The sequence below is a fragment of the Drosophila nasuta genome, chromosome 3, assembly GCF_023558535.2.
Source record: "Drosophila nasuta strain 15112-1781.00 chromosome 3, ASM2355853v1, whole genome shotgun sequence".
NCBI classification, from domain to species: domain Eukaryota; kingdom Metazoa; phylum Arthropoda; class Insecta; order Diptera; family Drosophilidae; genus Drosophila; species Drosophila nasuta.
The window spans coordinates 12,797,841-12,936,705 of NC_083457.1; the positions used below are offsets into that span (position 1 = coordinate 12,797,841).

Sequence of the window (138,865 nt, forward strand, 5' to 3'; positions counted from 1 at the left end):
TTACGACCATAAACGCTGAGCTTTTCTTAGACGCGTCAACGACGCGCAAAAGTATGCTATGCAAAGCTTATATTGCGCTGTGTGTGTGGGGCTCAAAAGAAGGAACACGTTCTGACGGTTATATTTCTATGTACACTCTATAGTATAGCGTCTATACCTTGTGTGGATGAGACTGTTGGGTTGTATTGAAGTGAAGCTGAGAAGAAATATCCATAAGTTCATTATTCATATATTAAGTTCATACAGATATACATATAATTTAATAATTTGTTTAACCTATCATATTTTGAAAATTAAATAAATATACTATATATGAAATAATATATTATATATTGGATACAACAAAAATAAATTCAACTATAAGTTAAATAAATACATTTTAAAAACATATACATATTTTGTTGGTATGCTTTATATACAGTGAACTGCTGTGAACTTTGAAATAGCAGTGCTTACGACTTACGCGTTTAAAATTGCAAAATACTATTATATACGCAACTTCGAAACAAAATTTTATTGAATGTATTACTTTTTAAATTATTCAACAATTTTCCTATTTCCATGTTCCATTTCACAATAATAATGTGATCAACTTGCAAATCGAAATATGCGACAAATCCAGTTACACCAAAGTTTACAACTCTACAATAAATAAATAAAATCTTTATAAATAGTAAATGAAATAAAAAATTATAAATAGTTTAAAAATAACTTTCATTTATTTACAAAATTGATATAGTTCATAGCAAAAAATGATTAAAAGCGATGCTAAAATATTGACTTAGGTGTGAATCTCATTCTTTTTAAATACAGGGTAACTTGTAAGTCTTTTTCGCAGTTGAACAACATTTTCATTTACAGCTCGGCAGACGTATAAATGTTGTCTGATTAGCGTGTGTCAGCAATTGATTTTGCACATTTGATTGAGTGTCTTAAGCTGCGCCTGATGCCACGCACACAGACAGCGAAAGGCAGACAGAGAGATAAACAGAGAGACAGAGCAATGAAGACAGGTGTGCCTGACGTGTGTGCGTGTATGAGTGTGTGCGTATGTGTGTGTGTGCTTGTGGCATTACATAGCCGGCTTATCGACTGCTAGCTTAGCTTTGCTTGCAACTCATCAAATTACCAAAGCCAAGGCAAGTGAAGTCAAATCAGTCGTCAGTCAGTCAGCCTTTGGTCTTTGATGTGCTTGAGCTTTGGCGTTATTATTTACCATAAATTGTTTGGGCTTTTGACAATGAAATTACCTTAAAGCTGTTCAATCAATGGCATTTATTGTGCTGACTTGATTACACCTGTGCTTCTGCCTCGTGTCTACCACAAATGCGATCGAGTATTGTACACTGTGCTGTGTTTACTTTAGAGTGAAGCATTTGTGCGTCTGTTTTGTGCCATGCAACGAGGCATATGACATTAGGACTAATCACAGTCGGAGGCAGAAGCAATGCTCTGGCTCAATATTTAATTTAACCAACCGGGAAGGGAATTTGTGCATGTGTATGTGTGTGCTAGTTGTGTATTTGCAAATGCAGATTTTGGCTGCTCGTATTTGACACTGCTGCAGCAGCTGCCGGCAAAGCTTGCTTTGCTTTGCTTTACAAACGGAGCAATCGTAGCAATTGGAACCCAAGCGCTAAAGACGTTGTCCCTGCCACCAAAATACGAATGTGTGTGTGTGTGTGTTTTGCTTGCAGCATTTGCGCACAATCAAATTTAATCTCGCTTTCAAATGTCAAATCACAAACTGCTTGATTACACATTGAAAGGACCCGAGTCCTGAGTCCTTGTTTGCATGCATGCATGCAAGGAAAAGCCAAAATCCAAAGCTAAACAAGAAGCTGATTTTATTTATTTAATGGCTTGCCTGATGCTCACCTTTGGCTTGGACAAATCTGGCTTACAAATTCATTTGCTACATTGATTAATTAATGCTAATTTACGAAAATTCCATTTGGCCATTAGCCGCAGCCAAACACAACAACAACAGCAACAACAACACAAAGGACGAGCCTCGTTCCGTCTGCATCTGTTTTCTGTTTCTGGTTTTAGTGTGTGCTTAATTTAGTGCTTTAGTCACACCACAGACACACATATGTCCTCAGATGCTTAGTCGTCGTCGTCTGTATTTGCAATTTACTATTCCACAAATTTATGGCAAATTCCCACTTGTCCTTTGTCCTATACAACTTCATTTGCCAGCCAATGACCGCTAAACTAATCAAGATTATGCTCGTGAGTGCGAAACAAAAGATTTAAATTACAATATTCCTTGCCAAGAAAAACAATTTTCATGACAGCTTCTCCTTGATGCTTTATGGAGCTTATCAAGCTGAATGAAATGTAGGAAATTGAATGATCACTGGGCAAGAAAGAGCTAAGAATACTCTGTAAGAAACTATTTATTATTATCTTAATATTTATTATTACTTATTTCTTTATTACATAAGAAAATGTGCTAGGAATATCACTGATGCTGAAAAGCTTTCTAATGACAGTAAAGACTTATGTTATAAGAGTTTTAAGCATAAATCTGTATTTTAAAAGATACTTGCTTAGCTACTTAGTAGTCAGAATTAGGATTCTTCTTTGCGACTTACTTAAAATACTTTGTGATAAAGAAATGTTTAATTGCAATATATATTATATGTAATAACCTGTTTTCTTTCTCGCATTTAAAATGCAGTTTGCATTTTACTTTTACCTGGTTGACTATCATTTTTGTATTTCTATTTTACTAAGCTATTTACTTCAAATAATTTTATAATTGAAAAAAAAAAGAATATTGAACAAAAAGATTTTGTAATATACGTGTGCTACTCTTAATTACTAAATACTTTATACTTTATTTATATTGTCTCTTTTAAATCCAAGTAATTTTTGTTCATTTGTCTTTTTATTTAGTTTTAAATTCTACATTGCTGAGCAATTTATTAAAAAGTTGTTTATAGTATGTAGTATAGAAATTGACCAGAGGTACGATTTAATTCAAAATTATACTTTTTTAATATTTTTATTTTGATAAATATTTTTTTATATTTTTGACTATTGTTGTTTTGTGTGAATTTTGGCATTAACAAAATGTTGAATTATATTCAATTTTGTATTATTTTTAATTGAACATCATTCATTTTTGAAGTCATCGCAATTTAATGTAATCCTGAGAGGGTTAAAAAACGTTTTATGTTTAATATCTTTTTCCTCTTACTCGTATTTAAAATGCACATGACTTTTGCTCAAATTTATTACACATATTTTTTATTTAAGGGGTATTTTTATAAGCGTGCTTATTTTGCCTTGCGAATTATTCAAGCGTCAACTGTCTTGCTTGTGAAACATTTCTGTCAAGTTTAATTTAAGCTGTTTTATGTAGCTTTTTTCTTAATATTGTTGTGCATTCTAGTTAATAACAATGCTAAGATGTCGTTTGAAGAAGAGACTGACATTTAATAACGTTTATATAGATACTCCTTTGGGAGCTTTATGCGATTTAAGGTTTTATTGGCCATTTGGTTGTGCATAAGAACATTGATGGCTGCAAATATGAGGGGCAAATTAAAAAATAAACAGACACACACCGAGAGTTTCTTGCAATTGGCTAAAATGGTAACGGCAATTGGCTGAAGGCGCATAAACGTTTGCTCCCCGGGCCAAGCTAAGACACGGGTTGGACTTGGACTTGGAGTTGGACTTGCCTGAGAAAGAGAGAAATGTACGGATTTTATTGCTTATTTGTTAAATGACTTGAAAAAGTTAATCAAGCGTGATTTTGATACGCCCCAGAGATAACGAATTATAGCCATGAGTGTGAGTGTGTGAATACGTGTATGAATACGAGAGTGAATGCTTAGTGAATATGCTTGCTTTTGTTTCTGTTTAACTTTGGCCACTTTTGTTTACGCTGTATTTCAATCTTTACGCCGCTTATTCAACAAGCTGTTGTTGTTGCATAAGAGTGTTGAACTCGGGCCACTCGGGGTCCCATAAAAGTAATAACAAAAGCAAAGCAAACATATAGCAAATCGTCGGCGACACCTGTCGACGCCGTTTTATGAATTAATAAAGACGCCAAAACTCAAAATCAGCTAGATGTATGTGTGGGGGAAAACGAGGAAAACCGAAGAAAATGTGTGGGTGAATTGCCAGCCAGGTGGTCCACGATGAGGATGAGGAAGAGGAAGAGAAGAGAGGACGCCATCTGATTGTGCGTTCAGCTTATTAAACGCATTTTTACAGCGCGCTTAACAAGAATTTTCACTTTATATGCAAACATGTGAAACACTATAAACAAAGGACGCCAATTTGCACGCACACACCCACCCACACACACACATACACACATCCTCAGAGGGGACACACACATACACATAAACTCATATGCGCCAGTTGTGCGAAAAATTTCCTTTCTATTAAATTTTACAGTAAACTGAATTTACACCCAAGCAAACAAGAACAAAAACAGCAGCAACAACAACAAGACCCAAAATAACAACAAAGAAGCAGAAAAGCAACAACAACAACAACTGCAAGAAGAAGAAGAGCGCGTTATTAAACAGCATGAAAATTGCCAGAGCATTGAAATTGAGGGGGTTGCTCTCAGCGGGTGAGAAAGGGAAGGCAAGAGCTGAGCTGCCTGCTTCTTTTTTTTCAGCTTTCGCTTTAGCGTCATCTTCGTCTCTTCTTCTTCGCATATTGCCAATGCGAGTGAGGCGAGCGTGTTATAAACAAAATGGCACAAAATGGCGACACCTGCTGTTGCAAATTAGAAAAATAAGATGTTTCATAAAAAATGAAATGTCAGAGGCAAATGCGGAAGGCGCACAAAATACAAACACACCCACACACGCACACTCACTGAGGGAACAACAGGTGAACCTGGCAGGGCAATGCTGTCAAAAAGCCAGCAGGGGACGTTCTGGCACATTAGCAAACAAATTCGAAGCCAAAATATACAATATATGAAAACAGGCTGGCGAAATGGAAATTGGAATGGATTTGGGCTTTAATGTGTGTTGGCTTACTCCTCCCCCCTCCCCTTCACACGCCACGCCACACCCAAACAAATGGTTAGTTCGCCCACAACTTGGCTACAACAACAGCCCCATTACTCAAAGGCCAAGCAGCAATTGAATAGCGTCTCAGCTGTGAAGGTAAAACGGCAATTACATGAGTTGAAAGTTGCACTTTTGGATTAAACAGAAAGAAGAATTTGCAAATAACCTTACTAATATTAATCTTAACATTACCAATAGTAAATTAGTACATTAAATATATAGTAAATACTAGAAGTAAATTGTAAACAAAATAAAATTAAGAACTAACACAATTTCAAAACAACTGTTTTAGAATTATAAATTTCATAATAAAGTGTTTTATTAAAATTAAATTACGATTTGAAAATGCATATTAGGCGAATAAAAATAAAAATCATGGATTATAAGAAATTCAAAAATGCAAAAGAAATATAAATTTAGTTGAATTAATATTATGATAATATAAAAAGGAAAATTTTAATGAATTCAATTTACTTAAATTAATGTAAATATGATTGAATGCGTTGATTTTTATTTTAGAATTGTATTTTTATCGTTAGTATACACACCTTAATTAAAAAAAAAGAAAACCGAAATTATGTATATAAAAGGAAATAATTAAGTTCAGTTGTAAATAAATAAAAGTATATCTAAACCTTGAACAATAGGAATTGGCATTTGACAAAATTTTCTTGAATTCACTTCTCTAAATCAAGAACTTAAACCATTTCGAATTTGAAAATAATTATTTTTTATGTAATGTTTACTTTGAGCTGTCTATTTAGAAAAAGTAATTCTTAAATTTAAATTAATATAAAAGTAGAAATTTGAAAAATTTTTAAAAATAAGATTATGAAATAAAAGACTCTAAACCATAAACGAAATTTAAAATTAAAAAGTAAATTCAATTTATTTATTATAATAATAAAAGATAGAAGAAATTTTTTACTAGGCATCAAATTTTTGTAATAAAATACTCAACCTGACTCTTCTAAAAAAATTCAATTCTTACAACAATTTGTTGCAGGAATTTCATTTCCATTATTTTACTTGCTCCTCTAATGTCATAGTTACAAATTTGTGGAATCAAAAGTGACCTTAACCAAATTGTATGCGAAACATTCAGCTGGTGTCATTGGCGACGACATTTGAGTACAAATTATGCTAAACGCAGTCAACAACTGCCACAATGCTTGACCCTTGAACCGTGAGTTAACCCACAAGAGGTGGGAGACGTAAGGAATACGGTGGCTGTTGCTGTTACCTTATCAGCCATTTGCTTACACCGATTGGGCACAAAAGTCATTTAAAGTTAGCTGCCAGTTAGTCAGGTTGGGTTTCTGTTACCATTTTCGCATTCCTCCACTGCAGCCGCAGACAGACGCAGTTCGAGTCTCGCAGTCAAAGTCGCAGTTTCATTCACTGTCTCGAGACTCAGGAGATGCAGCAGCAGCGACAGCAACAGTAGCTGAAACTGAAGTTGAAGCAGCAGCAGCAGCAAACAAACAGAGCAAAGGAAACAAATCTAATAAAATCAGCAGATGATGGTCATTAGACCGAAAAGTAATTTCATTTATTCGCAAACTCGATTTGTTGCTTTGTAGCCCGAAGAGCGCACGAGTGCGCCTTGCCGTGGTTCAAATACACTCACATTCACTCACACACACATTCACTTACACTCATACTTTCCCTCTCCCGCTCTTCTTTTGGCCACTGTCTCGTTCGCTGTCCAAGTAATCGGGAATTGGAAACAGGGGCCAGGGTCTGAAAGCCAAAGACACTGAGCAAAGGGCAAAGGGCAAGCACAAGGGTAGAAGAAGGAAGCGGGGGGTTGAAGAGGGCAAATCAAAGCAGCGAAGCGTTCAACCAACGGCCGCGCATAAAAACAAACAACGACTGCAACATAGGAAGAAACTCAAGTGAAGACCAGACAAAGTGAAAAATCGCAGGAGAAACAACAACACACAAACATACACACACACACACATTGAATGGGCTTTGCTTATAGATTCCTTAAGCAAATTCCAAAGACGCGTCGTTAAAATTTTCGGCACTAAAAACACAGACGGATTAGTGAGCAGAGCAGAAAGCGGATCAGGAGTTGCACACGCTACGTTCGGGTCATAAAAATCGTTGGCCAACACACACACACACCCTCGCATACACCTGAAATAATGGCAAAACAATAAAATGCCAAAGAGAGCGAGAGAGAGGGAGAAAAACTGTAGCTGCTGCTGATGTTGGCCAAAAAGTTGTTAGCTGGAAATTTCAATGGGCAACTGAAATGGACAAAATGTAAATGAAATGCTTTTAAAATGAAATTTACTGCTCAACTCAATACTCTGGCCAAACGACACCAACTGCTCCATTGTTGTGCCTTTTGGCCAAAGATGACCGGCCATTTGTAACGGCACTTAAACGGAAATGAAATTAAGCGCAAAATGTGCCAGTTGCCAGTTGCGAGTTGCTCGATGCCATTTGCTCTCTCTCTCTCTCTCGCATTCTCCCTTTGCACAGCTGCCGTGTAATTGAAATATGCGCTTGGCCGCTTCATCAAATGTAACCAGACTTATGCTATCTATATAGTACACACACGCACACTCCCACATACCCACACATGTGAATGCGGTTATTCATCAACTTTCACTTGACTCATTCAAAATGCAACATGCACTCAGCAAAAGTTGAGCAAGTTCGGATGTTGGTTTTTCATTTGCACAAAGTCAAGCACAACAAAATCACTCACAAAAATATGCCACAAGTAAGCACACATACACACACATGAATATATACGTGCGTGTGCGTGTGTGTGCGTATTATTTATGGTTGTTGCAAGTTAAGTGAATTTGTCAAATATGCTTGACTAACTCTTGAAAAAGTTTGCAGTTAAATGTAGTTGTCAGTTTCTTCTTTTACGAGCACTACCTGCAACTTGTGGCATTCACTTTTGATTTGATTAGCAAGTTCTTATTTGATTTACACGATTGTCCTAAGTGCACCATCTCTCTTGTTGCTGCTGCTTACAAATTGATGGGCATTTAAGACATCTTCGTCCATTTGGCTGCATCAATAAAAATGCATAAATAATTGTGCACAAGTTGGACCAAAGTAATTGCATTGCCCACACGAAAGGATATCATTAATGGCATTCCCCCTTCGCTTCCCTGCGCCCAGTTTCCACCATCTTTGCTGAACTCTCTAACACTCCTTGACACTCTCGCATCATCCTTATGAACAATTCACGCTTGGCAACTGGCACAAGAAAAGCGCAAAGCGCATTGGAAAAGTTTAGCGCCGGCAATGCAAAAAAAAAAATGTGAAGCACAGCACAAAGCTGAGCAAAAAACTAACAATATCTTTTCTTTGCTGCACAGTTGTGAGTGCAGTCTGCCTGTTCACATAGTTTTTTCTAGTCCATGGCAGCGCTTTATACCCTTTTCATAATTAATCAAGCGGTGTATGCGCTATATTACGTATACGTAAGATGGCATCAAAGACTGAATCTTTCTTGGTTAGCTAAAGCTGAGAAAGCTGCGTGATAAATTCTGTTTTAAATTTATTTCTGTTAATAACACATCATAATATATATAATAAATAATAATACAATTACATTAGAATCTAATTGTATTAATATAAAATTAACAAACAATATTTTTTTGTAAACAAGTAATATAAATTCATGATTAGTATGCGCAATATTACGTATACGCAACGTAGAATTAAATGTAGAATCATTCTTGGTCAAGTAAAGTTAAACGGCATGTACAATCTGCATGGAAAATATAATTTGAAGTTGATTTCCATTATAATTACAATAATAAATCATTCAATTGAAGTAATGTAATTGGATTAATAACTTCCTCTTAAACAAACTATTTATTTTGTAAATTTATTTTGTAACTATTATATAGTAATATTAACTGAAGAGTTGAAAGTTGTATTTCCGATACGTAAGATAGCATCAAATGCACAATATTTCTAGGTTAATAAAAACTAAATAGAATATGCAGTCTGCATAAAAATATAATCGTATATGTATTGCTTTTATTAACAATATAATAAGTACTAATAATAATTAATAATATATATATATAAGAATATAAATGATTTACTTTCATAAGTATAATGCTTTTCAATGAAAATGATTTCTATATATTCTAAATTCATATATGCCAAATATAATATTAATTCCATATATCTTATATCTTTTAATTTATGTGTATGTCTTCATTTGTAGCACTGTAAATTAGAGATTATAAATTAAAATGTCCATCACTGAATTTAATTCAATAATTCCCGAACATGAATATTCCAAATTAAGTATTTATTATTGTAACTACTTTATCTTTATTTCAACATCGTTGCATTTCTTGTATTTTTGTCTGCCTCACAGTCCGCTACTATAATTAATCACTACACAAAAAAGTGCTGTCAATTTTACAGGGTCTAACCACATCGACTAAACTTCTCCTCTCTTTAATAACTATGCTTGGTGCACTCGTTTTTTTGTGCGGTGTTCGCTATTCATTCTTGCTTTAGCTGTTGGTGTTGCTGTTGCTGTTGCTGTTTTGCTTGGCACTTGCCGTCCGCACTTCTATTGGCGCCATCGTTGCTGGTTTGCCTCCTTTTTGCGGCCGCTCATTCATTCATTCATTCGTTATGGCCGCGCGGGCGGCAACAAAGCGTGAATTACCGCCATTTTGTGCACTTTGAACGCCATGTTGCCAGTTTTTATCGTCCTCTTGTGCTGTAGCCGCTTGCAGGGCTTTTCAGCAAAGTAATTGCCCGGTGCCAAAGCAAGAGCAAGTTGCAGTTTTCCTTTTGCACTGCACACAGCGTCTTATTGAAACTGATAATTGATTTATGTACTTATTTATGCTCATTTTTAATTAATTAATACGCTTAGCGAGCGAACGTCGCATAATGCAATTTAACGCTGGCACTCACAAAATGCAAGCACCATAAATCAGAGTGTGCTCTTATTTGATTTGAATTTAAAGTGCAGTTGGCAATTCAGAAAAACGAGAAAAAAAATAACGAATATAAATAAAAACAGAAATGTGTTTATTGATAATTCGCATAGCCACAGCATGCAAATGCGATGACCACTCCAATATGCATGCATTTTAAATATTAACTAAATATGCGGTTGGCCAAACAGCAATAAAATGGACAATAACGGATCCAAGCGCCAAAGAACTAAAACAACACACAGCCAAAAACATCAAGAGCTGCAGCAAAAATGTACGAGTACTCATCAAATTTTCATTATTCATAATTAACAAACCGCAGTCGCAGTCACAATCGCAGTCGCAGCCAAAGAACCGACAAAACGAGGAAGAGAAAGAGAACGAGAACAGCAACGACAACGAGAACGTGAATGAAATAAAATCAAAAAACGAAAGGAGTAGCGAAAAGCTTAAAACAAAACCGCCGAAATCCAATTATAGCGATGCTCTGCGGATACGGATGTGATTAAAATGCCAGCCAGTGTGACCAAAGTTCAACAACAACCGCTTCGAATCATTTTAAACATATTTATTGACATTTACAATACGTATGTATATCGCAAATCAATTAAATGACAATCAATATACGTGCTTAATTTATGCTGATTGAAATTCGCAATATTGCGAAATGAATATATTAAAATGGTAGTTATAAAATTATCGTTTCAAATTTCGCTAATAGTGCTTGACTATCAAAATTTGGCGCAATTATATTCAAAATTTCATTATGAAAATAAATTCATTTCAGGAATCTTTCAATTACTCATTGCTAAATTTATGTGAAAATATTATCAGAATTCAAATAGTTGAGCATAAGCAGCCAAATTGGTTTTCAGTTTCTATTGTACTTATTTTTTTTTAATTTCTTGTTTTTTTTTAATATATTAACAGTGGTAACAGAAATGTCTGAAAGAGGCTTTAACATAATGAAAACAAATTGATTTCTAGAAGCTTTGGCGTTTTTGGTGTACCAATTTTGTGAATATATTTTATTATTAGAAAAAAGATAGATTTCTAATAATATATTTTATTATAAAATACTTGGTCATTAGCAAAAAAGATATATTTCTAAAATATTGCTTAATTTATGAGATAGCTTGGCTAGCTTGAAAGTTAGGAGTTAATGAAAATATTAATTTCTTATGTACTGTTATTTTACTATTTATGTTCCTTTTTTTAATGGTACTTCGGAAATGAAAAAATGTGAATAAAGAACCTAATCTAGAAGCTAATGTGCAATTGTTGATATAATTACAGTATTTGGATGCGATCAGATAAAAATTGTTTAAGTTATTTCAGAAATTCTTTTGTATGGCAAAAAACACTTATTTTGTACTCTATGAAACATTTTAAATGTAGCACTTCTTTACCAAATAGAGCCTTTAATTTGTTATATTTTAAGATAAATATCGCACTATACCGCATTTAATCGAAATTGGTAGCGGGTATCTCACAGTCGAGCTCACTCGACTGTAACTTTCTTACTTGTTAGTAATTTTTTTTAGTATTTTCGGTATATTTTGAAAATAATACCGTTATATTTTGCCTTTATTAAAAATGGAAAGCGGGTATCTCACAGTCGAGCACACTCGACTGTAACTTTCTTACATGTTTTGATGATGTTTAATGTTATCTTTAGCCTTTCCACTATTTATTTATTTTTTCCCACAAATTATTTTAGAATAATGACCTTTAAGTAACATTTTCTCATATAAATTTAATACCTTACCTAAATTAGCATTTGATATATTTTTTCTTCAATAAGAAATGTGACTTTGTATCGAAAATGCAGTCAATCGATAATGGCTTAGATTGACCGCAGTTTGTAGTCAATTCGCTGGCTTTTGTCTTTATCCGGTTGTTAATGCAGTTGAAACGCAAAAGGAACAATCAGTTGCAAATCGTAGATACGTTACAGCTTTTGCTGCAACATGCGGTCAGCTGGACCGGACACGAGGCAAGGACAGAAAACAGACGGACATATGGACAGAGAGAGAAACATATCAGAAGCCACAGTTATGGCCGTATTGTTCAATGCGGGCCAACAGGAGCTCATAAACTTCCATTACCGAGGCCCATACAGAAATCCATTTGTATGTTGCTACTTTCATATGTGCATGTGTGATGGTGTGTGTGTATGTGTGTGTTCTGTGCTGCGTGTGTGTGTGTGTGAAGTGTTGAGCATGTGGAGAACTGCGGCCATTGTCATAACGCAAAAGTTATGCTTGTTTTTGTTGCCGCTGTTGTTGTTTTTGCCATGGCATGTATATGAAAATTAAAATTGTTGACAATTGTCATTTTTGTTTTTTTCGTTTTTTGTTTGCTGCTGTTGCTGCTTTTGCCGTTGTTGTCATTGCGTTGTCAGTATTGTTACCGCGGTTGTTGCATGCAGCTGCGTTCAGCTGTTGTTGTTGTTGCTGTTGCTGTTGCTGTTGCTGTTGTTGTCGGCAATGCCACACGCAACTAACCGCATTTTGATTGCTATGCATTCGCCCGAATCGTGCTCCATGCCAAATTGAATGCATTTTCCGTGCGGTAGATTCGAAAAAAAAAAATGAATGTCGCCTGCATGGCGTGTGTGTTGTTGTTGTTGTTCTTGCTGTTGTTGTTGCTGTGGCTGCTGCTGTTTCTGTTGCTCATGCTGCTTATGTTGCTGTTGCCACAGTTGCGGGTGCGATTGCTGCTGCCACATGCATTCATTTCATGCTCAGGCTGCAATTCTGCCTTCAGCTTAAGCCTCTCTTGTTATGCACTTGCCTGTCTTTTCCTAGATTTGTTTGCCTCCCTCCCCCAACAGCATATTTCACTCTATCAAAAGATTAATTCTAGCTCCGTTCAACTCAAACTACTACCGGCGTCTCGCGTTCAACTGAACAATTCTGCAATCATCATTGGCATGTCAATTCAACGTGTATTCGCTTCAATTTGCAAATTATGTGAAATTAGCAAAGACGCCGCATGAAATTATCACAAAAACACGTGCAATTCAATAAAATTAATACGATTGATAAATATATTAAACACAAAAATACTGTGTACATGGCAAAATTTATATTTATTTAATAAACATCATCTAAAAATAAAATTTATAAAATATTTATGAATTTTTACTGAATAAAAAAAAAGCACATACATAAAGTATACAATTCAATAAAATTAATGTGGTTGGAATACATTTTATAATCACTCTGTACATTGGAATATCTACATATATTATTATATGAAAATTATTTACAACAAAAGTATTCAAATGCAATAAACTAAAAAATGTATTAAACATATTACATAATAAGGATTAAACTTTGAATAAAACATGGAAAAAAACTAAATCGACAACAATCAAAAATAAAATAGAGCATGAACTACAATAAATATAATGATTTGTTTACAGTGTATTTAAGGAATTAAAAAATGAATTATACCTTAAAGTATCACTTTTAATATTGTAAAAAAATAAAATGCTAAAAAAAAATTAATTTATATTTTAAACATGTATAATTTTATAGTAATCATTTTTTAATAATATAATAACTCTGAAAAGGTTTTTTTTTAACTTTGCTTTGACTACAAAATAAATATATTTGTAGTAAGTATCACTGAATGCAATAATTCTTTAACTAAATATTAAAAATATGAAAATTAAGAAAAAAATTGTATTTCTTTGTATTTCTATATATGTGTACAAGTATTTTTTACCATACACTCAATAAAAAAAGGTTTACAATAAATGACAATGAATATAATACGTTTAGTATTTATAATATGAAGATGGAAAAAAAAATATTATTCCAAAAGTTAGCAATTTCAATACCGAATGTAAAATAAACTAATAAAATGTAATTCATATTATACACAATTGTAATTCCTATACCAATAATAATTTGTAGCAGTCCCTAGGGCCATTTTTGTTATATACAGGGTATATTAAATAGCAACACTGTGGCTTTTATATATGTAAAAGCATGCATATGAATCATATGGGGCCCGTGTGAGTTCCTACGTGATTTATGTCGTCTGGTCAACAGCAGCAGCACCTTCCCTTCCCCCTCTCTCTTACTTCACACTCCACTACAGAGGAAGCTAGTAGAAACTCGTGCCCACTCATTATGCATTTTTAGGCATTGGCATTACCCAATGAATGTTGCATTTGCATTCTCGCCGAGTCCGCACACACACTGCCCAAATATTTTGATAACACAGGACGTGCTGCGGGGAAAGCGCTGCTCTCATTGCGGTTGGCAAATCAAAATATGTGCATTCATTTGGCTTTTGCGGTGTCACTTGTATTGGCCTCAAAAACATGAAATCATTTATGTAATGCCAGCAGAAAATTATTTAGTGGCAAACACAAAAACCAAAGACCAATCACCAGCCAATTTAATTGAGTACGTCTAGTATTTTATTGATGCGTTAAGAAAACTGAATCAAGCGTAATTACATTTTTAATTTGCCACTTCAAGCGTGCCAAATCATATAGATTTATTTATTTGTGGCACAACTCGTGCTTTGAATTTTAAGTCAAGACACAAGTGCCCCGGGTCGTTATCTGTTTTCTATATGCCGCAATTTGTTGCAGCCAAAAAACACAGCACGAAACTTACTCTGTTAAAGCCATAATGCCTTAATATTTCAATTAAATTTATAAAATCACACGAATAGTAAAACTAATTTACACACAACTATATAAAAAACGAGCAATTGAATTAATTTTGCAATGTGTGAGAAAAAAGTAGATGGATTTCATGCTGTCAATTCCCGCTGGGCAAGCGAAGCTGAAAGCTGACGGCTCCAAGGTTAGCAAGAGCAGCAAGCAACAACAACAACAAGCTGCCATGTCTAGGAGGCAACCAAAGAGCTCTCTTAAGTTCATTAAGCCACAGAATATAACATAATTATTCACTTACAATTTGTGCACAACGGCGCGACGCCTTGGCATCTCAGCTTGTTTATATGCGGCGTATACGTAATTTTGTTTAGATGGTGTCGAGCGTTACCTTTGAAAAGATTGACACGCAAAAAGGAGCATAGAGCATAGAGGTTAAATAGAATGTGCAGAGAGTGAAGACTTGGAGAGCAAAGAGAGCAAAGTGTGCATCATTTTGGCTTTAAGGGCGTCGCATTTGGCAAAGTCAATAACAGTTTCAACAAAGTCAACAGACAGGCTGCTAATGCCATTAGAGGACCTCAAGCAGTCCGGAAAAGGCGCACAGCATGAGCTGAGATAGCGATAGAAATGGAGATTCACAAAGCAATTGCAATAGCTAGCAAGAAAGAGAGAGACAGAGTGCAAGTGTGAGTGTGAGTGGTAAAAAACAAAGAGGAAAATGCGGAGACGTTGGGCTTGTTAAACCGCAGCTCATTGCTGTTGCAAAATAAAACCAACATTGGCTCAGGACCCGGCGCCAGGCCCATAAATTCCAACATTTGCCAATAAGTTGAAAGGCTAAAGTTTTACATTGGTAACCGAAAAATATGCAAAGCAGTCATAATTTTACTTTGCAACGAAATATTTTTGTATAAAATTGTTAGCAAACAAACTTTTTTATGCTTCAACTAATTTCAATCAGCTAACAAAAATGTGCTGCTGCGCCTCTATCCACAATCCCTGGCAATCCCGCAATCCTGCAATCTCCACCCAGAATCCCAAAAACACACGCAAAACTTTTGTCAATAATGCCGACGCCGTCACCGACGCCGTCGCCTTTGCCTTCGCCTTCGTCACCATCGCCTTAAACCCTAAAAACCTGAAACCCCCCCCCAAAACCTAAAACCCAACCGATTGCTTTCGCTGCCAGAGCACCGGTGTCAAGACAAAGGCACAAACACAAAGAGCACAAGCTAGAAATGATCCATGCACCTGCCGAAGCTGCTGCTTCGCCTTTGCCTTCGCTTTTACCTCCACTTCACTCCTTCCTGAGTTTCGGAGCGAGTTTATTAAGTTGGGTGTCACCTTTTTGTGTGTTGTCGTTGTCGGCGTTGTGAACTTCTCAGCACATTGCAGCCCCTGGCCATTTTTGAGTATGTTTGCAACTTTGTCTGCTTGTTTTTGTTGTCACTTCATCAGCACGTTGCCTGTGTGTCTCTGCCTCCGCTTTGGGGCACAAATATTCGCAGATATTTCGAGATAGATACAAGTAGCAAAAGTATTCTTAATTCCAGTTCCAAGTTTATATTTTTGTTGGCTGTCACCTTCCGTGTTTGCACATTACTCGCATTTTCATATTCCTCTGACCGTTTTGCATAATTGTCAATTGCCATCAATAAAATGTTTATTAAAAAGTTTTCAAGCTCATCCTCCATCCCTTGAATATTCTCAACTTCCTCAACTCTCGCGGCACTTGGAAATTATTTGCCCATCATGTGTGCTTTTTCACTTAAGTAATTTCATCCCTAAGATTGTATGTAAATGTGTGTGTGTGTAATTCCAAATCTTTGAAACTTCTGCGATGCTCTGCTAACTCATTAATTAACTTTGCCTGCCATTGTTTGCGAATGCTATTTATTCTTGGCTTATCACCGAGCCCAAAGTGCCCGTTGTGCACAACAATATTTGCCTGGCCCAGGCCCACAACCAAAAAGAAAACAATACACAGGAATGGCAAAAGACGCGGAGGGCAATGAGTCGAAATCGCAAAGTTTTAATGAGCTAACGCAGGTAAGTCCACCTTCTAATTAACATTTAACGAAAATTCATTTAACTTTGCACATGCTATATAACATTAAGAGATAGTACTTTCATTAGATCAAAGCTAATCTAGTGCTATAATCACATGCACTAACACCAAACGCACATTGATAAATCCCATAGATCAACCCATTACGTTTCTCCTCTGCTTCGTTTCTTTCATTAAGTTTGCAGCGCCATCTGTGTTCGGAGCATGGAAACTACTTGTTAAGCATAGTGAGCTTAAAGTTGTTACAAAAGTTCAACGGAAGCTTTCAGGCAAATGAATGATTTACCAAATAAGTACCGCATTATTAAAGCTTTTATGGAAATTCCCTTGAGGTTGTGAAATTGCGATGAAGTATATTAAAAGTTATATAATTTCATGCTTATGGAAACTTACTAATTCCCCCTATGAATTTGGGGGGCATTATTTTGTTAGGCCACCTCAAGGGAATTTAATCGAACAAATAAAGTTTGAACACGCACAAACATTGCGGTATTACCAAGTTTTCTCGATGAGAAAACTAATAAAAGTAAATAATTTAATATGCATGAAAAACTTGATTACCATTAAGTTATCGATTCTTGCATAAGCAGAACTACTTATTATAAAAGCACAAAAAAGCTCTCTCCAAACAGTGTGGCAACGCCCGCAACGCTTAAGCATGTGCTCTGCAAGGCTGCAAAGCTATCATGTGCATGCCCAAACATGTGTTTGTGCCTCTGCGCCTGTGTGTGCGTGTATACATATGTGTGGCCGCGCGGCTGTGTGGGTGAGAGATTGTATCCAAATTGCTCTCTTGGCACGCATTTGACTTCAGAACGAATTGAATTTCAGTGCGTTCGCGAACAGCCTTTCAAAACGTTGTGCGCCAGCGGCGGAAGCGGATGAACGATACAAAATCCACCAAGTGGATATGTGAAGTGAATGAAGCCAAAGAGAAAGAGAGCGAGCAAGGAGAACAGCAAAGGAAAACAGTGACAAAAAACCAACAAAAAAAATGTTAGCATACTTATTCGAGTTTGTGCTGGTGGTCAAACGTTAGTTAGTTTTTGTGTGTTTGCCTGCCTTTGGCAACGACATCGAAATTGCCATTTAATGAATTCACAATTGCAACAATAACATGCAAAAATGTGACCCAATTCCAAGTGCGATTGTTGGGCGGAAAGGAAAAATATAACAACAAAAACAACAACTCGATTAAGTCAAATTGTAAATGCATTTGCAATCTGAACCGAATTTGCTGTGACATGCGATACAAGCAATAAAATCGACGGGACAAAAAGTAGTTGCAATAATTATAAACAATTTGCATAACGCTGTGTGAAACGTGAAGCGTTTTGACTTGTGAATAGTGCGGCAATTAAATCGGAGCACATATACTATATAGAAATATATGTAACACTTCTGTTAAGCAGCAGCCCCAAAAAAAAAAAAAAAAAGTTTTCCTTTAACTGTGCTGCTCTTTTTGTGAGGCAGCAAACAGCACAGCTGATTGTCAACGACGACGCGACGCAACGCAACGAGGGAGAGAGCGCGAGCTCAGCTCATCGCTGCTCAGCTTTCAGCGAACATGTTGGCTTGTTTGGTTTGAGCCACAGCCACAGCCAGAGCCAGAGCCAGAGAGTCAGCAACTCCAGTACTCCGTATAGGAAAGCATAGCATACCATAACCACCCCCAATCCGTATTGCCTGCTGGCTAACGTAACGAGTTTCGAGACACGCACGCCAACAGCCAACAGCCAGAACAACTACAACAAGAAGAACAACGACAGAGTTCACGTCCACATCAACATCCACATCCACATCCACGTAATATAGCCATAATCAAAGGTAGCCGTAGCCGTAGCCGTAGCCCAGGTCAACAGCTCGGGGGTGCACGCACGTGTGTGTGTCTGTGGTAAGTGCATAAATTGTATCATCTCGATGGTACTTGCTGCTACTACGACTACTTGCTACATGCCACTTGCCACTTGCCAACTTTTACGGGCCAGCGAATGAGCGAATAATGAAATATTTATGCGTTTCGGGTTCGCCATTTCCTCCTCCTCCTCCTCCTCCGGCCCCGTTTCGTTCATCTGTTTTTCTATGCCCACGAAACGTGGGGACAGATCTGTCAAAACTCTTTCACATTTTGCACTTTGCAACATTAACTAAAACAACAGACGGGTTGGAGTATGTTTGTTTATCTTTGGGTTTAAGCCTCGGGTCGGGGTTGCCAAGGCATATCACATATCGATAGCAATTATGGCACTTTTGGTTTCCCGGATACGATTGTTATTATTATGGTTGAAAACTAAAGCGCAATATCATTTGGAATAACACCTGTTTTTCCCCAGAAATACTGCCTTCGCCGAGGCACTCAAACAAATTGAGGGGCTCTGCTTTCAATGCTCAATGCATTAGGGGTGGGGAGGGGAGGAGAGGAGAGATGGCAGTGAAAGTGCTGTGGCCATACGGCAGTCAGCAGTCAGACTCATCCCTACATCAACACCTCAGCCAAACATACATATAAGTACATATATGTATGTATTTATGTAAGTATGTCGGCACTTGTGTTGTTCTTGTATTATTCATTACTTCGCCAGCTGCAGCCACACTTCGAGCGAAAGAGCACTTCAAATGTGTTTTCAGTCATTTGTATTATAACATTTTCCGCTTGCATATTTATTTTCGTTTTAATTGAAAACATATGCACGTGTAGATGTGTGCTGTCTGTCGATATTATTCTAAATATAATTATAATACACATTTTCGATTAGACCATGTGGTCTAAGCAACAATAAAATCTATTTTAAGACATTTAAGTATGGCTTAAAATAGACAAATGTATATGCGCAACAATTATGAATATTTTGCATTCCATTAATAAGAATTGTAATGACCACGCGCTAATTCAATTTATTTATGCAAATAATTCACCAGCTGATAATTGCGTAAAACCATAAATAATCACAAGCCAATTAAAATGGAAATCAATGCAAAATCAACGCATTTGGTTTTGTGAAAAGGTCGATGTAGGTCGATGCGGTAACCGCAAATGCTTTAGTTGTCCTGGTCGTATTTCCTCAGTTGCCATGGCAATAATATTTGCCACATCCTTGCCACGAGCTCAAAACTTGCCCCCCACAAGGTAATAAGAAACAGCGCCAACTTTCAAGGTGGCACGCATTAAATTCCAGTCAATTAAATGATTTATTTATAATAGCATTATAATGCGGTATAGTTTACTCTATAAATAAACGTATTTCCTTTTGCACTAAACTCATTTGTGGGCTAATGACTTTATTGTTTAGTACATGCGCTTGCTAACTTAAGTACTCGCATGCTCGACCTTGCCAACAAAGAAAGAAAGAAAGAATGAAAGCAAGAAAGAAAACCTTCTGAACTCAAGAGCAACCCCGCTTAGTTTGTGTGTGCCAACGTCTGCTCAAATGATAGGCTTATCCAGAAAGAGGTTTACTCGCCCATTCCTCCCCCAGATTACTGCGAATTCAACTAGCCAAGTCGAGCATTGAGCGCAAATTAAGTATACGTCGCAAATGTAATTGTAGATTATAGCGAAAAAGGCTAACGAAACTTTTTGGATTGTGGTTTGGAGAGGAGTCTTTCTCAATTGCTCAGAATTGCTGATTATTGTGCTGTAATATCAAATTATACTTCAGTAGACTTTTCCCTAAACATTTTTGCAGAAAATATGAAGCTCTCAGACACCATGGCGACGCCGATTGAGGAAAAACTCGATCAAAACTTGAAGGTGAGCTGCAAGATTTGTAATTTTTTTGGGGGGTTGTCATTAATCAACATCTCTTTGAACATTCACGAATATTCCAATATGCAACAGGTGCGCTCTGGCATGGTACATGTTAGCGATGGCAAGAGCAGGCCAGAACCACTTAGACTTAACTTAACAATGGAATTGTTGACCTTGCAAAAGTTGGAAATTGTTACGCCAACAAGCTCACAGCACAATGGACCCCCGATGGAATCCAAGGTATGTTAATACACTTGTTGTTCTTCATTAAGTAGCTAAGAAAATCATGTTGAACAACTTTTGCTTGATGACAACAACAACAACAACAACACCAAACATCAGGAGCGTATGGTGCAAATAACGAGACAGAAGCAAGGCGGCCTTGGCCTCAGCATAAAAGGTGGCGCTGAACATAAATTGCCCATATTAATATCGCGTATCTACAAGGATCAGGCGGCGGACATCACCGGCCAACTGTTTGTGGGCGATGCCATCATCAAGGTGAACGGTGAATATATCACAGCCTGTCCACACGACGATGCGGTCAACATACTGCGCAATGCCGGCGACATTGTTGTCCTCACAGTGAAACATTACCGCGCCGCAACGCCCTTCCTGCAGAAGCAACGTAAGTTGAGCTCTGACTGACTGCATGTAACTTTAAACGAAACGAATTCAATTGAAATCAATCGTGTTTTGTGCAGTAACAAAAGACACGCCCGACTCGGACAACGATGTCACATGTGCCGAGCTGAAGGCCGACGAGGGATACAAGTCATCCGTAAATAGCGGCACCATAAGTCGCAGCTGCAGTCGGCCAATGTCAATTTGCTCGGAGCCCGAGAAACGTTGGACTGATGTGGTGGCTGGTAAGTACTCCTCGAGTAGTGCACAGCCCACTCGAAATTCTCTTTTTGCTAAGCTATTTTCACAACTCTGCAGTGCCGCTAATGATGGCCTATGTCACACGTTACATCTATGGCACGGACAAGCTGCGCCCGAATGCATTCGAGGTGCGTGGTCTGAATGGTGTCACCACCGGGGTCATACACTGTGATGAGCTGGCGATACTTAGCCAGTGGTTAAAACTAATTACCGACAATGTTGTGGGCCTTACACATCTGCAGGTGAGTTAAATATTGACAAAAGAAATTGTTTAAGAAGAGAATGTTATTCTATTCAAAATATGATTTCGTTTCCTTTGCCAGATGAAACTTTACAATCGCAATTTTGCCGTGGGCGAACGCATTGAGTACATGGGCTGGGTCAATGAGGGAGTTATCAACAACAATATATCATGGCAGAGCTATAAGCCTCGATTTCTGCTGCTCAAAGGCACCGAAGTGATGCTATTCGAAACGCCTCCGGTATGTTGTTATTTAAATATTCTACATACATACATACATACATATGTAATCAGGGTATAGTTATGGTTGTTGCTTCAATATTCAAAACTAATTAGGACAAGAGCTTAACAATATAATCTTTTATTCTCATTTATTTGGCACATTATTTATTTATTTATTTAAGCGAAAAGCCATCAATTTATTTGAGGTCATATTTAAGTTTAAACTTTTCATACCCGCTAGTCATAAGGTTGAAGGGTATTATGACTTTGTGCAGGCACCTTTGAATGTTCGTTGATCTGTCTGTCCGTCTGTCTGTTTTTCCATACGAAACACTGTATCTCACAGACTAAATTAGATACAAAAAAAGATAGCTATAACATTGCTTTGATTTACAAGCCGCACAATTTTGTACACTATAGTATATTTTGAATATAGTACCATATAGATATACCAATCATATATTTCGGTATATTTTAGTATCTTTTCAGTATATTAAGTTAGTTTATGCTAACAATAATGTGTAGTGTGTATCTCACAGTCAATCACCATTGACAGTAGCTTTTCTACTTGTTCTTTAACAGCACTTTTGTCAATATGCCATATATACATTTCAGTATATTCAGTATTATTTCGATATATTTTTTTAGTATATTTCAATCAGAATACTGCACTGTTTTGCTTTTATTGAGAAAGGGTATTGGGTCTCTCACAGTTGAGCACACTCAAACTCCGATTTCTTACTTTGTTATTCACATCTCTCGCAGTCGAGCACACTCAACCGTAGCTTTCTTACTTTGTTATTCCCATCGCTCATCATTTAACAAATTTAATACGCACTTAAAGCTACTTTTATTTGGATGCATATCTTTTTCTTCAATTGCCAACTTTATTATGCATCTAATTGGATATGGAAGCATTTTCAGTCAGCTTTGTCATGTTGCTCCCCCTTTGTGTGCATTTGCCTAAACTTGCTCAAAGCAAATGTCGCTCCATGCTGTGCTAATTTTATGTGTCAAGATACAACCCTTTTGGAGCACCCAACAACCACACACACACACATACATCCACACACACAGTCTCATAGAGAAACATGTGCACGAAAAATTGTACTTTTGCTCTAATGAGCAGCCTTTTGCACCGTGAACGGGTGGGGGGCGGTGGTGGGTGAATGCAACCTGCATGAAATGTTGGCCCACGGCTTACAGGATGATTCCACATAGTTGGGCTCCACTTGCCACTCACTCATCGCTGTCAGCAGTGGCGCAATTGCACACAGTTTGACAGACTGAGATGAGCACTTAGTGTATGCTTTAAAAATAATATTATCAGATTTAAGTAGAGTGTCAGAGTTGTCAGACTTCTCAATAAAGTATAATGTGCTTCTCTCTCTCTATCTCCTTCTTTCTGTTTTTATTTGCAGCTGAATGTGGCGGGTATTAGCAAGGCTTTGGTGGTGTATAAAGTTTATCAAACAATGTTTCGCATTGTGAAGGAGTCGGAGACCGTGGATAGCCGACAGCATTGTTTTTTTGTTGCAAAGTTCTGGACACGAGCCGCGTTATTTGAGCGTGGAAACCCGCCAAGAGTTGCTGCGCATCGAGAACAGTTGGAACGCCGCAATTGTGACCAGCGTAATCAAATTGGGCGTAAGTACAACAACAACAACAACAACAGCAACAACAAACATATACAACACGCTTTCACATGACCTTCATTAAGTACATGCATACGAGTACTTGCGGTGTATTGCCTGCAACTGAAACTGTTTATAATTTCGCATGTTTGTTTGTAATTAGCCAACCAGACAGTTGGTCGCTATGTAAACTCCGATAAACGTGAACGTGATTCCAATTACTCGTTAATTTTTAAAACGAAACACTGAAACTGCCTTGAACCAAAAGGTCATGGCTGCTGACCTCAACTTAAATCAATGGAGAATGTAGAATGTAGAAATTTAACAAGTTTCCAATTACCGAAATTATATATATATTAAACTACATATTTCGCAATTAGAAGAACGACAAGAATAGTCAAGTATTTATTTGTCAAACTCATTTCAGGTTTAAAGATACTTATAAACTTTTTATATCTACAACTCACAGGGTAGAAGGGTATTTATAACATTCTTTTTAATTTTTTATGATTCCTGAAAATTTAGTTGCTGTCGGAGAAAAATTGTTGCAGTTATTCAATAAATAAGAAATGGGTAAAAATAAATATTCTACGGGTCTTAGTTGCTTTGTCTGACAATCTGGTATGTTTTGCATTCTATGGTATATTTTGAATGCAATACTGTACCAATATACCAAATATAGTCTATTTGAAGTATTTTTCGGTATATAGTTTGCGTATTTTAAAAAGAATACCTCACCGTCTTGCTTTTATTCAAAATAGGTAGCTGGTGTCTCAAAGTCGAGCACACTTGACTGTAGCTTTGTGACTTGTTAACTACTGAGATTATAAATAAAATTGCGTTACACTACATATTTTGCTATTGGAAAATAAATATTTCTCACGCTTAAGTATTTATTGGCCAAAACCCATTTAAAGTTCAAAGACAAAGTTGCTGTTATAGCCAATGACGACGACACAAACGTTGCGGCAATTTATTTAATGTTGCAAGTGTTCCATCCACACATACTCACACACAAGCAGTTTTTCGTAGTTTTTGTAAGCTGCACAAAAAGAAGCAGAAGATGCCAGAGAGGCAAGCCAATGACCGACATAAACGACGCAACAGAATGAAAGCAATTTTGGCCAGGACAGAATCGATACGAATTTCGTGTGCAATTTCGAACACTTTGAGACAAGCAAAAGAGACTATTGAACCTTTTGTATTAGCTGTTATTTTTGGCCATTAGAGACAGAGCTACAAGTGCTACAAGTATTGATATGGAAAGCATTCGCTTTGTGCTGGTGCTCAGGGCGTATATGTAATATTTTAGAAGTGAGACTCAATCAACGAAGTGTGCACGCTATAAATAAATACAAACTTGCCCAATATCTACCATATACACATATATATTTACATATACGTATAACCTTAATTATATATCTACATATATCCAAATCTATATATATATAGCGCAAGACCTTTGCCGTTTCGCATCATGGCAAAAGCGGTGGCTTGACACTTGACTGGCAGGCGGGATTCTCACTGACTGAGGGGGGCCGACTCCGCTGTGGTCTGGCAGTATAAGTTCTCACAGCTGCGCGGCTCCAGTGACGATGGCAAATCGAAATTGAAGCTACATTTCCAGGACAACGAGACGCGGGCAATTGAGACAAAGGCAAGTGTCAAAAGTTGATAAATTTCTTAATTGCTTTTACTACCCGCCACCATTGAAAATACATTCTCGAAATCTACTAAATCGTATCCTTTTTGCCCCTCTCGTGTTTCATGTATAGGAATTAGAGTGCCAGGTTCTGCAGAGTTTGCTATTTTGTATGCACGCGTTTCTCACCGCCAAAGTTGCTTCAGTGGATCCCGCATTTTTGAGCTCGATACAGCAGACCTAAGCTATCGATAATTGTCATCATAGCGCTATCGATAATCTGAAAATCAAAAATTAAATATATAGTAAGCTTAAAGAAAACTAAACAATTTGTATTTCAAAAATACAATTGAGATCAATATGTTTAAGATACAAAAGTTTGCAAGTAAGCCAGTTATAGATACTAAGTAATTGCAGTAATAATTAGTTGAATTTGAGTTACATTTGATATATGAAATTATTACAAATATAAACAAGATGAATGAAAAAAAGAAAACGTAGAACGAATGATATACTTAAAGTGAAATCTCTTGGTGCAACACAGTAAATTTAAGCGTGCTCTAGGCTTCTTTCCTATATTCAAAAGTAAAAATTAGTTAAAAACGTTGTAATTGTAAACAATTGAGTACGAGTACTTAAATATATCTTATATACATACATATATATGACGAACAATTAACAATTAGCTATTAGCAATTATATTAGTAATATTTATACTTATTGTCAAACTTGGGCTTTACACAATTACTAAAAAACAAATAACGAAAGCTGCAAAACATCAACTGATTCAACTGATTAATCGAATTGAGTGAAAACTCTAGTTATTTTGGTCAACTAAAAACATTATAAATGGAAATGGAAACCATGTGCATTATAGTGAAAATTTAATTTTCAATTTTAATGAAAATGCAAATTCAAATGAAAATGCAAATGAAAATGAAAATGCTATTGTTATTATTGTATTATTACTAGATATTTATTCTACAAAACTTTGCGCTTTTTCAATTCAATTCAATTCAACCGAATTAAATCAATTATTTACTCATTTAGTTTTAAGCATTGTCATTCGAAGCGCATACAAAACAAAAACGAAAAAGTTCAAATTACATTAAACATTCTCTCATTAATTTAGACTAATCAAGTTACATTTTAAACGACAAATTTTATCATTGCACACACATTGAAACATTGAAAACAGCCACCGAAATTCGCATTCGCAATTTACATTCATATTTTATTAGATTTTACACCCACATTAAAAGTCAGCCGATAATTTAAGTGATTCTCCATTGTAAATAAACAAACCAACCAACAAAAAAGTAACCAAAACATGAACCTAAAAAAAAAACAGAAACAAAAACAAAAACAAAAACATGTCATGCGTCAATTCAAACGTGTCTTTCACACTCACACACTTAAACACACACACACACACACCCAGAACAATTTGTTGCTTGTATTCATAAGGCATTAGTCATTGGAATAAATGGTTGATTTATTGTACTCAACTTAACTCAGCACAAAATGTACTAAGACAGCCATTAATGCTTAAATATTGTTAGATGTAATCACACAGATTAGTACTAGTTATAGCCACTAGTACATAATCGTATATAATCGGACTTGTACTTGTAGTTGTAGTAATTACAGGTATTTCCTTGCCAGCAGCAACAGTCAACGCAACTCATCAACGCAATCATATCAATAATATCAATTATCAAGCCCACGTACTCACTTATAGATGTACATACATACTCATAGATACATGCATATATGTATATGTATTTGAATATGAACAAGGACAAAGCTAAATGTGACAGAAAATTAATGGATTAAATATATATGTAGTAGCTAATCGTATACACAACAACAAGATACACTAACTCGATTTACTTTGGCTTGCCAAAGATAAAATATCATTGCAATTAATACTAAACTATTAAAATATTAGATCAATAATAATCTAGCAATCCTTATAAGTTTACAACTTGTCCGTTAAATGAGCTTTATCAATCCTGCAATGATATTTTGAAAAAAAGACATGCATAAACACAAGCGAGATAGTTGCAGAAGTAAAAGTTCAAATTAAAATAATCATTAATAATTTAATTTCTTTTACCATCATTCGGGAACTTCTGTGACTACCCTCGCTTGCTTAATTTCAGACAAACATACATATACACATACAATATTGAATATTTATGTAGACTGCAAATTTACAAGAATACAAAAACCAGCGAATAAACCTTGCAAAAAAACAAAAACAGAACTCTAAAGAAGCACCACATAGCAACAATGTATAAATACGAAATAAATAAATATTACGAGTATAACAAAAGAATATAGAAAAAATACCAACTACATATTTACAGAATATACTACAGTATACCAACAGACAACAGACACAAAACAAACAAAGCTATATATATACTATATGATAAATATACATATATAATAATCCAATAGAGCTCATGAAACTATTTAAAGGATTTTACGATGTATTCAAGACTTAATTTTCATATACAGATCAGATACTGTATTAATAGATTTTGAAATACTTCAGAACGATTTAAAGTTTCGTATGCAAAAGTCACAGACTGCAGTTAAATTAAGAAGATCCATAAACGATCCTGTAGGCTTTTGTATTTAACCTCTCAATCAAGGCACCTTAACACAGACCAAAATACGTAAATGCACCACAAATATTACCAAATATAACCAAAGGCAGTAATAATAATGCAAAATACTATTTTTAAATAAACAATACAAAGTTAAGCCCCCTTGCAGATTATGTCCAAATAATTCTCCAATATTCACTATTCTATTCTCCAATTTTATTACAACATCTCTCTATATTCTTCTTCAATGATATCTGCAGGGGTTTGAAGCCCAAACCTTACACCAAATACCAAAGTTTAACTGTGCATACCATATAACTAAGTACATAGAATTTATTGTAATGTGTGTGTATATCATATAAGACAGAACAGCAAATCAAACATAATGCTGATCTATTCATTGCTTGTATACCACTTAAAATAACAAAAAGAAAGATCAAGCTATCTGCTTTATATCAATATCAAAGTATCTTTAGCTGCGCATTGTTAACGCAATTAATGTAACAATAAAACAAGGAATCAAACACATCAGATTCATGTGCATCTAACATACGATAAGCTTTAAGAATGTACACTCATATAGCATATACTTAATCCTATGTTACATAAATGTCACACCATCACTTTACCTAAGTTAATACTTACGATTCTTTTGCAGTTTTATAATTACCCGAAAATTATTATAATAATGAATGTATTCGTTTCGATAATTGCGAAAATCAATAACCAATATTATGAATAAAACAAATAATGCCCCAAAATATGCAACTTGAATTATTTTAGATATCAGTGGAACAGCTTGGAGAATATTTTAATACCTTCTATGCAATATTTTAAACTAACTATGAGATACCGGCTACCCATTTTCAATCAAAACATTCAGTATTATTCTCTGAATATACTAAATTTTTGTAACGAAAATAAACTGAAATATACCAAAGACAATATTTTGTATAATATATCAAAGGATATATTATTATATCTAACGCATAGAAGTAATAATATATACTTTGTTTTATTTTATAATTTTTATGCGCTATCTACTGTCTCAAAGCAATAATATTTAGATATACCAAATATGACCATTGGTATATTTTGGTATTTTTCGGTACATTGATGTACAACTTGTTTTGGGTAATAAAAATTAGAATTGAGACTTCTGTGGAATATTGAATTTAAGTTTAATATTTTCTATTGATACTAATTTTTGTTTCGAATAGCTTGAAATCCTATCCTCTGTTGAAATATTTTTGAATTTTCAATTCACACCTTTTCTTTCTAAAATTTCCCCTTCCCTGCTTCAATAAAATACACATGTGTTTAGTAATACCAACTAAAAATATTGAAGTGATTTATTTAAACATAAAAAACAGTTGAGTATAAATAATTTAAATATGATTATTTGTTCATCACATTGCATTTTCACATGGCTGCGTGAAAATGCATTGAAAATCACCTTTGTAAACAATATAATGATTGATAATAATTATGATTTAAATAACATTGCAGCAAAGTCGATGGCTGGCAACTTTGCTATGCTCACTTAACGATAACACCTATAACTTAATATACATTTTGTGAATGTGTTTTTGAAGCAACAATTGATTGATTAAATGAATCATGCGACTTGGCAAACTCTTTTTATGGCTGTGTAAAAAAGAATTTGCCAAAACTCGGTAACTACTTCTATGGCAGGGATAATGATAACATTAGCTCAATTTGTATTTGGGTTATTAGCCTTATATACATAACACATTTCTGGTTAAAGCTTCCGCTACGCTGACACTATATAATAAAGCTATGTACGTATGTATGTGTAGGTGTATGTACATATACAAACTCATGCAGACCTCGAAGCAAGGATCTCGAGAGTTACCTTAAATTCCATTTTGCATATGCTCAATGTTGGCTTCGTACCAATTACAAATTGTTGCTTAAATATTTCTGTATTATCTACACAGCGTTTTCAATAATTCTACATACTTCATCTTGTATGCAAACGTTAATAATATTTGTAATTATATTTTTTGGGGTATAAACTCGTATCGTATAGTTATAAGTTATGTATTTATGTATGTGTATTTTGGCATTATGAAACTACTGGCTAGTCTTAACTGTAAACTTATGGTTTTCAGCTACAACATTTGATTTATATTTTGGCATCGAAACCTAAGTGTAAGTACGTTGTATGCGAAATTTGCATTAGTTTAGCTAGATCCGAATGTGTCGTAAGTGCTAAGCTAAAACTGATAACTGATAACTCAATGTTAATGTTAAACCCTCACTCAAGTTGAAGTTGAAGTTGTTGGTAAATTTCCCACCACTCAAACCTATACGTAATAGATCTGAAAACGTGCGATCGGTCGAACTCAAACATCGGCCGCCTCATTCGCCTCAGCATCCGCCAGACGAACCAACGTCACCGTCACCTCGGTGGTCACGCCATTCACGGCCAGCTGCTGATCTCGCCACGGAGTTGTGAGCGTCCTTAAACGCTGCCTCAGGCTGCCGGGTGTCACAATCAGCTTATAAATGGCCACTGCGGGTATCATGATGACTGAGGAGCCAGCTATGCTCCAGCCCAAGGCATTCGCCCAGTCGGGATACACGTAATCCGCATACGTCAACGGCTCATAGCCGAGCAGCCCATAGACAGTGATGAAGAGCAGAAATATGGGCGCCACAAAGCGCCAGCAAACCTGCCAATATCTGCCCGGGGGAAAGCCAATCATATCGCGAATATCATCGCTGAAACGCTTCGTGCCATAGATCCAAGACACGGCAATGGCCTCGAAGAACACGGCGACCAATATAGAGTAGCCTGCGGCATAGCGATCCAGCAGATGGAAGAAGTAGAAGCCACCTTGAGTGCAGCTGGCGAGGCCAACCACAAAGTACAAGGAGAACAGCCCAGCGACAAAGAGTTCGCGGTTTTTGCGTATCTTGGGGAACTCATCACTCAGCGCTGTGATAATGGCCTCTGAGCCACCAAACTGGGAAGTAGAAAAAACGAATTATACGCATTCATTGACAATCGATTTCTATGCTTACCGAGCTGTCCAATCCCAGTGTAAGCAGCATCATAAAGAAGATCAGCGCCCAGAAGATGCTGCCTGGCATAGTGGCAATTGCAGCTGGATACACAACAAACACCAAGCCTGGTCCCTCAGTGGCCACATCCTCAATCCGCACCCCAGATGTGTGCGCCATGTAGCCCAGCACCGAGAATATCACAAAGCCAGCCACAAAACTCGTGGCCGAGTTGATGAAACTGGTGAGCAGCGCATCTCTGCAAAGCCAAGTCAATTAGCAAACTCTTCCGAAAAATATATAAAAAATCTTAAGTACTTATAGACATTGTTGTGATATTTATTATACGACGCGTAGGCCAGCAGCACACCAAAGCCTGGACCCAAGGAGAAGAACACCTGTGTGGCTGCATCGACCCACACTTCCGCCTTGTAGATGGCATCAAAATTGGGACTCAAATAATACTGTATGCCCATCGCCGAGCCGGGCAGTGTAATGCCGCGTATGAGTAATATCAGCAGCACGGCATATGGGAAGAGGGCGGTGAACCAAACCACTTTGCCCGAGGTGCTAATGCCCTTCCATAGCGAGAAGTAGCATATCAGATAGACCATGAGCAGGCACAACGCCATGTCCCAGCGTATGTGACCCAGATCGTGCAGTCCCTCGCTCTGATTCAGCTCAAGTATATAACGACTGTGAATGATAGATTCGAGTATGATTGAGTACATCCGTCGATATGTATGTGTGTCTCTCTGTCTGTTTGCCACTCACTTGAAGTATTCAGAGGCAGCCGATTGAAATCGCTCGACGGGCACAGCGGGCGCAATGCTGGCGAATGTTACATTCGCATACGTCTCGTTGGCCAGAAACAAACTCTGATTGCTGAACGCATAGAAATCACTCAGATTGCCAACCACTGGTCGCGTGTTTTGACCCTCAAACTAAGAACAAATCATTCACAATTTGTATATGGATAATAGTGTATTTGTATTTACCGGCTTGCAGTTGGGCGTATTCCAAGGATTGTTGCACGACGTCCACGGCAACACATTGGTGAAGGAGGCAAAGAAGAAACGCAGCGACCACGCAATGATCACATTGTAATAAAAGTCCACATAGAAGGCTATCAGCACTACAGCATAGCCAATGCCTGCAACAAAGAAAGAGACTCTGTTACAGTGAAAACTCGGGTAGCAAACATCTACATTAGCCGAAAGCTCCGTTTACTAGATTCTTCTTCTATAGCTCTTGTTACATTGGCTGACAATCTGATATACTTTGTACTCTATGTTATATTTAAAATAGAGTACTATATCAATATACCAAATACATCCTTCGGTATATTTCAGTATTTTTGTGGTATATTTAAGGTATATTTGTAGAGAGTTATTAAAAATGGGTAACGGGTATCTCACTCGACTGTAGCTTTCTTATTTGTTATTTATTTATTTCTTTGTTAAGCCATATTATTCGAAGTAGCAGATTACAGCTATTGCTGCTTGACTTACCCTTAAAGAGCGGCACTAAGCGACCCCAGCAGGTGATGGCTCCCTTACGATTGTGCTGACCCAGCGCCAGCTCCATATAGAATAGAGGTATGCCGCCCACCACCAACATAATGCAGTAGGGCACAAGAAAAGCGCCTGTAAAGTTGCCAAAAATAATGTAATATTAAAATAAAATTATTATTATTTCACACCTGTATCGAACTCTAATTTCTATGCTTTTTCGTATACTGCATTGCGACGAAACACCCAATAACCAATTTTTGATAATCGTACCTTCGATTTGAAATTGCCGCATTATAGGTTGAATTTCAAAAGAAAATGTGATGCACAGTGAGCACGTATATATCTTATAAGTTTGAATTCTCGAAAAATATTTAAATGAAAATTATGATTTTGAATCAGTTTAAAAGTAACAGAGTTAAACAATAATTGCAAGGTTAAATAGTGTTAATATAGCTAAATATTTTAATTGTGTGTCACATATAGATTACATTTTACTGACGATTTGGTTGAATTTCGTTTTAAATTGTTGTATTTAAAGATAAATTTTCTATATATCAAACATACCTATTCATTTTATTGTATTAATTCTTATTCTTTTATTTTTAAAAAGCTTCTTTAGAGTCGTAGAAATAAGCAAATATTAAAATAAAATTCGATTTTCTGGAACCTTTAAAATCTAATTATTGGAGATAGTCAAATTTTTCTATTATGACTTTAATTTGGAATAGTCTTATTATTGATCTCAATTAAAGGAAATATGCAGCAAATCGATTATATCTTATATTGAATTGTTATATTAACAAATCCTTTAAGAAAACTACAGATTTGAGATAGGGCACAAAAAAGTCGCCTCAGAGGTCGCAAAATTTAATAAAATATTTAACTGAAAATTGTATTTTTCTGAATATAACGCTGAAAAGTAATTCCGTGTACTCATTAGACTCTAAATGTTAGACACTCGGCTTATACTGAAGATGCTAACCTTTCATTTTCAATGGTTTTTTTTAATTTGTTCTGTATAATAAATATATTTGTCTTTCAATGATTTTTACACTAACTCATTCGTTTGAAATTCCACATTTTCACATGTTTGAGGTAATATAAATGGTTATCAGAGTCGCTATAGTTGCAAGGTTATCTAGAAACTGTTCTATCAATGTAGCTAACATTAATGTCGTTCAAAAATTGCAAGCAATTTGCTTGAATTAAGCTAACTTCCATTGGGCAGTTATGATTAAAGCGCAATCAACTTTTTCTAATACTTATTTTACGACACCCGATTATGAATAACAATATGCGACAGAGGTGTGTGTGAATGTGTGTGTGATTGACCCGTGTCAAGCTCTATGGTTGGCACCCACACACACACACTTCGACACACACACACAGAGATACACAAAATCAAATTGTTTCACAAGTGCCACTCTAAGGACATTTTAAAAACATTAACAGCATCCAGGCTGGGCTGGCATTGGGATATAGAAGAGAACAAGGCACGGTCCTCCTCGACTGTCTCGTGCAGTTGCCGTTGTCCCTTGGCGTGGTCGGTTAGCTTTTGCCACCCCGGCATACCCCTTCCCCCTCTCTCCCCTTGGTCTTCTCCCTTTTTTGCCTCAGCCCTGCCTGGTGAGCTCTGCCCTGGCAATTGCTAAAGTGCCATCGATACTTTGTTGAGTGACAGCGGGGCGTTTTATGATTTGATTATGTCTATTAGCAGGCAAAGTGGGCGACAAAGTCGTCGACGGCTACAACACAGAGACACAACCAGCCATTATACTCATATACACACTCCCTCACACACACACACACTCACTCACTAGTAAAAAAGGCGCTTGAACATAGCGCTGTCAATTATGTAGAAAACGTAAAACAAAACCTAAAATAAATACCATGCCCAGATAAGGATCTTAAAATCAAATGCAGCTCTGCTGTTGAAGCTGTAATTTCCGCTACTTTACATAGCATTTCCGGTATTCCATTTCCATTTTTTTTCTTTTTTTGGTGTGAAAGATTGAATATTGATAACATGATTGAATAGTCACTTTAAGCAACGAACTTCAGCACTTGACTTTATTTTTGAACTACTTCATTAAATAGATTCTGCATCTGATGAATACATTTAAGCTTCAAATTATAGATACATATATAGGTAATAAGATTATTTTCCACAAAAATATTATTATTGCTTATTTGTTCGCATTTGAGTTTGATTTTCATATACGACCAAAGTGTGAGTTAAAGTAAATAGAGAAGCAAATTAAATATTGTATCTTAGACCTGGGCTATAAATATGAGATGAATGCCAATAATAGGTTTCTTTTTTCAATTTGCATTAGCTTAAATACTTCATTGTAAACAAATGAAATAAAGAACCTTAGTAGATAACTTGTTGAAAGTTGAAACAACTTTACATTAAAAATCCTTCAAATTCGCATAAATAAAACTTTAAATATAATAACAAGATGCAACTTGAAATTGTAGAAATCAGGTGAAATATCTTCAGTTTATTTCTGAAATTTTATCAAATGTCATGAATATAAAATCTGAATCGTTAAAAGGTTGAGAATGTAGAACGTTTCATTATTTAAGCGGATAAAGATTAAAATTCAATTAAAAATGATTTAAAAAATTGTATTAAATTAATTAAATTAACATAAATATTGCCTTTAAACTCAATAATGAAATTGTTTTTCTTTATAAATATTGAGAATAATTAAATAGGGGATTCATTTTAGTGTTGTTTCTTAAATTATTGAGCTTCAAACAATATTAACAGTCCGACACAATAAATATTTAGTAAAAGAGACTGAAATCCTAAACATCAACAATTGTACTCATATAAGCCAAGTTGATCCGTAAGCTGCAATCTCTGCTGACTTGTCATTTCTTGAACTAGTTTTTTTAACCATTTAATAAGCTGCATTTATTTAAAGAACTGTGTCAAGGTGCTCACGAGTGAAATTGCTTGGGAAAGCAGCTAATGTTGAGGTATTTTACCAGTTGCTCCGCCAAGCAGGACGAGGGAAAAATTAAATGCCCACTAAGCTGATGGCATTAAAAGCTAATAATCGCAACCTGTAGGTAGCGCAACGTTGTGGCTCGGCTTAAGCCTGGCAACGTAAGCAAAAGAAGAGGGAGAGGCAGAAGGGGGGAGTGTGCAGAAAGATGAAAATAATATCATAAAATATAATAAAAATGAATACTAAGCTGTCACTGATTGAGTGCAATGGAGCGTATGAAATAACAATTTATTTTTTAAGAGCTGAGAGCGAGCAGCAACAATATATACTATATGAGTATGTAAGTATGAAATAGTCATAAAACTATAAAGGAAAAAGGCAACCAGCCAGCTGGCACACACACACACTGACACACACACACACATGAATGAAAACTCATTTCAACGCCTAAGTGCCGCCGTCAAAAACGTGTGCGGCACATGAATTTGCCACAATGCGTAGCATACGTTCTAAGAAGTGGAAATATGTCTTTATTTTGATGTGTAAGTATGTATGTGATATGTATGTATGTATGTACATACATCAAGCGAGTAACAATAAAAGCCTAGAAAAGCGTGTCCTGCACACACACACACACACACACCCTTCTGGCGATGCTTAGTCACTTCGCGCTGTCAGATTGTGGCAAGGAAATGGTGTGGCAAAAGGAGTAAGTGGGGGAGGCAAATGCGATTATGACTGCCAGATTTAGTTGTCATACAAAAGCACTTAACTTTGAAATTGTTTTGAATGATGGCGTTGCGAAACGAAGATCACAAGTCCTAAGCATATTCTCGCATGAACTTATTTCTTTCTTTGGAGTCGCACGTCTGGACTCTGGGTAATTTCGTATAGGAAGTACGCACTTACGTCCCCCCTTCCCCACTCTCCCCGTACTCATCCATTCACTGCCCAGTTAATGGCAGGCACTTCGCACGCATTTTCACATAGCACTTGTCAAAGTGTTAACAAGGCCAAGTCACTTGTTCTCGTCGTCGTCGTCGTCGTCGTTGCGGTGGTTGAGGAGTTCCTGGTGGCGCTCAATGATGTGTAAAGCCTTATAAATGATTTTTGTTCCATTGTTCATGCGACTGTGTCCCTAATTGGCCACCCAAGCCAAGCCAAGACTTAAGCATAAGCATACGAAATATGTATAGACACTTAAGATAAAGAGAGAGATTTTCTTTCGCAACTTACCACCGCCATTTTTGTAGCACAAATAGGGAAATCTCCAGACGTTTGCTAAATCGACGGCGAATCCAATAACCGATAATAAAAAATCCACCTTGCCGCTCCATGTTTCACGCTGATCGTTGATGCTTGTGTTATCGTTGTCGTGTGGCGTGGACGTCTTTGCTATTTGTCCGGTCGGTGACATCGCCGTTGCGACGATGTCCGTGTCCTTGGCCAAAACGTCGTCGTCGTCGTCGTTTTAGTTGCCAACTCCGTCCGTCGCACGCCAATCCACACACTACAAAATCACAAGAAACAGATACACGATTACATTAAAAATTTAATTGCAATTACTGCAACTCTCTCTCACACTCTGTGTCTCTCACTTTTGGGCTAACACTCATTTAATTCTGCATGTTTGTGGCAGACGACAATTTCGATATATGCTGCTGCTTCTGCTGCTTGAGTGTTTAAGCCGACACTTGATGCTCAATTGAGCCGTGTGGAGTGTGCGGGAGGAGTGTGTGTAGCAAGCAGGTGAGATTTTGTGTGAAAGTGAAATGTCCATACACACTTGAAATCTGTTTGGCCACGACATGTGCTCTCTAGCCCTTCGAGTGCTCGAGTGTTCGCATATTACGCATACGACGTGTGGCGGCCGCACACACAAACACTTCACAATTATAGCACACAAATGCCAAACCATACATATGTAAGTTAACTTTCCTTTCATTGTTCTCAATCGTGTACAACTCAACAAAATACATAACATGTATACATTTTTTTTTTCATTTTCATTTTTTCATTTTGTCACAAACGATTCGCATAATTAATTGTCCCACTTAAATGCGCGCATTGACTTAATTCAAGCTGAGAGCTCTACTCAATTAAACCCAATCCAGACTGAAGATTCAATTAAATAATTTAAAGAGCGCAAAGCTCAGTGTTTTACGGTGAAGATAGCGTTTTAGTTCATCTCACAGAAGACTAGATTATAAATAGATTCGCTTTTATTAATTTTTGCTGCATTATTAAAAAGCGTGATGGTAAGAGAAATTATTTTCTTAAGATTTATTCTTAACTAACGTAAGGATCAAAGGTGAAAATTCTTCTATGGTCCAATTTAAATTTAATATTCAGTTTCGAAATCATTTGGAGATTATTTTGCGAATACTAAGAAAAAAGTAAGTTTCTTTGGATTATAGTTTTAATAAATATTAATTATTATCATCAGAAGGAAAACTCGAAATGTTTTATATGCTTTAAACAATATATGAAACATGTATTCAGTGATTGAACAGCAGATACCTGATTTAATAGGCTTACCAATTAAATAGTTTATAATACATACTATGTAAGCTTTGTTAAAGTATTTGATTATATCTAGAAGCGATTTCTAATTACTTAAGATGAAGAAAAATATGTAATTTAAGATTTGTTATTAGGCAGTGCCACATCGTTATAAAATTTCGAGTATTTGACATATTTGGAAACGTTTTCGGTAAAAGATATAATATAATCGTAAATGAATTCTAAAGGTTTGGGAATAAAAAAAATAAACTAGCCTTTTCTCCACATATTTTTATAATTTTATTAATTGAAATTTTCAATTAACTACAGTATTGGTATCGAAACACTTAAAAAATAATAATGAAATTATATTCACAAAAAAAATAAGTCAGAAATTAAACTAAAACTTTGTGTAAAAAATTTTAAACTATATAAACTGACACTTTCATTATAATGGTATCTGTAGAAAAAGTATAGAAGCACATATAAATTAAACACAAAACAAATTAAAGGAAATGAAATCATTTTTTTATTTATATTATTTTGTATACCATATTAGATAAAAAAAAACAATATTGTGAAAACTAAGGTAAATTTAAGGCATTACTTAAAAATATATTTTATACAAACAAAAAAACAAATAAATCAGACATTAAATCAAAATGTTGTTTATAAATTTTGATAACTTTATTATTTTAAACTTTTGATATAATAACTATGGTAAAGATTTAAGAAAAATATCTGCCACTTGAAGCATACGTACCTGTTCTTCTCAAAGCTCAAATCAATCACTTTTCCCAATCCATTTTACAGATGTCTCAAATTCACAAAATAAATAATTGCAGAAAGAGTTAATTGCGAAATGTTTTAAAAACGACGGCAGGCCAGTTCTTATCACTTATCACTTGAATTGGCAGCTGCAAATACTAGAACACATACTCTCACTGACCGTGGCACATCGACTAGCTGGACAACAACTATAACTACTGAATATTGGGCAACACCAAAACAATTCAGTTGTTGCGCTAACGGTAACATTCAAACGTATGCAAGCAATTTTGACTTTGTCGCTCGCTTTTATAGCCCGCGACAAGTGGTTGGCTGCACCTGCACCCTCCCAGCCTCTGCATACACCGAGACACTAACACACACACATACAACATGAACAACTCTAAAACTCTGTGTATATGTGTGTCAAACGCAGCAACTGTTGAAGTTGAACGTCGCATGCGCCAAGGAAACGTCGTCCAAACGGAAGTGACCAATTAGAGTTGCCTTTGTGCGTATGTACGCAAGTGTATGAACGTGTGTATGTACATACATACATACAAAGCTCATACATATTTACCAGCGCAAGCTTTGAGTGCTTTAACAGCCTCCGATGCTGAGCTTTTTACTTAACAGCGCTCTGTTAAGCGGCGCTGTTAATCTTCTGCACTGCGCTTCAAGTGTAACAAATTGAATGAATAACTTGACATCTAAATATATCATTTATTAATACAAACGCAAACATATAAAAACAATTCATAAATTTAAAATTAAAAAACTATAAAACACCACCCCTAAGTATCTTTATAATTTCATTTTGAGCGCATGTCTCTCCACACAACTAATAAAAATATTTCGCATCTAAATATTGACTAAACACAAACATATGTTCAATAAATATGTATTTGCTCTATGTGTAACACTTTTATAGACGATTATAGCAAAGTTTTGCAAGATCATCGAATACATACGTTGTTGCGGCAAGAGCACAACTATTATTTATGCCATCGTTCTCTCCTTGCTCTCACGTTCTCTCTCTGCCGCGGAAAAGTTTCGAAAAAACTTTAAAATATTTCGAAAAAATCTCGCACACGTCGAAATGAAATGAAAACAGCGTAAACAAAATGTCTTTTTTTAAACATTTTCAATACATTTCGCCTGGCCAGCGACAAATCCGCGAGAGTCGAGAGCAGTTGGCAACGGGTTTTCATCGAATGCGGCCACGGATAATGCAGAACTAAGAAATAAACGCATTGTGCAAAACAGTGCAACGCTCCTTAAAAAAAGAAATTAATCTAAAAAAAAAAGAAGTGTTGAGAAAGTGAAACAAATCAAAATCAATGTGATCGGGAAATTGTAATTGCAGCTGATTTAAATGAATTGATTTAAAAGTTACTCGAAATAAATAACGGACATTTTTTCTGCTGAGCATATTGAAATGTCAGTGAAATAGATTTTTGATTCTGTTCGTTTATGTTTTTATATAAGAGGCAAGAAGCATTATTTTTAATTTCGCTGTTGATAATATGCAAAAGTGTAGGCAAGAAATACACAAAACACAAAACAACAACAAATAGCAAAAGAAAAGAAATTGAAAAGATTTGAGGCGAATTTCACAAAAGCAAAAACCTAGGCAAAAACACAGTCTGAACTAAACAAAATACTATTCGCATTTTTGCTAGATTTACATGTGTTTGTGAGTGTATTAGTGTGTGTATCTGTGTGCTTTTAAGTGGTAGTGTGAGTGTGAGTGTGCAGACAGCTAGACCGTTCAATTAAATATTTGTTTGACAACAACAAGCAGAGCTAAACTAAATATATTTGCACAACATTGAACTTAAGCCGATTGGCACTTAATAGCAATTGTATTTTTGGGATGCCGACAGCTAAAAAACAAAATTACGCATTGCACAAAACAACAACAACAACAACAACAAAAAGCAAGAAAAGGACTACATAAAATTGCAATAATTTATTTAGCGCATTTGCCGCCCATTTTCCAGGAAGTGAGCCAACAATGAAAACACATTTTTCTGCCAGCCAACACCAAAGCTGCGAAGATATTTATCTTATAATTTTTTTAACCTGCCTGCCACACGATGAAAGATACACACACACACATACACACAAACGCATGTAAAAGCAGGCCCACAAAAGATACATATGTATCTGAGAGGCATACGAGTGCATATTCGCATACGTATGTAAATATATGTATATATGATGATTGCCTTTGTGCAGCAAACAGAGCCGCTATAAATATTTACAACGCGCTGCGGCGTTGTTGCCGTTTCTTGTTTAAAATACGGAAAACAAAAATACACTCTTAATCGCAATTCGCTTTTCTATTCTACTTTTCTTTAGTGGTTTGAAAGCAAATACATACTTGTATCTGATGTGATTTGAACTGATTGAAATACACACTCCTGAGAAAACATTCGAACATTATAAAATTCGCATAAATTGTGAACACACATGTAATACGCCAAAATGTCGAAGAAACCACGAGGGCATATACACAAAATTCGTGAATTCGAATTGGAAAAGGTAATTTCTGAAATGTTTACACTGCGTTTTTGTATATTAAACATACACAAGAAAACAAAAAGAACAACATTTGCATTGTAAGTCAATAAAACTCAAATGAAAATATGGCACATGTCTCTCAGAATCGAGAGACTAACTGATCGACCTCCCGCACAGCTCCAGATTCGTCATAATAAATGTGAATTTGGCGAATTTCGCATTTTCGCATTTTCACTTAACAATAGAACACTACCAAGAAAATATTTAATGACTGGAAATATTTACATGCAACGTCTGGAAATTTAGAACGAAGCAATTAAAATTACTTTCCACATATGTATGCATCATTTCAGAAGAAAACACTTTAGTCTAGAAGAGAATCTTAGACTGTAGAAAATTACTAATAATTCTATATTACCATTGACTTTATTATTGCGAATTTGGCGAAACCCGAAAAGGGATTTCCGTTGTTCTCATGAATATACAAAATTATTTTTACCACGTAGTGGATTTAAGGCACTTGAACAAAACGTGGCATAGACATGATCCTCATATTTTATTTCGAAGATCAAAAAGTTTTTCATTCAGACATGGATTTGTAGATTTTTTCTCATCCTGATCAAATGCAGACACACTCTTCGACGCGTTGCAAACTGTATGACATATTTTTGATACCCTATGACAAAGAGTATTTTAAATTATTTCATGTTAATTAGCAAAATTTCTACTTTCTCTTTCGTTACGGATATCATAATTTTATATGAGAAGAATATGTAAAGTCTTTTGCATAAAATGGAGAAATACTAATATATATTTTCAAAATCAAATAGCATATAATTTACCTAGATAAAAAACTAAAATAATCTTCGAAATTGAATTTAAATCTTATACGAAACAAACAGGTGTATACCTCAGATTTATTATAAAAACATTTCGAGGGTATATAGACTTCGTTCATATTCGTAATCTAAAATCATTCCGTTTGGCACTGAGCCAACATTCTCTTCGCTGAGCTAATAGTTAACGCTACCCTAAAATGAAAAAAGAAAGACAGCAAAAAAAACTGATTTTATTGGGCAGCAAACAGCGACTGGGCATTATATCAAAAATAGAGTAACATTAAATATGTCTGACCGGGGGTGAACATATATATTGGGTAATTATTAAACTGTTCACAACATTTCATGGCAGCCACCATCAATCAGCTTGCGGTATTAATGCATGCCATCTAATTGAATTGTTCTCTGATCTTAGATACAACTGGTGGATGAGTTTGATATCATACAAATTGTTGGCGAAGGATGGTTCGGAAAGATTTTGTTGGTTGAACATCGGGGATCTCAAACCGAAATGGTACTGAAAGCGGTTCCTAAGCCATATGTGACATTACGTGACTTCTATCGCGAATTTCACTATGGACTGCATCTGGGCGTGCATCGGCACATCGTAACCACATACGATGTGGCCTTTGAGACGGCGGGATTTTATGTATTCACCCAGGAATATGCACCACTGGGTAAGTGATGATCTCCACTTATAACGAATCTTTAATCTTTAATTCATCAATCAGGTGATCTTACGTCAAATGTAACCGAGACGGGCGTGGGAGAAGTGTACAGCAAACGTGTGGCTAAACAGTTGGCCTCCGCCATAGATTACATGCATTCAAAGTGAGTCTAAATGATTCATTATAATGAATAACCAAAATGTTAACTTCTGTTACTTATAGAGACATTGTGCATCGCGATATCAAGCTAGATAATGTGCTCATTTATCGCTCAGACTTTCAACGCATCAAACTGTGCGACTTCGGCGAATCCTTTCAAACTGGTACCTTAGTGGAACGGCGCAATGAATGGTTGCCCTACAGTCCACCAGAAGTATTAGAAGTCAAGCCCGAAGGCACCTACAAGTAAGTCCCTGAAATCGAACACTAGCTGCCAGATACATTTGTATCTTTTGTGGTTTCCAGAGCCGATCCCAGTCACGATGTTTGGCAGTTTGGCATCGTCATCTTTGTCTGCCTCACAGGTTGTCTGCCTTGGCAGAAGGCTTGTTCCGAGGATCCTCGCTATATGCGATATATGGTCTGGCAAGGCAGCATAATGATGATGCCTCTACGACGCACACCAAAACTATTCAAGGTAATATGAGAATAAATAGAATAATATTTAAAAACTAGCCAATAAATAAATGTTTATAATTAAATTAAAAGCTAGGGAATACATATTTATTACACAGCAATTAAATACTTCTGGTAATATTAGAAGTGAACTTTAAAATAACAAAATTAGGTAATAATTGAATGTGAAATTTAAATAAACAAAAAACAAAAACTAATTATTTCCAAATATATAATAAATTGTATATGAAAAGGGCAAAATCAAGAACTTTAACATTAAAAAACTAATTACTTAAGAATAAACAAAAGAGCTACGGTGAAATGTGAACAGTAATAGATTCTTAACTTTTCTTTAAAATACTTTGAAATTTCACGCAAGCCAATGTACTATTGTATTTTAAGAAATTACTATCTGAAACTTTAGGAATCCATATAAAAATTCACATTTTGAGAAAGAAAAAACCTGTTTTCAATATATTAAAAATGAAGGGTCTGAGAAAAAATATATTGATTATATTACCATTTATACATAATTTAAAACTTCTATTTAAATGCTAACAAATAAACATTAACTATATTTTTTTAAATGTAAAATCTGTTTATTTTTTGCAGCTATTAACTTCACGTGCACAGCGCATGTTTAAGCGTTTTCTGGAACCTAGAAGCGGCAACAGGCCAAAGAGTCTGGGCGACTTGACCAAGTTCATGGACGATCGCTGGCTGGCCAAGACGGCGGAGAAGGAAATGGCTGAATATGAGACAGACGAACTGTGCCCTTCCATGTATTCCTTTCACAGCAGCCCCGACGAAAAAAATCGCCTGCTCTACACACTGGCCGACTGTGGCATCGAGACAAATGTCGATCGTCAGCTCAAGAAGAATCGCATAAAAGACTGGATTGAATCGTCCATCATCACAGAGGAGGATGAGGTAGGTATCACACCACAGAAGTGTATACATTTTTTATTTAATTTGTTGCGCCCTACTGCTTGACAGGAAGAGAACGAGGAGACAAACTCGGCATCGCCAACATCGTCTGTCTCACGCGAACCGATGCCCGGCCACATCTCCTCCATACGCCAGCCACAGCAGCCGGAGAAATCCAAAGAGATCAAGAGCACACTGAAAGATGCCACACAGAAGCACTTCGATCCACGCACTGGAGCACTGCAGCAGGGACCAAGTGAGATGGGCATGGCCATGCACACATCCAAGTCGATGAGTTTGGCATCGTCGTCGACGCTCAACAATGCAGACAGTTTGCTAACGCTGGGCTCTAGGCAGGATATGCTGGCCAGCAATCTGACCATTTATAATTCTATGGAAATGGAGCTGAACCGCTTAGGTAAGGCTCAGCCACTGCTGCAAGTGGAGGGCTATTTAACTCAATCACAGAGCAACAACCAACTACTAACCGCACTCGATGTGCCGCACGACGCCCGCTCCTCCACTCCTGCCGCTAAGAACTCCATCGGCGTTGGCACACGGGGTGCCACCAAGAGTATTCTGCACCGCTCCAAGTCCGACTCACTGCAGGGGGCCATGTACAACAGCATGCCGGCCATTGATAACGTCAACTCCTTTACCGCTTTTAACACCAATATTAACCAGCAGAGTCTGCAACCGTTGCTGTTGCAACAGAGCAACAGTAATGCACCCAATGGCAGTGCCTACTTCAGCAGTGGTAATAACAATCGAACTAATCAAAGTAAAACGGTGACTTTTATGGGCTTAACTAATGCCTTCCAATCGCTTGCTCAACTCCCAGTGCTGTCTAATCCAGTCCAGGCACCTGCTGTGCCATCTGCCGTCCACTCGAATTATTTTAATCGCTCCCACAATGATTCTCAAGTCAAAGACAGCGCGTATGGATCAGCTGATGTGAACGATACGATGACCACACACCATCCGCAACATCCACATAGCAATGCCCGGCAAATGGTTTACAATGGAGGAGGAGGTGGAGCACGCGAATCGAATTTGAAGGATACGGCTTACGACCGAGTCGTCGTCACTAACAACAGCGCGCGAAAGCGCAGATAGCTTGTGCAACATCACATCCACGCTATGCTACACAATACTATTTGCAAGTTCCAATAAAAATTAAACGTAAATTTGTGAAAAACACTTCATCTTCTGTTTGTCGTTTTCAATTGAAAGGCATCATTACGTTCTTAAAAAATTACGTTTCCATTTATTATGCGTAAAAATCCAAAAACAAGCCAGAGCCGGAGACAACTCTGTTGCAGACAATGCCGCTTACTTGAGGGGAATAAAACGTGAGCTGTGGGTGGCACCAATACCGGGCCTACCGTGCTTGACGGGTTTGTAGGTCAACGCGAATTCGCCCAAGTAGTGGCCAATCATTTCAGGCTTAACTTCAACCTGTCGAAAGAAAAAACAAACAACTTTAGTCCTATCACTTCACGACACTTCAATTCTTTGATTAGCTTACCTGGCCGAAGTCCTTGCCATTGTAAACGCCAATGATGGAGCCGGTCATCTCGGGGACGATGATCATGTTCCTCAGATGAGTCTTCACAATCTCGGGCTTCTCATTTGGGGGAGCCTCCTTCTTGGCCTTGCGGAGCTTCTTGATCAAAGCCATCGGCTTGCGCTTCAGGCCGCGGGAGAAACGCCTGCGGGCACGGCTGTGCATCAGCTCAACCAGCTGGTTGCTAAGGGACGCAAAGGCAAACAATGAGGTTAATTTAGGACGCTCTCGGCTATAGTCGCTTAAAAACTAAACTACTTACTTGGGCATATCCAACAGCTGATCCAAGTCCACACCACGGTAGGTGAACTTCTTGAAGGTACGCTTCTTCTTAAGAGTTTCATCAACTTGCTGTTTGCACAAAAAATAAACGGTATTGATTAGCACAAACTGTGTACACTTTTTAACTCAATACAACACATAAAACTCTAAAATAACATTGGCATTCATGCGCAGAATAATCCATATTGAAAATATGTTGCAATTTAAGTAATTCTGCCCACAGATGCTTAATATTTTTTTAGATTTTTAAATAAAAATTACATCGGCCATCTTGACGTTTGCAGTCTACGGAACGGAAAGAAACAAGCACCGCAGCCTTGCCACCGGGCACAAAAAGTTGTGCTGCCACCTAGTGAAATTTAAATTGTATTGCTGGTCACACTGTCTAAAACTAGAAACAACTGCATGTTGCCTGATTTTTTGAAATTATAATAATAATAATAATTAAGGAAAACTCTTTGTTAGTCTGTATTTCAAAGATTTATTAATAGATAAATTTTGTAGATAATTTGTTTGCCACTTCGTAAGTCATACCACAGTATCATCAGCTGTGCTGTTCAACAGGAATTCTGTGAACCAGTTCTATAGGGAAACAGTTATTTTTTGGTATTTTTTAACGGTGATTCGATCATTAAGAAAGGTATTTTTCAAAGAAGTTTATTTATATTAGGAATTCATATAAAAGTAAGACTTAATAAATTTTCAAATAAATTTTAAGTTTAAACAAACGCCGTAGCTTTATAAATAAAAATCGATGTTTTATAAATTGTTTAATCGATTTTGTTTGCCATCGATGTTTTTCCATCTCTAGCCTCCATCCAATTGTAACTGCTCAGAAGTAAACGAAACAACAAACACTATTGGGCGCAATCTAAACAAAGCTGACGTTACCAAAAATATGTTTTAAAAGACTGTTGAACTCGACTTGCGTAAAATGTGAACAGCAAACAAATGCAATTTCCGCCTAAAATAGTATTTTATAAAAAAGTATTCACTTGCTCAATGTGAGACAAACACAGTCGCAACGCCAACTGCCTTCAGTTTCAATTATTTGTTTTTGTTTTTGTTTGTGTTTTTGCTTGCACAAGTGCGGCGCCATCCATTCTCAGCGATAAGAGAGGTAAGTGATTACCACTCCGATTACAATGGTGTGTGCTAAAAACTATTTCTTTGTTTTATTCTTCGTTTTTTTGCTACGTTACTACCTTGGCAGTGCCCTACAATAATTTTCCACAGTTTCGCTTAGCTCATCGTCAGGAGAAAGTTTCCAAACTTGCATCATGTTCTCTCATTCGGGTCATGTTATGACGCTGGCCAATAGCATCATTGGCGTGGGCATTTTGGCCATGCCGTTCTGCTTTCAAAAGTGCGGCATCATACTGTCTATTGTGCTGCTGGTGCTCAGCAATTGGATAACTCGCATTTGCTGTCACTATCTGATCAAAACATCGCTGCTGACACGTCGCAAAAGTTTCGAACTTCTGGGTCTCCACGCATTCGGCACATCCGGCAAACTATTAGCAGAACTCTGTATAATTGGTTACCTTATCGGTACATGTATAACGTATTTCGTTGTTGTCGGCGACCTGGGACCACAAATTGTTTGCAAGCTATTTTCGCTGGATATCGCCGAACACGATCACTTGCGCACAGTCGTTATGATAGCAATAACTATCTGTTGCATTGTTCCATTAGGCATGCTACGCAATGTGGACAGCTTATCGGCTGTATGCACCGCTTCCATTGGTTTCTACGTGTGTCTCATGCTTAAGATTGTGCTGGAATCGGAGTCGCATATTGTGGCCAATGATTGGACCGAGAAAGTACTCTACTGGGAACCTGCTGGAGTGCTACAATGCTTGCCCATCTTCAGCATGGCTCTATCGTGTCAAATGTAAGTTAATTGAAAAACTAGTTATATAGCAATGCTAACTTTTATCTCAAAATTGCAGGCAGCTATTCGAAGTCTTTGACAGCATCAACAATCAGAGTTTGGATAAGTTGAATGGCATTGTTCGCAATGCTACTTGGATTTGTACCTTTGTCTATATATCTGTTGGATTCTTTGGTTATGTGGCTTACTGTCAGCATACGTTTTCCGGTAACATAATTCTTACTTTCGTCCATTTCTATAATTTATAACTAATGTTCTTTTAATAGGCAACATTTTGGTTAACTTATCGCCCTCATTTGGTAGCGATATCATTAAAATTGGTTTTGTACTCTCAATTGCATTTAGTTTTCCGCTGGTTATTTTCCCCTGCCGTGCCAGCATCTACTCTCTGTTGTACCGGAAGGTTTGTGCTTCAATTTACAAAGATACATTATCTAATCTATGTTTTCTCTTGCAGCAGGGACATGTGGAGAACAGCAGTTATATACCAGAGCGTCGATTTCGGTTCATTACGCTCTTCATTGTGGTCTTCTCACTATGCGTTGCGCTGGTCATTCCATCAGTGGAGCTGATCATTGGATTGGTTGGATCCACAATTGGCGTGGCCATTTGCATCATGTTTCCAGCGTCCAGTTTTAGAAAGATCATCAAAAAGGAATCAACGGAACGCACCTTAGCTCAATTTGTATTTGTGAGCGGCTTTTGCCTCATGATACTCGGCACCTATGCGAATCTGAATGCCATCGATGCCCAGAGCTCGGGCCCTCAATTTGATGGTGTTCAAATGGTTACACCACTAACACCCAACGTAAAACCACCGCCAGCACTAGACATACAATTGCAAAACTCCGAGATTTTAAAACACTTAGTTAAAGAACCCAACGAAGCTGCTGTTAAAAAAGTATTAAAAAATCTAGATGATGGCAAACGTGTAGTTAACGCTGAAAGCGTTAAAATTGCAGAGAAGCCAGTTGTAGAAAGTGCTTCTTCAGATAACCCACCGATGCCTCCGCTGCCTGTAGACGAATCACATTCGAAAGATACTAAAGACGAACCACCTTTAGACAAAGCAGAAAACGCACCCAAAGACGATGCAAAACCAGAGCAAATAAAAGAAGCTGAGGCGTTTGAGAAGAAAAGCTTAACAGTTGAAAAAGTAAAAGATACTGTTGCAGCTCCTGAACCCGAGAAGCCAAAACCGCCTGCGGAATTGCCAGTAGCTGCACAGCAAACGATTGATGGTGCTGCCATCAAAAAGGAAGAGGAAATAACAGCCGAGGAGCAAAAGGACAATAAAAGAAATGCAGATGAACTGCGTGAAACACAAAAGGAACTCAAGGAGAAAATGCAACAGTTGGAACGTACCGTGGATGAGTTGAATGTGGAATTGGCCAAGCAAAAGCCACAGAATGAAAATACCATGAAATTACTCGAACGCAGCATGGACAAGCTGAACGATGAGTTGGCCAAACAGAACCCTGACAATCCGAAGCCCTTGGTTGTCAATGAACTCGCCGAGGCGTTGAACAAAGTCAAGGAAACCAATCGTCAAGAGGAAGAACTTAAGAAGGTTGAGCAACCGCAGCCACAGCCACAACAACTAGAGGCACAACCGCAGCCTCAACCACAACCTCAACCACAACCACAGCCACAAGAAGCTAACCCCGTAGTCAAAGAACGTAAACCGATTTCATTGATGGAAATGCTAACAGAGAATGCGCACGCACGTGAGGAGCAGGAGGCGCATGCCGGCGTCTTCGAGCCGCTCTCCTACAAAACGGGAGAGCTGCTTAAGAATGGAACTGCGGACGTGGCGCCATCGCTAGTTCAACGATTGCCTCTTCCACTTGTGCTACTGGCGAATGCCACTCGGACAAAAGCAAACAACACATTGACAGCAGATGCGCAAGCCAACAAATCTAGCGATGTTGTCAATGTGGAAGCCATTCGGCGAGAGCTGTTGCAAGTAAAGGAGCAACAGATTACGACTGCCTCTCCCATGATTCGCATTAAACGCGATGTGGACGGCAACGAGAACTGTCTTCCTGAGCCCAAGCTCAATGAGGTGAACAATGGAGTTAGTTTACAAATCGAAAATATGGGACGTGAACTAAAGTCCATACAGGATGAAGATGAAGACACAACATCGACGACAACAACGCCGTCCTCCGAAACCAACACTAAACATGAAAAGAGTTAGGAGTACGTAATCCAGAGCATAGTGTAGCGTCACTTGATATTTATACTTACGTACAGTTCCAGTGTGATTTTCACAGGGCAAATTAGCTTTATGTACATATACATTAAACCTAGTTTTAGGGCTAATATTGTATTAGTATGAGTGTAGCATACTAAAAGTTAACAATTCCTATTATCTATGTAAATAAAAGACCATTGTGTAGTCAAGAATGCTTGACCAAAGGCAACCTGTAGTAATACTATAATGAATTTAATTAAATTAATATTTATCATATTTTAACTGCCGAAGAGAATTCCTCTATAATCCCTATTTTCGGTTTAATTACTTTTTTTTTTTTAATTATCTACGCAGCTCTAAGAGAGAAGTGCCTTTATGATTTGTAACTGATAGTACCCAACATAACATGTAAGGTATTGAAATCAAATATACTTATAAGTATATTGAAATGGTCTCAATACTGCTCTTAAAAAAAAAAAAAATAACTAATAAAATTAGCTGTAAATTAAATGTTTAACCATGTTGTGTTTCATGTTTATGCACTTACTATTATTTATCTCTTTTTATTTATGTTCTGATACTCTATGTATTCTTAAATATAATGTATCTATAGTTTGCCGAAACTTCAACTTCTATTTAACAAATCGGAAATTTTCAAAATTTGTACTGCTTCTAGTTACAATCTGGTTAGATGTTTGTGTTATCCAATAGCCCCATTTTGAGATCGTAATCACTTCTGAGGAAGCAAGATGTCGATCGTTTTAGATGTTGTTCAAAAGATGGTCCTGCAGGGCGTCTACGAATTCACCTGTACTGCAGCGTTCCAGGTGTTCAAGAGACGCCCATGTGTAAGTTCGCCTTTGAGAGTATACATATGTATTATCAATTTTCAATAAATGCTTTAAAGTTGGAGACAAAAAAAATAGAGGATTGCGAGATCTTACCCCAAGAGGTTGAAGAAGAGATTGAGCTAGAAGCACCAGCAATAAGCTTACAGTCAGCAGATACTTCCAAAGATGCCGATCAACTAAATCTGGAAATTAAACCAGAAGTTATACGCCCAGTATCCCTGTGCGATATATCTACGAAAAGCAGTGGACCCATCTATCCGCCAAAAACGTCCTGCATGCGTATAGCCAGGAATAGTTATTTTTCATAGCAAGCAAACACAGACTACAGTTAGAGATTAAAGAACTTTAATAGAGTATGGGATGATCAACAACTTTGGTAACAAATTGAACAAATAACTTTTATGGTTACGCCCATTAATTGAATCATTAAACCAAATTCTTTGTAGCATCTACCAATATTTTCCTTTTTTGCCTTCTGCATAATTTAGTTAAGTTAATAATTATATATCTCTGCAATCGAGAGATTCGTTGAATAGATATGACGGCAGTGGCTCGAACTATTTATCGGCGCCCAGAGCATGCAGATCATGGAGCACTTCCAGCACTGTGCCTATGCTCCAGGCCTGGGTGCGGCAAGAGTCATGGCAGTAGCTGCCATTGTCGTTGGTCAACTCGGGCAGACCTCGCCAATGAGATGTCTGCAGCTCGCGCAGATGGGCACGCAGTATAGCCCACGTCTCGGCAATGACCACGTCGAGGAAGCCACACTTTCTGGCAAAGATCAGGCGTGCACGCAAGTAGAAACCGATAGGCCACACCCATTCGGGTCCCTGATGATAGTTGGCGCCATGGGCGACAGTGCAATCTGTTGAATCATTGGGAGTTATCATAGTTGGCCCTGTAGTTCCAATCGTCGGGATCCAATGTCTTCATGCCCAACGGACCCAACAAATGTTTCCGGGCCGCCTCAAGAGCACGCCAAGCGTTCTGAGGATCGCATAGATCTGGAGCCACGGTTAGTGTGATGGGGAAGTTGCAACGCAGCTGGAAATCGGTCCAGTCCTGGGTGGCGCCACAGCTGTCCTTGTAGATGCCCTTCTTGTTGGCCACCGACGTGGTGTCCGTGTCCTTCACAAAGAAATGCTGATCGAAGTTCTTCTGTATGCGATCTGCCCACTCCTTGTAGCTCCACTTTGTCTGTTCTCCCGACGGACCCTTGCGCTCTACGCCACTATAGGGAATCACTTGACGCTCGCTCAATCCTTGCATGAAACGTAATACAGCATACTCCAGGCCAATCAATTCAACGGCCGAACCATCACGCGGTGTGCTGGGACGTCCACGATTGCCAGCCTTCTCGGAAGAGCCCATCTTGTCCATCCAGGTGCCGCAATTGGCGCTGTTGCCGCCAAACACAAAACCAGTGTCCGGATGCACGCCAATATGATTGTTGAAACCCTGATCCACCATGTGCGCATCAATCTCGTGGCCAGCATTGCGTTCGCGATACTGCAATCCCTGGAAATGCACCTGCAGTCCCTCCTGCATGACGTCGTAGAGCAACTGATCGAAGGCTCCAGGCGCATGTGGCTCCGAGTCATCGTAGGGGAAGATGCGCGACACCTTATCTTTGAGAATGTCGCCTCCTTTGGGTGCATCCTCGACATACTGCTTAATGCTGTGCAGCCACCACCAGACGGCATCGCGACAATTCAGACGCGGCTTGGAGCCATTGTCCAACAGATTGGGTATCAGACCATGACGCATGGCAGCTGCAAAGCCCAGAATGATGAAACGTGCCTCGCTGAATCTGCCAGTGAGCAACAATGTGCCGCGCAATGCAATGAACGTGTCACGACCCCAGCAACGCATGTAACCTAAAGATTAAGACTTAATGACACGCATAATTCATTATTGATTAGATTCGACTTACCTGTTGAGAAGTGCGGCAATCCGGCAGATAAAGTAACACACTGCTTGGGGGGCTTTGGTGGGTTGAGCGCTGGACTGAAGCCGGGCAGATTGGCGGACCTGCAGACGGCCAGAAACTGCAGCGTAGACAACGCCAAAGCTTGGGTAAAGTGATGACCATCACGAATGAAACTAGTAAACGAATTATTAATCAAATGCTTAGTCGTAACAATTTGCTGCCTTACCTGGGCATCAGCTGGTTGACCTGGTTAACGAGCACATTGTAAACGCCGCTCACAAGGGCATCGAAGTAACAAGGCACGAGGTAGCGTGGCACATTCTTCAGTGGCTCAAACGTAGCCTTCAGCCAGACCGAAAGTGGTCGCAGATCCTCAAAGTTATTCAGGCGATCGGCAATGTAATCTAAGTAGAAGTATAAATCAGTATAAATTGCTACTACAAATACTATTTATACTTACCCATCATCCAGTTGCCATCACGCAAATTGTTGCACAATGGATGACCCAGATCATCGCGTGGTGAAATTTCCGTGAGAAGCGAAACAAATCCTTGCAGACCGCAATACACAATTGGCCCAAAGTTGGGAATATCATAGGCAGAGCCACCCAAGCCCATGTCACGTTCCTCTTGATCGCAACTAAAGAGCGCGCGACTCAGCGCCGTCAAGTCCAGCTTGGAGACAATCTCCTGCAGTTCCTTGCACTGCGAACCCGACTCCACGCGCAAGGCATTCGTGACTTGCTGCAGACGATCGAAACTATTGCGCACACTGGCATGCAAAGAGACACGAATGGCAACCACTGTGCCAGGACGCAGATTGGAGAAATTCAGCTGCGTGTTGTTGCCATCCACGTAGGAGCTGGTCTCAAACACCTGCGATTTGCTGAGCGGAATGTGCTCCTGCAACGACAGCTGGAACTGTGTGAAACCGTTAAGCACATGCTCGTCCTTTTTTGAAGGGCGCTGGGCGATCAAAAAGGTTTGTCGCTCTTCGTGGTCAGATTGGCCTCCAGTATGATCTCATCCAACACACCCTCAAAGCGCAACGGACGCACGCTGGTGGGGCCTGCATTGGGGTAGGGATAACCGAAAGCGGTGTGAGCCACCAGAATAACAGTTTGATGTGTGGTGGGCGAGTGGCGAGTGACTGCAACCACATTGGGATCCATTTGATCGACGTACACCTGGCTGAAACCTTCTTCCGCCAGTTGTCCGTGGAGCAAATTCAAAGCACGCTTGGCGGCAACGATGCCAGTGTTAAAGTCAACTTGTTTGCCCCACTCCTGATACGGACGTTCTTCATCGACCACATGAATCTGCAAAGCAATTAAAGCAAATTAAATAAAGATAGATTCAAAGATTCGGAATTGTAGCTCACATGATGTGGCACCAATTCATCGTAGCCGCGATTGCTGCCCGTCGCACAGCAAGCCATGGCCACCAAAGCAGAGGATGGCAAAAGATCGTAGACCGACCGCTTCTCCACAGCGGAAGGATTGTCGTGTGTCAAATCCATGAAGAGCGCATGCGCCACACTTGGAGCCACGTCGCGTTTGGGATTTGCATAGAATCCGCCAACGGGTACGCCACCATAACGATACACCAGACGCCCCTGCTCGTGCGAATCCCAAGCAGAAAGCGCCTCTCGGATTAGCGACGTAATGCCTAAGCGATTAACAAAGACATTATCGGTGCCATCCGAGTTGGTGAACAGCTCGGCAACCACGTACAACTCGGGATTGATTTTGCGCGCCTTATCCAACAAGTACTCGGCCACATGCAACGGCGTTGAGTGGCAATTGTCGAGACGAACGCCATCGAAAATGCGTGCTGTGGTCTCCACATATTCGGTCATGTGTTGCCACAGATATGGACTATCCTCAGGACGTTTGCCAAAGCGCAACTTTACGCTGTCTCCCCAAGCGATGAGCTCACGCTTCAGATACACATTTCCACGTCCCGGCTGCTGTTCGGCAAAGTCCAACAGCGGATCGCTGGAGCCCATGACCCAGCCATTGTGAGCCATAAAGAATTCGCCCGCCTTGCCATACATATCCTGCTCAATCTCCGACAGCGTCTTGCCCTCGGTGCCCGTGTGGGTGAAGTACGTCATGAACACCGCATGCTTGATGGAGATTTCACGCACACGTGGTCCATCGCCCTGAACACGTTCGTATCGTATGCCAGCCAGACAATTATCGATAGCATAGTTGAGGTAGCCCTGAAGCTCGGCGCGCACGCTGTCGTTGAGGGCGTCCAGATGATGGCGCAGTGTCTCGGCGCATTTGCGGAAACGCGACTCCTCATCGAAACAGTCGCCATGGAAAGCATTAAAGACCTCCAACGCCAACTCGAAATCAATGGTGCTACCCAAGCGTCGATATTCCGGATCCTGTATCAGCTTGATCTCCGAGAAGCGCGACTGCTTTGCCACATTTTGGGGCGGCTCACGAGTGCGCACTTGGGTCATGAATTCATTGACATACTTCATGACATCGCACTGATACAGTTCATGGATATTGACCTTGGCTAGGTAGGTAGTGTGCAATTGGTACTTTAAGGCTTCCAAATGGCATTCCTGATCGATGACCTGAGGTACGCCAACATGCTCTAAGCTGCCCGATGCAATATCGGCGCCGCACTGTGCAAATGCAGCGTCCAGCAGGAAGGCGGGACGCAAATAAGGGCACGTCGCACAGGAATACGTGGCATCCGGATGACTCAACAGCCACTCGGATTCGTTAGCCGTGTGATTCAACACAATGTCACAAATTGAGGCCACCTAGAAGGGGAAAAGCATAATCAATTAGTAGAATAATTAAACGATTCCCCACATAACTAACTTACGCCCCATTCCTGGCGACACTTCTTGATGACCTTCTCCACATCGTCGAACGTGACCTTATCGCCCTTCTTGGCAGCAAAATTTGAACTGACACGCAGCTGATCACGCAGCGAATACCCGGAACGGGAACCGCCCAACTCTTGAATGGGCGTAAAGTGAATGACGTTGTAGCCCGACTCCTTGGCCACGCGCAACTTGGCCTCCCAAGTACTGAGCGGCCCCAACAGCTTCGTCATCACCGTCTGACAACGCACCGAGTTCAGGGGAATGATCTTCTGAGCACCGGGTGGTCCGACGTGCAGCGTAGGCTCCACTTGCACATAGAGCGCACCATCAGCTTCGTCATTCGTAGATGTTCTTTCACTGCAAAGGGAGTAAAAGGTTTAAAGTTTAGGAACAGACATTTTCTGTAGGAATTACTTACCGATCGGCATAGGTAAAGTAGAAACGATATGTGCCGGACATGTTGAGCTGCAGTTCGCTGTAGATATCTGTGTCCACTACATGCACCTCGGGATGCTCCACGCTGGTCACCTGCTTGCCATCCTTGAGCTGCCAGCCAAGCACTCGGTATTCGGTGCGCACAAACTTCTTGCCCTCGGCCGGATAATTGGTAAGCAACAGGATCTTGCGACCCAGCAATGCGACATCCGGATGGACGCATAGTTTAGAGCCACGTTTCAAGCGGTACAACACATGCTCAGCATTCGTACCCTCAGCTATGGGAATGCTGTGCGATTCCGTGCTCTTGCTCATTTTTACAGCCTGCAAAAGAATCACGAAAGCTATGAAACTGAACGATGTTCACAAGTACTCGGGATGTACATAAATTACAAGTACATCAAACATAGAAGCTCATTAAGGAAGTATAAACTTCGGAAATATCTGTAATGTTTACACAAAAGATATCAATGTGGTTATGAAATATGAGCATGTATATTATATTACTCTTATATTTACTCCAAATGTAAATAAAACATGTACGAACATTCAAAATTAAAGCTCTATTCTGAGGTGTAAAACTAAAAACAAAAATAGTATACGTTATGCAAAAAAAAAGAACATGATTACATACATAGATAAGCACAAAGATATTTGGATCGGAATATATATAAGAAATGTATGAGCATTAAAAATTAAGCTCAATTTAGAAGTCGAAACATAAGAACTTTATGAAATGAACAAATGGAAATCAATGAATTCATACGATTTCTGTAAAGTAAAGATTAACAGATGAAAGTACATAAGAAATTTATATACTTAAGAGACGTATGTTTACATAGATGAGCAAACAGATATGCCTTGAGGCAATCAATTTGAATCGATTCAATTCAATTCACTCTCAATGTCACCCCAATAAAAATTGAGTAAAGCGAATACAAACAATAAAAAAAAATTAAAGCACTTTGCAGCCACAACCAGAGGGAACCGTTAATTAATAAATAAATAATTGAAAAATTCTGACACCACAAAAAGCTACTCCTTAAAGGTCCTTAAGGATATTTTAAGCTCGGTTATATAATTGCAAGGAGTTTCACTTGCGCCGGCGCCAGTCTATTTTTAGTTTCAGCGATTACACATTGATTATAGATTAGAGATTGACAGACTCGGACTTGGACTCACACAAGCAATCAGTTACAACACCACAGTGGAAGTAATTTTTATAGATCGATTTTCGATTTTTGATTTCGAGTTTAATTAGAACACGAGGAGCACACGGCACAGACTGAAGCAGTCACTGGCCGCTGGTTGCACCTTTTGATTAAGTCTGTGCTATGCTTTTCCAATACAATCACATAAATACATACAGTCACATATCAGCAATATTATATATAATATACATATTTTGATCATGTGTAATGCATGTACTTATTTACGACATAATTTTGTAGACAATCTCAGATTGTGATCATACCTCATCACTGTGGCGTTTTTGTAATGATTTGTTGCGGGTGCTCTTGGTAGTAGTAGTTGTTGTTGTTGTTGTGCTAGTAGTAGTAGTTGTTGTTGTTGTTGTGTTGTTGTTGATATTGATGTTGATGCTGTTGTTGCTGCTGCTGCTGCTTCGGCGGCGGCGGCTGTTGCTGCTGCTGCTGTTTGCATTCCCCATACTTGCTGCACCACTAAGCTGCTCATTAGCACTAAACTCAACTGGCACCGTTACTCTGCTTGCCGGCTCAGCTGTTGCTGCTGCTGCTTCTTCTTCTTTTTGTTTTAAGCTTAGCATTCGCCTGCTGCGCCGGCTTGGCCGACTGCTCTTGCTGCTTATCACAAGTTTGTTGTTGTGGTAGCTGCTGCACTTGTTGCATCCCGCCATTGGTTATTCGTACATAGTTATCGATGAGCCAGCGAAAGAGCTGATAGCTTATTAGGACGTTAAACAGCCACTTGAAACCCTCTGCTATCATTTTTAGAGTAACGCAAAGCTCACAAGATACAATCGAAGCGTTACTTTTGCGCTAATTAACCGCCGCTACTAAAGCCACACAGCTGTTGATCGTTAATGAAGCATTAAAAAATAAATACTATTTTAACAACAAAAATATAAAACTAAAATGAGCAAGTGCAAATGCTAAGTGAGCTTAATAAATGACTAAATGCATGCGTGTGCGTGTGTGATTTGAGTGTTTTCTTATAATAACGACATAGAAGCTTTGCTTTGGCAACTAAGCGTGAAGCTTTTTTAACGGCGCCCATGACTTTGGTGCATTGCATGCATGCAAAGCTTACGTGCCGAACGAAGTATTAAAGGTCGTTAGATAATACTGATTTCAACTTTATTACACCAACTAACACAAGCATACGCAATAGTTAAGCGAATTTCGCAACCATTTTAGCTTTTGCATTATGCATTCACAAATTTTCACACTGTGCAAGTCCTTGCTATTATTTTTACCGGTTCAACTGCATTTTCTTATCTAGTTTCTAGCAGAAATGCTTCTCGTTTGTTTATCGTATTTATCGTTTGGCTTAAAGTTGAATTCTAAGTAAACATTTTGTTGTCTCGCTTAAAAATAGACACAAGTTTATTGCGTCCATTGACCTACATACTTATAGACATCTGTATGCTCATAGATTTGCAATTATTCAAACATATGTCTGATTAACGAACATATTTAAATGTATTTTTGCATAGATTGACCCCCAAAATTCGAGCATGTACATATATCAACACTTAGATAATATATTTTTTTTACTTGCACTGGCAAAGCCAATAATTTGTAGATATTTTGACTAAAATCTATTTATTTTATTTTATTTTTGTATTCAAATTAATTATTATGCCACTATTTAATTTTATTTATTTTTTCACCGAAAACTATGATGTGTTGCTGAATTAAACTTTACCAGCAAATAAATTCCTCAATTCTTTTTTTATTGAGCTCAAGGTGACCTTTCAAGTTTTCGTGCGCTCATCAGCTGTTCCGGCAAGAGAATGTCGCACCCTCAGTTGCTGGTAAACAAAAATCAGCTGTACATTCATGTGCTTTCTCTTTCACAATGTTGTGGTTTCTTTGTGTATACAATGAAGTTCTCCGCATGTATTGACTATGCAGACACACACATATTACATACACAAGCATAATGTAGGGCGTTGTAAAACGGAAGAAAAACACGTTTTCGAAAGGTCGCAAGGGCAATGATTGTTTACTTACGGTAATGTTAGCCTATAATAACACGAGATTATTCTTTGCAAATTTGAAATTAGCATTAGTTCACTGATTAATATGTGCTATTTGATTTACGGCCACATAATTAATTGTTGCTTTTCTGCAGCCATTAAAAAATTGACAAGAACATTTTTTAGAATCACAAACAAAAACAAACGAAAGAGCTTTCCTAAAGCTGTTTTATTTATTAGGTGTGACCAAAAGCAGCATATGTAAGAAGTACGCTGATGGGATATACCAAAGTACAGAATAACTACCTGGTTACACTTCTACAACGATTGCACAAATTTAATTAATCTCATTTCATTCCTAATCTTCAAATAATTCTAGATATTTTCTGTAGCATTTTTTTAAAACTAGTCATGTGACCCCTCACTTTTTAGAAAAATACGAGAATGAGAACGAATGCGCCCTTATCGATAAATGAAGAATATCGAAAGTTGCAATTGTTAACGCTACGTAATCCCTTACGTTACGTTGCGTGCATTAGAGTAACGAAAAATAACTGAAATTCAAATTATTGTTGAAGGGAAATACTAAGAAATTTTCTTTGAAATCTTGGTAATTTATTTGTGAGGATATAGTGTTTTTTGGCTTGTTTGTAAAGCTTTTTTATTAAATATAATTGTCTTAATTGTCGTATGCATACTTTTATGTAGTATGCATATTAAATTCATAATAGTAGTAAGTGTATATTTGTGAACAATTTTCTCTATCAACATTTGTTTATGACGCGATTTACGTTTAACAGTGAGACGCATTACTCGAAATATAACCTATCAGTAACTTAATTTAACTGGCACTAAGTAAAAAGCACATATTGAATTTCTTGTTGCTGCCGCATCTGATTGCAGTCTCTATAGACCTACTATCATTTTCGCACCGTAAACACAAGTGGTGCGGACTCATCTTCTTGCTGCTCAAGTAGTGTGGTTCTAATAGCACGTATAGAATGCTGCTGCGCCTCGATGTCTTCGTATTCAATAGATGAGGAGCGCAGCAGCTGAAATTGCGAGGTTGAATCGTTTTTGGTTATGATCAGAGAGGCTGGTCGGGGACCTGAAAAAGATACAAAAGACAACGAATAGTATACAAACAGACTATTAAAAGAAACACATAATTATAGCAAATTTAATTACCTGCCGGTGGTTTAGTGGTCAGCCGGCCTTTACTGCTGCCTTGGCCCGTTGCCAGTTCCATTTGACGCTCCGAAACGTATTCCACATTGGGTGCTAGCTTCGCATTATTGTTATTATTATTGTTGTTGTTGTTGATGCCGGCAAGATTGCTGCTGCTAGGCGTTTGTTTGATCGATACTCGCTTCTCTGATTTGACGCTGCCTTGCTGCTTTAGTATCGAGTCCCGACGTTGCTGCATCGGTGAACCAGAGGCTAGCAAAGTGGGTGTCAACATGGCACTGGTAGTTGCCAATTCGAGTTCTAGAAACAACATTGACGATTGAAGAACAAAGTTAGAAATTTCACAAAATTGGGAAAAGCTCGAAAACAGGGGAAGCACACAAAATGTGACAAAAGTTAACAATTGGATGTTGCACTGACGCAGTCTCTTTGGCCTTTTGTTGACGACGAAAATGAAGAGCAGCTTTATTTTATTTACAAAAAAAAACTAAACTTATATACAGTTACCCAAAGACCTTTCTGTAGTACATTTATTATTTATAAATTATTTACAAGCTAATCTAAGTAAACATTAAAAGACATTAATTAAACATGCAAATGTGGGTTAAATGAAAATTAGTGAGCAAAGATGAAAGCAATTAATAATCAATTTACCCTTGTCCAATAGGCAGATATTTCTTAAACAAAATGTTATAAAACACACTACAATAAAATGCATTTGGTAAAGAGTTGTTCGTATGATTATTTATTTGATCTTTACACATAAATGTTGGTTGATAACTCCGATTTCTGGAAGCAGCATTTTATTAGATTGTTAGTCGTTATGTCAACTTAAAACTAATTTTAAATAATCGTGCAGTCCATGTTACACATAATACTTAACAAAACAATAAAAAACAAATGTTAGCACTTCTTTCTATCTTGTAGAACTTGGATGAAGCACCAGAAAAAATAATACCGAAAATAAAAAATACAAAAATGCATAAAAGCATCATGAGCTACCGAAAGTTTCTATTGAAGCACTTTTAAAATGAATCTTTAAAAGCGTTTAAACGTTTTTAATATTTTAGTTTAGCTTGAACTGCTTTAATGGCACAGATATAGTAGATTATTATCCAGCTAGTTGTTTAGTATAAATTGTTAACTTAATTAACTAAGCTTAAAGTTAAAACTATGATTTAACCAGACCTGCAGTAACACCGATTACACGTGTTGTCTAATAACTAATAGTATTAATCATTTTATTATTATTATTATTATGCTTAGTTTTTAAGAGTTAATGTACATGCATATTATTTTAAGCTTTGTTTTGCATTTTATTTTACATGTTCGTGATAATTAGGAAGCTCGTTTTTTTGGTTTGTTTTTCGTTTTTAATACAGATATGTTAGTTAGTACTATAGATGGGCGTTTATAGTTTGGTATCGTCGTAATTTATATCACTGTTGGGCACCACAACCACCGTTGGCACCGTCGTATACGGCATCATTGGTTCAATGAGGAATTCGTCGGTTATGGAATTCGGACGCGATCCGCGGACTAAACTATGTGAATTGTGATAGCTATGGAAAGCAGAAGAACCAACACCAACACCACTACCATTATGTACACCATAACCACCGCTGCTGCCACCGCTAACAACATTTATTAAATCGGCACTGCTGTTACCACGCATCTGAAGGCCACCAGAGGCGCCACCGCCGCCTGTTGCAGCTGCGTTAAGACTTTGCAGGGAATGCGAGCTGGCACTGCGAGTGTATTCGCTATTTAAATATTTCGATTGTGTCGCATTGTTGCTGCTGCTATTGTTGTTGTTATTATTGCTGTTATTGTTGTTGTTGTATTGCAGGAGACTGTTCACCCGCTGCTCGTCGGAGGGCGAACCAAACTCTGAGGTCTCGCAAATGGGTGCTAATTGCAGCTGTGCGGCTGCAGCTAACATCTCACCTGTGGGCAAACCGGACGGACTTGGACGCTCACTGCTCGCCACATCCTCGAAGGCCTCCTCGTTGAGGGTTTGCAATGCGCCGCAGATCATCTGCTCCTCAAGCGTAACCTAAGAATGTTAGAAATACAATTAACAATACGAACTTAGCATACATTAAATAAAAACTAAACCATAAACTAAACTCTTTTCTTTTACCTGCAGATACTCATAATCATGGATCTTCGACTATTAGCGTAAGCATGATTTCAGAAATAAATCAAAGCATGATTCGATTTTAGCTAACTATATCTATTAATTTTAAACTAAACTAAGTTTGCAACTAACCTGTTTCTCCATATGACTGACTGAGTTTCTGCGCGATAGCGAAGGAGCTGGCAACGCTTCTGGTATTTCCCTGATGACGGTCGGATTGGCTGCCGTCTCTGTAAGCGCGGGTTGTGGACGCACCTTGCGTGGCAGACGCTCGCAATCCCTCAGCGTGGTGATTAGCAAACGAAACAGTTCCCAATGTCCGAAACTCAATCCCAGCACCTGCATTAAGAAAGGCAAACTTAAGTTGATTCTACTTCTTCAACTACCATTGATTATATGACTAACCGCCTTGAGATCCGTCAGTTCGCAGTGCTTCAATACGCGTCCATTGATGGCATTGTCACGCAGCACAGGCGCCAATTTCTGCAGCGTTGGCTTCAGATCCTCGATGCGTTCCAACAGACTGATGACTCCCTCAACGGTGAGATCCGTGAGCTTCGTTTGTAGTATATCATCCTGCCCAAAATGAATCATCAATCATAATTTATGCACAATTCGAGAAAATAACATTTACTCACGCCAAATGAATCGCTGGGCGATGGTATCAAAGGTGTCGTTGGCTCTAGGGACAGATTACGCGGCCGCAATTCGTTGACCGCAAACTCGTTCTGCAGCATTTGGTAAGGCGGATACATTTGAGGCGAAGGCACATAGGTGGTGGGCGCGGGATGTGGACGCATGCTGTGCGAGACGCTGGGACGCGTTTGCAGCACAAGCGAGCCTTCGTCTTCGATGACTTGTTGATCCTCTGTGAATATGGCATATAGTGAGTAAGAATCTAACTTAAACTGCACATTTCGTACTTACCTTTGAGTACCTTGCGGAGATAAGGATCCAGATTGATGGTAAACGGCAAAAATATGCGCAAGTCTGCGACCAGCAAATCAGATTTATGCAGCTGCAAAAAGGCATCCAGCTTGCGCTCATCACGATCCAGCTCCAGCAGTGGAGCTGCCTCACGCAAACACGCCAATTTGGGACGCACTCTAAGAGAAATTAAACAACGATATTTAGTATAGAAAACATTGGAGTTCAGCTGGCATTTAATTACTTCTCGTAGACGCTCTGCAGCGAAATATTGTCATCGGCATTGCTGTCCATGTACTGATCGTGATGGAGAACAATCATACTGGCACGCAGTGGCCACTGCTCGGTGAGATTGATCCAGGAACTGAGACGATACCAGCTAAAGTCGATCTGGAATGCTTTCAGCAAACGCACCGTGATGTAGATGACGTTCATCAGGCGTCGCATGCTGCGCGGATTCACATCGCTGAAATAGTCATCGGTGAGCACAATACGCGACAAGTCGATCACACCTTGCTGGTTCTGACCCAGTCGATGCAGATTGGAGCCAATCGAGCTGGCCACCGATTCGGAGAGTCGCAGTTTCTTGCCACCGCCGCCGCCACGCTGAGCATTGTGTGGCGCCCGCAGTTTCTCCTGGCTGGACATGATCTCCGAGGCGTTGGAGAGCCGTCGTGCAGACACCGAGTGTCCCAAAGTGGGTCCATCGTCCACCTGATAGTCGACGCCGCTGCGCTTAAAGAGCAGCGCTGTCATCTGGGCACGCTGCACCTTGCGCAGTCCCGAGTTCTGCAAATACACCGGCAAATGCACCAAGTTGCGCAGAAAATCGTGACCACCAATGCCGCCCTCGGTGAAGAGCCGTCTGCTATTCGCTTCGGCTGCCTTGGCAATCACATGCGGATCCACAGAGATGAGCAGCACAAAGGGACGATTGGGTGATGAGAGCAAAGTCTGCACTGCATTTAAAAGTGTAAGAATGCGTTCCGTATCACAAGAGTCGAGGGCATCGACAACGCCTACGAGTCGACTCTGTTGATTGGTAAACGCATCCAAACACTTGACCATGTCCGTCAGCACAGCCACCTCGGCGCCGAGCAGCGTGAGCGGCGCATTCTCATTGGAGCGCACAGCGCGTTTCAGCTGCCGCTTGTGCGAGATGAACAGCGAGCCAAAGACCTTGGCCAGCACATGCAGATGGGTGCAGATGAGTCCCACCAACACCGCAGCAATCACATAGACAGACACAAGTATGCGTTCCCGCTCCGATTCATTAGCATGCGTAAAGTACGCCACAATCAGTGCGATACCTGCGACGAGGGAGACCAGACCGAGTTCAAAGAGCAGCACAATGGGCAGACAGCACATGCGACGCCAACGCCAGCCGACGTCCATCTTGAGGCACTTGGGGCGAAAGGCACGATACAAGCGAGTGGCCAGCCAGCCATAGTGGGATTCTGAAGGAAATAGAGAGGTAGGTTATATGAAAGTTGGTTTGTAATATTGTAATAAACTATTCTATAATGCTTCCTTAATATGCTAATTCTTTAAATTGTCATAGAAATCTATACTAATAATTAACACATCGTTAAAATAATATTTCAAATATTATATTGTTCCTAATAAAAACAAGAAAGAAAACTATAATTGAATGTGGTGGACCGTGAGATACCCGGCAAACACTTTTAACGAAAGCAAAACAGAGCGGAATTATTCTTAAAATATACTAATTAATATAGCCCAAAAATACTAAAATATACCGACGGCTGTATTCGGTATATCGATATAGGTTATATTTGATATATAGTATATTTCGAATTTGAAGTACTAAATTTAGCAGACTAAATTGGATATAATTATAATATTTAAATCCAGATTTTTACGTCCCACTACAAATTCCAAAAATTCCCCTTTCCTGACATTTTTTCCAGCTACCCTTAGGACCCTTCTAATCTATTATAGATGCTGTAGAAAGTTAAAATCTACTCTTGATACAGAATGTAAAATTAGCTAAGTTAGGTTTATAATATTTTCTTGAACCAATTATGAAACTATTTCTTTTAAATCCTTAACTCTTTTTTTTCAGTTCTTGTCATACTTGACAAACAACATTAGAATATATAACCGATATCTCTCACTTACCCATAGCATCCAGAAGTGCTGCTAGCATGTGAGCCACGGCGCCATCTCCCGTTGGAGAAGCGCTGCTCGCCTCGGCAAAGTGAAACCGCACAGGTTTAGGTTGCGAGTCAGCCTGTGGTCCAGGTGGATGACAGAACGTCACCTGCAGTATGAGACGCAGACGTGTGATACGCTTCTCCAGGCCATGCAGCACCGAGTAGGCCCAGAACATGTCCATTTGGTAGTTACAGTACTTTGCAGCTGCCAACAGAAGATACGCAAGCAGCAGGAAAAGTAAGGCAGCCAGTGAGCCCCACAGAGCTGACCACGTGCTCAGACCCACAATGGTGCCAATGAGCAGCGATATATGCAGGCAAACGATGAAAAGCAATCCTCCGATCTTCGTCGGGGGGTTCGGCCCATTGGCGAGCAAAGTTGTTCATCTCCTCACGCAGTTTGTTGAGCAGAAAACTCTTGCCGCTGCCCCACTTGGCGTACAGACCCACCGTAATCGGTGTGGTCAACGTCGGTTCGCTGAGCACATCCGCCAGCGCCGAGGAGTACAGCTCATAGCCCAGCATGCCCTCGGAATCCTCGTTGGTATTGAGACGTCGGGCGCCAAACACTTGGCCGAGTATCGTCTTCTGATGCAGGGAATCGATGTTGTATGGTGTCTCGCCCGCCTTGTTGGCACGGTACAACAGCTGACTGTGCTTCGGATTACGCAGCAGTGCCTCCACAATGGCCTTGGAGCGAGCACGCATCGCAATGTGCAGGCAGGTGTCGCCACGCTTATCACTGGCCGTCACCTTGGCCTTGCGATCGAGCAGCATATGCACAATCTCCAGATTGCGATTGCGCACGGCGCGCAGCAGCGGCGTATCGCCATCCTTGGTGGATGATTCCAGGTCGGGATTCGTGGACAGCAGCATCTTCACAATCTGCGTGTGTCCCTTCTCCACGGCCGTGTAAATCGCCGTCTTGCGATCCTTGCCCTGAATGTCCACATCGGCGTGCTTCTTCAGCAGCGCTTCGACCACTGTGCGATGTCCGCCCTTGACAGCATGTATCATCGGAGTGTCGCCGCCTCGATCCTGGATATTAATATAGGCACCGGCGGCAATCAGTGCCGCCGCAATGTCCTGGGAACCCTCACGACTGGCAATGCACAGGGCCGTCATGCCATCTTTGTCCAAAGCATTCACATTGGGCTTCTTCTCGAGTAGCGAACTGACGCAGTCTGTGTGTCCACCCGAGGCTGCCACCAGCAACGGTGTCCAGGAGTACATGCCGGCGGTGTCCACATTGGAGCCCGCCTTCAGCAACGTGTCGACAATCTCCACGTTGCCACGCCTACACGCCCAGACCAGCGCTGTGGTGCCGTACTTATCGCCCACATTCACCTTGGCGCCTCGCTGTATCAGCAGCTCCACAATGTCCTTGAAACCACGTCCTGCAGCCCAAAGCAGCGCACCCAAATGGTAATTGCCATGCGCATTCCCATCCGCTCCCTTGTCCAGCAGCAGACGCACCAGATCCGTGTGTCCGCGATACGCAGCCCACATCAACGAGGTCCAGCCGCCCTAAGAGGGAAGAGTGAGGAAAATTGAAGTTAGAGGAAAGTGGGAATAAGAGTAAGAGCTTTCTTTAATTACCATATCGCGATGCTCGATTTCGGCGCCATGATCCAGCAGCAGTTGCACCACATCAAAGTGTCCATTGCGTGTGGCACACAGCAAAGCTGTCCAGTTGTCCAAATCCTCCGCCTGCACATCGGCGCCACGAGACAAGAACTCACGCACAAAAGCAGTTAAGCCGCGTCCAGCGACCACCATAAGCACAGTGGTAGCATTCTATTTACCAAATTAATGAAAGATTAGTTCATAATAGAAGTGAAATTATCAAAATATTAAATATAATATTTTACTAATTTGAAAATTTTATATAATTGTATATGTAAAGAAAGTTAGAGAACATAAATTAAATCAAAATAAATAATATATGAGTAAAAAATATATAATAAAAATATAAAATATATACATAAATATACATATCAAAATAAATTGTAAATAAATGTAAAGAGAACAGAAATAATAATAAAAAAAAAGTAAATACAAAATAAAATAAGAATACTTTAAAAATTGTGTATAGTTACTAGGTATAATAACAGAAAACTAATAAGTAAATAAAATGAAAATACGGAAATAAATAAATAAAAAACAAAATATGGAAATAAATAAATAAAAAAACTATAGACAAAATAAAATTACATAATATAAAAGCCCAAAGTAATAAATTTTATGTGGTGAAAACTACTCAAACTATGAACTATTATTCTATGGAAATAAGCTAATTTAACTTTACTTTTTTTGTAAATGACCAAGTTTAGATAGTTAAGAAAGTAAGACAATAAAAGGCAATATATCAAAACCAAGAATGAAATTATATAATATAACAACAGCATCATTTTACTTTCAACTAATCAAGAAAGAAACAATATAAAATGCCAAACTAAAAATCAACTTGATAAAGAATGAAATTAAAGAATGTAATATTATCATTTAACATTCAACTGCAGATAGCCGAAAAGTAATCAATTAAATTCAAAACTAATAATCAAATTAGAAATAATAATATTTAAGGTGACTCACCTCATCGCGATCATCGATGGTTAGATGACGACTGTCGAGTATAGCGCGCAGACCAGAAATATCATTATTATCGATGTACTGCAGCAGGGCGCGATGTCCGAGTGAACCCATGGATTCTCCGTATCGATTTATGTTCTAAATTGTGATAAAACAAAAGAAAACAAAGGAAGACAAGCACATCAAACAAACAGTTTTTGCGAATAATTGAATACAACATGCAATGCCAAAGATTAGTTCTCTTTGACTAAATGTGGGGTTGGTGGGGAAAATAGAATATCATTTAATTGGGTTACGAAACGCTTGCAAACAACTTTTTTTATTTTTTAATTAAATATCCAATTCTGCATTCGTTATTTCAATTTGCAAGTCACATGCTAAAGAAACGTTCATGTGCCGATATTAAGAAATAACTCAAATACAATGCAAATATTACACTCGAACTCGAAAGGGGAACTTCCAAAAAGGGACAAATTTAATTACAATGTAAACGTCATATTTGATTAGAACAATTTATGGGAAATACACAATTAATATTGGAGCAATATTTTGGCCAACAGTAGTGTCAATTAATTCTTATTAATGTCTATACATTTGTTAAAGTTCTTAAGTTATATATTCAGCAAAAGCAACAAATATGCAACTCATAATGTTAAAAAGATGCAAATTTATGTAAGTATGCTAATATTATTGATAACTTTCAACATTTGTTAACAATTTTACTTGATAAGAAAAGTTTTCGTAATAGAGTAAAGATTACTTTAATATTACATTCTTTTATATGATTTTTTTTTTCAAATTAAACAGCAGTTATAAATAGTTATAAAGTTCTTATTCAACTAGTCCATTTGTTGACCATATTTTTCTCTTCGTAAGAACAAAAAATCGTTGTGGAAATAAATAGTTTCTAATTACATTGCGTAATTTTGTAGTCAGCAATTTTAATATAGTGTAAAAGCTGTTAAATAATTAACAGATTGCATTTTAAGTACGCATTTTAAGCAATTCCTCTGGCATCTGTTAAAAGCATTTATTGAGCTGTTTTAATTTAAAAGAATGTACTAATTCCACTTATAAATTATTCTAATATACAAGAATGTACTAATTACATTTCTACATTATGATAATCGTCAGGAATTGTCAACACTCTGTGTGGTTAATAAGGCTATTTAAGTATTACTCATTGTTTTTATCAAAATACTTGAGAAAGCATAAATAAAGATAAATTGCACTTGATTTTCACGTATAAAGGTTAATGATAACAAAAGAAGGCTAAAGTGTCCCTTAGAAGAGATATGATTAAAGGTAAAAGTGAATCAACTTGTTCACGAATATTCGTCACAATCTACTTTATGAGATGTTACTTAGAATTAGAATTTCATAATTAATGCGTTTGCCAATTGATTTGTTATACAACTGCAAAAGGAGAAAATTTGCAATGTCAGTGAAGCAGAAGAACATCAAAAATTGATAAGAAGCAAAATATTATATATATGAGATAAAATATCGGTTCATTTGGGATAACTTATGGCTGTCAAATGGTCAGTGATATGTCCATATTTCTTAGTCGTGCTGAGACAGACAGCTGTCAAGATTTAATGCCCAACCTCAGTAATACCATTGATAGTGGCGCCTAATAAATCTCGAAAGGAAAAAGGTATTCTCGTTTATCTAATATAGAATTCTTGTAGATGGCTTGATTTTGGACATACATATGTAGATGCCCCCTATACTATATATGTACCTACCAAGCATGATAACAATGCCAACGAGAGATTACTGTATTTGCCAGTGCGAAATAAGCCAGCACTCACGTTTTGCAGTAGCTTAACTGGCACATACCAATTTAAATATGGTCCAAAATCAAGCGGAATGAAGCTGTCAAGCTGTCACAGTTCTAAGCAAATGCTGATGAATCAACGCCTAACTAAAATTGTGTGTGTGACGAAAGAGAACTTCATTTAGATGCTAGAGACTAAAGAGAATGCTGATGCCTTGTAATGAGTTTCGTTGCGAATTGTAACAAATTGATTTCGTTTATTAACGTTTTTAAGGCGTGAAAATGTTTGTAAATAATTGTTGGCAAATATCGAGACGTCTGGAGCGTATGCAAAAAGGTGTGATTAAGGTTGTGTATCTAGATACAAACATATCTCGCCTTTATTTTCGGTGCTAAAACGCATTAAGGCATAACTCGAAAATAACTGACAACAATTTTTGTAGTTTTACTTCTTCGAGATCACTATAAATATTTATGAAAAACTATTTATGAGTTTTGGTTCTTAATGAATACTAACATTTTTGGGCTTTTTCTTCGTCGGCGATCGCAGATTATTTAAACTTAAACGCGACGCGTTTAGAATTAATTCGTCTAAGCTCTTTGAGAGCTTCATTTTGTCAGCTGTTTCGCGTTGCACTTGCAGATGTTAAACAATTGTAAATTAAATCTTTGAATTGTTTTATTTACTCAAGACTGATAAAAAGTCATGATTTACGATTTACGACAAAAGACACTGGCACCATTTATAAAAAAAAATAATAATATTAAGTAGATACGCGTAATTAAAGCAGCGCGTGCCTTTAAGCGGCAGTCGTAAAATGCATTCTTAAATATGTTTGTTATTAGTTTATAGCGCGCGAGAGAGAAGAACTCAGCGAATGTATCTGCAAGAACGCTTCTGTTCGCGACGACGGATCGCTTTTGAATGTGCGAAGCCAATGGAGCAAAAGCAAAAGCAAAAGCAGCAGCCATGTGCAAGCTATTGGATGTGTGCTGGTTAGACGGTTGCTTGACTTGGTTGGTTAGCTGTCGCTGTTGTTGCTGTTGTTGTTGTTGGGTATCGCATGACGGTGTTGCTTATCAACAAGCCAAATACTCTGTCGTTCTCCCTCTCTCTCTGTCTCTCTCTCGCTCTCGGTGCGATTTTAAGCGGGCACGCAAAACTTAAAACTCGAAAACTGGCACTGATTACAAATTGCAGAGCGCGCGATCGTCTCTGTATGACTACACATGTAACTAGATACAAAGATACGCAGTAGATAGGCATGTGGAGATACTTCGATAGGTATCTACGAGATACATCCGTGCGCGCACTATATGAAATGCTGTAATTTTGTGTTGTTCCGCAGCCACTTAAAACGTGTTTGCCAATTTGGCCAGTAGCTATATTTAGGCACACAGTCAACAAATGCTTTTCCTTCGTCGCTGCATTTTCCGTTCACACGCTCTGGCCAACAACACGCACTGCTAGCGACTAAAACTAAAACTGAACTGAACTGAAGACTAAAGTGACCAATGACCAGTTCAACAGTTGACCAATGACCAATGCTGCGTCGGCTTTTGGCTGCCATTCTAGCGGCTCCAACACGCACAGTGGTGCCAAACCCATTGTGCGCAGTAAAAACAAATATAAATTACGAAAAGTTTCTCTGGGCCTGGCCTGACATTGTAAAGGCCAACTGCAGTTAATAACCTTAACTGGTGTATAGTGCAGTGCATTTGTTAATTTTTAATTGATTTGCCAGCAGCACACTCAACACTCTCTCTCCCTCTCTCTCTCTCTTTGAGCGCGCGCATTAGTTTAATTAAAAACGCGGCAAGTGGTAAATTAGCTAAACGAAGACACTAAACTAAACTCAATTGATGAGCGTATCTTTAACTTTAGTGGGGAACTTTTCATATACACTTAATTCGTCGTTCGTATTGGGGTTAATTGTAATATTGGTTTTCAAAATTATTACCAAAGTTGTGCATAAATATTTGCACACATTGATTAAAAGTCAAGAAAATTTAATCAGCTGCATAGAAAATGTTTGCTTGGCAAACGAAACGATTGAAAAATTGGAAGTACTCGAAAATTACGAGTACATAATTATGATTATTATTATTAGTGTTTATAGCCTTGTCCAATAATGGCTAATACATTATTGTCTGTTCTCTTTTACGCCGCTGCTGTTGTTTTTGTTATCGACACTGATGGACAGCTATCGATAACTTTTCGACAGACTAAACGATTGCCAATACGAAAAGTTTGATTCTCGTCGTGTGTCGGCAAAATGAACAAAGCTAAATTAAACACTTAAAGACTTCAGACTAGTCTCTAGTTAGGTTTATCTACATTGCGTGACACACTCAATTTGAAGTGCATTCATTCATTTCCTTAAAATAGCCCATCAGAGCTTAAGTAAACTTAGTGCACTAGTGTACGTTAATCGATTTGGTATTATTAATTGTAGAACTTGGCAAAAAATAAAAGAGGAAACGCAATAAAAATAGAATGTGTACACAAGGAGCAACAATAAAAAGAGAGTTAACGACAGGCAGGAAAGCACATTGAACTCTTGTTGGATCACATAAGAAGTAGCATAGAAGGAGAAGAGAGAGGCAGGGCAGGGCAGGGCATAAAAATAGCGTCTTGGGTTTTATTTTTAGATACTTGTATGTAGTTAAGGACAGGTTATCGCTTGGGCAGCCAGGACTTGAGGGTTAGAAGCATAGTCAGTCAGCCAGCCAAAGACAAGAACAAAGACAGCCGCAAAAGCAACATGTATGTTGGTTAAATCGAAAGTCAAGGCAATAAAAAAAGACAGACAACAAACGAATGGCGAAATAAGAAGAAGAAGAGTAGTACATGTACGTGGATATGGGAGAAGCGACGTAACGCCAAATTAAAGTGACTGAAACGTCGCGTTGTGTTCGGCGTGATGCTCAGCTCTGGATGATAACTCCCACTGCCGGCATCTCCGTTCAACTCCTGGCCATAGCTATCGGGGGTGAGGGAGCGCGTCGGTGTTGGCGATGGCGATAATGCTAATGCACTGCCCGTGGTTGTTGTTGTCGCTGCTGTCGTGTTGCAACTTGTTGCATCGGCGGATGCCTCGATGTTGATCACTAGTCGCGGCAGCGACGCATGTGGAGCCAACTCGCTGCCTCCACCACGACGTCCCAGCGTGCTTGTGTTTGGCGTCGATTTGGGAATTGTGATTCGCCGCAAACATCAGCAGTCGCTCCTCACGCTCCAGCAGCGGACGATGCAGCGACTGCAGATCATTTGTGCCCGTGTCATGTAGACCGCGTACCAAAGCGCTGATTGTCCGTTGTTTGCTCGACTTCGAGTTGGAGTTGGAGTCTGCAGCAGCAACAGTTGTGGTTGTTGTTGCTTCTGATGTTGTTGTTGGAGTCGTGTGTGTCTTTGGGTCAGACGTCGTCTTTGTGGCTGGGTTTTTGTTCAGCTTGGACGCTTTATCATCCGACTGCATGTTAGCTGTTTTCTTTGTGTGTGCTTGTTACCTTCTGACACCTCAACTTTATCGCAAGTTAAGTTTAATGAGGCCCCTCCGGCTATGGAGAGAGCTGTGGCTGCCAACTGGGATAACTGATTAGTAATTAAGTGTGTGTCTTTGTGTGTGTTGGTGTCTCTCACAAGTTCTATATGTGTAGTTAAGGTTCTGTTGTAAAAAAGTATCTTTTATTCAACAATTTCTTGCACATGTCTAATTGTCTTGATTAAAAGGCATGTTCACATTGTTGATTCAACGCAAGTGAAATGTCATTCATAAAGAGCTCGAAAATCTCTGCGTTCCCAGTTTCCCCTTACGAATGAATAACAAATTGTTAATTGTTATGTGAATACAGAGAGATGCAAGACACAAATCAATTGCAGGCAATAAATAAAGAATACACATAAATTTGAGAGTATCCAGCAACTGATATAACATCTCTTTAACATCTCAGGTTAGTTTCCCTGTGTAGATAATATCTGTCCTACTTTATAGTGTTTGCACTTTGTTGACGTCCACAATCGTTATTGTAAACTTATCACGGTAAACATAGATTACAACTATAAACTAAGTGTAAACACACATTATAAATTGCATAAATAACAATTACAAAGTTACACACTATCGATTGCAATAAAGATTCACCTCAGATTCACCCGGATGCGTTTTTAAGCGGGCCTTAAACATTTTGGTCAAACTCGCGCCGTTAAGTTCCGTCTTGAAGGTATTTTTCCGCTGCGATTATTGAAAAAGTATTGCAATCTTTTCTATTTGGTCGACCGCTTTTCGGAGGCGTTCCAAAGTGAACTGTGTGGTCCACACTGCATGCAACATCCATATATGAACAACGATACGCAGTTTGTCTTTGACTTTTAATTAATTGAACAAACAAAGCATCTCGGAGAGATCCCCGATAAGCACTCGACTCTGATAACGAACGGATATTAAGCAGAGGATTGCTAGAAACCAGCACTTCCTATTTGCTAATTGAAATCAGTTTTCTTTCCTCTAATTTATTCTTTTTTTCTTGGTAATTATTTTCACACTTTTTGCCCAAAATTCGATTAGTCGCGTGGCAACAAAATACAACACAAAAAAAAAAGACGAATCGAGTCGAGTTTGCCACGAAGACGCGTTCCAGGCTGCGAGTCAAATAAAACTGAATCAAAGTCTTGTCTTTGACTTTGAGTTTCTGTGTGAAGCGGCCCGTGGAGGGCGATTGCTTAGAATGCCGCCTTCAATTATGACAGTCCATAATAAAGTTTATTATTGCCGACAGTGAGTGTCAATAGTAATTTACAGCTTGCTGGGAAGGCACTCAAAAGTGCTGTGAAGCTCTGAGATGATGCGAGATATATCTATCTTTCAACTGTATATAATGTATAGTTATATACTATATAGAATGTGCATGCGACTCGCAGTGCACTGGAAATTAATATTTGCAGTGTATTCGCTCTTCTCTTGACAGTACGGACAACAAGCGTAATTGCGATATCGATTTAACAATGAAGAAAACAAATAAAGACATCCCGACTGCAAAAATTGACATATATTCAAATATTTTTGTATTTATTAGCACTTAAGAATACGTATAAAACATTCTTGGATTATTTCCTTAAGTATGCACAGATAATTTTTTACTCAAAAGTAACAATAATTAATTATTAGTACCCTCAAGAACTCGAAATACTTGTAAAATACCTGTGCAAAATCTCCCATTCCGAATGTCCAAAAGGCTGATTCAAGTGCATTCACACATACACAAACACACTCACACAATAGGCAGGCCACACAAAATCTATTGCCTACTTTTAGGCTGCATTCGAAAAGATTTCAAAACAGAGTTGCCAATAATTAAGAATTAACTTACACTTAATAATTACTTGAAATAAACAAATAAATATTCATAAATACGAGTAAAAACAGCAAATAATTGATTAAAGCACAGTCGATATTAAATTACCAACTATAAACAAACAGATGCAAATTGTGTTCATAAATACACACATCAGAAAACATTACTCAGTGGTCTGCTTGCTATCGATTTACAGCCGCCTGTAGCATTATAATCAGCATATATAGTGAGCGGTATATAAACTACACACAGATGTGTATAAACATATGTTTGACTTGCCTGTCTGGCGGCGGCGGCGGCCCCAAAAAAAAAAAAAAAATATCTATATTGCGCCCGCCCGCATTGCTTATCAGATAAACCAACAGTTGACATCAAAACATATGGCAAAACGCTTTTGGCAATAGAACCTAGTACTTTTCACTCTACTCTATGTAGTAATAATACCCATGAACTCATTGTAGTAATACCCACCTGAATCGAATTACCACTGCGCCCAAAGGAGCCGCGAAGGAATCCGAATGGAAATAAGCTGCCATATCCACCGGAATCGTTACGCTCATGGCCGGAGCTCGTCGTGGCCGTGGAGTGTGCCGACAAGGGCGGATTTAACGGCGACATCTCCGAATAGGAGCGTCCCACTTGATCCAATTTGGGGGTGCGACCCATTTTGACTATTTGAATAGTACAGACTAAAACACTTAAACGGCCATTTAACACAGAACAAATAGTCCGCAAAATACACACAATACACAGAGATTTCGTTTAGAGCAGCAATTTTTATTCGACGGACGGCAATTATTTCAGCATGTTGTTTTGGCGAATGTTTAATCTTTAATCGAATCTACAGCACTGATAACCCTTAAATAATGTAATTAACTTGTTGCCATTAGTTTGGCGAAACAAAATATAAATATATTCAAGTTTTGATTCCGATTCTGTATCGCTCGGAAATGTCGAGCTCACGCGACGCGTACTGCTGAAAAACTAACCGCAGGGAACGGTCCGGATAGGCGCTGACGGCACATTATGCAGCTCAAACCATGTGCCTTACACTCACTACAACTAATACCCTGTACGTCTAAAGTATAGCAAATCGGGTAGCATAAATTTGGCACAGTTCAAAAGAAATGTAGCAATGTTTATGTTATTAGATAAAGCTAGTGATAATAATTATCAGTGAATTCTTACATTTTGTATAAAATAGAGTATCCGATAGTCTGTCATTCCCACAACTTTGTTCTTGGTTGTTTTCCAGATAAAAGCACAACAATTTAGCGCAACATTAACGGCGCTTATATACAAACTACATGCAGACCAAACACACACACACACACGCGCAAACAATTATGACTAGCGCCAAAAATGAATAATGACAACGGCTACTTAATACATTTCTATTTGGTTATCGTAAAGCGAGTTGTCAGTCTCGACTCGCGAGAGAACTTAAAATTACTCATTACCGCTCTCCATCTCTCTCTTTCTCCAGTGCTAACAACTTGCTCTCTATCTCCGCTTTGTTTTACTGTCGTATTTAAGTTGAGAGTGATCTCGTTGACTGATAACAAGCCGAGCCGGGTGCCAGTCAAAACACACAATTATGAACAACATTTTCTGTTTATGTTTACATTCACCACTTCGTACTCAGACATGCAAACACAAACTAAATACATGCATACACTTTTATAACAATGAAATGCATTAAAGAAACACACTTAATCAATTCTTTGCCCAACAACCCCATCATTCAAATTGTGATTGCGGATTTGATGTACGCTTGTGCACAAAAAGCGTTGCATACTTTTGGGCTGTCATGGAAAATCAGACAGTATGCAATTATAACAGCGTGTTTATTGGACACATGTGCTTTGATTGTAAGCAATAAAAATGCATTGCAACAATATGCATATATTTATATGTATTTATATCGAGAACTTGCCAAAACAATTTGCAAACCAAATTTGTTGATTATCTGCCATGGCTCAATCAACACTTCCACGAATAGCTGGGCACATAGACAAATAATCTTGTACACCTAGCAAACGCCAAGTAGCCGTGATCTATTATTAAATATTGGCATTATAATAGACTCTTGTTTGTAAGCAATAAAATTATGAAACTACACAGTACTTTTCCTGTGTGTAAAGAGTATCGTCTGACTCATTCAAGTACTTGGATAGCTGAGTTGGGAGATGGGGAAAAAAAATAACTCACTTGTTCTTCGGGCGGTAGTAGGGATTCCATATAGTGTGATATAGAATAGACTGGTATATTTTCAACCATTTTAATACGTGATAGATATATTACTTTCAAAACGTTTCTGACACTCTCTCTGACAATCGGACATCAACCTAATCTCTGTCACTTTCAGGCTTTCGATCACAACTGAGAAATATTTTGGACAAATGGTTATCTACCGTAGATGTGATTTATTCGCTTCAATTTCCTACATTTTTGATCAGATAAATTAACATTAATTTGTGGAATATTGATCTTAGCAATATGATAAAAATAAGCTCATACCCAGCACTCGACTAAAAAGTACCCTATAAATAGTTTAACAATTATATAAAGAAAACGAACATAACTGGTTTTTATTTTGACAAATTTAAGTGGAATGTGAAAGCTGCGTTGTTCTTAGAAATTCTGTATGACGCAACACAAAAAATGACTTTTAAAAGAGTCGAGTTGAAGATCAAACCCATTGAGTACAGTATTATATGAACTCATAATTAGAGTAGATACGTCTGTCAGGTTTGATTGTTGTTAAAATTGATTTATTAAGGTAACAATGCAAATTAGCACTTGCAAGTAAATAACAACAACTTAATCACAGTCTTTGATGATCATCAAGCTCCGTTTCTCAACTGTTTGTAGTTGTCTCTGGAGCTTTAGATAACGTTAGTGGAATTTAAAATGTTTGCAGTTGCCCAAACTCTTAAATAATCGCTATAACTTTGATATTAACATTCTCATTTTGTGGAAGTTGGATATATACGAGGTCATGAATCATAAATCACTGCAATCGCTTGCGTTGCATTGACAACACGAAGCGCCGTCAGATTTCAATAACAAAATAAAAAAGAAATAATAATAATAAGAACAGACCGACTCAAGTAACTTTCTTATCAACCATTTGTGACGACGATAAGCGCCGTGCCAACATCAACACAGTTGGTAAATATAAATGACACAGTAACAATGGAGATAAAGTGTGCTTTACGGTCGAGCACACTGGCATTATGCCATTATTCAATTTAATTATGACGGATCACAAAGACATTATGATATATGTATATATACTATATTCCCCCGCAAAGCAAACGGAACTAATCAATGTATTGATTTCCGCCTTTGAAATAGGATTATTAAAAACCATTTAACGTTGTACTCACACAATATATTGAATAAATATTTACGGGTTTATTATTTACATTCGATGAAGATGAACAAACCGAGCTCTAAGTAAAATCGTTATTTGCGTGGCTAGAACTCGATATGTTTAATAATATCTCAATTTATACATAACTTGTCACTCGGATATTCACGTCAAAGACTTGGCGAAACTGAAGATCAACTGTTAGTTTATGGACATGTTGATTTGGAGTTTAGTTAGGAAATCTACAGACAAGCAAATTGTTTTCTCACACAAAATGACAATGTTGTTTAAGTAATTAACACCCCAACTTCTACAATAATACTACACATCTACATATATATCATATCATACACTACCCGTTTAAGTTATTTGAAAATCATGACTACGCACAAATCTACTTAAATTATGGATGAGAGACAAACGTGTCTGTGCAATTTAAATTCATATTACCATGTATACTAATTGTATGAGTTCGTGTCATTCTAAGCATTTAAGTCAACCCACAAAAGCCAATACTAGTAGTTAAACGTTAAATACATATATATTTCGATTTTTAATTTACTTGATTTACTGCGAAAAACAGAAGTTGAATTAAACAAAGAATCGCCCTCATCAATTGTTAAGTGTGTTCTACGAATATATGAATTAAACTTACCGGTTGAGTCAATCAATTGTTGTTGTTGCTATTGCCGTTGTTACGGTACACCGATTTGCAAGCTTGCCGCGCAAAACAAAACACTGTGGCAGGATCAAACACATTGACAACAAATGACAGCTGAGCACAGCTGAGCGCTGCTTTGTATGCAAAAGTGTGTGTGTTGAGTGTGTGGGTGTATGTGTGTAGGTAGACACGCACGTGTATCCGCGGTGCGCTTGTTGTGTGAATGTGAGCGTGTATGTGTGACAATGAAACGTCGATATAGCTGATTATTTTTATTCTCACGTTGACTTTTACACTGTTTGTCTTAACAGTAGCACTTTAATTGCTTTATTTATCGTTTTAGAAATATGTGTAGTATACGTTTAGATGTAAAAACTACTTAATGTAAGTAAAATAAACTGTCACGAACACGAAGTAAAATATACAAGTACATACATATGTATGTACATATTCACGTACATATAATAAGCAAGCATCCACAGCACACTGCGCGAAAAATGATTCTTTCACTGCTCAATTTGATTTTAACTAGCACCGTTTTTGCCGTTTACATAATTAGTGAATAATATAATTCATATATTTATGACACAATGTCTTCACACTCTAAAATGTATTGTACTATTATTAAATTAAATTACATATATGTGTATTGGCGACCGAACGACAGTTCTACGTTCGCTGCGATTTGACTACCCAACAAACAATGGTGCAAGCATTTACGAATTTCCCATACAATTGGGTGGCCAAGAAATTGTTTGCTTGGCAAAATGCTGATGCCAAACCAAGGTTGCCAGACTAGCAAATAATTAAATTTTTAATAATACAAGGCAGCACAGTGAGGCCGTAAACGACGGGGGCAAATATACTTGATGGTATAGAAAATGTTATCTCAGTATATTATTAAAATTTTCTAATGGTCACACCTCTACAGCTGTTCAATAAAACTGCTTTGAAATATCTTTTTAGACTAAAAATATTTAATAAAAAAAATAAGATATTAAAAAAGTCCATAAAGCTTTTTCTATCTGGTTGTAGCAGTGGTCTTAAGAAGCATTAATCCCAGCTTCTCTTTCAGCTAATGTTCAAATGCAATGTTTTTAACGCATTCGAATCTCCGGGTATACCGGTTTTATCATGGTTTATATGAATTATAAGTAGCATGCACGAAATAAGCTATTTGTTGCATCGCCACACATTTGTAATAAATGTTCGTCCTAATCCGACTTTCCAGCTAGTTCTTTGAATCATTGAAATCCTGAAAATGTCTTTCGAATATTGCAAAATCCCGAATAACTTTCACTAGAAACACCAGAAACAACACTTTGGATGCATTTGTTAAAAAGTTTTTTTCATTTATTCTAAGCCGCGATATTCACTCAAAACATAGAACGAATGCGACCTGGAATTTACAATTTAACGGGCTTGGGCTTGCCTTGCTGGGCAGCAATGCGCTCGTTGTAACGCTTCACTGACTCCTCGCGGGAAAGATTTCCCTTGCGGGCATAACGCTGGTTGATCAGGAACTTGACATCCATCTGTGGAAAATTCACAATTTTAGATTGATTTTGCAATTAATTAGTTGGTTGGTTGAACTCTACTTACACCCAGGGTGGACTCGTGGCGCTTACGCAGTGGGCGCTTGATGCCATTGCGGTGAGCCTTCTTGTTCTGGTTGTGATTTGTGTGATTCTTGGACTTGGCCATTGCGAATTATCAACTGTTGGGTATCAAGTAATAGTCGACGGCCAATCGGAAGGTACCACAATATGAAAACAGAAAATATTAAATTTAGTACACCATTTACGATATCCTTTTGCCATAATGAGTGCAACAAATGCCGATTGTTTAGTATAAACAACATTTTCATAGATTTTTAATTATAATCTTTTTCATTTGCGACCTACGTTTCTGACAGTTCAGCGGAAAAGAAGAGGAAGAAGCAGAGTCACTATCGATACATTACGTTAACGTTGCTTATCGATAGACTAAAAACAGCTGTTATATGTTTCAAAAAGCTCTGGCAACTCCTTTCTTTGGTTAATTGTGAATGGTAAACAACGAAGTATGTATATGCAATTGTAAACAAAAGCCAAGAAAAACACGTTCTTCTCAAGTTTCTTTGTAAAAAATACTTCTTTATTATTTGAAATTAAATCTATTTATAATAAAATTATTATTTGACATCAAACATCAGTGTACCATAAAAGATCGATTTCTTATCCATTTTAAAAAACATATCGATACTTCAATGTTGCCATCGATGTTTCTTCACTTCGAAAATACAACGCAAATTCACTTGACCGTATCAAAAATATAAATTAAATTCTCGTTCTTTTAAACCACATAAAAAGTGTATTGTATCGTGAAAATTTTCGCAAAGCTCACAGCACTCTAATTGTGTTTTGGGATAGGTAAGTAAACCTGCCATAAATAAATAACTATGAAGTTATCTTCTGTACGCACGTATTGCATACAAAAATATACACAAGAGTGTGCATGTGACAATGTCGTTGTGTTTGTGTGCGGGCGGTTGGGTTGTTATGTGTTAGAGTGAGAGGAAAGAAAAAACCTATGAGTCATCATCTAAAAACAAGTTATCACGACAACAGCAACCCATTTATTTTATTTGTGCTCTCTCGCTTCGCAGTCTGACGTCATATTCAGAGGAAAAATGAAAACAATCGTTTCCGCCGCAACCGCTGCCGCTTTATCGGCCAATAATTCAAGCAACAGTAACAGTGCTAACGCCGCTGCGATAGTACCTAAAACGGAACCAGAAGCACTTGGCACCGAAGACTCGATGGAATTTCAAACACCCAATAACAGCAGTTCAACAACATCAACAGCCATCGTGAATAAGCGACCAGCGTTTTTGGACCTCAATAAAGTAACAAATAAACGGGTCATAGATCACTTGAACATTGATTCACCAGACTTGCAAGGCAAAACTTTAAATACTCCGGACTTGGAAAAAATTCTGTTGTCCAGCAATCTGATGCAGACACCACAGCCCGGTACAGTTTTCCCATCGAAAGTGGGTCAAATCACCTCGGAGCAGGAGGCATTTGGCAAGGGCTTTGAAGATGCATTGCAGAATCTTCATACCAGCAAGAATACCCAAGCATATCTGGGTAATCCCAACACAGCGTCTGCAAATAATTCTTCAGCAGCCGGCAACGCGATGACAGCTGTTAATAATGGCATTAGTGGTGGCACAATTATCTACAACACAGTGGGTAAGTTTCACCTTGTTTGCATTTCTAAAGTATCGAAATTAATATGCTTCTATCACATAGATCGCTTTCCTGTCATCAAAGATGAGCCACAGAATTCGGCAGGTTCCCCGACTGTGAGTCCCATCGACATGGCCGACCAGGAGAAGATTAAGCTGGAACGCAAGCGTCAACGGAATCGTGTGGCTGCCTCCAAATGCCGCAAGCGCAAGCTGGAGCGCATCTCCAAGCTGGAGGATCGCGTCAAAATGCTCAAGGGCGAGAATACGGATTTGGCGGGCATTGTCAAGGGTCTGAAAGATCATGTGGCCCAGCTGAAGCAACAGGTTATCGAACATATGGAAGCCGGTTGCACCGTTCAAGCGATTCCCAACTCAGCGCTACTTTCGAGCAAATAACATAGGGCTATAAGTGAGGAGAGCGTGCAACAGTATATGTCGAGCTTATTGCCGGACGACAATGATACAGAAGCCGAAACAGAGGAACAATTGGAACAGGAACAGGAAATTGAAGATGCAATTGAGACGGCCGTGGACGAGGAAAGTGGTGAAGTGTTGCTATCAGCCGTTGCCTTGGAGCAGGAAATCTCCCTTGAATTATTGCTGAATGCAACGTCCAGCACTTTCGATTTGGATGCTCTGCCAAACAATCATGTGGTAATTGAGGCCGTTGACCAGCTGACGGACTGCAGTGAGTCCACAAGCTGAATCACACAATCATTGAATGGCTTGGAGTGCCTTTAAAGTTTAAACAAAAACACAAGTAGATATTGTCGTTTACTGCTTAAGCTTTGATTATATACTAATGTGCAATGCCTTATTTTATTTGCTAAAGTTATTTGAATTGCTTTTGGAAAGTGCTTTTTTATTTAGTTGTAGATGTGTACATACATCATGCATATATGTACTTATATATGTCTAGTTTTAAGATCAAGTATTACTTTACGTGTTTGATTATAAGAAAATATATATTTACTACATATCTGAGAATACTTTTCACTGGGCAGAAGCTTAAGTTCCATTTAAAGAGATAATAACAATATTTATCGAAAATTTAAACACGCTTTATTTGTTATTCCAAGCTAAGGGCTGTCAAATTCCTAATTGACATAGATATTATCTTATTTCTTGGAATATAATGACTAATACTAAAGCTACTTTTAAATTTATTAAAATTCGGAATATGTTTGAGTATAATAGGTGTCTTCTGATGAAGATTATTGTCACCATTACCATTAAATGCAATTATTTGTCCTTTAATGTGAAGCACGAACAAGATGGAAACACTCACGAATGCTATTGTAAGGCACGATAACGGACTCCCATCTCTAGTTGTTGTGCACAGTAGTGCGAAGTTGATTGACAGTTAAATATAAAACCCGCATTTGTTAAACAAAAGAGAGAACACAACAAACATGACAATTGAAAACAAAACCTATGTATATAGATGTTCAAAACAAATAGAAAATATATATTTCGAGTGCAAAATGAGGGCAAAAGGCCACAGAAATTATAATAACAAAAGTCATAAGATAACAAAGTACAGGAAAAATGTTTATTGCAAATGGGTTAACAACAAAATAAATACAATGAAGGTGCAAAGGTAAAAAAGTGTCAATGTTGAGCTACCTTAAAGTAAGGTAAAATAAATTAAGATTCGAAGGCTCCCAACCCAACCCGTTATAGAACTATAAATTAGCTAAAACCTTCGCAATTTGTGACCGCAAAAATACTGGATAACAAAAGTTATTTAGGCAGTGGCAAACCGTCGATTAAAAGGCTCTTTTCATCGCTGAGCTGTCTTGGTCCGTCTCCGATCTTGGTATGAATGATGTATTTCAGCAGATTCTTGGGATTGACATGTTCCGCAATTCCATTTGTGGCCACCTTCTTGAGCTCAATTGGTGGCACTGGAATGCCTTTCAAGTACTCGACACTTTGCTGGGCATCGTTGGGGAATGCCACCTGAATGGCTGCCAAGAGAGGCGCCACATTTTCAGCCAACACATAGAGGCATCCGTTGGGTCCAGCATCGAAGGTATAGGCTGCCTTCACTTCTCCAACGGATTCGTTGTAATCATGCACGAAATTCACTATCGCATGCGACACATCATTCATGTAAATACAAGGCGGATAAGTGTCCAACGCAATGGCGTGCAATTGATTTGAATCCCTCATCGTCAGCTCGGCGAACGTCTTAAAGTCTCGCGCTTGAATCGCCGTCCTCAGTTCTTTGATACGTTGCGGCACAATCGTTGTGGCACGATGTTGTATTAATGCTGATGTCTCCACGGCACTTTGCATGCCTTTTGTGGAGCCCGTCTTCTTGCGTGCATCGTTCACTACCAGTATGAGCATGTGCATGTTGGGCCAATGTTCGGCGGTCACCAGTTGCTCGGCAATCGAATCGCTGCCATCATCCTCTATTCCTCGATGCCATTGCACGAAGCCGCCGTGTAAGCTGCGGCAGGCGGAACCGCTGCCCTGGCGTGCAATCGTTGTAAGCTGCTCGTTCATTGGTATCTCGTATAGGCGTGCCAGCGTGTACACTAAGCAGGCGTATCCGGCTGCACTCGAAGCCAGGCCAGCTGCAGTGGGGAAATTGTTGTAGGATGCAATGTGTAGTTTCCATGAGAGGGGAAATTTGAGACCGCCGTTGGCCAGTGCCAAGCGCTGCACGCCTTCAAGGCAACGCATGAGACGTGCGTTATCCTCAAATGGAACGACCTCACCATTCAGCCACATGCGATTTTGTTTAAAACTCTCGGAAGCAGCAACGGTTGTTTTTGCCGACATCTCATTTGCGTCAAGTGTCATGCTGATGGAGTCATTGATGGGCAGTATCAGTTCCTCGTTTCTTTTGCCCCAGTATTTCACAAGGGCCATATTTACGGGAGCTTCACACGTTGCGGAATACATTCTTCGCTGGTAGTCGTATAAACAATGTAGACATCCAATCCAAACAAAAAAAAAAAGCACTTTCCCCAGCTTTCACTACAAATTCCACTGCTCGCCCGATAACAACACCCGATAGTCGACTAAAATATAACACTGCAATGTTTATGGGCTTTAGTATTTTGTACATGGTCACCCAAATAAGTTAGTATTATTGCGTGAAATATTTAATATAATAAATAAATAAATGTGTATATGTATATATAAATATATAAAATAAATTATATAAATTTAAATTTCGAAACTGGATTGCCAGAAAATTGAAGTAATCTTTGAAATCCACGGTATGACCATTCACTTATTTTCTACCGGTATATTGTTAAATCAAACTTGTGGTCACACTAGTGTAGAATCTGCTAACATACGAACGTAAACAAATATCTTTCTTAAAGTAATTAAAAAAAAAAACAAAATGCCATTAACTGCAGAAAGTGCGGCACAACAAATTCAGGTTAGTTTAATCACGAACATGAGAATGTACAAATATGAATTAATCAATGTGCTACAGGAACGACTGAAAGACATACAACAACACATACACAAAGTGGACAGTGAACGGCGTCGTGCAGAAACTTCTATTGCAAATATTGTGCGAGCACAGCAAAGTCAGATAGCGACTCCGAAATTGAAGAGTCTGCTGCAGTCAAAGATCTTGGAGGCCACACAGGAGGAAGCAACGATAAGAGCAGCGTTGGCTAAAATCCATGAAATACGCAACATACGGAATGAACGTCGCATTCAAGTAACATTTAGATAGCGAAATATTTGAGGAGTTCCAACTAAACTTTTTTCTTGCAGGCTAGAAATGCGGGCAATAAAGAAGCCATTCGTCGTGGTGCGCTCATGAAAATGGTGCAGCTGTCGGCGCAAACGTTGCCGCTATTCGTTAGCAAACCAGGCGAACGAGCTCCGGCTCTTTGCGGAGCAATTCCAGCTGAGAGTAGCTATGTAGCCAAAGTAGGTGACAATGTGGCCGCCTTGGCCAAGGGCATTGATGAGGAGGAGAACTGGATCTTGGCTGAGGTGGTGCAGTTTCTACATCGTCAGAACAAATACGATGTTATTGACATCGACGAGGAGCAAAAGGATCGCCATGTACTAAGCAAACGCAAAGTTATTCCACTGCCATTGATGCGTGCAAATCCGGAGACCGATGGTCATGCACTCTTTCCCAAAGATACAGTTGGTAAGCACACAACTAGCGCGTGACTTTAAAGCAAGCTAATCTCTCATTCCATATCTTATTTAGTGATGGCTTTGTACCCACAAACTACGTGTTTCTACAAAGCTATCGTGAATCGCCTGCCACAAACAGCTACCGAAGATTATGATGTGCTATTTGAGGACTCGTCGTATTTAAATGGGTACGCGGAACCGCTGCCTGTAGCCCAAAGATATGTCATTGCATACAGACCCACCAAGAAAGGTGGCAGCAGCGGCAGTGGAAATCTCTCATCGGCTTAAGCGATAACAAAAAGTGGGAAAAATTAAAAACATTCGAGTATCATCTCACCAATTGTTGTAAGATCTATATATATAATTATATACATATTCATAAACTTAACTTCTATTTGCAATTATTAGCTATTAATTCATTCCTCCTCGTCCTCGTCATCATCATCTTCGTTATCTTCATCCTCTTCCATTGGGGTTTCCGCTGTATCCTCCTGTACATCATCCTCAACATACAGCTGGAAGCCATCGGCCTTTGTCCACGAGCACTTCATAGTCAGGCGAAACTTGGCCATAGGTTTCCCAATCAATTTCAGGATACGTGCTTGCTCTGGGGTCAGTACCTTGCCCTCCTCGCAGACAGTGTAATCACTGTAGATGGTTACAATGCCCTTTTCGAGCTTCGTGGGCAGTCCCAATGAACGCAAATGTGGCTCCATGGAGTGAGCGAATTCCTCAAGTGGCCCGGCTGGCAAAGTAACAGTTTCAGTTGCTTTAAAACCACTGCGAGCATATTCTACAGCCCAATAGTTTTCGGCCCATTCCAGAACTTCTGATTTTGACTTTTCCGTAAATAACAGACCCACTTGACCACTAAGACGCTTCGAAAGCTGTTTAGAAGATTGTGAAATTGAATATTAATGATTTTAGAAGTTGTTATCAAGTTGTACCTTGTGAATGCCCGTCTCCACTTCCTCAGCTTTATTGCGACCCAATCCGATTTGCATTATGCGGTTTTTGCCAAAGATGAAACGTGAGTTGCGTTTCCACTCCTGTCTCAGATCTTTAAGCAGATTATTACGCATATTCTGTACCTGAAACACGAAAATGTTGGGATACTTCTCAACGCAAACCCGAATATCTTCGATGATCCGCTGTTTCCATGCCAAACCCTTGCGGTCTGTCTTCGTTAGGGACACTACCAAAATACGGGAACACAAATTATATATGAGCTTTATTATTGTTGATTAATAGTTTTTTGGATACCTTTCTTATCACGTTTCGAGCGCGGCATTGTAGCAGTTTTTATATATTTCTAACTTGATGATCTGAAATTTAAACACACTAGTAAACACGTGCGACCGCAACGATGAAAGCTGTGTGACCGCGAGAAATATTTCAAAGCGAACTATTTTACATCGATAAAAATACCAACTACTGCTGTCTACAAATGTACCACATTTGTAAATACTTCTTTTATTTCAGCTTTCCTAAAAATTCAATTTTGTTGGAACACACTTGACAACGCCAATATCTTCTTTAAATAAATTAAAAATAACGTTAATTAATTAGTCAGTGAGTAATGAAAATTAAACTTATCGATGGTTTCGTTCTGCCAACGCGCTTGAAAATTAGCACGCTGGGTGTAATTTTAAAAACCTGCCAAGCTAATGTGTTATCGACTACATTATTATAAATTTAAAATGTAAAGTTGAATAAAAAAATCATATATATTTTTAACATTTTTGTAATAGTTGCTCTTTCCGAATTTTAATTTTATATACTGTTTATATTCATCGATGCATCGATAGTGTCACCGATGCTTCTCGAATGTTTATCCACCTCTAGTTCCAGCTCTACCATTCACTACAGCAATAGCCGACAGAGGTGTGTGTTTACGTAGTAATTTTACGTATCTAAGGTTACAAAAGATAATTAAATTATCACAGTGTCTCAACCAGGACGTGTCTTGTCATAAACATTTTAATTAGTAAGGCGCAGTGAGTAATATATTTATGAACTCGTCCGCGTCGCAATTCGATTACTCAATTTTTTGTTACTTGTCAAAGAAGCGCCATGTTGTCGGCGAAACTCAGACCGCATTTTTTCACATGTATCGATCTGCAACGCTAAGTGAATTAATTTGCAAGCATGCATATTGCAACATTCATAAAAGACTACGTGTGATAAGCGAGTTGTTGTGCAACTTTATTATAACGAATAGCAGTAGTAATATGCAAACGCTTCAGAACAAAATTACTTGCTTCAAGTAGGACGCTGATGACGTAATTTTGTGAATACGCGACGAGTAAAGCCCAACAACGGCATTGCCAACATCAACAACATTTTTTAATCAGTTAGAATTCAAAAAGCGCTGAGAGCACAGTTTTAGTTGTTGTTGGCTCGACTCGGATATGCTTTGGTTGGTCGGTTGCTGCTTGCTGCTCTGCGTAAATTCAATGGAATCAACATTAGAATTAAAGCAATAATTTTTCTGGTGCTTATCAAGAGCACACAATTACTGATAAGACACCGTCATAGGCGGCTGAAGTTAAAAAAAATAAATTTAATCAGTGTACTCAGATAAGAGCTTGAAGGTTTCAACAGGTACGATTTGTCAGTGCGTGAGTTGTTGCAATTCAAGGGCTTAACGTAAGACCAAGTGCCATTAATTGGGAGCTGTTGGATTTTGCTAACAAAACATTATTGAACATCTCACAGATTGGTAAAATGCTTCAAGCGACACGTACTGTTGTCGTCGTCGTCTTACACAAATACAATTTGTAACATTCGATTCCAAAAATTTAACTGACTGACGTACTTTACGTACGTATAATTCCGACACAGCGCCAATGTTCCGTCCGTCTCATTCAAATTACTCAATTAAACGACAATTGCGCACAATTGACAGCGGCGACAGCGAAGCTCCTCCCCACAACACAACATTTCAGTGGCATGCGTCATATGCTAAGTGCAGCTTGTAATAATGGCCAACAAATTCATACCTGCTTAAATCATTCGCAAACAACAATTAGTAATTGCGCTATTGTAATGGCCTAATGAACTCTTTCCTTGTAATTTACTTATGCTAATATGCTATCTCTATATAGCTAGCTTTAGCATACATCAACAACAGGTCTGTGTGCGCATTTAAAAACTTAACGAACCCATTTCACTTGCGTCACACCTGGCAACACTATTCAAAAGCCAGGTTGGCAACGCTGACACGTATTTACTCATTTTTCTTCTTTTTCTTTTTTGTTACCTACTCCTACTCTTTGTTCGGCGTCTCTTTCTCTCATCTGCTGTAGCGGCAAGAGCGCTGCCGCCTGTTTAAGTATGTGTGTGTCTACCTACACATGCATATATACACGAAGAGGCGTATACACAGATACAGAGCGTTTGCTTACTGTGTGCAACACATTTGCCGTCAATTTTAGTCGTTCGCCGTTCGTTCGTTGGTAGTCGTCGTTGTCGTTTCGAGTGAATCGAATGTAAGGTAACCAATTTGCATTAGTAATATGGGGCGAAATATATGTACATACTACTACATATGTACATACATAACCATATAAAAAAAATTGTAAAACCTTAAGTGACTAAAATGTGACAAATGCACGTGTACATAATTAATTTATGCAACAACACAAATTGGACATTTTCAATTTTACTGGAATGAACGAAAAAACTAAAGAAAAACATGTGCAAAAGCCGCATGCATGAAAATTTTTCTACATGCTTCCATGAGAGCGATCGATAAAAATACTACGCAAAAAGACGAAAAATGTTGAGAACTGTGAATTTGTGCAAAAAATACATACATATGAACAGTGTATAAGTATTGGTCAATTTTGTATATGTGTGTGTGTGTGTGTGTGAGATTCGTTAGCAGCTTCGTATTTTCAGTGCTTTTCGTTCGTTCGCTTGATTGCGCTGACGGCCGTGGCAACAACTGACTTGGCTAATGCGAAGGCGAATTTGTAGTGCTTTAAGTGTGTGTTCTGCTGCTTGCTGGTCGCTAGGCGTTTGGTTCGTAGTCGTCGTCGTCGTCGTTGTCGTCAATAGCTAAAACACATATGAACTAATAAAGTGTATGAATGTAAAGTACACTTGTATGTGTGCTAAATGTATTACGCACTTGTACATTGAGATAGCAGTGATATATCCTCTAGCACACACACAATTTTCCTATGTATCTGATAATTTGTATATTATTGCTGGCGAAAATTAAGTACTCGCATACATCATACATCACGTACTTGGTTTTATTGGATTTGCTGTGTCACAATTCACCACACGCAGATGTACGTTCATCCATTGGAATATATGTAACAATATATACCAATGTATGTATGTATATCTGAATAGATGTATGAGCATGCACACACATACATGTACATATGTATGTAAGCGACACACGCGGTTACGTGTTCTTTTATGCCGCACTGCTCTTACTCACTTGACTCTATCTCGCTGTTGCCTCTGGTGTGAGTTCGTTCTCTTGTGTCGCCAGCTCTCCATCTTTCTCGCTCTCCCCCTTCTCACTCTCTCTATCGTCTGTTGGGATTATTTTTATACATTTTGTTGCGCGCCTAACCCCCCTTGCAACCCCCTCAACTAACCGACACACACTTGTTTCTTGCGTGCCATAAAGTACATCTTTAAGTACATATAAGTATGCAATTTGATTTCTTCTTTAATTTGTTTTTACATCAACATGCATTTGATGTAAAAATGTCCTTTGAGTCGCATTTGTCAAATCATTGTGTATTGGAATTTTGTTCTTATCTGCGTTTCTCTATAGTCGTTTTTTTTTTCGTTCGTTCGTTCCTACTGCGCATGTAGCCGCAGCGTCGAGCGAATACCGCTGTCGCGACGACCTCATGGGGCCGGTGTGGTGAGTTAGCTGTTTGCCGCCCGGTGTGGTGTATTCTCCACACATGCACACACTCATACTTATTAGCGCCGTTTCGCCAGTAGTCAAAGTTGCCGTCATCGCAGAGTTCTACAAACGGTTTCGAATTTTATTTGCCGTTATCTTCCATCTGTGTACCACTGACCGACGGCAATGACATTTCGCCAACAATTAGCGTTTCTTCATGGTAGTTGTAACACACTTGTCTAAACACAGATGCAAGTGTATGTGTGTCCGTGTGATATGTGCATGTAGTCTCTGAGGTTTTACATCGAAAATAGTTTTATATTCATACAGTCGCCTCTTGCAGCAACTTGCGCTACTTCCTCATTGTGTGCGGCATGTCCAACAACACAAATAAATGACGCAGTCCATGACGCATAGATTTCGCTTCATTGCCGCTCTTTCAAATGTAGGAGGGAGTGGCTGGCTGGCTCCCAGTCAGTCTCAATTTGGGCTATTTAATCGTTTCTCACTCCCCTATACACATGTAAATCTTTTGCTTTACATACATATAAATGAATGTTTTTTCAGAAATGGGACAAAAAAAAATCACATACAATACTTGGCCCGTTCCGCTCTGTTAAGTTCTTTCTATTAACTATACGGTAAACACGTCAATTGACCTAAAAACGAGCAACGCCAAAATCGCCATTATTTGATATATAGTAAATATATGTATATACGATATATAGTTAGTTGTCTGTATTGTATGTTTGAATACAGACTTGTCTGCTGCCAAAGGGTCAATGTTTTCAAGACTTTGACGGTCGATTGTTGTGAGATTGTATTAATACACAATCTCAGCGTACATACATAGATAACAAGAAGAGGATGAGCGATAATCGATTTGATTTATTCTGATTGTTTTTTTACCAAGTTATTGTTTACAGCACTTACCACGATAGCACTCAACTCTTGTGCTGCATTGGGGTCATTGTGCATTTATCTATTGACATCTGTACACAATACATTGTAAATTCATCTATGTACATGCAAACGTATGAATGTGCGTACATACTTGGTTCGTTGCTCATAGACCAAGCACTCACACGCACATACACAGACATGCACACATACTATCACACCAGCATAGATACAAGCCCACAGATTTCTCTCTTTATTTCGTTTTAAATTTTTATTCATAGTTTATTTTTAACTTTTTTTCTCTGTATGTATGCGTTTATTGTCGTTGTTGTTGTTGTTGCTGTTGCTTTTGCCGCTGCTGTTGGTTTTATTTCATTTTTTCATTCCATTCGCTGCTATGTCTGCCTGTATTTTTGTCTTCTTCTTCCAAATGAACATTCCGGTGCACATTCATTTCGTATCAATGTGCATCTTGAAGTTTGAGGAGTGTGGTGCACCGGGAGAGGGAGGGAAAAAGATCAGATCCGATGTCTTTCCTAATGCGACGGCACGTGTAATGGAATTGGCAAACAATTTAAAAGCTACAACAATGCAAACACACATACTTCCAAGCATACTCCTCATACCCACACACACACACACGGTAGTCACGTTCACCTGTGTATTATGTAGCTGTCAAAAGCACATTAGACTAAAAGCTATCGCGCGGCGCAAGCAAAATGTCCTCTTGAGTAATGACAGTGAAAGCTCCTCTGGGGGTTAATAATTTTGTCGTTTGTTGGATTATGTGTCCGTCCCCCCAAGGAGGATAATGGAAAATGTATCAATCAGCCACACTGGTTAGTTGGTGTGTTTTATTTATAAATAATAATCAATCAATATTTATGGAATACACCCGTTACCACTAGCAGATACAGGTGGCAGATACAGAAGTACAATAAGAGATACATGTGTCTGTGTGGCAAGTGGGGCATTCATTGAGCATTCATCGGCTAGGTAAATGGCAACAGGTTACCCTTTGTATCATAATATATGTATGTATGTAAGTATCTCTGCTATCAATATGTGAATGGACACAATACGATTGCGGATACAATATTTATTTATGTGACTCACAGCTGTTTTGTTTTGGGAGGGGGGCACAACTGTTTATTGACATTCAAACTGTTTATAAATAAAACATTGATTAAATCTTGGAATTGCGAGTTTAAGTTACGTGTTTTACGTTATTTCCACTTCATTTAATTCGAGTATGAATATGTTTAGTACTTGCGTTGAAATCGAGTGCATCACACTCATGTGATGGCGATGATGATGATGGCGATGATGATGAGTCATGGACCTTCAATGGATGCTAATTGCCACACAAAGATTCAAAGTTTAATATGTGTTGATACATATATACGAATTTAGATCCTTCAAAAGTGTGTACGCATGTACAACACATGTTGATGATGAGCACAACTTGTTAAGACATATTCTTTCCTCTTTCCTTTTTTTGCTTTTTCTTTTTTTGTGTCTGATATGTATATGATGGGGAGTGGTGGGGGGCAACAAGAGCAGCAGTAGCAGCAGCATATCTGAAATAAGTATCAGCAAAAGCTTGCAACGCGCAGCTGCTATCCATCCACACCGCCTCTGACTTCCTTTCCTTTCCCTTGCCGCACCACGACGCGTCGTTGCCTCAGCAGCAGCAGTGGCAGCGGCAGCTCATCGTCGAGTCGATTCCGAGGCAGCCTTTCAGCCACAGCGAAAGCCAAGTTCTCTTTTAGTCGAGTTTCGGGCCTGGTTGAAAGCGCAACACTCAAGCGGCAAACAAATTTCATTTTTCGGGTTTCCGCCTTTCCACAGCATTGTGTGTGAGTGTGTTTGTGTGTGTGTTTGCTGTGTGTGTGTTTGATTGTGTTAGTGAAACGTGTTACACTAAAACTAAAACTTGGCGAGAGAATCTCGCAAATGAATTAATCTTCGAATAATTGAGAGTGGGCTGTGAATGGTTTGTTCCTCTCTCACAGTGCGAAAGATGTTTCTGGAATAGGAGAATATATATTATGAGCACAAACTATTAATAATCGTCGCCGCATTGCCAATATGTGTGTTTGAACTTGCGGCTAATAAATTATATAGTTAGCGTGGGAAATTCCATTATACACACATTGAGCGCGAAGAGTGACAATCAATTATATTTGAATTAATCGAATTTGTGTTTTGTTGTTGTATTTAATTTTTGCAGATAACCAGTCACATACTGTGCGCGACGCTTTGAGCTGTGGATTCCTCTTACTTTAATTAATTTTTCTGCTGTCTATCTGTAACTGCAACAGAGAATCGTGCGTGTGTGCAACTAAAACACAAACACGAAACACAGACACATTTACAAATTATTCTTAGTTTGGTCAAGTAACTAAAACAACAACAAACAGCAACATGTCGACAGTCGATAAGGAAGAATTAGTCCAGAAGGCAAAATTGGCCGAGCAGTCAGAGCGGTAAATATATATAAATAAATATATATTTGTAAATATATTTGAATAAATCACTTTCGTATTTATAGTTACGATGACATGGCCCAGGCCATGAAATCAGTCACAGAGACGGGCGTCGAGCTGTCAAATGAAGAAAGAAATCTGCTCTCCGTTGCCTACAAAAATGTGGTTGGAGCGCGCAGGTAAGAGTCGCTAAATACATATAATATATATGTTGGTTCGTGTAGATAACAAATTGATGTTAACAACCACAACCACACCTAAATGAAATTAATTAACAACCCAAAACCAAATCAAATTCAACCAACAGGTCATCGTGGCGCGTCATTTCCTCCATCGAGCAGAAAACCGAAGCATCCGCCAGAAAACAACAGCTCGCCCGCGAGTACAGAGAGCGTGTGGAGAAGGAGCTTAGAGAAATTTGCTATGAAGTTCTGGTACGTATAATATAGACAGAAACATATAAAATAGTACAACACAATTGTTATTACACACACATACCGTATATACATATATAGCTACTCTATTACCACCTATCTATCTATCTATCTATCTATCTGTCTATCGTATCTGCTATCTCATGTCGCATGCCCATGACCATGAACATGAACATGGTTAGCGCAGCGCTGTCTAATAAGCAAATTATGATGGGTTCCCTCCTGACTGACTGACTGACTGACTGACTACCCAACTGTGGCAGCTGTTCGCTACTGCGCAAGTCCTGTTTCGTATTGCGTTGTGGTGTGTGGAGCACAAAAGCATCCTGTTTTATGTATAAATATAAATGGTATCATATACAGCTGTGTTTAAACCAATTACCTTGCCACACTTGAGCGCTAGTTTGAAGTTACAATCTTCTGCCGCCTCATCAGCATCATCATCATCCCAAAAACCCATCGAAGTGTCCAATACTTTTCTTTTCCTCCGCTCTTTATGCGATGTGTGTGCAGCCAATTCTATTAGAATCAATAAATCTATTTTTTAAATAGAAATTTTCCAGACATGTTGCTGCTGCTGTATGCCTGCGGCGTTGCACGTCCTATACAGTAAGACACACCCCACAAACGCACACATACTTGTATGCTCTCGTGTAGCAAGATATATTATGTATGTATATGTCTTACCAAATCGCAGATAGCAACAGCCAACAAAGGGCCAACACACGGATTGATTAATGTCAATTTAATTACAGTTTTTCTTTTGTTTTTCTTCAGTGTTTGCTTTTTTTTGTTTTTTGCCAAAGCGGTCACAGCAATTTATATATTTTCCAAAGCGGGGACACAGACTGTGGGCAGTGGGCAGAAGAGTGTTGACCTATAAAGTGAAATACGTTTTAGATACAACATTTCAGAGCCACAAAGTTTAAAAATAAATCAAAGTACATTGTACACTGTGTGTATGTATGTATGTCTGTGTGTTTGTGTTGGGTTTATGCCCCCCCACAACCACCTCCCTCCCCATCTCATCCATCCGTCCGGTCCGCTCAGGTTTGTTGGGGGGCTGTCGTTAGCTTTCGTTTTCTTTGGGGACAGAAAATCGATAAGACTTTGAAGTGTTGCAGTCAACTGTAAAATTGGCATACATACAGACAGCCCGGACAGCTCGCTCGCTTTATTTTTATAGCTGTATCGACTTCGAGTAATGTAAAGTATGGCATCAAATGGGATTAATAGCAGCTTATTGTCCGCGCCAGCAATTAGGAATGTTTATTTATATGTTTACGCATTGTGTGTGTGTGTGTGTTAGGCTGAGATACAATAAGCTACTCTGATACAATGTTGTTACAGCTGCATTTGCGAAACTCAATTATAAATGTGTGCTTATATTAATATGCTCTCTCTCTTCCTTGTTTGCTTCTACTTACAGGGACTTCTGGACAAATATCTTATTCCAAAAGCCAGCAATCCAGAAAGCAAGGTTTTCTATCTGAAGATGAAGGGAGATTATTACAGGTATTTAGCTGAGGTCGCCACAGGAGACGCACGCAACAGTAAGTATCGTCGATGCCACCGACGATTATTATTCAAAAATAATATTCCTATTCTCTAAGTACATGAACAAATTGTAAACTTTTATTATTAAACAAAAACGCAGCCGTTGTTGACGATTCCCAAACCGCTTACCAGGATGCATTTGACATTAGCAAGGGTAAAATGCAGCCAACACATCCCATCCGCTTGGGTCTTGCACTTAACTTCTCAGTCTTCTATTATGAGATTTTGAATTCTCCAGACAAGGCTTGCCAATTGGCTAAACAGGTTAATACCCCAATTCATTTTGGCAAAATGTCTGGCAAGCAAAGTGTGCGACTAAAGAAAAGAAGGAAATCATTTCAATTCATTTTATCTATCATAAACGTATTTAAGCATCGAGTTTTTATATATTATTCCATGAACTAATTGTAAACTATGGTTGTTTATTTTCTTTTTGTTTCATTATATTTTGGTACCATTATTAACGTACATAATTTAAGACGTCGTTGAGGACTCGAAAAAAGCTTATCAAGAGGCATTCGATATTGCAAAAACTAAAATGCAGCCTACACACCCAATCAGATTAGGTCTTGCACTCAACTTTTCCGTCTTCTATTACGAAATTATCAATTCACCAGCGAGGGCTTGTCATTTAGCTAAACAGGTTCAGTCATTTTTTTGTTTCGTTTTCTACAGTCTTTTTTCTTACACATTTATGTTTGTTGATATTAATTTAACTATCGTTGTTGTCGTTGTTGTTGTTGTTGTTACGTTGACTAACATCCTCAACTTTGCTTTTAAACAAACACAATACACAAAACATTGTTTACTCACAGTCTCTCTCTCTGAGCAACATACAATGAACCGTATGCACTATAAACATATATAAAATATACAACACACACACATGCAGCTCTCTGTTTTAATTCGCATGTTGGCCAAAATGCACTGACCTGGCTTAAGTCTCTGCTGTGTGTTTGTGCCCGCTAACACTCCACAATGCGGTCCGTACCTTGCTGGTGAAGTTTAATGATTGTAAGAGAAAGTGCATTAACCAAAAGGTTACAAAAGTATATAGTTTGAGTTTGCAGATAAAATATGTATTTATATTTTTAATTTGTATTATTTTTTTGCTTTTCAATTTTTGCTTAATGAAAACAACACAATACTAGGTACTATACAAATATCTCTAATACTAAATCAGTTGTAAATGTTCCTCTAATTGAATTGAAATGCTTTCGTTATGCACTCGATGAAGTACTTGAACTTGAACTTGCATTTACCTTGCCGGCATTTTTGCATTGTTGAATTATGATCTTATTTTTTCTATTCTTGAAAGCATTACTAATCGAATTATTATTGTATTGAACACAGGCGTTCGATGACGCGATAGCCGAGCTGGACACACTCAATGAGGATTCATACAAAGACTCAACACTCATCATGCAACTGTTGAGAGATAACCTGACTCTTTGGACCTCAGATACCCAGGGTGATGGTGATGAGCCACAGGAGGGCGGTGACAACTAACCAAACAACTAAAATGTTTCCTTTTTGACTATGCAAATATTATTCAGTAATACAAAACAAAACAAACAAACAAAAACAAAACAAAAGCAAGAAATATAAAAACAATTCTTTGAAGTCGAAGGTAATACAAGGCAGCAGAGCAGCAGTAATGTAATAATAAAAGCAACATCAAAACCAACATCCAAAACATCAGCAGCGACACAAATGAATAATGAAAAAAAAAACACAAAAAACAAAAAACAGCCGAGAATACTGATTAAGTTTGTAAATGAGTGATGATAGTTGTTTGAAATGAATTTGTGGACTATTGTCATGATTATACAAAGTTGAGGAAAATGAATCTGATTAGACAGTATATAAGAATATGCGTTTGTGCATATTGCAATTGAAGAAAAGGCAGAGAAAAACAAAAAAAAAAGAAGAAAAACAAAAACAAACATTTTCTAATGAAATCAATATGTGTATTCGAGCAAATAATGTATAAAGAACAACTTACAGAAAAAGCCAATTAAAGTCTACAAATGAAAACAGAAAACGTCTTAATTTGCTTCACATGCCGTTCAAGTTGTCTTTGTTACTAATAAATGCTCTCGCAAAATATTCATTATATACGAATTATACGTGAATTGATCGAAAAGCAAACAAACAATCAATCAACGTAAAGTATCAGCTACATGAAGAACAGCATTAAGATGAAATGGCTAAGAATAGTAACAAGTGCATTGTGTAATGGCTAAGATGTGAATTTTGTTTTGTTTAGTTATTTACATATCCGCTGTTTACGCCAACTGCGTACCCTATACACTATGCCTAAAAGTAATATTATTTATTATAATTATGTTTTAATAAATAATTACATTTTGTTTTATATTAACATACAACAGAACACAAGACACAGTCAACAACAAAATATGTCTTTTATTTTTTGTTTAATGCGCTGCGTCGCTTTCCTTAAAAAAAATCAAATAATTAAATCAACAAAGGCTAAATTGGTTTAAACAAATATGTAATTACAAATAATGCCTCTATATATTTTTCGTCGTCAAAGAAGAACAATCTGTCCCAAAAGGGGCAGAACCCAAGCGAACCAAAAGAAACAAATTATGTATTATTTGTAATTCTTTCTTTTCTAAAATACAACAAATAAAAAAAAAACAACAACAGAAACCCTAACTTTTATTTTCTCCCAATTTTCATTCGAATTTCTTATGATTTTTGAGTCTCGGTTTGGCATTGTTTGGACGAAAGAATTGTTAAAAACGCCAAGAAATGATTAAACCAAAGTAATATGTTGAGTTTGCGTAAGCAAGAAAAAATGCGAAATATCTATATATATATATATATAAATATGAATTCATTTATCATGTCGAAATGTTTCATTGTGCTAGCGACAATGACAAACCAAAAACAGCCAGATAATAAATTATATATTTGGAATCTACTAGTGAAGGCATAAGTTCTATTGTGCCTATTTTAATGTTTTTCCTTCGAATATTTTGTTCTAATACTTTCCTTTTTTGTCGTCGGTAATTATGCCAGCTGGATCAGGAATGAGATTTTGATCGATGCGATAACTATCTATTACATACTTATATACTATATACTAACTATATGCAATTATGCAGAAGCAACAGCAATAACAGTATCAATGTGCAATTGTTATTATAAATGTCTCAGTGTCTTCATTTTTTTCTTATAATCAATCGATGTGTTTAAATGTCAAATTCTATTCAAAGCGATCGGTGTGTGAAGCAATTGTGGATGCAAAAATATATAATTTTTATTAATATTACATTTTCATTTGATTGATTGTGCTTTATTAAATGCTATAATGAAACTATTCAAATTCAACTCATATTGCTTTATGGTTGATCATCAACAAACAGACAGACAGTAACAAACAAACAAAAAACAACAGGAAATGATAAGAACTAATCAAAATATAAACAAACAAGCAAACAAAAAAATACTTGCATTGAAATCTAAGTATATTCAATTTTAACTCAAGAAAGCGTCACCAAAAACAAGAGCTACATAAAATCGCTAAAATAAATATGCACATATTTATATAAATATATATATACTATTATTGTCCAGTAAATGAAAATAATATGCAAATATATATGTATATACATATGGGTGTATTCGTATACATGTGTGAGTATAAGAAAAGTAAATGTATATTTTCGCAATTGAATTTACGCTTACAAAATACATAAATACAAATAATAACAATACAAATAATAAATGAGAAAAAACGTCGAATAACCAATGAAACTGCAATACATAATACATGCATACTATAAAAGATCTAAATGAGTTATAAACAATGAGCACACATTAATTGTATGCAAAATGGAGGCAAAGATTGATGTGAAAATTTAAGTTTATTGAAATTACAGTTTCTTAATTACCAAAAAAAAAAAAAAAAAATAAAAATAAAAAACAAGAGAACAATTGCGTTTCATTTCGAACTAACCATATTAAGATAAGATTCCTAACAATCACGTGCCTGTTAAACCTTATCGCTGTGGCGATCGCAACACATGATTTGTTGTGCTGTAACCAAAGTATGTCGGGCATTTAAAATTTACTAGCATATAGCAAAAATATCTAAGCATTTAACACTGCCTTCAAAATTTGAAATTTTACTTTTATGAGAATGCTCTCAAGCTCAGTTCGCCTCTTCACCAAATTTTCAACCAGGTACGTCGGATTCTTGTCACGTATCAAAAAAAAAACTTCGAATATCCTATAGCTTTAGGCGGCTATCGAATTTGGTGCCAAAGAATCAATTTTCATGTGTTAATCGTTATTATACCAAATATAGTAAATATTATGGAGGGTTCACAGTGTCCGATATTGAAATGAAAGTAAGTCCCTGATAAATAAAATATATATGGAATTCAGTTTTTTTCTATATTATATTAAGCGCATAAATGCTCTAAAGGAAACTATGAAAATACCAGCAGTAAATAGTCAATATTCCTCGGATAATTACCTAAATGGTTTTAAGAAACAATTGCAAACTCTTGCAGATCCTGTAAAAAAATATGACCATTTAATGGCATTGCGGGAACAGGACATAAACCTGTATTATAACTTTCTATGCAATAACACTTCTGAGGTCTTGACCATATTATACGCCGTCGATAATATCATTCAGAAATACAGGCGCCTTTTAGTTGGGCAAAAACTAAGCCAAGTTCTAATGAAGGAGACCAAGAAGAAACCACTTAAACCACTTGATCCTCCAGATACTATAGAATATTTGAAAAAACGCATTAGGGAAATAAAGAAAAGGGAATCGGAGAAGGTCAAAAAGGTGGTTAAATCATCTGCAAGCTGGATTAAAAGACCCCTAATGATATCACCAGAGAAATGTTTAATGGTATATCTGAAAACCAACTGAAGCCTTTTCAAATATAGGAAAGAACAGAGTGAGCTTCTGTTTTACGTTGTTGATTTGGGAAAATGTGAATTTGGATCAGGCATCGTCTTTTTAATCAAAATATAAAATGCAAAATTTTTAAGTTTACTAAATTGGTATGTATCCCAACAAATTTCGAGTATTTACCAAATTAATAGGCAGGTTTGTGTCGACAAATATATGTATGTTAAGAAATCTGCGATCTTACTTATTTTCCATAGTTTTTTTCAAGTGGAGGGATTACCGCCAAGGCATCAATATTGTCGAATAAATCGGTGTTTATCAAATATTAGCAGTTTTAAACATTGCTACAACGACTTGAAATCAGTGCATTTAACAGAGGTAAAATGGATTATTATATGGCGAGAAATATTTCTATAACTATTTGAAAATGGCTTAGCATAAAAATACGCAATGGTGTCATAATGGAATTCACATAAAGCATATCCACAATCAAGAAAGCATAAGTGATAAGTTGACCATGATTGAAGAGACTTTGTCGAAATGCCAGGATCCCATTCAAAAATTCCACTATTTAATGGCTTTGCGTGACAGTTATATTGAATTGTATTACCATTACTTGTGCGATAATACTGTAGAATGGATTTCCGTTCTCTGTGCTGTACATGACATTATTCAACATTTTGGTAAACTTGACGAGTTATTTCGAAAAAGGTACACTTATAATTTGTATCTCTGAAGTATACGTATTAAATAGAACAATTTGTAGTAAGCAAATGTATTCCGAAACCGTCAAAAATTCAGAATATCGTGATTTGAGCAAAACTATTAAAGGATCTGCCGTTAATTTAGCAAGGAACCAATTATTGCAAGGCGAAGGAAAGCTGAATGGAAGCGGCGATGGTTTCCAAAACTTGAATAATGTGGACTTGATCCATTTTTACAACATTCAGCGGAAAGTAAGTCAGTATGAGAATTACCAACAAGTATTATACTTTAGTATTCTCCTCACATTCAGTTGTCCCAAAAAGGCTGCGTTACAAATTCGGAAAAAGAAATGGAGCGAATATGTAAGAAACGCGAAAAAGAGATAAAAGAGTTACAAAGCTGCTTGCATAGCTTTCAAGACGTCTTCGACTACGTGCATCCATATCGCAAACCATTCGTAAGTGACAACCGCACCCAAATACAGGCATACGCAAGGTTTAAACTGCCAACGGTTACAAACGCACGTTGACGCGCCGACGAAAAGCTCGAGGTGCGCACGAACAGAAAGCTCGCAAGCGTGAGAGAGAAAGCGACTGTGAGAGAGCTTTTATCCGTTGGTCGCGAACAGCTGTTGCACAGCTGTCATTCTGACACTCACACTCAGTTGTGTGGGGTAAACAAAAGAGTCCAATAGGGTAATCTCGCCCATTTTCGCCCACAATAGCGAAATATTGATAGCACAATTTCAACCTCTCTTTGGCATAATAAGAAAATAATATTAATTAAACACCATATCAAAAGTCGCAGTTCGTGTTAAACAACCACATTCGAGGCGTTGTAAGGTGGCAGCAGTGTAACAAACACCACACAACCAGTTCATTGCATCAGTGCCGTCGCGTCGGTAGTTGCGCTTAGCGAAAAAAGCGTTTGCTGCGTTTAAAGGTCACCTTGAAACGTCAAAACCAAAACTTCTGTGCTCGACCGACGCGCTCTCGTAGCTAGTTACTGAAAATCGTCTCGCAGGCATAACACACACCACCAACAGCCGCGGCAGCCTAATTTTTTGTCGTCATTTATTTGGACATCTCCCGTTGACTTTGACTTGGCTTCCTCGAAGCTCCTCCAGTGCTGTGCTGTGCTAGTGCTTATGTGAATCAATTCACATACAATCGGTGCAACAGTGAAACGTCTCTCTCTCTCTCTCGCCGCAGCGCGTTCTTGTGTGTTGAACTGACAAATTAAAAGGAATAATCCAACATATTATACCTACAACATAATTTGCTGAAGGATTCAAAATGAATAGTGATATTAATCAACGTTTCCTGGCACGCGGCTCGCAGCGTGACAAAGGTCTGGCCGTCTTCACCAGCGGTGGCGACTCCCAGGGCATGAATGCGGCTGTGAGAGCCTGTGTCCGCATGGCCATCTACTTGGGATGCAAGGTAAGTTGTGACCTCTGCCAAGTGCTTTCACTTTGATATATGTACGTATGTATGTATGTGTGTGGTGGTATACGTACACGCATTCCATGCAAATATGTATTCAATACTATTGACATAATGAACCAAGTGGGTCTACTCATTCTTATCGGTCAGCTGCGCCCACAAGTGCAGCCATTGAACCCTGTAGTATTCTTTCAATACCCTGTAAGAAGGGAAATTGAAATTCAATTACTTGCATATTGTGAAAATTGAAACATTTTATTGCACCTAAAAGTAATTAAACAAATTAGCTTGCTCTTTTGGTGTCAAGTGCCGTTAGATAACGGCCATGTTAGCCTGAAAGAAAATATTTAAATAAAATAAAAGCGCCTCACACTTCTCACTCACTCACACAAAAACACACACTCTCATGCACGCACACTGACACACCTACACAATCAATTTGTATCTGTGTGTGCGCACATTTGACATTGAGTTTATTTCGGGCGACTTACAGACGATCAAGAGACGCAGAAATATCTGAGAAAATGCGGTTATTGTTTAAAAAGTCAATTACTTACTGTGTTTTCATTGATTACCAAACATACTATAAATTAAAGTGTTGATGAGCGGCTTTTACTTCATGTGTTTGCAACACACTTCCTATATATTTAATTATCACTCTAGCAAAACGTATTATTATATAGTCACGATATGTTTATAATCGCTTAATAATTTTAAAAATAATAAATATTCTTAGCTGGGCTTGGTATTTTAGTCATCATAGACATATAATATGCTGGTTCCCATAGAAACTATGAAATTCGTGTCGAAAATATGTTCAACGCATTCCAAACAATTAAAAAATAAAATCGAATTTTTATTGTAGCAGCAATTTGCAGCGAGGGTATTAAAGCTTCGTCATCCGGAATATGGCAATTTTATCTTCTATCCAAATTTAAATAATTGAAATAAATTGCACACAGAATTTCATGATTTTCATATTCGCAATGAAATTGAATTTGTTGCGAGGCTGCTTTCTCAATGTCACTTTTATTTTCTTGCTATCAATTATGGCTTTTTATGAGTCTGTGTCCTTCCCCAAAGGGTAAGGCGATGTTTCATGTTTAGATCATGCAAGAGCAAGCTGGAATTGGGAAATACTTGAAATGGTGCAATTATGCAGATTCGCGTTCAATTTCACTTGACAGTTAACAACTTTCACTTATTTAATTTGTAATTGAGAAAATTAGTGAACTCAATCAATTTCAATCAGTTCTCAGTGACACCTGATTTTGATCTTTGTCTCTTTTAATAGTTTATAGATCAATATACATATATTATATAGTAAATACAAAAATGGTTCCAAACCTTTTTGGTTTCTAAGCGCATATATCATTGTTTTCTGTGCTTACATAAAACTTGAATGCGTATTGCATTTTAATGCGTATGAATCAGCTTTATCCTCTCCAACGGAGTCACGTTTATAAGGAATTTCTAAATATAGAATAGATGTCTGCTTGCAACAATTGATTTGTTATTATTTCAACAGTCAGACCTAGTAACTTGACAACTACAATTTAGTTTCTCATTCACTTATTTATAATCGCAGCTGAGCGTTATCACCAATTAGGCCTGATAAGTGTTGATAATGTGGTAATTGGGTGCGGATCATATGTCAATGGCTTGATATTATGCATAAGTAATCATTGCTTGTATTTATAAAGCGAATTAGTTTAAGAAATGCCTGGAAAAATACTTACGACAATTTCAAAATCATTCTTTATAGGTCTACTTCATCCGGGAAGGCTACCAAGGCATGGTTGATGGCGGCGACTGCATCCAGGAGGCTTCTTGGGCTTCGGTCTCTTCCATTATCCATCGTGGTGGCACCATCATTGGCTCCGCCCGTTGCCAGGACTTCCGTGAGCGTGCTGGCCGCTTGAAGGCTGCCAACAACTTGGTGCAACGCGGTATTACCAATCTGGTTGTGATTGGTGGTGACGGTTCGCTCACTGGCGCTAATCTGTTCCGTCAGGAGTGGTCCAGCCTGCTGGATGAGCTGCAGAAGAACAACACCATCACCTCTGAGCAGAAGGAGAAGTACAATGTGTTGCACATTGTTGGTTTGGTAAGAAGTTGCTGTTGAATAAATTTTAATTTATATAAACTACTTGGTAATTTCTATTCTCTAGGTGGGCTCCATTGATAACGATTTCTGTGGCACGGACATGACCATTGGTACCGATACGGCGCTGCATCGCATCATTGAGGCCATCGATGCCATCTCCAGCACGGCGTACTCGCATCAGCGCACCTTCATCATGGAGGTCATGGGTCGTCATTGTGGGTAAGTCGATTGTTATCGGATTGACTGATTTTTTAGTGATGATAACGATGATAGATTGTGATGTAACATCTACTTTTTTTGTGCAATTTTTGTTGCAACGGTAATGTTAAATACCTTCCAATACCTACAGTTATTTACCCGTTGTAGCTGGCATTATTTCCGAGGCAGATTATGTCTTTCTCCCAGAGTATCCGCCGCCACAAGATTGGCCCGATCGTCTGATTCTCAAACTGGAACAGGCAAGCAATCAGAAGATCGATTCATGTCTCTCACAGTCGTACATACTTCAAATATTTGAGTGTCTCGGAATTTCTCTCGCTCTTGTCGCTCTTTTCGTTTTTTTGTTTATACGAATCGAAGCGCACTTGATGTTTTTCATTTTTCCGTTTCACTCTCTGAAAATACTCGATGCTGATTACAAAGATTAGGAAGAGAAAGCCGTACTCTGCTGCTCTATTGAAATTGGAAAAGTATTTTCACTTGCTTTGATGTTACTTCATCATTTTTGTACTCTTTGTGTACATCTCGTGCTAACTATTTGTTACGATTTATCTTTTGTATCCTATGTATAATCCCTTTGTATAACTACTACATATTTTTACAGTTATTTAGCACTGGTCGGCGGCTTGGCAAGCGAGGCTGATTTCATATTTATACCCGAAATGCCACCGAAAACCGATTGGCCAGATAGGCTTTGCACTCAATTAGCTCAGGCAAGATGTGAACTTTTTAACTCTTTCTCTATTTCTCTTTCTCTATCTCATTGCTTTTGGTTGAGCACTTCTCTAGAGACTACACAGCTCGATTACAGAATGTATTTTAAATGAAATCGAATGAAAACATATCCATTATACACTTTGCATTCATCCTACACGCAATTAGGCACGAAAATCAAATAGCATTTAGTATTAAAATATGATAATTGTACTCTGTGCTTTATAATTGCTTACGATATTGCTCGACAAGTGATTCTCTTTAGTCTACTCTTCAGTTTATTTTAAAATACATCAATATATATATTTTTTTTTATCGTCATCAATAGCTTTACGATGTGTGATTCCTTTCCTTTCAGCAAGATTCCCCGATCCTAATCATAATGTGAATAATATAAAATCAAATAACAATATTCATCTCATATATGCCACATTGTTTCTCTGTGTTTTATTATTTTTGTTTTTAGCTACTTAGCCATTTCCGCAGCTATCGCTACAGAAGCTGATTTTATGTTTATTCCCGAAGAGCCTGCACCAATTGACTGGCAGGAACATCTCAGCAAAAAACTCCTTCAGGTCAGCGAATGGTTCAGGTTTTAAGTAAAAGTAAAACTTACTCCCCTATTTCTCTTTTACTCGCTCTCTTTCTCTGCGGTGTTATTGTTTCTTCTCGATTTTTCCGTTACCATTTTGATAAATCAAAAAATTCAAAATCTAACATTTCTGAAACTAATCGTGCGTTTTGACAGATGTTCCAAAAATGAGCAACTGCAGCTGCTTTTTGTCAAACACGTTCTGGCAAACACACTAATTGGCAATTAAATTGGCTTTTATTGGGTTAAAGTGTAGTTAAGGCTAACAGTTTCAGGGCAATTTCATTGCCTTGAAATCAACACCATATTCTTACGTAGCTTGACAAGTAAATTGTTTATTGTTTTTCCTTTTTGTTGGTTTCCACCTCACATTCTCTCATACTTTCACTCTCATCTCTTATGTCAATACCTTTACATACGATTCATATACATATTATATAACTACATCTATTTGTTGTTTTCTTATATGTATGTTTTGTCCACTTGCCTACACTCCATTGCTTTTATGGCCATTCTGTGTACACTAACATCATTAACTATTATTTTTGAAACGACTTTTAAGAGTAGTGTTTAACAAATATCTGCTGTTATTCCCCGATTAATCCAATAGGAGCGTTCGGCTGGCCAACGTCTGAACATTGTCATTGTTGCCGAAGGTGCCATGGATCGTGAGGGTCATCCAATTACCGCCGAGGATGTGAGGAAGGTCATCGATGAGCGTCTTAAGCACGATGCTCGTATCACTGTGCTGGGTCACGTGCAGCGTGGTGGCAACCCTAGCGCCTTCGATCGTGTCTTGGTAAGTTTCCTGTATCTATATATATACCGTTATTTGTCTTGATTGACTGGATGAACTATCAAGGCACAGAGCAAAGGGTTAAGCAACAAGGCAGCAGTTTTTTCATAGTTTTCGACATTTTATCGTGCAAAAAACAGGGTTTATTCCTATTCAATTTGAAATCGTCCCCTAAAACTAGTTTTTAGAGACTAAACTTTGTTTTTGGCATAAAATACGGGAAAAATCTTCCACACTCTTCGAGTAAATAGCGGAAGGCTGCAATTTTTAAAAACAAAAGCTATTCGAAAATAATCCTAGTGAATTTAATTGTTGTTGATTTGTAATACATAAATTAATCTGTGAATTATTTCTGTTTACAGGCCTGTCGCATGGGTGCTGAGGCCACGCTGGCCCTGATGGAGGCCACGCCCGACTCGGTGCCTGTGGTCATCTCTCTAGACGGCAACCAGACGGTGCGTGTGCCATTGATGGAGTGCGTTGAACGCACCCAGGCCGTGGCCAAGGCCATGAAGGAGAAGCGCTGGGCTGATGCTGTGAAGCTGCGTGGTCGCTCCTTTGAGCGTAATCTGGAGACCTACAAGATGTTGACCCGCTTGAAGCCGCCCAAGGAGTGCTTTGATTCTCAGGGCAAGGGCATTGAAGGCTACAGGCTAGCCGTGATGCACATTGGTGCCCCCGCTTGTGGTATGAACGCCGCTGTGCGCAGTTTTGTCCGCAATGCGATTTATCGCGGTGATGTTGTCTACGGTGTCAACGATGGTGTCGAGGGTCTCATTGCTGGCAATGTGCGCGAGCTGGGATGGTCTGTATGCTGTCTATTTAAAGCTTACTACCTCTGCTAACTGATTTACTTCCATTGCAGGTCTGATGTGTCTGGCTGGGTTGGCCAAGGTGGCGCCTATTTGGGTACCAAGCGTACTCTGCCCGAGGGTAAATTCAAAGAGATTGCTGCTCGCCTCAAGGAGTTCAAGATCCAGGGTCTGCTGATCATTGGTGGCTTCGAGAGTTATCATGCCGCTGGCCAAATCGCCGATCAGCGCGAAAACTATCCAGAGTTCTGCATCCCCATTGTGGTTGTGCCCTCGACCATTTCCAACAATGTGCCCGGCACAGAGTTCTCGCTGGGTTGCGACACTGGTCTCAATGAGATCACCGAAATCTGTGATCGCATTCGTCAGTCGGCTCAGGGTACCAAGCGTCGTGTCTTCGTCATTGAGACCATGGGCGGCTATTGCGGTTACTTGGCCACATTGGCTGGCTTGGCTGGTGGCGCCGATGCTGCCTACATTTTCGAAGAGAAGTTCTCGATCAAGGACTTGCAGCAGGATGTCTATCACATGGCTTCCAAAATGGCCGAGGGTGTGTCGCGTGGTCTCATTTTGCGCAACGAGAAGGCCAGCGAAAACTACACCACAGACTTTATCTACCGTCTGTATTCGGAGGAGGGCAAGGGTCTCTTCACCTGCCGCATGAACATCTTGGGCCATATGCAACAGGGTGGCTCACCCACGCCCTTCGATCGTAACATGGGCACCAAAATGGCTGCCAAGTGCGTCGATTGGCTGGCCACGCAGATCAAGAACAACATCGATGCCAATGGCGTCGTCAACTGCAAGTCCAACGACACTGCAACGCTTTTGGGCATTGTGTCGCGTCAGTATCGTTTCACACCTCTGGTCGATCTCATTGGCGAGACAAACTTTGAGTAAGTGAATGGCTTAGTGAGAGTATTGAAGTAATCCCTAATTGATTTCCTTTTGCCTCTGTAGCCAACGCATCCCGAAGAAGCAGTGGTGGCTGCGTCTGCGTCCACTGTTGAGAATCTTGGCCAAGCACGACTCCGCCTATGAGGAGGAGGGCATGTACATTACCGTCGAGGAGGAGTGCGATACCGATGCTGTCGCTTAAGCCCGACACAACTGAGAGGAACCACAACAACAAGAGCAACACTATCCCGCATATTTATCATGCCCAGTGCACAAACAATGATCACACCGCGTATCAATCTCAGTGTTTTATTATTTTTTTCAAATATGCACATATTATTCTTTGATAACTAAGTCTACTGCGCTGCTGTTGTAACACTCACATTTGTTATTCATTTATTTAAAAATGGCATGCATACAATAATATTACATATATGTATACAATAAATTTCACAGCTCAGGTCAAATGTTTAGGAGCTAACATTTAGATTAGCCAAATCAATAATAATTCATGCCACCGAGTGGTACATAGTGTCTATAGTATGCCCGATATAATACCCATGATTCAAGTTATACATACAAATTATGTATGTTTTTGTACATACAACACATGCCCCCAAAACAAATATTTATATATTTCTCTATATACATTACAATACAATATTATTTATTTTAGTTTAAATGCATACATTTCGTTTCTTTCTCGAGTATTTCTCCCTTCTCCCCATTTAGAGCATACTACATACACATTGTAATTGTTTATGATTGTTTAACATTGTACGTGTATTACGCACAAATACACAAATAGAAAATACACGCATGGCAAATGTTTAATAATTGTGTTGTTTAACTGGTTTGACAAATACAATGTACCCACACTATGCGTATATTATTGTAATTGTTGAAACAAATATCTATATAGAAAGAAAAATGTTACAAATACAGAACAACTAATACATACATGTATGTATGTGAAAACCTTTGGGATTTGTTAAGAGAATATCAAATGTTACTAATTGCAAATCAACGGAACAAATATTATTACAAAGGGTTTCCATTCGAAATAAAAATAAACACAAAATGGGCTGTCAAGTTTATTAAATAGGGGAAAGAAAGCTCGTTAAAAGTTTCGTCAAGTTTCATTAAAGTGCGTTCTTATTTCGTCGATGTGGCAACTTCGCCCAACCGACTTTTGATTATTGGAGTAAAATTCAACATGTAATTTAGAGACATTCAACAATTTAAGTGAGAATCACGTATATTACAGTCCACCACCTGATCTCTCCACTGAGATCACTTGTCGCTTGCGATTGTTAATCGCGCTGAGCTTTTGATCCATTCGCAACTTGGCATAGCGCAAATACGCCGTATCTCCATGGACCACAGCGGACATGAGCAGCAGAAACTCGTAGAGATTAACCTTGCCCTGTGAATGACAGTCAATGTCACGCAGAACGTTGTGCATCAGATCCACGGGCACCTCTTTGACGCCAAAGGTTTTCATGGCCGCACAGCATTTGTTGATGGACACAAAACCCGTATCTTCGGTATCCAGGCTCTTGAAATGCGCCGCATACTTTTGCACCTGTTCCACGGACATTTTAATCGGAATATTCACATGGTCCGGCGACGCATTCGCGGGTGATTGACCCATCTGTGTGCTGAGAAAGAGTTTCCCTTCCTCGATCTCTTGCGCCCTTCTCTTCTTCGACCACTGCAGCTCGTGAGCCATCACGTCGGCCACTTTTGGCAATATCTCCTCGGCCACGTGCACATTGAGGAAGGCAACCCGCAGACGACGCGCAACCATGTCCACCAACGTGCAGGCGTAATCCTTAATTCCCTGACGCACCTCCGCTTCGATATAGGGAAACTCGGAATGCAATCGTTTGCCGGTGATGGGCCAACTGCCGCTGGGATGAGCACAGACGGCTACTTTGCAGGCATTCGAGCCATAGGTGTCGGTCAAATGCTTCGCCACATCACGCTCCAGTCCGAAATCCTGCACCAGACGTATAAACATATTCGGTGTCCAGCCATCGGCACCATCTAGTTTGCAGGAAGACGCCGTAATCGAGTTTAGGCGCAATGGATGCAGGCGCCCAGTTCGAATGGCCTCATCGATTGCCTCTTCGGCGATGATTCGGAACGAAGACCAGGTGCCGCCCACAATAGACAACATTTTACCCTTGCCCAGCGTAATCAGATGATTCTTGAGCAGTGAATCCTTCAACTCATCCGTCTCCGTGGGCAGCGGCTTGTAACCACCCCAAACAGCCAGAACATCACAGCGGCGCACATCGAAATTGGGATTAATATAGTTCTTGATCCCATCCAGCAGATATTGCACCTCCATTTCCGTGGGCTGTGGCCCCGCCGACGATTCACGCAGCTCATCCGAGGTGCCCATCAGCGTGTGTCCCAGCCAGGGTAGGAAATAGATGGCGGAGCCACTTCGCGTGCAGGGATCGAAGAGGCCCACTTCCTCGGGACAGTAGAACGGCGGCAGAACAATGTGTGAGGCCCAGGTGGGCGAGCAATGAGGCACCGCATTAACATCCTCCAGCCGGCAGATGCTATCGCTCATCGGACCCGTGGCATTGATGACCACCTTGGCGCGTATCTTGTACGATTTGCCAGTCAACTGATCAGTTGCCTTGGCTCCCACAATTTGCTCATGCTTGTTCCGCAGCAGTTCGGTGACCTTCATGTGATTACAGACATCGGCACCATAACGTGAAGCAGTCAAGATGACAGCGAGACACAGACGAGCATCATCGTGCTGACCCTCGTAAAAGACAAAGGCGCCGTAGATATCGCGTGGCAGCATGGGAAATATGTCCAGTGCCTCGGGTGTGCTAATGTATTGGAATCCTCGAGTGGTGCCAGGTGCCATCAAATGGTAGATGTGCAGCTTGGCCCAATACGAGGGCAGCTGCCACCAGTGATGCACTGGCAGCATGATGGGCACCGGTTGATTTAAGTGTGGTGCCATATTGGCAATATTACTGCGCTCCTCCAGCGAGGTGCGCACACGTCGAAAGGCGGCCAAGTCCAGCTTGGAGATGGCCTGATCCAGATCCCTGAGTCCGCCATGCAGTAATTTACTGGACTTGGACGAGGTGCCACTGCCGAAATCATCGGCTTCCACCAGAGCGGTCTTCAAGCCCCGCGTCGCCGAATCAAGCGCACAACCAGCTCCAACTGCGCCTCCGCCAATGATCAGGATGTCGTATTCGGTGCGTCGCAATGCCTCCAGATTCATGCTGCGCGTGGGGAGCTCACGTTTCATTTGTGGCGCCTTGTTGCGCTGCTCCTGGCACAAGGTCAGCGAGGAGATGCCCAGCATGGAGCTGCCGGCCAGCAGAGCTACATGGAACAATTTTGACATGGTTTCTATGTGCAAGCAATATGAAATCAATCAAATCTTATTCGATTGACAACTAAGGTGGGACAACAGATGATTTTGAATACGTTTATATTTATTTGTATATTTAAATATATGTGTAAAATTTTTGTGTGTTGCATTTTGGAAAGTTACAAAAACAGATTATCTAGTGTAAGAAAACTCAATCCCACTCACTAAAGCGATTAGTACAAAAATAATAAGAAACAAGATGCCAAAACATTCACAATAATTCATTATGTCTTCATTCTTTCCTTAGTTTTTCTCTTTCTCATTTATATCTTTAAAACTTAGCACAAATTCTTTCTACTCAAAATCTCAGCATCTAGCTGCAACAGCCACCGCATAGATGGTGTCTCCACAAATTACCTCCTGCAAGCAGCATGCATGCAACACACAACGAACAATTTTTGGATTCTTTTTTTAAAGGCATGGCATTGGAATGCGACTACATCATATATTTGTGTGTTGTGTATGTTTGTGTGTTGTTGTTGTTGTTGTGTGTGGCAGTCAGAAAAAAGAGAGGTAATCATCGGGATGAGGGAAGCTAGAGCTGCAGCTGCATCATTTGGCATTTACTGTTGCTTAGCGCCGCCAAAGAAGAACTTGTAGAAAAGCGTAGCAACCAGGCAGAGCACCAGAGGCACTATCCACGATTTCACCGAACTCTCCTCGGCCTGCGTGTCTGTGCTCCATGTGGGTTCCGATTTCTGTGCAACATTGGTGCGTTCGCTGGCCACAAGCTCACCGATTTTGTACTTCTTCATCATTTCGCGGGCATCGTTACTGTGGCCCACGTCCTCAAAGTTCTCGGTGGCATCTTTGCCGGCCTGCTCGATGAGCACTTCCTCACCGCCGGGATGCTGCAAGAATTCGAATATTTAATACATGTAGATGCCCATATGCAAAACAGTCTCGTTTCTTGACCGTGAAATATCGAGAATCGAAAAATAAAAATAAATCTAATGTTTAAAACATTCAAAACCCATGTCTCATTGTATTGTCCATCTGATAAAGTATGTAACATGGAAGTTGATTCTTCCTATTGTGAAGGGGGATAGCTAATCAGTGTTGGTCAACGCCCAACATATAACTTGCATGGTGAACGCGAGTCTTTCATCATACTACTTTAATTTTTTTAAGTTAAGAAAATGCAGCGTAATGATTAGATTGCGCCTTCTTAGAGTAGCCGGCAAGTCTTATCACAACAACTATTAAAAACAAGCAAGTATCACAATGACAGCGACATTTGTTTATGTACACATACATACATATATTATCAAAGTATCGAACTCGTTTTTATCTTATAATAACATCAATAATGCAGTTCATAGATACATAAACGTAAAGTATAGATTTGTTTAGGTTTTTTTTGTTGGTATACTGCTCACAACTTGTTTTAATAAATGGCTACCGTTTCTATGTAGTTAACATACATATGTAATAGTATTTAAATTCTGAACGTAAGCATGAATTGAATATATACCTGCTATTTCTCTCCCGATTCTCAAAGTACCCGCATTTCGAGCAATACTTAAAATCACTTGAAACATCTGCTGCTATATAACTAAATGCCAGATTTATTATGCACAGCCGTACTGTAATTACACAAGACTTCACAGTCCTATTTTTCATATAAATCATATGTTAATTCCGTTTACACCGAAATTCGCTTAACTTTTGCCCTATTTCCCATTCCCATTGATAATGACAACAAATTTCAACTGCGTCACCAACAAATTTGTAAAAATAAAATATATTGAAATTATAAACACAAAAATACGACTGGTTTTTGTTCAACAAATGGAAATATATGGTGTACAAAAATAGCAGGTCAACTAATGACCATAGGTCAAAGTACAGACCAAGTCTACACTTCCATTAGGTTTGTTGCACGCTGGTAGCAACTACATACACATGTATTTATATGCACGCATTGTACTTGCTCGCATTATTATTATGGGATCTCAAAGGTGAACATCTAACACGATTGAAACGAATTGTAAAAACTCAATTCGCCATGATAAGACAACTTTTCACCACACTAATACACTAGTCCGCCGGAATGACTTAATGCCCGCGCCCCGATTTCGACGTGTACTTCTCTAGCTTAAGCTAACTGTTGTTGTTGTTCTTTTTTTGCTGTTTTTGCCTAGGGCATGCTCACCTCGTTCAGAAATGCGGTGACATCGTAAACGCTGTTGTGGATGAGCAGCCATGTGTCCTTGTTGGTGTTGTGTTTGGCGACTTCCGCACGCGTAAAGGTTTTTTCATCACCGCTCGACATGTTTGATGACTTGTTGAATTGCGTTTCTATTTCTTTCTATCACCAACTTTTTATTGAACACCTGTGATTGGGATGTGACCGCTCTTCAATTTTTCAAATACACTTTTAAACGCAAATGAGATAACGTACTAAACCAAAAAATACCTACAAAATAATTCTGGTAATTTTCAGTGCTTTATACCAAAAATTATTTCTTACTCCGCGTACGGTCTTACTAAACAATATATCTTTTGGTTTACGTTTCTTTAGCTCTTCGGAAAACCCATGTCCAGAGTTGTCACTCTTTTATTAATTTTCTACGACTTTAACGCAATATTGGTATCTCCAATTTGAATGTGGCGTACTTTTCAAACTGGAATAGCGAATTCAAGTAAATCTCTAATCTCTAACCATTTTAAATCACACACTTAAGTTATTATTCAAAACATTTTAAATCAAAATGGAAACTCTATATAACTGCCAAATTTTTGAAACATCGTTTCTGGTATTCAACTTAAATATTCCAACTGTCAGACTTTTACATTATTATAATATGTACTATATTATAATTATTTACATTATTATTGTATTACTTTTGCACTTATCATTTTGACTGGGATCTGTGTCTGTGATAGTTGTCAAACGATAAACCACACACACTCCATATTCATAATGTTATCGTCAAATATGTACTATTATCATAGGGCGGGCTTTCAATGACTTGCATAGCGATAAAGCTATTTAGTGTGTATAATAAATTACTGTGCTAAATAAATCCCACCTATGTTATTTATCGTTAGTTACGTTCAAATTATTAAAATTTTAATAAAAATTTAATGTCTATTTTAAAAAAGACGCAACAATTTGTTTAAATTATTATATTTACACACGATTTTTAAGCGATACAAATAAGTCATCATTAGTTTTGAATTTTTTTTGTAATCAGAAGTAAAGGTTATGATCGAAATTTATTAAACTTCCGATCTAAGTATTATTTTCCGTTAGTTAGGTTCAAATGATAATAATATAAATATAAAAATATATATGTATGTATATGTATATCCAATTTACATACGTTTTTATTTTTAAGCTGTAAAAATAAATCATCATTAGTTTTTATTTCTTTTAATCAAAAGTAATGGTTATGACTCATTTAGTAAACTACTTAAAAATAATCATTATATACAATGAATAACTATCAAAATCGTAGCATGATCATTACCTCGTATTTTTGTAATATAACTATGGTATAATGGTGATGCATACATAAATACGTTTATATTTAAGTTCGTTCGTTGAGTTCCTTGCTTGGGTACAGAATGAAATAAAATTGACATAACTTTATGACCTTTGTCAATAACATAAATCTTGACATTGTTTAGACAATATTTAAGTTCGTTCGTTGAGTTCCTTGCTTGGGTACAGAATGAAATAAAATTGACATAACTTTATGACCTTTGTCAATAACATAAATCTTGACATTGCTCAGACAAATTGGCGACAACACAGAAAAGTACATTTTGGTTTTGATTTCGTTCTTCTCTTTGACACGATTGAAACGAACTCATTTTGCTCGTGCATCGTGATTAGCAGTTATCAAAATGTTGGCACTGAATCATATTTGACAGTACTCAGTATTGGCTCTTAGTACTATGATATTTTTACGGAAAGTGTCACCTTTATGTTCTACGTCACTGCCATAAGAAACTCTCGTGTTTCTCAACTCTGTCTCTATATCAAGTCACGTTTCTTGATTCTATCCACTTAAAAACTCATTTGTCTTGTTTGTAGCCTACCCTAATACACATAATATGTTCCAGTGTGATCGATGATTAATTCTGTACTTTAAACGCAATCTAGTAAATGCTCAATAATTGTTTATATGTATGTACTCGATTGAATAAATACAAAATGTTAATTTCTATTTCGTATACAAGCTTTGATCTGCCATAATCCTATTGGTTCTTGTGTTACTTGGGTCACGCTTTTCTCATTGATAAGAAAATGATTGCGATAAATATTAACAGAGAGTAAGCGGTGTGAGTAATGCGTTGTTCGCTCTCTATTATTGTTTTTTTCTTACCAATAATGATGACATTCATAATCAGGGAGAGTTAATTTAACAACCTGAATTGTGAAGCCCAACTAAAATGTGTTAGTTTTATTGGCCATTAGTTAAAGCCACATTGCGCGGGATTATTGTGAAATTTTCGTTAATCGAAATTAAAATCAGTAAAATTCTCTTAAAACCAAATATTTGTTTTTCTTAGACTTTTGATAATACAAATTGAAATTCACTCTTCATTTTATTAACACGTGGTCTCTCTTTTTCCGCCTACTCTTACCATATTAATAGCACAATAAGCTGATAAACATTATCAGCAGAACCGATATCAACTAATATAATTTGTTGCCTAGCCTGTCGCCTGTTTGAATATAAGCCCATATGTTTTGACGAATTTCATAAGTCTCTTTTTACCTGTGGTCAGATTCAGCTCATACGCTCTTCGAATCCGCAATTCTCTTATATGTACAGTAAACTCCAAAGGACTATACAAATAGATCGATAAATTGCGCAATGACCGCGTCGAACGGTAATGTCGTCAAGGACGACGACAATCGATTGTCACAATATAAATCGAATATCGTTTTGGGTGAATCCTTTGCTGCAAACGATAAAGAACGCAAAAGCTTGTGAGTTGAAAAATTGGATATCAGTTTGTGTTTTGCATAATTCATTTTAATTAAATTAGTTTAATTCAATTGAAAGAAAATATTTCTTTAATGAGAACTAACAAATTTTTACCAAATCATGAAATTGATAAGAATTATTGAAAACGATTAAATGTGCTTCATCGCGTGTTATTAGTGATTATATTACTCAAGATTTAATGATTTAATATACTACATTAAAAAGTTAAAATTTTTTATTCAATTAACAATTTAAATTATTTAAAGGATATGTTCAACTTAAGATTAGAAAGTGCTCAAACGTGCAGTTGTTTCAAATTTGGCTGTACCAAAGAAGCCATTTAAAATATTTTTCTGCAATATTGATAACAATTATCAAATTCCGGTTATTGTGATTTGAAAGCATTAAAAATTCTAGGAATTTACATTATTTTAATTAACAGACAATACACAAAATTTATTTTTTTTTTGTTATTAAAGAGCACGCATAAAAATCAGTCAAATAATATTTCAAAGCAATTGTGTGAAGTAATTCAATTTTAAAGTTGTCCATAATAAGGAAGGTTTCATCATTATATTGTTCCGATCATTTACAATCGTAATTGTGATATAATTAGCCCTATCTTCAATTGTGCGACACCAATGATATGATTTATTATCAGGCTTACAGCCATAAAACTTAAAAATAAATAATAATGATGCAATCTTGTATTATTTATGGAAAATTTTCTATTTAATATAAGTGTAACTTCAAATTAAATTGTAGAATACTATAAAATAGACAGAACAACTAAAAATTAAGAAAGACAATATGAAAATTAAGCAGGGAAGTGTTAGCATTCATAATGTAGTACTCATGACTTGAAGATTCTAAAGCAAAAATGCGATTGCGCTTTATAATCGTAAATACTTCAATGAATAACAATACGTATAAGCAAAAAATATAAATATTGACTATGTAATCTTACGATTGTTATATATGATAAGCTAATAAGTAAATGAATTAACTAATAGCCAGACAGATAATAATTGAGAGGTCTACCAGAAGCTAATGTAATCATGACTGAGCGATTTCGCGTCGTGTGACTGGTCTCGGTATCAAATTGTACCATTATCATAGCGAGCTTCAGAAAGTCGGAATTCGAAATCATAAAATTTACTGCACCAATCAAAATTATAACAAAGAAACGAACGCATATCTTTTGGCGCTTATAACGCGTGAATTTATATAAATTGACTAAGCGTGATCTATTGATACGTTAACGCGTCCATTAAAAAATGTGATCCTATGACGACGTTGATATGAATTATTGATATACATAATCTCATATACTATAGGCGTAGCGTAGATTCTTTAACGATTTTACGTAAACTCAAGAGGCCTTGAATGGGCCCCGGGTTGGCGATAAACAAACCGATGACTAGTTAAATTGCCCATATATAATGTTCAATGGTTTTGAATGATATTCATAAAAGGCGCGTGCTTCAATATCTTTTTTATTCTTCAGTGAACCCAATAAGTCGAAGAAGAAGAAATCCAAGCATGACAACGCTGAAGACACTGAGGAAGACGATGGCAGACCCAAGGAAGATATTAAGCCTGTTAGTTTCTTTTCGATGTTCCGATATGCCACAACGAAGGATCGTATACTTTATTTTATTGGATTTGTCGGTGCTATCGCCACGGGTCTAACGACGCCAGCGAACAGTTTGATCTTTGGTGATCTCACAAACGTATGTTTAATATAGTATGACTTGAGAAGAATTGAATATTAATAGTGCAACTTACCTTTAGGATATGATTAACTTGAGTGGTTTACAAGAAGGAGGAACCAGGTATCAGAGAGACGATCCTGGTTCTAATGCCTTACTCGATGCCGTGCAGCAATTCTCACTGAACAATACATATATTGGTATTGTGATGCTCGTCTGCAGTTACCTCTCCGTCACATGCTTCAATTATGCTGCCCACTCTCAAATTATGTCCATTCGATCCAAGTTCTTCAAGTCTGTGCTGCATCAGGATATGAGCTGGTATGATTTCCATCAGAGCGGTGAAGTCGCCAGTCGCATGAACGAGTAAGTGTTTGCAATAAATTCAAAGATTAATTCGGAGATTAATTACCATTCTCCCTCTTCTTTTTTCTATGCAGAGATCTGTCGAAAATGGAGGATGGCCTGGGTGAAAAAGTTGTGATCTTTGTGCATTTTATTGTCGCGTTCGCTGGCTCCATTGTTTTGGCCTTCGTCAAGGGCTGGCAGTTATCTTTGGTGTGTTTGACCAGTATGCCTGTGACCTTCATTGCCATGGGCTTTGTGGCCATTGCCACATCCAAGCTAGCCAAGCAGGAGGTGAACATCTATGCCAGTGCCGCTGTCGTTGCCGAAGAGGCGCTCTCTGGAGTGCGGACAGTGAAGGCATTTGAAGGCGAAGCCAAAGAGGTGTCTGCTTACAAATCAAAAGTGATTGCAGCTAAGCTGCTGAACATTAAGCGCAACATGTTCTCGGGCATTGGATTTGGCTTGCTCTGGTTCTTCATATATGCTTCATATGCCTTAGCCTTTTGGTATGGCGTTGGCTTGGTTATTAAGGGTCGTCACGAACCATATTTTGCCAATTATGATCCTGGCACCATGATCACTGTCTTCTTCTCCATCATGATGGGCTCAATGAACATAGGCATGGCCTCGCCTTATATTGAAGCTTTTGGCATTGCCAAAGGTGCTTGCGCTAAGGTCTTCCACATTATTGAACAAGAGCCAACCATTAATCCGTTGGAGCCACGCGGCAAACGTCTGAACGAACCGTTGACCAAAATTGAATTCCGCGATGTTGAGTTCCAATATCCCACGCGCAAAGAAATTCCCATTCTGCAGAAGCTCAATCTGACGATTCATCGTGGCGAAACTGTCGCCTTGGTGGGACCCTCGGGTTGTGGCAAGTCCACGTGCATCCAGCTGTTGCAGCGTTACTATGATCCCCAGGGCGGAGACCTCTTCTTCAACGGCCACAACATCAAGGACATCAACATCAATTGGCTGCGCTCGCGCATTGGTGTCGTCGGACAGGAGCCCGTGCTCTTTGGCCAGTCGATCTACGAGAACATTCGCTATGGTCGTGAAGATGCTACCAGGGAAGACATCGAGGCAGCGGCTGCTGCTGCCAATGCTGCCGTCTTCATCAAGAAATTGCCCAAGGGTTACGATACGTTGGTGGGCGAACGAGGTGCTCAGTTGTCCGGCGGACAGAAGCAACGTATTGCCATTGCTCGAGCTTTGATTCGTGATCCGGAAATTCTTCTCCTCGATGAGGCTACCTCCGCTCTGGACACAGCTAGTGAGGCCAAAGTGCAGGCTGCGCTGGAGAAGGTCAGCAAGGGACGCACCACCATTATTGTGGCCCATCGTCTATCGACTGTGCGACGTGCCGATAAGATTGTGGTGATCAACAGTGGACAAATTGTCGAAGCCGGAACTCATCAGGAGCTGATGATGCTCAAGAATCACTACTTCAATCTGGTGACCACACAGATGGGTGATGATGACGGCAGTGTGTTGAGTCCCACCGGAGATATCTACAAGAACTTTGACATTAAGGATGAAGACGATCAGGAGATTAAGATCTTGCATGAGGAAGAAGAGGAAGAAGAGCAAGCGATCGATAAGAAGAAAAAGAAGGAGAAGGAACCATCGCCTATGATGGGTGTGATTCGGATGAATAAGCCCGAATGGCTTCAAATCACTATTGGCTGCATCAGTTCCATTATCATGGGTTGTGCCATGCCCTTGTTTGCTCAGCTTTTCGGCAGCATCATTCAGGTGTTGCAGTCTACGGATGATGACTATGTGCGTGAAAATACCAATCAATACAGTTTGTACTTCGTGATCGTTGGCATTGTTGTCGGTATCGCCACATTCATGCAAATCTATCTGTTTGGAATTGCGGGCGAACGTCTAACGGAACGCTTGAGAGGACTGATGTTTGAGGCGATGTTGAATCAGGAGGTTGCCTGGTTCGATGACCGTGCTAATGGTACCGGCAGTCTTTGCGCTCGCTTATCTGGAGATGCCGCCGCTGTTCAGGGCGTAAGTATACCACCAGCAATTTACCAATCAAAGTCTGCCTAACGCCAATTTGTTGATTCACATAAGTTTACAACCTCTTAACAATTGTCCAAATACTTTGCCATTGGGCGATAAGTGTTTTGCGCTGATAATTTGCCCATTATCAATCTATATATATTGGAGCTCGTAGCTGACATGACCGATAGGCAATAGTACATGGGGTAGATAAGCAAACGTTAATCAAACTTTTGTTGTTGGGTGCAACTCGTGAATTAGAAATTGCTTAGTAAACATTTGATGAATTTTTACAGGCGACAGGTCAGCGCATTGGCAGCATTATCCAATCGATTTCCACGATCGTCTTGGGCGTCGCCTTGGCCATGTACTACGAGTGGAGCTTGGGACTTGTGGCCATGGCCTTTATGCCCTTCATTCTCATATCGTTTTATTTGCAACGTACTGTGATGGCTCAGGAGAACATGGGCAATGCGAAGATCATGGAAAACACCACCAAACTGGCCGTCGAAGTGGTGTCCAATATACGCACGGTCGTTTCCTTGGGTCGTGAAGATATGTTCCACAAGAACTACATTGACATGCTAACCCCTGCGGTTGAGGTAAGTTATCCCTATGATGTTCTCCTGCTTTTATTCATATTTGCCATGATTCCATTTGTAGAAATCCAAGAAGAATACCCACTATCGTGGCATTGTCTATGGTCTGGCTAGATCTATGATGTTCTTCGCCTACGCAGCTTGCATGTACTATGGTGGTTGGTGTGTGGTTAATCGTGGCATGCTCTTTGGTGACGTCTTCAAGTGAGTTGAACAATGACAACCATAATTTCTGCATCAACTGCAACTTTCCTTCATCTACAGAGTTTCCCAGGCTCTTATCATGGGCACCGCATCGATTGCCAGCGCCTTGGCTTTTGCACCCAACATGCAAAAGGGTGTTTCTGCTGCGGCAACCATTCTGCAGTTCCTTGAGCGTAAACCTCTCATTAGCGACAAACCGGATGTCTCCAGGAAACCATGGCACTCCAATGGAAACGTGCTCTTCGATAAGGTAGAGTTCAGCTATCCTACGCGACAGGAGATACAGGTGCTTAAGGGTCTGATACTTGCGGTTCAAAACGGCCAAAAAGTGGCCCTGGTGGGTCCCTCGGGTTGTGGCAAATCCACTTGTATTCAGCTGGTGCAGCGATTCTACGATGCCGACGTTGGTTCAGTGCAGATCGATGAGCACGATCTCCGCGATTTGGCCATATCTAATCTGCGCATGCAATTGGGAATTGTGTCACAAGAACCGATTCTTTTTGACCGCACCATTCGCGAGAATATTGCATATGGTGATAACTCCAGAATCGTGACGGATCAGGAGGTTATTGCGTCGGCAAAGAAATCAAACATTCATCAATTCATTGCATCCTTACCCCTGGTAAGTAACATTGGACTCATGTATTTATTTGGCCAGTTAATTTAACTTATCGTTCATTGATTTCTTTTAGGGCTACGAAACCCGCATGGGAGAGAAGGGCACACAGTTGTCCGGCGGACAGAAGCAACGTATTGCCATTGCACGCGCACTTATCCGAAATCCTAAAATCCTTCTGCTTGACGAGGCTACTTCAGCCTTGGACGCCGAAAGTGAAAAGGTAAGTCAAAGTGTTCTAACTGGTGTTGAGCGATTTGTTTAATACATATTTTGTTGCCTTTTCAAATAGATCGTTCAAGAGGCCTTGGATGCTGCCGCTGAAGGACGCACCACCATTAGCATAGCCCACAGATTGTCCACCGTTGTCGACTCGGATGTCATCTATGTGTTCGAAAACGGTGTCGTCTGCGAGAGCGGCACCCACAAAGAGCTACTTCAGAATCGTGGTCTCTACTACACATTGTACAAATTGCAATCTGGCGCTGCGTAAATACTCGTCGTCTAGTCAAAACCTTTAGGCTTATTTGGAACTTCGATCAATGTTAAACTAGTATTACTATCATACAATAAGTGACAATCCATAGGCATTTATATAAGCGTAGATCGTTAAGAACATTAGTAGTATTTAAGACCAAAGTGAAACGAACTGTTAATACATCAAAATATGAATAAATAACAAAATTAAATCCAATATATAACAACATTATTAAATTTACAATTCATAACAAGGAAGTAACTCGATTTATTCACTATAATTAAGTACCTGATTGCTTGCCCGGCATAAAACTGATAAGATTAATTGACAAACACACTCAATCCATGAAAAGAATTGTTTGTTCAGTTTGTAAATAATATTATGGTTCACGTATGTTTTAAGTTTACACAATCTAAACTTATCTACACTATAAATCGTTGAACCCCGTCCTATGTTTTGGTTTGAGTTGTTATTTTATATAGATAAAAAAAGTTTCAAAATTCCAACTAGTATAAAATAATATGTGTAGCTTTAGCTGGTCTTTTGATTGATCTCTTCAGAGTGACTGAGCTTCAGTTAGTTAGTTACTTCTCTTGTGGTAGTGGTGGCTGAGACTCTTGGCCGCGAATCGACAGTTTTTTAGAGGGGTTTTATAATTTTGTGCCGATAGGAAAACTGGGCTCTCCGACTCAATATACATATGTATGTATATCGGGAGCAGTAGACAGTTAAAGATAATGTAATGCAGTAACAGCTTCTGCCAGGAACGCTGTTTCTACCGGCAGCATTTCGATCGGCTAATTGCATTATCATTATTTTGACACTTCTTGTTTGAAGTCATAGACAAACTTTATGTGCTTAGTAACTACTGATAACATATACGAACGTACAAATATGTAAGTATACAATAAAGCATTTAATTTGATCCTTAATATACGATACTATTTGTGCATGCAAGCTACTAAAAAACCTTAGTAACGCAAATAGTATATATGTATGTTTATTCTTGAAGTGTGCCGAGAAAGTTTAGTTTTAATTGAAAATGGCTAGCGGGTATCTCGCAGTCGAGCACACTATAGATTTTTTTACTTTTGTCTTGGCAACCTTCTTGAGACATTATATGGCTACAGCTTTCTTATCCTTTAATAATTACTATAGTTAGAACTACGATAAAAATGAGGATATTTCCACCTTTCCGTTTTGATTTTGTTTGTAATATTTTTAATTTTTAAATTGTGTTGTGGGCTATGCATCAATAGTTTGTCAGCCAATGAGTCTGGAATGATTACTATATACATATAGAATATGTATGAGTGATGTGCAATGACTTATCAAAAAATATGTTGATGCGTTTATGAGACAGTCTGATGTATGTGTCGTATACTTAATATGTGCCCAACAAACTCCAAATTGTGACCAATTAATAAAGTACATATGTACTCATTCAAACTGTAATTACAATTTCATTCACATACACCATCAATTTGTTCTGTAATCCTATTGGTTATCGTTTCAGGCTATTCTGATTGATAACAAAATGAGTGTGATAAGTACCAACGGAAGAGTAAGCAGAGCGTGTAATTTGTGATTCGCTCTTTATTCTTAATTTTCAAAAACAATGATGAAATCCATAGTAGCGGTGGGTAAATTGAATTACCAAATGTTAACGCCCCCAATTCAAAATAAACTCTTAAACATCAAATTAACCCTAAACAACATAAACATACATATATGCATGGTTTTTTCAATTTAAATTTGTGAGTTGTTTTCCTGAATTTTGTTTTCCAGCGGTTCCTTATGCAAAAAGAAGTGCTTTAGATTTTGTTTATAATTTTATTCCTCTATATTAATAGGTTTTCGAAGTGCTTAAAGTGGAAAACCTGCGGATGCTCACACGCTAATAAAAAATAATATAATAACATAACATAGTAATATAAAATAATAAAATATATATAAACCGTATAAAAGCAATGTTTTTTTTTTAACTTTCTATAAGAGGCAGTGAAACACTTTTCAAGTTATGTTTGATCAAATTTGTGTTAGAAGATGCTAAGCAACCGCTAAATGTAAAGTTTGTGCTAAGTGTATTATTTCAGCCGCATTGTGTACCTTTATTTATAAATGGTTGTCAATGAAAATAAGTTTTACTAGGATGCTCTTAAGGCGAAGTATTTGTTTATTGTCTCTCTTTTCGTATACTCTTACCATAATAATAGCACAATAAGCTGATAAACATTATCAGCATGAACCTATATAAACTAATATAACTTGCTTCCTAGCCTGTTTGTTGCCTGTTTGAATAAAAGCCCATATATTTTGACGAATTTCATAAGTCTGCTTCTAACTGTGGTCAGATTCAGTTTGCACGTGCATCCGTCTCGGAGTTCCCTTAGACGCGTTAAAAGCCAAAGGATTACAGAAATAGATCAAATAATTTCGCAATGACCGGATCGTACGGTAATGGCGTCAAGGACGACGACAATGGATTATCACAATATAAATCAAATATCGTTTTGGGCGAATCCTTAGCAGCAAACGACAAGGAAAGCAAAAGCTCGTGAGTTAAAAAGTGCTTTGGTATAAGTTCATCTGAAAATATTATTTATATGCTCTACCAAGAAAAGTAAAAATATGAAAAAATGTAGTCGAATTGTGAAATTGAAGGCAAAAGCTCGGGAGTTAAAAAGTTTACATGAGTTGCTTTGCTATGCTCTTTCAAGAAAAGTAAAAAACAAGAAAAAATGCATCCCACGTGATTGTATTGAAAGGAATTTTATTAAATATGGACTGTGTTAAAAAGAATGAAGAATTTATATTAGAAAAACCTTAATTTTAAAGAATGGTCAATTGTTGAGTTCTGCATTCCAAGGTTGACTATCAGCACGAGAATATTTAAAATATTTTTATGGAACCTAAAAATTGATAACCATTATCAAACTTCACGAAATTCTGCATGGGAAACTCAAAATTCAAGGATTATATATTCATATCAACCGATTAATTAACAGTCCGGTTAAATAAAATTGTTTTCTGTATTAAAGCATATTCAAGTATGAAATTAAATCAAATCTTTATATGTAATTTCGTGAACCTAAAATTTTTTCATTTTGTTCAATTTATTTTACATTAAAATAAAAAAACGAAATGTGAAAAATTTCAGCCACAAATTTTAAAAACACAAATGTGTTTATGTTGCAAAATTCACTTATTATTTTCTTTTGAATGCTACAGTCTAGTGACTAAGAAATACCCACTACTCGTATTCTGTGAATTTCAATCTCAAATAAAAGATCCCGGCTACCGTTTTTCGGCCACCCTTGATATATGCAATTAATTGGGCAACAAACAATTTCTATTATGGTTTTCTTAATAACTTTTTCGTCCTGGCTGGTCTATCTAAAATTCTCATTTGCAGGGCAGACCCTCATAAAAATTTAAATTTAATCTTCCAGATCAATTTCATTTTCAAACACCGTCGTTAGCAGGCCGCTCTTGTATTTTAATATCCCAACTATAAAGAATTAAAAGTAAAATGTCGATACTATTTTCCTACAACTTTACAATCGTAGCTGCAATATGTAGTAATTTTCCTTATCTTCAATTGATATGAATTATCATCAAGTTTACAGCCAATGACAATTAAAACAAGTAAGAAAGTTATAGTCGAGTGTGCTCGACTGTGAGATACCCGCTACCCATTTTTAAGAAAGGCAAAATATTGCGATATAATTTTCAAAATATACCGAAAATACTAAAAAGTACTAAAAATATACCAAATGGTATGTTTGGTATATCGATATAGAACACCATTCAAAATATGCAATAGACGGCACAATGTACCAGATTGTCGGGCAAAGCAACTAAGAGCCCTAGTAAGTAGGCGTTTTTGCCCATAGAAAAGTATATATTTAATAACTTCCACAATTTTTATCTGATCGCAATTAAATTTTCAAGAATCATAACTACTATAGTAATTATTGTATATACCAAAATTCGTAACTCTAGCTTATTAGCTTAGGCTTGTTATTCGATTTTTTTGATTTGCGGGGGCGGAAGTGGGCGCGGCAAAAATTTGAAACAAACTTGATCTGCGCGCAAACATAACAAATGCTGTTGAAATTATAGGTCTATCTCTTATAGTCTCTGAGATCTAGGTGTTCATACGGACAGACGGACAGACACACAGACGGGCAGACGGACATGCCTAGATCGTCTCGGCTGTTGACGCTGATCATCACTTTATGGGGTCGGAGATGCCTCCTTCTACCTGTTACATACATTTCCTGCCGTCACAAAGTTATAATACCCTTCTACCCTATGGGTAAACGGTATAAAAATAATAGTGATGCAACCGGGTATCATTTATGGAAATAGTTGCATTAATAATTGTTGCAGACAATTAGATTCTAACATACATATCATATACATACATATCATATGTATGCCATTGCAACCGAAATATGTCATGCACTTTTAAAAAAGAGAGTTTATATTTATAATCGGCAAGACTTAAATTAATAGTAGCTATATACGTAATCTTACTATCATATATATAAACTAATAGTTATATTAATTAGCTAATAAATAAACTAAATAAATTAACTAGCTAATAGGGATATAGATAATAACAGAGAGCTTTATTAGAAGCTTATGTATGTCACCAAACGATACCATTATCAATGGAATTTTATAGTGATATAATTTTCTACAGCGATTACTATACAAAAAAGACAGGAATACTTATCTTCATTTATAATATTTGAGTAATTGAAATGCATTAATGATTTGCACAATTCGATACGTATAGTACTTCAGATAAGCGTATCGTAGTTTCATTTGTGGTAATGCACAAATCTGAGACTGGACCTATGTCTAATCAATATATAGAGTTAATTTATTCTGAATGCTTCAATTTGTATTATTTTTTCAGTGAACCGAAAAAGTCGAAAAAGAAGTCCAAGAAGAACGCTGAGGAGGAGACTGAAGACGATGGCAAACCCAAAGAAGACATTAAGCCAGTTAGTTTCGTGAAGATGTTTCGATATGCCACAACGAAGGATCGTATACTTTATTTTATAGGCTTTCTCGGTGCTATTGCCACCGGTTTAACGACGCCAGCGAACAGTTTGATCTTTGGTGATCTCACAAATGTAAATTTGATTAATACTTATGATCTAAAAATTAAATATTAATTGAAAAACCATTTAGGATATGATTAACTTGAGTGGTCTTCAAGAGCAAGGTACCAGATATACGAGAGACGATGACAATTCCAATGCCTTACTCGATGCCGTGCAGAAATTCTCGTTAAACAACACGTATATTGCCATTGTGATGCTTGTTTGCAGTTACATCTCTGTTACATGCTTCAATTATGCTGCTCACTCCCAAATTATGTCCATTCGATCCAAGTTCTTCAAGTCTGTGCTGCATCAGGATATGACCTGGTATGATTTCCATCAGAGCGGTGAAGTCGCCAGTCGCATGAACGAGTAAGTAGTGTTTGCATTAATTTTGCTAATGTAGCTTTTATTAAATTTCTCTTCTCTTCCTTATAAACCCCGCAGAGATCTGTCAAAGATGGAAGATGGTTTGGGTGAAAAAGTTGTGATCTTCATACATTTCTTTGTTGCATTCGTTGGTTCCCTCATTTTGGCCTTCATCAAAGGCTGGCAATTGACTTTGGTTTGTTTGACCAGCCTGCCAATGACATTCATTGCCATGGGCTTTGTTGCCGTTGCCACATCCAAACTGGCCAAGCAGGAGGTGAGCATTTATGCTAGTGCCGCTGTCGTCGCCGAAGAGGCGCTCTCCGGAGTGCGGACAGTGAAGGCATTTGAAGGCGAAGCCAAAGAGGTATCTGCTTACAAAACTAAAGTGGTTGCAGCTAAGCTGCTGAACATTAAGCGCAACATGTTCTCGGGCATTGGCTTTGGCTTGCTCTGGTTTTTCATCTATGCTTCGTATGCATTGGCCTTCTGGTACGGCGTTGACTTGGTTATTAAAGGTCGTCACGAACCTTATTTTGCCAATTATGATCCTGGCACCATGATCACAGTCTTCTTCTCTGTCATGATGGGCTCCATGAGCATAGGCATGGCCTCGCCTTATATCGAAGCATTTGGCATTGCCAAAGGTGCTTGTGCAAAGGTTTTCCACATCATCGAACAAGAGCCAACCATTAATCCGTTGGAGCCACGCGGCAAACGTCTGAACGAACCGTTGACCAAAATTGAATTCCGCGATGTTGAGTTCCAATATCCCACGCGCAAAGAAATTCCCATTCTGCAGAAGCTCAATCTGACGATTCATCGTGGCGAAACTGTCGCCTTGGTGGGACCCTCGGGTTGTGGTAAGTCCACGTGCATCCAGCTGTTGCAGCGTTACTATGATCCCCAGGGCGGAGACCTCTTCTTCAACGGCCACAACATCAAGGACATCAACATCAATTGGCTGCGCTCGCGCATTGGTGTCGTCGGACAGGAGCCCGTGCTCTTTGGCCAGTCGATCTACGAGAACATTCGCTATGGTCGTGACGATGCTACCAGGGAAGACATCGAGGCAGCGGCTGCTGCTGCCAATGCTGCCGTCTTCATCAAGAAATTGCCCAAGGGTTACGATACGTTGGTGGGCGAACGAGGTGCTCAGTTGTCCGGCGGACAGAAGCAACGTATTGCCATTGCTCGAGCTTTGATTCGTAATCCGGAAATTCTTCTCCTCGATGAGGCTACCTCCGCTCTGGACACAGCTAGTGAGGCCAAGGTGCAGGCTGCTCTAGAGAAAGTCAGCAAGGGTCGCACCACCATCATTGTGGCTCATCGTTTGTCTACTGTTCGACGTGCCGATAAGATTGTGGTGATCAACAGTGGACAAATTGTCGAAGCCGGAACTCATCAGGAGCTGATGATGCTCAAGAATCACTACTTCAATCTGGTGACCACACAGATGGGTGATGATGATGGCAGTGTGTTGAGTCCCACCGGAGATATCTACAAGAACTTTGACATTAAGGACGAAGACGATCAAGAGATTAAGATCTTGCATGAAGAAGAGGAGGAAGAAAAGGAAACGACTAATAAAAAGAAAAAGAAGGAGAAGGAACCGTCGCCCATTAGACGTGCGATGGGGTTGAATAAACCCGAATGGGTTCAAATCACTATTGCCTGTATCAGCTCTATTATCATGGGCTTTGCCATGCCCGTGTTTGCCCAGCTTTTCGGCAGTATCATTCAGGTGATGCAGTCCCCGGATGATGATTACGTTCGCGAAAATACCAACATGTATAGCTTGTACTTTGTGATCGCTGGCATTGTTGTCGGCATCGCTACATTTATGCAGATCTATCTGTTTGGCGTTGCCGGCGAATGTCTGACTGAACGCTTGAGAGGACTGTTGTTTGAGGCAATGCTAAAACAGGAAGTTGCTTGGTTCGACGATCGTGCTAATGGCACTGGCAGTCTCTGTGCTCGCTTATCTGGAGATGCTGCAGCCGTACAGGGGGTAAGTTGATTTTAAATTCAGTAACCATCCTTATAGAAACTATAAACTAACAATAATATTACTTCTGAACACTTATTTGAAATCAGATAATCAATTCTAAGAAAATAATTTCAAAACCAATTAATAGAATAAGCAGTACCAAACGATTGCATATATTTTTCAGAAATTTCTGTCATTCGAACTGCAAATACATATCTAACTAAAACTTTCATCAACTTTTTCAGGCCACAGGTCAGCGGATTGGCAGCATTATTCAATCAGTTGCCACGATCGTCTTGGGCATCGCCTTGGCCATGTACTACGAATGGAGCTTGGGTCTGGTAGCGATTGCTTTTATGCCATTTATTCTCGTGTCGTTCTATCTGCAAGACAAGTTAATGGAGCAGGAGAACATGGGCAATGCCAAGATTCTGCAGGATACAACCAAACTGGCCGTTGAAGTTGTGTCCAATATTCGCACTGTCGTTTCATTAGGTCGTGAAGATATGTTCCACAGGAATTATGTTGTTATGTTAACACCTGCTGTAGAGGCAAGTCCTGCCTATTATCTATTTTCCTGCTTTCACTTATGTTTAACATGTTTGCCATTTATAGAAATCCAAGAGGAACACTCATTTCCGAGGAGTTGTCTATGGTCTGGCCAGATCCATAATGTTCTTTGCCTATACAGCTTGCATGTACTATGGTGGTTGGCGTGTGGTCAATCGTGGCATGCTCTTTGGTGACGTCTTCAAGTGAGTTGCACAATAACAACCATATCTTCTGCTTCAACTGCAACTTTATTTCTTCTGCAGAGTTTCCGAGGCTCTGATCATGGGCACTGCATCGATTGCCAGTGCCTTGGCCTTTGCACCAAACATGCAAAAGGGTGTTACCGCAGCTAAGTCTATTCTAAAGTTCCTTGATCGTAAACCTCTCATTGCCGACAAGCCGGGTGTCTCCATGAAACCATGGCACTCCAATGGCAATGTGCTCTTCGATAAAGCTGAGTTCAGCTATCCCACCCGTCAGGAGATTCAAGTGCTCAAGGGCTTGATACTTGCGGTGCGAAATGGTCAAAAGGTAGCCTTGGTGGGTCCATCAGGTTGTGGCAAATCCACTTGTATTCAACTACTGCAGCGATTCTACGATGTGGACGCTGGCTCCGTTCAGATCGATGAACATGATCTTCGCGAGTTGTCCATATCTAATCTGCGCATGCAATTGGGAATTGTGTCACAAGAACCGATTCTTTTTGACCGCACCATTCGCGAGAATATTGCATATGGTGATAACTCTAGAATCGTGACGGATCAGGAGGTTATTGAGTCGGCAAAGAAGTCAAATATTCATCAATTCATTGCAGCCTTACCCCTGGTAAGTAAATTTGCATTCAATGGATTTAGTTGTCAGTTAACTAAAGTAATTTCTTTCCTTTCTTTCAGGGCTACGAAACACGCATGGGTGAGAAGGGCACACAGTTGTCCGGAGGACAGAAGCAACGTATTGCCATTGCACGTGCACTTATCCGAAATCCCAAAATCCTTCTGCTCGATGAGGCCACCTCAGCTTTGGACGCCGAAAGTGAAAAGGTAAGTCAAAGTGTTCTAGCTAGCTTTAAATAAATTGTTTAAAATATGTATTGTTGCCTTCTTACATAGATCGTTCAAGAGGCCTTGGATGCTGCCGCTGAAGGACGCACCACCATTAGCATAGCCCACAGATTGTCGACCGTCATCGACTCGGATATCATCTATGTGTTCGAGAACGGTGTCGTCTGCGAGAGCGGCACCCACAAAGAGCTACTTCAGAATCGTGGTCTCTACTATACGTTGTACAAATTGCAATCTGGCGCTGCGTAAATACTCGTCGTCTAGTCAAAACTCTTACGCTTATTTGAAACTTCGATCAATGTTAAACTAGTATTATACAATTTAAAAACGTTATTAGCACTTAAGACCAAAGTTAAACGACATGCTAAAACATAAAAGTATAAATAAAACCCGAAGACAAAAACTCAAATATATTAGAATTATTCAATTCACAATTCAATACCAGACATAAGAAAGTTTGCGACATTTTATTATCCACCATAAAGCCGATAAGATAAAATAACAACCACATTCAATTCATAAAAAGAGTTTGTTCAGTTTGTAAATAATAGTTTTGTTCACGTATATTTTAAGTTTACATAGTATTATTTATATCGACCTTGAAATTGCGTTTTACCCAGTCAATCTATTGGTTATCCACTGGAAACCAAAGTACAATTTTGCTTAAATTATGACTTTCAATCTGCCAACCGATCCCGGTCCTGTGTTTGGGTTTGGTTCGAGTTGAGCTGCTGCTGTGCTCGTTATTGTACAACTACAGCTAGTTTAAAATAATATGTAAGGTAAAAATAGGGGAAATCTTACAGCAAGCACAACAGAACTTTACCAAAAATTAAAAATAAAATATTTTACATAGGACTTTGCGATCCAGATCTTCAGTTACATTATAAACAATAAAAACTTAATGCATCTGGCAACTGGATCGTTGGTATCTGGCATCTTGAAGGTCCTTTCCGCTTTTCGTCCTCGCATATTACTACACAATTTGGGTAAATGCTTTTTTTGTTTTTCTTAAGTGTGATTAGTTTGTGGGGGGACATTATTTATGATTTTGAAGAATCAGGAATATGATGTGTGTGCTTTATGTTTAACGTAAAACTTAATCGAAATCCAAATGTGATTATTATGAATTAAGGGAAACAACAACTACGCCTATGGTTGCCTAATTTAGTTCTTCTCCTCCTTCTTGGTCTCACCAGAAGCTTCGCCTGAACTGCTGCTGCTTGAGCTAGCGCCAGAGCTCTCACGTTCAGCAGACATCTACAAGAAAAGAAATGTTAAAGCAAATGCATTTGAAATGTGTCTATTTAGTTGTCTAACCTTCTTGTAGGCCATCTCGAAGAGCTTCAATGAAGCCTGCTGCAGCGCAGAAGTGGCTTTTCTGACCTCCTCTGGATCGGCTGTCTCCTTGTTGGCCAGCAGAGTGCGCAGATCAGCAATTTCGGTTTTCAGTTTCTCGCACTAAAAGTACGTAAAGTTGTATTATTAAATAGTTTAGCTAATAACATTGATTAACTATTTACCTCTTCGGCGGGCAGCTGGCTCTTGAATTCCTCCATTTTGGTTTCAGTGTCGTGCACAATGCTCTCGCCCTGGTTAACAATTTCAATCAGTTCTCGCTTCTTCTTATCAGCACTGGCGTATTCCTCGGCCTTCTTGATCATGTTTTCGATTTCATCCTTGCTCAGACCACCGCTGGACTGAATCACAATCTGTTGCTCCTTGCCAGTGCCCTTATCCTTGGCCGACACGTGCACAATACCGTTAGCATCAATGTCGAAGACAACCTCGATTTGGGGAACACCGCGAGGTGCTGGTGGAATTCCGACCAATGTGAAGGAGCCAAGCATTTTGTTATCGTTAGCCATCTCACGCTCGCCCTGGTGCACTTTAATCTCCACCTGGGTCTGGCCATCGCTAGCCGTTGAGAAGACCTGCGACTTCTTGGTGGGAATTGTGGTGTTGCGGGAAATCAAACGGGTGAACACGCCACCCAAGGTCTCAATACCCAGCGACAGAGGAGTGACATCGAGCAGAAGCACATCAGTGACATCACCAGCCAGCACACCACCCTGCACGGCAGCGCCGACAGCCACAGCCTCATCAGGATTAACCGATCGCGATGGTTGGCGACCGAACAGATCTTGCACTGTGGACTGCACCTTGGGCATACGAGTCATGCCACCGACCAGCAGCACCTCTCCGATCTCTGACTTGGACACCTCGGCATCAGACAGAGCCTTCTGGCATGGCTGAATTGTGCGCTTGATGAGGTCACCCACAAGGCTTTCCAGCTTGGAGCGTGTCATCTTCAAATTCATGTGCTGAGGGCCAGCGGCATCCATGGTCAGATAAGGCAGATTGATGTCGGTCTGTTGAGAGGAAGACAGCTCACACTTGGCCTTTTCAGCGGCCTCCTTGAGACGCTGCATGGCAATGTTATCCTTGCGGATATCAATGCCGCTGTCCTTCTTGAATTCAGCCACCAAGAAGTTGACAATAGCATTGTCGAAATCCTCACCTCCCAGCAAAGTGTCACCATTGGTGGACTTTACCTCGAAGACGCCCTTCTGGATCTCCAGAATGGAAATATCAAAAGTACCGCCACCCAAATCGTAGACAGCAATGCTACAATGGAAATCGAATATGCATTAATAATGAAAGAATCTAGAAATAATGCTTTTGGTTACATTTTATCCTCAGTCTTGTCCATGCCGTAGGCCAGAGCAGCGGCTGTGGGCTCGTTGATCACACGCAGCACATTCAGGCCAGCAATTTGACCAGCATCCTTGGTAGCCTGACGCTGCGAATCGTTGAAGTAAGCGGGCACAGTAACCACAGCATTCTTGACGGGAGTGTTCAAGTAAGCCTCAGCGGTCTCCTTCATTTTGATGAGCACAAAGGCACCGATCTGCGATGGCGAGTAGACTTTGCCATCTGTGGCCGAAACCCACGCATCACCGTTGGACGCCTTCACCACTTTGTATGACAGGTTTGTGATATCTTTCTTCACCTCGGGATCATCGAAGCGGCGACCAATCAAACGCTTTGTGGCATAGAAAGTGTTGGCCGAATTGGTGACAGCCTGACGCTTTGCCGGCATGCCAACCAAACGTTCGCCATCCTTGGTGAAGGCCACATGAGAAGGTGTTGTGCGTGCACCCTCCGCATTCTCAATCACCTTAGCCTGCTTGCCCTCCATGACGGCCACGCAGGAGTTGGTAGTACCCAAATCGATACCGATGACAGCACCCTTAACCTCGCCAGATCTATTAGAAAATAGCAACAAGATAGAGAGAGAGAGAGAGACAATACATAATAAGTACCAAGTTCGAGAGACACGCGCAAAATTGATAAGCAAGCCGTGCCGGCAACAGGCCAAAAGATAAGCAGAGCCTCATAGTAATAGCTATAGAAGGGGTATGTAATAATACTACTGTGAATAACGGCTATATGCGGATTTACTCTTAGAACATATACTAGATATTAGCAAAGTATTTAGTTATTGCTGTCTTGTATTTTATGTTTACTTTATAGATGGAATATTATTGGATAAATATGAAATTTAATTAAGAAAACTCAACACCGAGAATTCTTTCTGCACAACCATATTTGCATATAATCAGTCAATACGGTATTGCCGTTGATACTTTAGTATCAGAAAAAACTAATAGTTTATTTCACTGCAACTTATTTAACATTGAAATACGATTAGTAAACTACTGTGAAATGTTTATAAAAACATAACTGCGTCAGAAAGTACCAAGTACTTAAAAACAAAGTTTGTGAATTGACATTATATAACACCAATAAAATTTGTAGATATACTATAAGCGCACAATTATAGTATTGGAAAGTAATTGTAATAAATGAATGGCTAGAAGTTTCCATATTTGAATGCACATGCATGTACACAACTTACACTCACCCACATATACCCACTCTCCTATGCACACACACTTAAACAGTTACTACCCGGTGAAGGTGTGTAATGAACTTTCTATTGATATTAGACAGACTGATGCAAGCTCGTTGCTACTAGAGCAATTCATATTGTTCAATTCTTGTATGAAACATGGTCTATTACATAAGCACTGTCTATTGTTTGATCTTCAATGAGCCGCATTGCGATGCGGTACATTTTAAAACATTTATGTAAATGCAAAATACAAGAAATGTCAAAGTTCACTTACTTGTAGCGCAGTCCAGACAATCCATTGCAGGCTGCAGGCAGGCTCTGTAATTGATAAATTAAATGTAATAATGTTAGTTTATTCACGAAACATTAACAAGAACATGGAAACAATGCCGCGCGGCGGAGTATTATGTAAAGCTTTCATTTCTTTAATACTTACGCGGAATATGCTAGAAGCAGCGGGCACATTCGATGGCACTGCATAACTGGCCTGGCGTGCAAGACGCGGTAAGAATTTGGGAACGCGCAGCATTTTGGATTTTAAAATTAATGTAATCTGTCACACTTGCACAAAATTATCAATTAACAACAGCTGCACACTGCACCGCTTTTCGAAGCGAAAATTTCGTCAGAACAAACGAACAACGAGCACGTTTCCCTTGCGAGGGCTGGAAGAGATAGAAAAGAGTGATGTTAAAAGGCAATTGACTTATCGATGTTATGAAATATATCGTCAATGCTCGAATGGAAATGAAACACGCAACGTTGCATTCGATAACACGGACAGAGCTGTCAACGCTCTTCAAGTGGCAAGCGTATTCGTGATTTCTTTAAATTGTTGTACAAAAGCTGCGCGGGATTTAGTTAAAAGTTGTGTGTTCGGTAATTACAACTGTAATATTTGCGTTGACAAAGTATTTTATTGATATGACATTATATTGCTCGCCTTCTCAACAAGTTCCAAGCGAAACGCCCTGTGCTCGTAAGGTTTTCCCATCGTTTCGTGTTCCATCACACGTGTTGTTATTATTGCGTAAAGTAGGAGTAGAAAAATAATAGTTTCAAAATTTTCACCAAAATTAAATCATATAACTACGGTTCGACCGATGCTGCTGCTGTTATCGCACAGCCGCCAGCACACAAGACTCTCTGAGCGTTATCTTTCGGTTAGACAAGTGTAGAAAGCGGGCGGCATTTATTAATTATGGCATCCGACAATGAATCCGACGCCGAACTCGATGAGAACTATTACACATTTCTCAAT

The 138,865-nt window shown here is 38.6% G+C and overlaps 20 protein-coding genes across 33 annotated transcripts in view; 10 read left to right on the forward strand and 10 right to left on the reverse strand.

Moving 5' to 3' along the window:
• Positions 1 to 16,423: 16,423 nt before the first annotated feature.
• Positions 16,424 to 28,459, forward strand: LOC132792381 (gamma-1-syntrophin). The gene is given in 12 exon segments (XM_060801728.1): positions 16,424 to 16,697; positions 20,403 to 20,467; positions 20,555 to 20,704; positions 20,807 to 21,092; positions 21,169 to 21,333; positions 21,407 to 21,591; positions 21,673 to 21,831; positions 23,234 to 23,338; positions 23,340 to 23,459; positions 24,899 to 24,979; positions 24,981 to 25,103; positions 25,222 to 28,459. Coding segments are annotated over 11 exon segments (1,545 nt in total). The 5' UTR covers positions 16,424 to 16,697; positions 20,403 to 20,407; the 3' UTR covers positions 25,333 to 28,459.
• A 625-nt stretch (positions 28,460 to 29,084) lies between these two features.
• LOC132792410 (sodium-dependent dopamine transporter) lies at positions 29,085 to 38,738 on the reverse strand. The gene is made up of 8 exons (XM_060801773.1): positions 38,476 to 38,738; positions 36,447 to 36,720; positions 32,248 to 32,382; positions 31,735 to 31,889; positions 31,511 to 31,680; positions 31,055 to 31,432; positions 30,758 to 30,995; positions 29,085 to 30,699 (listed from the first exon to the last, which is right to left on the reverse strand). Exons 2-8 carry the CDS (start codon positions 36,625 to 36,627, stop codon positions 30,076 to 30,078), a joined length of 1,881 nt encoding a protein of 626 aa, XP_060657756.1. The 5' UTR covers positions 36,628 to 36,720; positions 38,476 to 38,738; the 3' UTR covers positions 29,085 to 30,075.
• A 928-nt stretch (positions 38,739 to 39,666) lies between these two features.
• On the forward strand, positions 39,667 to 45,443 carry LOC132792379 (serine/threonine-protein kinase meng-po). Of its 4 annotated transcripts, none has more exons than XM_060801726.1 (9): positions 39,667 to 39,920; positions 40,845 to 41,027; positions 42,261 to 42,522; positions 42,577 to 42,676; positions 42,736 to 42,918; positions 42,979 to 43,150; positions 43,741 to 44,058; positions 44,125 to 44,473; positions 44,897 to 45,443. In XM_060801726.1, exons 2-9 carry the CDS (start codon positions 40,971 to 40,973, stop codon positions 45,169 to 45,171), a joined length of 1,716 nt encoding a protein of 571 aa, XP_060657709.1. In that variant the 5' UTR covers positions 39,667 to 39,920; positions 40,845 to 40,970; the 3' UTR covers positions 45,172 to 45,443. The 4 variants fall into 4 exon arrangements, with proteins under 4 accessions (XP_060657709.1, XP_060657707.1, XP_060657708.1 ...); XM_060801727.1 differs by having other exon boundaries at positions 39,668 to 39,920; positions 44,981 to 45,443; XM_060801724.1 differs by having other exon boundaries at positions 44,125 to 45,443.
• LOC132792382 (uncharacterized) lies at positions 45,295 to 46,267 on the reverse strand. Its single transcript, XM_060801729.1, has 4 exons — positions 46,166 to 46,267; positions 45,885 to 45,973; positions 45,584 to 45,806; positions 45,295 to 45,513 (listed from the first exon to the last, which is right to left on the reverse strand). Exons 1-4 carry the CDS (start codon positions 46,172 to 46,174, stop codon positions 45,388 to 45,390), a joined length of 447 nt encoding a protein of 148 aa, XP_060657712.1. The 5' UTR covers positions 46,175 to 46,267; the 3' UTR covers positions 45,295 to 45,387.
• Positions 46,268 to 46,717: 450 nt separating this feature from the next.
• Positions 46,718 to 51,298, forward strand: LOC132792378 (putative sodium-coupled neutral amino acid transporter 10). 3 transcript variants are annotated; one of them, XM_060801721.1, is made up of 6 exons: positions 46,718 to 47,024; positions 47,118 to 47,798; positions 47,857 to 48,005; positions 48,065 to 48,201; positions 48,256 to 50,843; positions 50,903 to 51,298. In XM_060801721.1, the coding sequence occupies exons 2-5, from the start codon at positions 47,185 to 47,187 to the stop codon at positions 49,996 to 49,998; spliced, it is 2,643 nt and encodes an 880-aa protein (XP_060657704.1). In that variant the 5' UTR covers positions 46,718 to 47,024; positions 47,118 to 47,184; the 3' UTR covers positions 49,999 to 50,843; positions 50,903 to 51,298. The 3 variants fall into 3 exon arrangements, with proteins under 3 accessions (XP_060657704.1, XP_060657706.1, XP_060657705.1); XM_060801723.1 differs by having other exon boundaries at positions 48,259 to 50,843; XM_060801722.1 differs by having other exon boundaries at positions 47,141 to 47,798.
• LOC132792377 (glycogen debranching enzyme) lies at positions 50,656 to 57,947 on the reverse strand. The gene is given in 10 exon segments (XM_060801720.1): positions 50,656 to 51,724; positions 51,726 to 52,723; positions 52,780 to 52,949; positions 53,003 to 53,180; positions 53,237 to 53,738; positions 53,741 to 54,094; positions 54,157 to 55,560; positions 55,626 to 55,986; positions 56,048 to 56,388; positions 57,539 to 57,947. Coding segments are annotated over 10 exon segments (5,031 nt in total). The 5' UTR covers positions 57,941 to 57,947; the 3' UTR covers positions 50,656 to 51,403.
• A 1,909-nt stretch (positions 57,948 to 59,856) lies between these two features.
• LOC132793959 (kinase D-interacting substrate of 220 kDa) lies at positions 59,857 to 76,376 on the reverse strand. The gene is given in 13 exon segments (XM_060804139.1): positions 59,857 to 60,353; positions 60,434 to 60,733; positions 62,102 to 62,489; positions 62,706 to 62,912; positions 62,979 to 63,149; positions 63,212 to 63,441; positions 63,501 to 63,679; positions 63,745 to 64,957; positions 65,643 to 66,033; positions 66,035 to 67,204; positions 67,277 to 67,474; positions 68,273 to 68,407; positions 75,876 to 76,376. Coding segments are annotated over 13 exon segments (4,965 nt in total). The 5' UTR covers positions 76,071 to 76,376; the 3' UTR covers positions 59,857 to 60,165.
• Positions 76,377 to 80,768: 4,392 nt separating this feature from the next.
• LOC132793968 (large ribosomal subunit protein eL29) lies at positions 80,769 to 81,434 on the reverse strand. The gene is made up of 3 exons (XM_060804157.1): positions 81,346 to 81,434; positions 81,044 to 81,158; positions 80,769 to 80,976 (listed from the first exon to the last, which is right to left on the reverse strand). Exons 2-3 carry the CDS (start codon positions 81,143 to 81,145, stop codon positions 80,848 to 80,850), a joined length of 231 nt encoding a protein of 76 aa, XP_060660140.1. The 5' UTR covers positions 81,146 to 81,158; positions 81,346 to 81,434; the 3' UTR covers positions 80,769 to 80,847.
• A 259-nt stretch (positions 81,435 to 81,693) lies between these two features.
• LOC132793963 (transcription factor Jra) lies at positions 81,694 to 83,655 on the forward strand. The gene is made up of 3 exons (XM_060804150.1): positions 81,694 to 81,852; positions 82,089 to 82,677; positions 82,738 to 83,655. Exons 2-3 carry the CDS (start codon positions 82,113 to 82,115, stop codon positions 83,070 to 83,072), a joined length of 900 nt encoding a protein of 299 aa, XP_060660133.1. The 5' UTR covers positions 81,694 to 81,852; positions 82,089 to 82,112; the 3' UTR covers positions 83,073 to 83,655.
• Positions 83,656 to 84,201: 546 nt separating this feature from the next.
• On the reverse strand, positions 84,202 to 85,669 carry LOC132793962 (diphosphomevalonate decarboxylase). The gene has a single exon (XM_060804149.1). The coding sequence runs from the start codon at positions 85,590 to 85,592 to the stop codon at positions 84,420 to 84,422; it is 1,173 nt and encodes a 390-aa protein (XP_060660132.1). The 5' UTR covers positions 85,593 to 85,669; the 3' UTR covers positions 84,202 to 84,419.
• A 290-nt stretch (positions 85,670 to 85,959) lies between these two features.
• LOC132793964 (SAGA-associated factor 29) lies at positions 85,960 to 95,005 on the forward strand. Its single transcript, XM_060804151.1, has 6 exons — positions 85,960 to 86,079; positions 86,137 to 86,370; positions 86,427 to 86,814; positions 86,878 to 87,149; positions 88,287 to 88,688; positions 94,817 to 95,005. Exons 1-4 carry the CDS (start codon positions 86,041 to 86,043, stop codon positions 87,090 to 87,092), a joined length of 876 nt encoding a protein of 291 aa, XP_060660134.1. The 5' UTR covers positions 85,960 to 86,040; the 3' UTR covers positions 87,093 to 87,149; positions 88,287 to 88,688; positions 94,817 to 95,005.
• Positions 87,159 to 88,197, reverse strand: LOC132793966 (mRNA turnover protein 4 homolog). Its single transcript, XM_060804155.1, has 3 exons — positions 88,068 to 88,197; positions 87,752 to 87,999; positions 87,159 to 87,691 (listed from the first exon to the last, which is right to left on the reverse strand). Exons 1-3 carry the CDS (start codon positions 88,093 to 88,095, stop codon positions 87,221 to 87,223), a joined length of 747 nt encoding a protein of 248 aa, XP_060660138.1. The 5' UTR covers positions 88,096 to 88,197; the 3' UTR covers positions 87,159 to 87,220.
• LOC132793965 (14-3-3 protein zeta) lies at positions 94,930 to 99,107 on the forward strand. 2 transcript variants are annotated; one of them, XM_060804153.1, is made up of 6 exons: positions 94,930 to 95,072; positions 95,138 to 95,251; positions 95,380 to 95,506; positions 96,936 to 97,059; positions 97,164 to 97,327; positions 98,417 to 99,107. In XM_060804153.1, exons 1-6 carry the CDS (start codon positions 95,011 to 95,013, stop codon positions 98,570 to 98,572), a joined length of 747 nt encoding a protein of 248 aa, XP_060660136.1. In that variant the 5' UTR covers positions 94,930 to 95,010; the 3' UTR covers positions 98,573 to 99,107. The 2 variants fall into 2 exon arrangements, with proteins under 2 accessions (XP_060660136.1, XP_060660137.1); XM_060804154.1 differs by lacking the exon at positions 97,164 to 97,327 and adding an exon at positions 97,543 to 97,706.
• Positions 99,108 to 101,172: 2,065 nt separating this feature from the next.
• Positions 101,173 to 111,232, forward strand: LOC132793960 (ATP-dependent 6-phosphofructokinase). 7 transcript variants are annotated; one of them, XM_060804141.1, is made up of 15 exons: positions 101,173 to 101,278; positions 101,337 to 101,445; positions 101,505 to 102,164; positions 102,224 to 102,344; positions 102,403 to 102,677; positions 102,733 to 102,922; positions 102,982 to 103,128; positions 104,012 to 104,113; positions 105,882 to 106,223; positions 106,288 to 106,442; positions 106,573 to 106,681; positions 108,359 to 108,547; positions 108,907 to 109,349; positions 109,410 to 110,252; positions 110,317 to 111,232. In XM_060804141.1, the coding sequence occupies exons 3-15, from the start codon at positions 102,121 to 102,123 to the stop codon at positions 110,453 to 110,455; spliced, it is 3,099 nt and encodes a 1,032-aa protein (XP_060660124.1). In that variant the 5' UTR covers positions 101,173 to 101,278; positions 101,337 to 101,445; positions 101,505 to 102,120; the 3' UTR covers positions 110,456 to 111,232. The 7 variants fall into 7 exon arrangements, with proteins under 7 accessions (XP_060660124.1, XP_060660123.1, XP_060660125.1 ...); XM_060804140.1 differs by lacking the exon at positions 106,573 to 106,681 and adding an exon at positions 107,047 to 107,155 and having other exon boundaries at positions 101,174 to 101,278; XM_060804142.1 differs by lacking the exon at positions 106,573 to 106,681 and adding an exon at positions 107,623 to 107,731 and having other exon boundaries at positions 101,174 to 101,278.
• Positions 111,233 to 111,334: 102 nt separating this feature from the next.
• Positions 111,335 to 113,644, reverse strand: LOC132793961 (glycerol-3-phosphate dehydrogenase, mitochondrial). The gene has a single exon (XM_060804148.1). It carries the CDS (start codon positions 113,642 to 113,644, stop codon positions 111,515 to 111,517), a length of 2,130 nt encoding a protein of 709 aa, XP_060660131.1. The 3' UTR covers positions 111,335 to 111,514.
• A 73-nt stretch (positions 113,645 to 113,717) lies between these two features.
• On the reverse strand, positions 113,718 to 116,029 carry LOC132793967 (cytochrome b5). Its single transcript, XM_060804156.1, has 2 exons — positions 115,827 to 116,029; positions 113,718 to 114,522 (listed from the first exon to the last, which is right to left on the reverse strand). The coding sequence occupies exons 1-2, from the start codon at positions 115,944 to 115,946 to the stop codon at positions 114,235 to 114,237; spliced, it is 408 nt and encodes a 135-aa protein (XP_060660139.1). The 5' UTR covers positions 115,947 to 116,029; the 3' UTR covers positions 113,718 to 114,234.
• A 2,375-nt stretch (positions 116,030 to 118,404) lies between these two features.
• On the forward strand, positions 118,405 to 124,830 carry LOC132792426 (ATP-dependent translocase ABCB1-like). Its single transcript, XM_060801804.1, has 9 exons — positions 118,405 to 118,619; positions 120,125 to 120,350; positions 120,412 to 120,695; positions 120,770 to 122,702; positions 122,993 to 123,298; positions 123,360 to 123,499; positions 123,560 to 124,121; positions 124,192 to 124,338; positions 124,408 to 124,830. Exons 1-9 carry the CDS (start codon positions 118,504 to 118,506, stop codon positions 124,606 to 124,608), a joined length of 3,915 nt encoding a protein of 1,304 aa, XP_060657787.1. The 5' UTR covers positions 118,405 to 118,503; the 3' UTR covers positions 124,609 to 124,830.
• Positions 124,831 to 126,943: 2,113 nt separating this feature from the next.
• Positions 126,944 to 134,104, forward strand: LOC132792427 (ATP-dependent translocase ABCB1-like). The gene is made up of 9 exons (XM_060801805.1): positions 126,944 to 127,150; positions 129,524 to 129,743; positions 129,802 to 130,085; positions 130,161 to 132,093; positions 132,318 to 132,623; positions 132,688 to 132,827; positions 132,888 to 133,449; positions 133,518 to 133,664; positions 133,734 to 134,104. The coding sequence occupies exons 1-9, from the start codon at positions 127,035 to 127,037 to the stop codon at positions 133,932 to 133,934; spliced, it is 3,909 nt and encodes a 1,302-aa protein (XP_060657788.1). The 5' UTR covers positions 126,944 to 127,034; the 3' UTR covers positions 133,935 to 134,104.
• A 109-nt stretch (positions 134,105 to 134,213) lies between these two features.
• LOC132792428 (heat shock 70 kDa protein cognate 5) lies at positions 134,214 to 138,466 on the reverse strand. 2 transcript variants are annotated; one of them, XR_009633002.1, is made up of 7 exons: positions 138,041 to 138,466; positions 137,879 to 137,922; positions 136,376 to 136,954; positions 135,209 to 136,313; positions 135,006 to 135,146; positions 134,512 to 134,945; positions 134,214 to 134,445 (listed from the first exon to the last, which is right to left on the reverse strand). XR_009633002.1 is itself a non-coding variant. In XM_060801806.1 (6 exons), the coding sequence occupies exons 1-6, from the start codon at positions 138,131 to 138,133 to the stop codon at positions 134,853 to 134,855; spliced, it is 2,055 nt and encodes a 684-aa protein (XP_060657789.1). In that variant the 5' UTR covers positions 138,134 to 138,466; the 3' UTR covers positions 134,214 to 134,852. The 2 variants fall into 2 exon arrangements, 1 of the variants encoding a protein (XP_060657789.1); XM_060801806.1 differs by having other exon boundaries at positions 134,214 to 134,945.
• Positions 138,467 to 138,605: 139 nt separating this feature from the next.
• The window catches only part of LOC132792431 (dnaJ homolog subfamily C member 11), a 2,265-nt gene continuing 2,005 nt past the window's right edge, over positions 138,606 to 138,865 (forward strand). The window contains exon 1 of the mRNA XM_060801808.1: positions 138,606 to 138,865. This exon is cut by the window's right edge and continues 12 nt beyond it. Within this exon, the coding sequence (XP_060657791.1) occupies positions 138,806 to 138,865 (60 nt within the window). The 5' untranslated portion in view covers positions 138,606 to 138,805.

Bases quoted from the DNA above. Each gene is read 5' to 3' on its own strand.
- LOC132792426 (XM_060801804.1), top strand. From the start codon at position 118,504: ATGACCGCGTCGAACGGTAATGTCGTCAAGGACGACGACAATCGATTG. The intron at 120,351-120,411 runs GTATGTTTAATA...ACTTACCTTTAG, and splicing joins TCTTTGGTGATCTCACAAAC to GATATGATTAACTTGAGTGG. The intron at 120,696-120,769 runs GTAAGTGTTTGC...TTTTCTATGCAG, and splicing joins GTCGCCAGTCGCATGAACGA to AGATCTGTCGAAAATGGAGG.
- LOC132792410 (XM_060801773.1), bottom strand. From the start codon at position 36,627: ATGTCACCGACCGGACAAATAGCAAAGACGTCCACGCCACACGACAAC. The intron at 32,383-36,446 runs GTAAGTTGCGAA...GCAACTTTACAG, and splicing joins GTGCTACAAAAATGGCGGTG to GCGCTTTTCTTGTGCCCTAC. The intron at 30,996-31,054 runs GTACTTAAGATT...TTGGCTTTGCAG, and splicing joins TATCACAACAATGTCTATAA to AGATGCGCTGCTCACCAGTT.
- LOC132793967 (XM_060804156.1), bottom strand. From the start codon at position 115,946: ATGTCGAGCGGTGATGAAAAAACCTTTACGCGTGCGGAAGTCGCCAAA. The intron at 114,523-115,826 runs GTGAGCATGCCC...GAATTCTTGCAG, and splicing joins TCACCGCATTTCTGAACGAG to CATCCCGGCGGTGAGGAAGT.
- LOC132792379 (XM_060801724.1), top strand. From the start codon at position 40,971: ATGTCGAAGAAACCACGAGGGCATATACACAAAATTCGTGAATTCGAA. The intron at 43,151-43,740 runs GTAATATGAGAA...TATTTTTTGCAG, and splicing joins GCACACCAAAACTATTCAAG to CTATTAACTTCACGTGCACA. The intron at 44,059-44,124 runs GTAGGTATCACA...ACTGCTTGACAG, and splicing joins TCATCACAGAGGAGGATGAG to GAAGAGAACGAGGAGACAAA.
- LOC132793961 (XM_060804148.1), bottom strand. From the start codon at position 113,644: ATGTCAAAATTGTTCCATGTAGCTCTGCTGGCCGGCAGCTCCATGCTG.
- LOC132793964 (XM_060804151.1), top strand. From the start codon at position 86,041: ATGCCATTAACTGCAGAAAGTGCGGCACAACAAATTCAG. The intron at 86,371-86,426 runs GTAACATTTAGA...TTTTTCTTGCAG, and splicing joins GGAATGAACGTCGCATTCAA to GCTAGAAATGCGGGCAATAA. The intron at 86,815-86,877 runs GTAAGCACACAA...TATCTTATTTAG, and splicing joins CTTTCCCAAAGATACAGTTG to TGATGGCTTTGTACCCACAA.
- LOC132792427 (XM_060801805.1), top strand. From the start codon at position 127,035: ATGACCGGATCGTACGGTAATGGCGTCAAGGACGACGACAATGGATTA. The intron at 132,094-132,317 runs GTAAGTTGATTT...CAACTTTTTCAG, and splicing joins ATGCTGCAGCCGTACAGGGG to GCCACAGGTCAGCGGATTGG. The intron at 133,450-133,517 runs GTAAGTAAATTT...CCTTTCTTTCAG, and splicing joins TCATTGCAGCCTTACCCCTG to GGCTACGAAACACGCATGGG.
- LOC132793960 (XM_060804141.1), top strand. From the start codon at position 102,121: ATGTATCCCAACAAATTTCGAGTATTTACCAAATTAATAGGCAG. The intron at 106,443-106,572 runs GTAAGTCGATTG...CAATACCTACAG, and splicing joins GTCATGGGTCGTCATTGTGG to TTATTTACCCGTTGTAGCTG. The intron at 106,682-108,358 runs GCAAGCAATCAG...TTAATCCAATAG, and splicing joins TGATTCTCAAACTGGAACAG to GAGCGTTCGGCTGGCCAACG.
- LOC132792378 (XM_060801721.1), top strand. From the start codon at position 47,185: ATGTTCTCTCATTCGGGTCATGTTATGACGCTGGCCAATAGCATCATT. The intron at 47,799-47,856 runs GTAAGTTAATTG...TCAAAATTGCAG, and splicing joins ATGGCTCTATCGTGTCAAAT to GCAGCTATTCGAAGTCTTTG. The intron at 48,006-48,064 runs GTAACATAATTC...TTCTTTTAATAG, and splicing joins CTGTCAGCATACGTTTTCCG to GCAACATTTTGGTTAACTTA.
- LOC132792382 (XM_060801729.1), bottom strand. The intron at 45,807-45,884 runs GTAAGTAGTTTA...TGCGTCCCTTAG, and splicing joins CAGCTGTTGGATATGCCCAA to CAACCAGCTGGTTGAGCTGA. The intron at 45,514-45,583 runs GTAAGCTAATCA...TTCTTTCGACAG, and splicing joins ATGGCAAGGACTTCGGCCAG to GTTGAAGTTAAGCCTGAAAT.
- LOC132793962 (XM_060804149.1), bottom strand. From the start codon at position 85,592: ATGTATTCCGCAACGTGTGAAGCTCCCGTAAATATGGCCCTTGTGAAA.
- LOC132793963 (XM_060804150.1), top strand. From the start codon at position 82,113: ATGAAAACAATCGTTTCCGCCGCAACCGCTGCCGCTTTATCGGCCAAT. The intron at 82,678-82,737 runs GTAAGTTTCACC...TCTATCACATAG, and splicing joins AATTATCTACAACACAGTGG to ATCGCTTTCCTGTCATCAAA.
- LOC132793966 (XM_060804155.1), bottom strand. From the start codon at position 88,095: ATGCCGCGCTCGAAACGTGATAAGAAAG. The intron at 88,000-88,067 runs GTATCCAAAAAA...GTATTTTGGTAG, and splicing joins CTCGAAACGTGATAAGAAAG to TGTCCCTAACGAAGACAGAC. The intron at 87,692-87,751 runs GTACAACTTGAT...TCTTCTAAACAG, and splicing joins TGGAGACGGGCATTCACAAG to CTTTCGAAGCGTCTTAGTGG.
- LOC132792428 (XM_060801806.1), bottom strand. From the start codon at position 138,133: ATGCTGCGCGTTCCCAAATTCTTACCGCGTCTTGCACGCCAGGCCAGT. The intron at 137,923-138,040 runs GTAAGTATTAAA...TATCAATTACAG, and splicing joins CTGCTTCTAGCATATTCCGC to AGCCTGCCTGCAGCCTGCAA. The intron at 136,314-136,375 runs GTAACCAAAAGC...TTTCCATTGTAG, and splicing joins GACAAGACTGAGGATAAAAT to CATTGCTGTCTACGATTTGG.
- LOC132793968 (XM_060804157.1), bottom strand. From the start codon at position 81,145: ATGGCCAAGTCCAAGAATCACACAAATCACAACCAGAACAAGAAGGCT. The intron at 80,977-81,043 runs GTAAGTAGAGTT...AATTTTCCACAG, and splicing joins GCCACGAGTCCACCCTGGGT to ATGGATGTCAAGTTCCTGAT.
- LOC132793965 (XM_060804153.1), top strand. From the start codon at position 95,011: ATGTCGACAGTCGATAAGGAAGAATTAGTCCAGAAGGCAAAATTGGCC. The intron at 95,073-95,137 runs GTAAATATATAT...TCGTATTTATAG, and splicing joins TTGGCCGAGCAGTCAGAGCG to TTACGATGACATGGCCCAGG. The intron at 95,252-95,379 runs GTAAGAGTCGCT...TTCAACCAACAG, and splicing joins AATGTGGTTGGAGCGCGCAG to GTCATCGTGGCGCGTCATTT.